The sequence below is a fragment of the Lytechinus pictus genome, chromosome 16 (genome assembly GCF_037042905.1).
Source record: "Lytechinus pictus isolate F3 Inbred chromosome 16, Lp3.0, whole genome shotgun sequence".
Lineage (NCBI taxonomy): Eukaryota > Metazoa > Echinodermata > Echinoidea > Temnopleuroida > Toxopneustidae > Lytechinus > Lytechinus pictus.
This window is the reverse complement of record NC_087260.1, coordinates 1,433,696-1,539,619: the sequence shown is the minus strand read 5'-3', so window position 1 is coordinate 1,539,619 and position 105,924 is coordinate 1,433,696. Positions and strand designations below refer to the sequence as shown.

At 37.3% G+C, this 105,924-nt stretch overlaps 4 protein-coding genes across 5 annotated transcripts; 2 read left to right on the top strand and 2 right to left on the bottom strand.

Annotated features, from left to right (window-relative positions):
* Positions 1 to 7,945: 7,945 nt before the first annotated feature.
* On the bottom strand, positions 7,946 to 12,103 carry LOC129279207 (uncharacterized). Its single transcript, XM_054915309.2, has 2 exons — positions 11,407 to 12,103; positions 7,946 to 10,995 (listed from the first exon to the last, which is right to left on the bottom strand). The coding sequence occupies exons 1-2, from the start codon at positions 11,676 to 11,678 to the stop codon at positions 10,350 to 10,352; spliced, it is 918 nt and encodes a 305-aa protein (XP_054771284.2). The 5' UTR covers positions 11,679 to 12,103; the 3' UTR covers positions 7,946 to 10,349.
* A 9,400-nt stretch (positions 12,104 to 21,503) lies between these two features.
* Positions 21,504 to 26,880, top strand: LOC129279274 (uncharacterized). The gene is made up of 2 exons (XM_054915366.2): positions 21,504 to 21,864; positions 24,296 to 26,880. Exons 1-2 carry the CDS (start codon positions 21,590 to 21,592, stop codon positions 24,861 to 24,863), a joined length of 843 nt encoding a protein of 280 aa, XP_054771341.2. The 5' UTR covers positions 21,504 to 21,589; the 3' UTR covers positions 24,864 to 26,880.
* A 7,730-nt stretch (positions 26,881 to 34,610) lies between these two features.
* On the bottom strand, positions 34,611 to 54,511 carry LOC129279026 (noelin-like). The gene is made up of 10 exons (XM_064111638.1): positions 54,428 to 54,511; positions 51,995 to 52,168; positions 50,557 to 50,756; positions 41,684 to 41,735; positions 40,672 to 40,849; positions 40,054 to 40,186; positions 39,520 to 39,687; positions 38,631 to 38,788; positions 37,749 to 37,897; positions 34,611 to 35,079 (listed from the first exon to the last, which is right to left on the bottom strand). The coding sequence occupies exons 1-10, from the start codon at positions 54,509 to 54,511 to the stop codon at positions 34,852 to 34,854; spliced, it is 1,524 nt and encodes a 507-aa protein (XP_063967708.1). The 3' UTR covers positions 34,611 to 34,851.
* A 9,932-nt stretch (positions 54,512 to 64,443) lies between these two features.
* LOC129279645 (cohesin subunit SA-1-like) lies at positions 64,444 to 105,535 on the top strand. Of its 2 annotated transcripts, none has more exons than XM_064111640.1 (21): positions 64,444 to 64,453; positions 72,191 to 72,281; positions 73,657 to 73,675; positions 74,651 to 74,764; positions 76,447 to 76,620; positions 76,948 to 77,152; positions 78,084 to 78,309; positions 81,557 to 81,680; positions 82,341 to 82,519; positions 83,691 to 83,907; positions 85,954 to 86,068; positions 88,768 to 88,871; positions 91,657 to 91,752; positions 92,109 to 92,258; positions 92,912 to 93,052; positions 94,002 to 94,072; positions 95,170 to 95,338; positions 96,154 to 96,403; positions 97,549 to 97,691; positions 103,523 to 103,624; positions 105,086 to 105,535. In XM_064111640.1, the coding sequence occupies exons 2-21, from the start codon at positions 72,208 to 72,210 to the stop codon at positions 105,470 to 105,472; spliced, it is 3,060 nt and encodes a 1,019-aa protein (XP_063967710.1). In that variant the 5' UTR covers positions 64,444 to 64,453; positions 72,191 to 72,207; the 3' UTR covers positions 105,473 to 105,535. The 2 variants fall into 2 exon arrangements, with proteins under 2 accessions (XP_063967710.1, XP_063967709.1); XM_064111639.1 differs by lacking the exon at positions 64,444 to 64,453 and adding an exon at positions 71,572 to 71,619.
* The last annotated feature ends 389 nt before the right edge of the window (positions 105,536 to 105,924 follow it).

The window sequence follows — 105,924 nt, the reverse complement described above, 5'->3', positions numbered from 1 at the left end:
GGGGAATACCCCGTGCCAAGCTGAAACCATAAAACCCGTTATTACCGCAAACCAGTTGCGTTAAGGTAAATAATACATCAGACATTCAAAGGCTCTTCCTTTCTTGCATCTTTTTCTAACCCATGTAAAATAAGAAACTTTCTACTAAGAAAAAAAAAGTAAATTATTACAAAGACAAAAAACACACAGGATTACGATATTTTGACAGTTCAAAGAAAACAAAAAACAATTCACCACTCTCCATATATCGTGATTATCATTGGCGGCGATCTAACATTTGATGGCGGGAATGCACCCCCCCCCCCTCCCCTCAACTTCCAAATTATTGTACAGCATCCTATGGAAGAGTGTCGTCTAGCCCCCCCCCCCTCAAACAATCTCAAGAAATCGTCATCTTATGGTGACCAGGATCCTGTTTCACAAAGACTTGTAATTATTACAAATGCACAATTTCTATAACAAATTTACTATCAGCCAATCAGACTGAAGGATTTCAGTAGCTTTTAATTGTTATTGCAAATTTGTTTTTATAACAAGATTACTGGGCCCTAGGATAGGCTCACGCAGGCTGAGGACAAACCAGGATGTAATGAACGACATTATTGTTATTTTTGACGCAATGGTCATTGTTCGATGTATATACTATTCAACAAAATTCCTCAGGAAATGTTAAACCCACCTAAGGAACTACTGCCCGTTTTAATATCCCTCTATTCTTTTGAGAGGTCAACATGTTACGGATACGGAACCACTGCCCTTTTTAATATCCTTTTATTTTAGCGTAATTAACGTATTTTACGATAAACATTATATGATTTGAATAATATCCGATAAACAAAGCATTGAAATTTTCATCAATGTTGAATGAGGAATAACATACTTCTGACAAATAGATTCCACACTAGGGCTCTAGGGCCCGTTGCAGAAAGAGTTGCAATCAAACGCAACTCTTAAAATCATGCGCAACTTCATTTTCAAGCAATCAACAGCGCGCATTTGGGACTTGCGATGGATTTCTCTTTCTGCAACGGCCCCTAAACTTTAAAAATATCATAAATTTCAACATGCTTTCAATAAGTCATAAGTAGTGTAATATTTTACTATGATACTTAAATTTTATGAAAATTATGAGTTTTAACCAAAAGTGAAGTCAGACATAGTTTTTCGGGGGGGGGGGGACAATGCAATTTTCAATTTTCAATAAATTTGCTGATTAAATAGTCAAGTACAAACCCTGCCTGAAACCATTATTGGCAAAGCTTGAGAAAAATGAAAATATTGCAGGTCAATGGAATAATAATAATAATAATAATAATAATAATAATAATAATAATAATCCGTTTTTTATATAGCGCTTAATACATCGGAACGACGTGTCTGAGCGCTTTACCGATATATTATTACCCCGGTCATCGGATTCAATCAGTCATTCCCGCACACAATGTGTGCACATCCTCCACTCCCTGGGGAGTATTCCAGTCAGTCGCCGGTGAGGCGCACACAGTACTGGACAAGCTACAATGACTTTCACATCCTACCGGGTACCCATTTAGCACCTGGGTCGAGAGTGGCGAAGTGTGGATTAACGCCTTGCCAAAGGACGCCAGACCTGTTTACAAGGCGAGAGTCAGAACCACTACACCACGGCTCCTCCACTAATGTATCATTGATGGTTCCAAATAATATCTACAACATTTTCATGATCCAATAATAGGTACAGCTCTGAATTTTCAGAACCTATACTTAGCAATGTCCCGTACGACACATGAAAATGCAAGTTTTTCTTACACTTTTATTTTTGATGATGTAATCTTACAAAATCAGTTTCTCTATCTTTGACCCATGGGTGATCGATTTAATCTATAGGGATCTAATTACTGCCCTTCATTTTTCAATATTTGTCTAATTAAAAGTTGTCCCGTACGACACACAATATATACTGCATTTCATTGCGGGATTTGGATTCAGAAACTATAAACAGTAGGCCTATTTTAATTGATTTGACATTAAGTGAACTAAATAGGTATTTTGTTTATCTGCATAGAACATGAAATATGTGATTCTAACCATTTTAATTGACTTCTTGTAGGCCTATTCTTTTGTGAATCCTTTCAGCTAAACTGGTGATTTTCACTGGTCAGAGCTGGTTAATTTCTTTGTCATTGAGCATGAAAAGAAAACCTTTATAATTAATTCACCCTAGCAAGGAAGATGATTTCCTCTTGCATGTTATTGTGAAATTATTAATAACATTTATATATATATATATATATATATATATATATATATATAAGATTTACATATCAGTCATCTATTTGGACCTCCCTTGATGATCACTAATTTTTTTTATATACAGTATTGAATCTCCTTACTTTTCTCAAGTTGTTAAAAAAATCTGGGAAAAAAAATTAGACAAACCATATGGTTTCATGAAATGCAGAAAAGTTATAAAAAAAAGTAAAATCGCATTTCTTTAGAAAAAAAGTATAACATATGTCATATATATACCAGTATATTTTATATGAAAAATCATAACATTTTAGCCCCAAAATTTACACAAACACAATTTCATTCATTCATTGTTTAAATAGTGTATTGGAAATCATCACTTAATTCACTAAAATTTAACTTCACACAAAACCTCAAGTTTTTTAGCTCTTAAAAATGCTGGGAACCATTGTACATTTCCCATTATAAAAAAAATGATAATATATATATGCTCCCAATTGTAAATATAACGGATAGAATGAGGTTTTCTTAATTATATTGTCCTGAATGACTACTTAAGTTTTTTATTAAAACGGAAGAATTTAGGGGCAATGCTCCCTTGCTGATTGATAAAAAGTTCATTATTTTATACAGGCTTTCCAGTACAACACGCAAGTGTTCCGTACGATACACAAGTGTCCCGGACGACACAGTACTTTATTTATGATATATTGCCAGAAATATTCAGCCAATAGCGGTTTTTAACATAATAAATGTCTTTAGTTTGAAAATATTATCATTATTATCAGCCAAATAAAGTGATTGAAGAAGTCAAAGAGACATAAAGTAAGGGCTTGTTACGATCGTCTGCGTTCGCGGAGCGGGGATGGAGCGGGGGTGGCAGCACCCTTTCGAGAAAACCGGGGGAGCTTTTCTCGAAAGGGTGGGTTGAGGGAGGGGAGTCAAAATAACGCACCTTTTCGAGACAACCGGGGGAGCTTTTCACGAAAGGCAGTGCTGAGTAGTATCTTGTACCAGTTGTTTATTTGTGTGTCTGTGTAAATTTGTGTGAGGGTATGGAGGCCGCATATGAGGTGAGGTTGTGTGGGGGTGTGTGTGGGTGCATGTGCGTCATCTTTTGAACACTTCGACGGACATTTGCATTAAGACTTATTTATTTTCAATAGTCTCGGCGGCGTCGACCGGGTTCTGCCGTACTAGCTAGCAGCTTGAGAAGGAAAGCCAGTTTCAAAGGGATTGCTTCAGTGGTGTACAGATGATGGGGGGGGGGGGGGCTTCGGGAGCTTGCCCCCCCCCTCCCCAACAAAAAAAATCACGACCAAGAAAAAAAAGAAAGGGAAAGAGAGAATGGTGAAATTTATTTTTTTCTGAATATTATCCCATAATTGGATTTTGTAAAAGATAAAAATGTCTAGATTTTTGCTCGCTCATAACTTTTTTTTTGCCCGATACGGCATATCTAGCCTCTAAAGAATCTTTGGCTCATTCCGCCACTGATTTGTTCCATCATACTTCTATGCATATGCTAATTTATTCAGAATTCTCATAATAATTCAATTTTTGATATGGCTTTGTGGAATTGTTGGGGCATAGGCGGATCCAGGCCCCCCCCCCCCCCCCCCATTGGCGGAGCAAAAAAAGGGGAAAAAGGGGGGGGGAATGTAAAAGGAGGGAAAAGAGAGGAGAAAAAAGAAGGGAGGAAGACGAGTGACTAAAATAAGATGAGGGGAAGACTTGTAAAATAAAAAGGATCTTTCATGTCACTATATAAAATTTGTGCTCGCGCTTCGCACTCGCATTGCCTATTAGGTGGTCTTCATCTCTTGCTCAAAATGGAGCTTAAATATCAAGTTTAGAAGTCAATATACAAAACATATTTCACCTCAGAAATCGAACTTTCATTATTTTGTGTGATTTACAAATTGATTTTTAAAAGGTTCTGTAAAAATGTCAGTTTTAAGGTCTGAATATTCACATTTTCTGCTCGTGCTGCACGCTCGCATTTTGGTGGCTTTTAGGTCTAAATCTCGAAATTTTCCGCTCGCGCTTCGCGCTCGCATCAATTGTTTAGTTAATTCTGTTTAAGTTACAAAAGTGCTTAGAATTTCTATTCTTTAGGTAAAAATTTCAGCTCGCGCTTCGCGCTCGCATTATTTAATTTTTGAAATATGTAATGTCTTTGTGGCTTACTGCAAGCAGTCTTTAACAGGTACATTTTCCATCAGTTCATTTCTGCTCGCGCTTCGCGTTTGTAGTAACTATTTAGTTGCATACACATCTTTTTCAGGATAACAAACATTGCCCAAAATGTTCAAATTTTAGGAAAAATACATAAAATTTCCAAAACAATTTAGCTCACACTTCGCGCTCGCATTATAATAATGATTATGATGTATATTTATTTTGATTCATAAGAATAAAGCTAAGAAGTAACTAATAGGACCACCCCTTCATAGAAACCAAAAATCATCTCCGAGCGGCCGATTGGGGAAAATATGGCCGCAAAAAAAATTCCACCACCCCCCCTATTGGCGAGGCTGGATCCGCCCATGTTGGGGGTCTAGAATTACTTCATTAATATGCAATTTTATTTGAAATCACAAAAAACTGCAATTAAGCTCTCTAATTTTTCCCCATAATTATCAGTGGCGTAATGAGCCCAAAATTTTGAGGGGCCAGATATGTCGTATTTGGCAAAATGTACTAAAAGTTGTGAGCGAGCATGAAAAAATTTCGACATTTTCGTTGAAAAAAATATCAAATTTTGTACCAGGCTTTGACATATAAAATATTCAGAAAATGATACAATATTTCACCTTTCTCTCTTCTGTTTTCTTTTCTTTCCTTTTTTTCATAGTATTCTCTTTTTTGGGGGAAGCGCCCCAAGCCCCCCCCCCCCCCCCATCTGTGCACTTTAATCTATTAATATCATATTTTTGTTATATATATTTCATGAATAATTTCATAGAAACGACTGGTTCAGAAAACTATCAAACACAGCCTTTCGTGAAAAGCTCCCCCGGTTGTCCCGAAAAGGTGCGTTTATTTGACTCCCCTCCCTCAACCCACCCTTTCGAGAAAAGCTCCCCCGGTTTTTTCGAAAGGGTGCGGCCATCCCCGCTCCGCGAACGCAGACGATCGTAACAAGCCTAAAGTAAGAGAGTTTGGCTTCAATTTAGAAATGTCCTTACGACACATTTTGAGGGTCCCGTACGCCACAATGTTCTCGAAAATTTTGCTTTATTTACATGAATGTTTATTTTGCTCTCTTTCATGTATGTGTTTGTTCTTGGGTAATTGGATATCAATTTGAGTTTAGTTTTTATGGAAATTATTTGTCCAACTCATAGACTTTAAAGTACAAACTTGAGGTTTCCAAAAAGGCCACCTTTTCTGCGCCCGTACGACACATTACTATTTTAAATCTGTATTATACAGGATGTGAATTCAAGTCATGTTAAGTCTTGGTTTTCCTAACACTCTGATAGTACTTGATGATCACCTTTAGTTACTGGAATATTTTTTGTTTTTCTTGTAAAAAAAAACTGTCAAATGTTCTCTAAATGTCCCGTAGAACACGTATGGAATTCTATTTCTCCAAATTTTGCATTATTTCGATGAAACAGTGCTATTATGTCTTTATAAATATGCAATGAGGGAGATGATGATGTCATATCTCCACGTGTTTTTTTTTAATGTAATTTTATGAAATTATGTTTATTCATATTTGGTATAGTTAGAGAATACGAAATATGGTTGACCTATTGATTTAACATGTTAGAAAATCATTGCTGATTTTTTTTTTTTTTTTTTTTTTTTTTTTGGGGGGGGGTTCCAGGGGAAACATTTTTACACTCATGTATGCAAATATGAAATGATTTTCGATTTAATGTTACAAAAAAAAAATGGAAAATGGGGACATCACATAGTCAACCCACCTTTTGCGTATTTAATGACGACATACAACAAAAATCTACTTCAAAATTCAATTACTGCATTATTTTTTGTAAAATTTTGAATGATTTGGGGGAAATTTATTCTATTTATTTCGATGATATTATTCCTAATCTAGAAGAATCATTAAAGGTGTTTATACAACACATATCAATCCAATAGCGACTAGGTCAAGGTCCCTGGACAAGTAGGCTAATGCTTATGCATTATGATGACATAATTTCGTTTCGTCAATAAACCCACAATTTCACCCCAACATCCGTTGATTTGGAACAACACACACAAAAAAATCAAACGAGCATAATGATACCGTTACGCTATTTGCTATTGCTTAAAGTTATTTCAACTTTTTTTACGTCATGCAAAGTTGATAAATTTACCATACTTACATTTTTACCAACTTTTGTGTTTTGGGCACGTTTCCGAAATACACTGCATTATAATAAATTCTGATGAAATTAGCTGTGGGTCGAACCCTTATTGACTGGATAATATATACCATTGCTATCCTGTCTATAAGGAAATTTAATTGAATAATTAAAATAAAGATACAAAATTTGATCCTAACCGATTATGAAATTGGCAGTATGCCACCAACGGTGACAGCGTGTATTTTCATCTTTTTTTTTTTGGGTGCCTTGGCTGAACTATTTTAGGTGCTGATTAGACATGTAGGAAAATGGACTATTTTGTAGCTCTTTGAATTTGTTCGTGCATGTTTTTGCTCAGTGCGCATGTTTTTGACTAAACGAGCGTGCTAATTATCGCCTTTGACATTTTGGGTTACCGCGCATGCAAATTAGTTAGTCTGAAAGAGATTTTGGTTTGTACGCATGCAAATTAAGTTGTGTATGTAAATTAAGATACTGCCCTAGCTCGTGGAATGCGTGTGATGTGCTGTGGCATTGGGCGTAGACACACGAGTTCGAGCCAAGGTCGTTAACAGACGTAGCACGGTGCAATGTCCAAGGTTGCGACTCGCTTGCGAAGTTTGAGTGTCTTAATTCAAAGCAGTATTAAGTGAGACAGTGACTCTGCAGTGAGATTGGTACCTTTTAGACGGTTGCTCAGTGGGTGTGTTGTCTTCGAGCCATTGGGTTTTTTTTATTTGTTCCTCTTGTCGCTTTGTATATACTGCGAGCTACGTACAACTACAGCCGAGACTATACGGCAATGAAATAAATAACAGAACTGCACTCATCACGTATTTCTGGTCCCCATTGTTGTACTCTGGTCCTGAACTGCGACAGACACAATGGTCCGTATTCGGAAGTCAGGTTTAACTTAGACCACGGTCTAAATCTGTGCTAAAATTATGGGGAGACAAAAATTCAAAAGTTCTGCTTCACAGCAAAAACCGTAGTGTTAATCGGTGTACATATAGAGGACCACACCAGTTATTTTACACCGGTGTTAAATTGGCGGTGTTAGTTTAACACCTATAGGTGTTATACAACACCTTTGGTTGTTACATTTACACTCTTTGGTGCTATGTTCAATCTCTAGGGTGTGGTCCACTATTAACACCAACTGGTGTCAGTTTTGACACCACAGTTTTTACAGTGTTATATTGTATATTTTTTATGTTTACTCTCTAGTTCATGAGTCCTTTTGCTTTTATTATGAAGAAAAATACTTCAAAATATTTCAGTTATCATTCCAGACAATTTGGCGTCATAAGAATAAATAAATTGGATGTGTACTGTTAGAGATTTGTACCCCGACTGGCTCTCCATAGTTAAACCACAACTTTAAACCAGGGTTTATTTTATTTATTTATTTATTCAGTTTTATTTAAAAACAGGGTAGTCCTTTCATAGCCCAAAGGCCTGCTTTACAAAAGAGCACTGTAGATATAGAAAGATTTACAAAATAAATGAAATGCAATTAATATAAAGTAAAATACAGTACTCAATCAAAATTAAATGACATACCAATGCTATCACATTAAATGAATTGAAACAAAATGAAAAACCTAGACTAAATCAAACTAAGTAAATTAATGAATAAGTTATAAAATTGACAATTTAAAAGACAGTGAAAATTATTAATATAAAATGGCATAAAGCAGATAGCATACAAGGAGAAATTTAAAAAAAAAGTTCAGAATACGGGCCAATGGCTCATGATGACCTGGTTTAACTTTGTCCGTGGTGTAACTGTGCCTTATGTGATGCTGAAAAAGATCATTTTTTTTTTCTTTTACATATAGAACTTCTAAAATGTCAATTGAAAACATATAAAATATTTTATATTCCTTAAATGATAAATAAAACAAAGAGATCGTGACACCAAAACAATAATCACATATTCAACAACGGCATTCATAATTAAATTTACTTATTTGAAAGTAAAGGAATACAATGAATAGTGACAAAATAACAAACTACATGTATCATACAAATACATCGTATCATTATCTAGTTAATAATATGCATTCATGTTTTAGAATACATATAAAGTACTGTTACAATCCATGAAAAAAAATTATTAATCGAAAGTTACCTTGCTAAGGGATTCCTTTTATAATACAAACTCTATTTCTTTATTCCTTCGTCCTTTTTCACAATACCAGTTTATGCCTCTCTTAGTTTGGTATGTCCAACACTATTTCATTACTACATGACTATATTATATAACTGGATATATTCTATAACAGGAATGGCGAATGTGATGTGAAATGAAAGCATGTTTTGACTATCGCTCCTTTAGTGATTTTACTTGAAAAATCTACGTTCTTGGCTGGGATACCATCCGAAATAAAGTAAATTGCATTAACTGGCTATGTTTTGTTATATGAAACTACTTCTAACAAGTCTAAAGCATAAAATGGATGATATAATCTTATTTTGTATCTCTCTGACTCTCTGATACAAATAAATAATGTTGATAGACAAGTTTTCAAAGGGCAAAATAATTAAATATTATCGAGAGAGGGCGCTAGATATCGGGGGACAAATTTCAATTAATTGTTTACCGAGACAGCCCCACAGCTCATATCGTTTAGCGTCGATTGTCTCTTTCGGTTTTTGTCTCGCCTGCATAGCAGAGCGAGATTATAGGCGCCATTTTTCCGACGGCGACGGCGGCGGCGGTGTCAACACCAAACCTTAACCAAAGGTTACGTTTTTGAAATGACAGCATAACATAGAAATTATATGGACCTAGTTCATGAAACTTAAACATAAAATTAAATAACTATTACTAAACATCCTGCCTTAGTTTCAAGTCACATGACTAAGGTCAAAGGTTATTTAGGGTCAATGAACCTAGACCAAGTTGGGGGAATCAATATCAAAATCTCAACCTAAGGTTCATAATACTTAGAAAGTATATAAACATATTTCATGAAACTTGGCCATAAGGATAATGGAGTATTACTTAGTATCCTGTCCAAGTTTCAGGTCACATGACCAAGGTCAAAGGTAATTTAGGGTCAATGAACTTTGGCCAAGTTGGGGGTATTTGCGGAATTACCATTATAGATTTGAAAGTTTATGGATCTGGTTCATATAACTTGGACATAAGAGTAATCAGGTATCACTGAACATCCTGTGCGAATTTCAGGTCATATGAACAAAGTCAGGTTATTTAAGGCCAATGAACTTTGGCTATGTTGGAGGTAATTGTTAAATTGCCGCCATAACCTTGAAAGCTTATGGGTATAGTTTATGAAATGTGGACATGGGGGTAATCAAGCATCACTGACAAGTCTTAGGTCACATGGTCAATGTCATTTAGGGTCAATGAACATAGTATTATATCATTATATGAAACGTGTTTTTGTTGTGAATAATTACTTTATAGTAGTTTTCAAAGTCAGCACTGCTGCTAAATCACATCATGCAGGCGAGACTACCAGAGGCGCTCCATTTGTATCATATATTGTTTTGCTCTAGCGTTCTAGTCATTCATGCAATTTTATTCCGATGAGTGCATGTCGAAAAGCTTTAAGATGTCAGTTTTTAAGGAGTTTTTTTTCTTACAATTTTCAATGAATTAACAAGGTTCTACATCACTAGGTATATATGTAATAAAACATACAAAACGCACCAATTTGCTTGAATAATACATACACTTGCTACATTTGAAAAACTCACAAGAATGTTAGAACTGTTCTAAAGGTATACCTCGTGTTTAACCCCCCAATGGATATTATTTGTATTTTAAATCTTATACTTATTTAATTCCTGATAGTATGGCATGGAAGCATTGGCTAATTTTATTACATCTGGTGTAATGTTCTCAATTGGAGCAGCGGGTTTTGGTGGGTGAAACCCTCCAGAAAACACCGCAGTTTCATAGAAGGCTATTGACAAGTTAATGATATCCTCGCTCGCTGTCTTCCAGGTCTTGGTGATGTCCGAAGATTCATCCCATTTAAGAAGGGAATCACTGTGCGGAAGACCTGTCAAGTGACAGAACTTCTTCAGCATCTCAGCAGGGTTGGCCAATAGATCATCAGTGTTGATGATGATCGGGTTGGGATCTAGGTTGTCACGGATGTACTTGAAGAATTCTAAGTTCTTTCTGTAAAACTCGCTCGTATTTGTAATCGGGTCGTCGTGTTCCATGTCAAAGGCCTCTTTGTCGACCGAGTCACCTGACCGCATGCCGACGTTTGTCATATGCCGGTAGAGGGCGTCCCTGTAGGATGCCAACAGTCTGTAAGGCTCTCTGATAAGGAAAACATGCCTGAATCCTGTTGGTAAGTATTGACGGGATTTCTCATCTGGAAAGGCCATGTAGGCCTCCTTCACGAAGATGTACTTCTTGTCCGATGATTGGATTGCCTTGTTCACGTCGCTATACCTGTAACATGATTATTGAAAAAGTTACACCTACATTTACATCCAGGTTACTATTTTGATCAAATGATCTCCTAAACACTTTATTTTTGTTAAATGTCAAAGCTTTCAATTCTGATAGATTAGATGTAGGCTCTTCAACTAATCGCAGTTGATTTTTAATTTTTAAAATGAGTAATAAAACCAATCTGCAAACTTTCTATTTAAATAAGCTGCGAGCGAGGAAATCGAAGGAAAAATAAACTGTTTTTGATAAATAAATCTAACTTTGTGATAAGATTTTATTTATGATTCAGAAAATAATATCATACTTCCCCCTATTTTTTCCTTTTCTTTCTATTACCCCTTCGGTTTTTTTTTCTTTTTGGGGGGTGGGGTTCCATCACCCCCAATATGTAACACTGTTCATACTTACACCACTCTTTCGGGAACCAGATCGGTGTTTATTAGACTTCCATAACGCTTTATTGCTTCTAGTACCTTTTCCTCATTCCCCTCGTAGTTCATAGGCATGTCGTCACCAGTCTGCGCCTCGTACACCTTCCTCACAAAACTCGAGTATAAGAATAATTCGAAATAAATCTCCATGTCTTCCAAGCTACTTAAACACTTGGTTAACGCTGTTGATATTGTTCTTGGTAAAACCCAGGCCAAAATCTTGACTGGTGAATTTTGGTGATCTGCCATATTCCATTCAGTGTGTCCTTGAACATGGGCCCAAACATGGGTAGATGTGCCACTACACGTCTAGCTAGGAAATCCTATTACCAATGAGGTCAGTACACATCAGTATTCATAGAAGTGACCACGTAGGCGACAGACAATAAGCGTGCATGGTTGGTGCATTCACCCGGAGTAATAGTGATGGCGTCAAGGCTTGTCGCGGAATGAGCTGTCTTTAGTGATATTTCTCTCTCTCTTTATCATGGACTCTTTTGAGTGAAATCAGTTATTGTATACTAGTGTAGATATCATAATTTATAACTGAGCTAAAAATTTTGAATAAATCTGGTTTGAATTGGATTTTCGGTCATGGGTGTTCTCTAGCTAGGGTGCACGTAGGGTAATCTGACATTAAGACTTCTGTCAGAAATTAATTGCATGTGGAATGGATCAGGTCGATTTGGGTCTTTTGTTCCATTTAAAGCGAAGCTGTATTGTTAGAGTATTTATAAAGCGCAAAAATCCACATTTATTATGTGCTCAAAAGCGTTGAGGCAAGGAAAAAATAGGCCTATATGAAGAGTGAATTGACAAAGGATTTAGAGAACAACAATCATAACAATGATCCAGGGGCGTCGATCCATTTTTCAGAGGGGGGGGGGGGGGCAAAATCATGAATCAACGTTCCAAAGGCGCTCGATCACACAAAACGAACAAACTCACCCACACACACCCCTACACCCCCAAACATTGGCCTATATGTATATGTATACATATATATATATATATATATATATATATATATATATATATATATATATATATATATATATATATATATATGAGAAAGAGACACATATCTCACCCTCACCAATAATGCGAGCGCGAAACGCGAGCTGATATTTTTAGTATAGTGACATGAAAACAGGAAAAATATACCTGTTTAGGTTTGTTTGCAGTAACTCATGAGGAGGATAGATACAAGTATCTCACTAGAGAGCGAGCTAAAATTTCTTTATATTCTGACGTGAAAGCTTGATATTCTAAGCATTTTGGTACCAATGATTGAGATGGGTATCTAGAAGAACAATAGATGCGAGCGCGAAGCGCGAGCTGAAAATTTTGATATTTCGATCTGGATAAAAAAGATAGTTCAATGGACGCTTTTGATAAAGAACAAGATATTTATATATCCAACAAAAGATTATTGCAAATCGAAGCGGGAGTTCTATTTAGGTTTAGAACTGAAAACGGGACATTCTATTTACCTATTTAATCATGAAAAGTATGGGTTTTCTGCTACAGAAATGATGCGAGCGCGAAGCGCGAGCTGAAAATTTATTCAATCTGAAAAGCAGACATTTTGAGCACGATTTTAAATCAAAATCGAGTTGGTATCTCAATCTTGCTTGCTGATTTCAGTGTAGCATTACAATCTTATTCTATTTTTAGTTGCACATGCGGAATTATTGGGGGGAGGGCAAAAATATATGTTTGCCCCCCCCCAATATTTTCATTGGTGGGGCGATCGCCCCTCCCCCCCTGCCCCCCAGGATCGACGCCTCTGCAATGATCAGATGAAGGGAAACTATATACTGACAGGCAAATTTAAGCAAATGGGTTTTAGAGCGATTTCGAAACAATCGGCATTTGAAGCATTACGAATGCGATGTGGCAATTGCTTCCACGAGCCATGTCATTTTGGAAGAGCAAACTAACAATTGTAATCACTAGATCTTAGGGATTGTATGACATCTCCAAATTAATATCATGCTCTGTGTAGATCTATGGATACAATTAAAAAAACAATGATTTGACTACAATAAGAAACCACGGTATGTGTAGTGATCCCGGTGAGGACACTTCCATTGACGAGTGGATACCATGCGCGACCATGGGGTCTCAGTCGAAAAGCACCCTAAACAAGTATTGTCCATATTCTGAAATTACACCCCTTAACAAGTATTGGCGTGTGAAACCTTGTCCTACTTTTAACAAGTGTTGAAAACAAAACGATACTCATGGCAAGTATTTCCTGAATTGAACCCCTAAACAATTACAGCGATATTTTAATTGTTATGTCACGGACGTCGGTTTTACCTTTACCGACATCATTGGGTTCAGTATGGCCCCACCTTCCACACCTCGCGCAAATCGTACTCTAAACACGTAGTGTTGCCTTTATAAAACATTTTTTTAGTCGTACTTTAGTTATTCTTGAACAATTCTACAAGTCCATCGATTGCAATAGAGGCAAGGATGTGTACTCCGGTTTACGAAAGTGCTTTGCCACATAAAAAATACCCCCTTTTCACGGGTGTAGTATTTCATCGGGCTTTTCAGGAGATGATGGAGAAGTTCAGCTGGCTGCATGGCCAGGTCTAGGAAAAAAACAGCTGGTCGAGGCAGTAACTTGCTGTTTTGCCCGTCTTAGCCAGCCGTCTTATTTCAAGCATGCTAGCCAGCCCCCCCCCCCCCCCGGGGGGGGGGGGGGGCACTTCCATTGACGAGTGGATACCATGCGCGACCATGGGGTCTCGAAAAGCACCCTAAACATGTATATTCCATATTCTGAAATGCACCCCTTAACAAGTATTGGCGTGTGAAACCCTACCCTTAACAAGTTTAGGAAACGAAACGATACTCTAGCTTGGCAAGTATTCCCTGAATTGAACCCCTAAACAAGTACAAGTATTTTAATAGTTATGTCACGGACGTCGGTCGTCGGTTTTACTTTTACCTATATCATTGGTTTTAGTACGGCCCCACCTCTCACACCCTCGCGCAAATCGGACTATACACCTCTAAACACTAGTGTTGACTGTTGGGGTAAAACGTACATCCTTTATAAAACATTTTTTGTACCCTCGCAAATTTTTTACCCTAAACACGTAGCATTCCTAGCGAAATAGATACCCTTTTTCATTATTTTAGTGTTTTTGACACCCTCATTACGTTACGTACGTAACTTGCCCTATCTTGAAAAAGACATCCTTTTTACGTTTTTTTTTTGGTCGCGCATGGTCTCCACTCGTCAATGTAAGTGCCCCCCCCCCAGCATAACCTATGCACACGATCAAGGATATTCCTTTTCCTAATGAGCGTGTTTTTTTTTTTTTCGATTTAATGAAATGAGAAAAAAGAAAAAAGAAATATAAAAACGTGAAAATATGGAGCAGATTTAATTGCGCTATATTATTTTTACTTTTTATTTGTACTGCGCTTTTCCCATTAGGCCCAAAGCGCTTACAATGAATTAATTAAATGTAGTATTAAAAACAACAAAGTACGAAAGAGATGAGTTTTTAAGGACTTTTTGAAAATTGCTAATGTTGGAGACTGTCTAATTATTAGTGGCAGGTCGTTCCAGGATTTGAAGCCGACACCGTAATAGTTCTGTCACCAGCTAATGTACAAGTTAATGAATATGTGAGGCGAAGGTGATCACTGGCCGACCTAAATGCTCTAGTTGGTGTATACAGATTCAAGCAGTTGCTTAAATACTGTTGAGCCTGTTTATTCAGTGTTTTGTAGACAATCAAGATTAATTTGAACGTAATTCTCTGTTTAAAAGGAAGCCAGTGAAGAGAATTAAAGAGTGGTTGGGAAGGGTGATCTCGGAAAACCTGTAAAATTAATCGTGCTGCCCAATTTTGTAGTCGTTGAACACGGATTAATTGATTCGAGAGAATTGTAAAAAGGAGCTCATCGCAATAATCGATACGAGACAGAACCAATTAACGAACAACATTGTGTTCAATTCAGTTCAATATTATAGTATTGTTGTTATTCAAGGGTCCAGCTGAATATACTGTATAAAAGTATTTATGAAGTGTTCTAAATTAGCGTACCCTCAAAGCTGTATCGTCTGTATTTCCTTAAGAAGAAGCGACCGGAAGACTTACAGGACTACCTTCTCTTCCGTATATTTTTTATGCTGATGCTGATGCTGATGCTGAGATGGGGTTCAACAGCTAGCTTTTCATTAAACTCCTCAAAAAATTTAAAAATAATACCTCTCCCGGTTTTATTGAATATCAATGTGTGATTGATATCAATGAATATATCATTTAATTTTTTTTTAATGATACCCTACATGATATGATTATAGTCCGGCAGCCCAGAAGGTTTATTCAACCGAAATCCGGACAAGCAAGTGACCCCGTAGCTGGATGGCAGGGATCCTGAAGTTTACAAAAATGCATTGCTGCCGGGTTTTATTCGTGGTCTTCCCGCCGAAATGACGTAATATATGACGTCACTACAAAATGGCCCTAATTCACAATTTTTTAGACATTCTACACATCGCATGAAATCAAGGGAAAATATCTCAGCCAAACCATGCTTGTTTTGTATGAAACTTTTAAAATATATTATTCAAGTAGTGCAAAAGAGATATGCAAAATTTCACGAACAGAAATTATTGTTTACATATGCAAATTACGTCATGAAATTTGCATATCATTAGTTTGGGAGATTTCTTGTTCCAAAAATTGTAGAAAATCAATTTAGAAATTTATTTTCTTTTTTAGGGTCCTTTTTTTTAAATATATATTTCCTGTTAAGCATAACATCGTTCTTTTTATCTATATCTCTACTTTTAGAAAAATATATGTCAGTAAATGAAAATGAAATTATAGACTGCGATTTCAGACCCCTTTTCAATATGGTGCGTACATAGAAATTGTGCGTTTTTGCCCCATTTCACCATATTGCTGAGGTATGCGAACGATACGCCTACTTTATTGATGTTTCCTGATGATATTAAATCTTCCAAACAGCATATTTTCATCTTCATTATGTCTCTGCTAATAAATAAATGATTTCAGCAAAGATTTATTGCCGACTGGGCAGTCTATAGGCTACGTTTTCAGCCAAGTTTTCAACAACTAAATACCATGCATGATTGCATTATTGTAGTCGAGTCGGAAATGGGGGTTCCTGTGCACCATCAACATTTATTTTTTATCAACGTTTTTGTATTGCCTGAAGTGTTTAGTTAATGGATTTTGATGTTTCCTATGCAAAATCGTGTCCCAGGGGGTTCAAAATTGATATCTTTGGCGGCCCTCTTGGATTTTTTGTTTTTATAAAAATCAATTATTTTCATATTTTTGCACAGAGTGTGACAATGGTTCAATCTTAAATTGATACGCATTTCACTATAATTTGGATATTAGAAATCAGTTGAAATTGTTTTCTGGATAGTCCGGTTAATATATTTTGAAAAAATAAGAATTCATCCAAAAATGTTGGTCCAAACGACATCTATCTGTTTTATCTTGCATCGCCTTTGTTGATGTGCCTAACACGCAGAAATGCATGTAACGTGCGTAGCGATTGAAAGGCATATTTTCTACACAAAGCAACATTTATGATAATGAAAGCTCTTGAAAAGATTAGAGGATCGAGGCATTGCTCTGAATTTTTATTTTGCATGCAATTATGTTCGGGCACCTTAAAACATAGTCCCACAAGAGCCTGTAGAAGGCATCCCTCCCTTATCTGTAGCTTGACTATTAAGATATCGTGCTTTTCGGTGCCCAAAATGTGGCAAAATGTTGTTTTGGGTATGTATTTTCCCCTTTAAATCACTTAGAGACAAAAGAGTAGGCTTTTCTCTATCAGCTACATACAAATAAGTTAGGGTATATCAACGCCTACACCCCCAGGGGGCTGCCAAATTCATCCAATCCCTTTTTCGTATTTTGCCCATTTCTCGGAAAATTCGCCATTTTGGAAAACCATTGAGGCATAAGGTGTTTGTTTTGGCTTTGCAGTAAACCACCTAACCACCTAACTTCGGCAGTCCCCAGAGGCTTTGCTGTATCAGCAACTTCTTTATATGTAGCAGGTAGAGGAAACTACTCTTTTGTCTCGATCCATGTAGTTTCAAAACAATAAAAGTGGCCTTATTACATAGCAGAAACACTTTTTGCCTCAATGGGGGTTCAAAAATTGCATATTTTCCCATAAATGGGTAAAATACATAAAAGGGATAGGTAACTTCGGCAGTCGCCAGAGGGGATAGGCTTCGCTGTGCAAGCACTTCCCTATATATAGCAGATAGAAAAAAAACTCTACTCTTTCGTCTCCATATAGTTTAAAAACAATTGAGTTGCCTTACTACAAAGCAGAAACGTTTTTTGTCTCAATTGGGGCTCCAAAATGGCATATTTTCCCATAAATAAGTAAAATACGTAAAAGGGGTGGGAAGCTTCGGCAGTCCTTAGCGGGGATAGGCTTTGCTGTACAAGCACTACTTTATATGTAGCAGATAGAGGAATCTCTACCCTTTCGTCTCCATATAGTTTCAAAACAAAGTGACTTTTTTACATAGCAGAAACTTTTTTTGACGGGGGCTCCAAAATGGCATATTTTTCCATAAAAAGGTAAAATATGAAAGGGGGGTGATTTCGGCGACCCCCTAAGGCGAACATGGTTTAATATGCCAGCACTCCTTTATATGTAGCAGATAGAGGAAACTCTACTCTTTCGCCTCCATTATAGTTTCAAAACAATAAAAAGTGGCCTTACTACATCTCATCAACACTTGCTTCATACACTTAACCTGTCAAGGTTAAGTGTATGAATTTTACTAATTTAGAGCTTTTCTTAAAGACTGGACATTACGTCTAGGCGAAGCGCATACGTATATGCAAATTACTTGTAAAGCTTTTGTTAGGCAAATGAACTACGCCCTAAAACCCGATCCGAAGGCGTCGTGTACTGTAGGCCTATTAATTTTGGTCATTACGTTTAATTGGTTTGGATGGAGCTGACATGATTTATCTCGATTTGTTTTTGCCTTAGGGGGCAATATCAACTACGTCGTTTTATTCAATTTGCTATAATTTTAGCAGACACATAATATGGATTTGTTTTATCGACGAGCTAATCATATTTTATGCTGCTATGTCAGGAAGGAGTTTTAGATGATTTCTATGATGTATTTCTTAACCCACAAACGTGGTAAGTCAAAATTACTTCCTACTTGGATATTTCAATAATCTTTAAAACTAAGACGGAAATTTGCACGAAATAAGGTTTTAAGGTAATTGCAGATTATATGAAAGTAATTTGACGTTGGATCTTGCAAATTAAAGCAATTTAAAAGATTTTTGACATTACGTCCATTCAATGGGTTTGTTTACATACTATACCTGAACATGGTTGCATGTTTTACAATTATGAAGTTTATTCTATAAGGGATTGGCATAATTAATTTGTAATGTATTTGTAAGATTGAATGTATTTTGAAAGATTACTTTATGGATAATTTTGAAATGAATTTCCATCAATCAAACATGGACACTTAGTGACAACTAATATGCAAAACTAATGAATCAACTGCTTGATTAGATCAATGTATTAGAAGTGTGGTTCCATGTTTATTATTTATTGTAGGTTTTTTTTTAGTACCGAGATTCTAAAGGCAGAGCCGTATCAACAGTGAGTACTGAGAGTGCTTACGGGAACTCCGGACGGGACAGAAGTCTCGGGAATCGCCCTCCAGTGTGACGTCATAGTGATGAGTCATCGATGTTCCAATTCGCCATTGATCGCGATAAACTCGTCAGCTTTCTTCAATGGGCCCCAACGAAATGATAACAGCTAAGGACTTTATGTTATTGGAATTGAAATTTCATTATGAATTTATTCTTTGATGCTATGCCATATTATTCACAGAAATGAACGTATTGAATTTAATTATAATTAAAGATATTTCATTTGATTTGTAATTCCAATCCATTTTCTTTTTCGTGATTTGTTGTGTAAACAGTACATAGGCAATTATCTTTTCTCTAGAGTATTTTTGTCCTTTGCTTTTGCACTGGGCCTGTGACAGGGGGGGGGGTGATTTCGGCGACCCCCTGAGGCGAACATGCTTTAATATGCCAGCACTCCTTTACATGTAGCAGATAGAGGAAACTCTACTCTTTCGTCTCCATTATAGTTTCAAAACAATAAAAAGTGGCCTTACTACATAGCAGAAACATTTTTTGCCTCAATGGGGGCTCCAAAATGAGATATTTTCCCATAAATGGGTAAAATACGTAAAATGGGTGGGTAACTTCGGCAGTCCCCAGAGGGGATAGGCTTTGTTGTATCAGTGTTTCTTTATATGTAGCAGATAGAAGAAACTCTACTCTTTTGTCTGCATATAGTTTCAAAACAATAAAAGTGGCTTTTCTACATAGCAGAAACGTTTTTTACTCAATGGGGGCTCCAAAATGGCATACTTTCCCATAAATAGGTAAAATACAGAAAAAGGTTGAGTGACTTCGGCAGTACCCTGAGGGTTTAGGCTTCGCTGTGCCAGCACTTCCCTATATGTAGCAGATAGAGGAAAGGCTACTGTCTTATCTCCAAGTGGTTAAAAACAATAAAATTGACTTTACTGCCAGGCAGAAACACCTTTTTCCCTTCAACGGGGCTCCAAAAATGGCGAATTTTCCAAGAAATGGGCAAAATACGAAAAAGGGATTGGGGACTACGGTGGTCCCATAGGGGTGGGGGTAGGCTTTGCTGTGTCCTCACTTTTTTATAATGTAGCTGATAGAGAAAAGCCTACTCTTTTGTTTCCAAGTGATTTCAATAAAATAAGAGTTGTTTTTCTACATAGAGGAAACACCATCTTGCCACATTGGGGGCTCCAAAAAAGCACGATATTTTATGGTCAAGCTACTGATAAGGAAATGGCACCTTCCTCAGGCTAATGCGGGTGTGACTAAAACATAGAGGTTGCTTTTTGGTATCATTTTATGGCAATATCGAGTAATAAAGCACTAAATTCTTCAAATTTGAACTTAGTTTTTTTTCAGGCTTTATATATTTTACGCTGACTGTTAACTGCTACTTTATATAGGCCTAAATAGCATAATAAGATAATCGATGTTAGAATTAATGGGCATTTAAAAAAAAATATATTGCCTTAGATGTATTTTTTAAAACAAAACAGCAAAAAGAAAAGTAAAATTTTTATCCATCGTTATGGCCATTTCATAATTTATGTGAACTTACTATCATATCAAGTTTAATAAGAATCATGTTTTAAAACTTTGTACAAATGTCACAGTGATTTTTTTAATAGACAGATATACCCATTACTGCCAAATTATGAAAAATGTATAGGTCTGTTTTAAACATAGCATTAATACACAAGCAGATGAATTATCAGGCAGTGCACAAAGTAGCACTGAAATCAAACTACAGGGCCTAGCCAGTGCTTTCACTGCGTTGATGGGTGAAAAAGCTTCTTCTACCTCCGGAAAACTTGTTGAAGATAAGTATTAGAGCCTACTCTTTTACGCCCTGCAATTTATCTGAGTTCATTCATTTGTTCTCATAAAACATGTGTGTTATAACTTTATCTTTTTTCTTGTTGGCTGCTATTAAATAAATGTTTGTTACCTTTGAAAACATCGTTTTAATCGTTTTATATATCACTATTTTGTTATGGGCGAACTCGCCCCGCCCATCTGGCCAACTTGCCCCAAGGTGGGGCAGGTTCGCCCTGTAGCGAAGATTTTTTTTTACGGCCCCTTTTTTTTAAAAACCGTGTGTATGTCCTCGATGAAAATAGGATATTAGGTAGATATTACCTAGGCCTTTTATAATTGATAAGACACGACCTTCCTGCTAAAGTAAGCACGGCTCTAGAAGAGCGCGGGGAAAAATGGGGCTGACTCGCCCCGCTCTCCCTATTTCTCGATTTTTAATTTGTCAAACTACTAAATGATTTGTCAATTGACATAAAGTAATAAGTCACAATGTCATAATAAAGTCATAATGGCGTGACGAATTTTTACAGCCAGTTTGACAAATCTTTGTCCCCGCTTGACTAATAAAAACTAAGAGTGTAGACCTCATTTCCGCACTGTTATTTCCATGATGCATAAAATAACTCTCAGTGCAGCAGTTTATAAATCAAAATGGAAGGTGCAGATTGGAAACTTGTTCGCTTGTTCTTGTGGGTTGTTCCAAGAACCGTCTCTACGGCTTTGACTAAATGTCTGAGTGCCATCGATGGTATGAAAGTCTGGTTTGAATGCTTCACAACCTGCAGCACAGCCAGGAAGCAATATCAGCTAGTTACTGGTGAAAATTTGCCAATGGAGTATAAAGGAAATGAAGAGAAGGCTCGGCATGCAGCGGATATCCTTCAGCCGTTGCTCGGAGGCGGCACAGTTCAACCAGACCAATTGATGTAAGTATTCCACAGGGCTTGGAATTAGTTCGCCACTAGTTCTGGGGTGTTAAAACGACACCAGAGGTCCAGAGCCTGTGGTGTGAAAAATACATCGTAACACCAAATATTGTTGCAATAGCAATCTTGGTTCTTGTTGAATTAACACTATAAATTAAACACCGAAGTATACAAATGTTTATGGTGTTGGAACAGTCCCCCTAAGTCCTAAGCCGGTTTACGACACATTTTTTGCTGTGACAACGTTCGCTTTTGCCCCCGATTAGTTGAAAGAATTCTGAACATATTCGATTTATTAAAGACTGTTTGCCCCCGAGACGTCTCCATCAGATGCGGACATGTTCTGTTTCTGACATGTAGCTGCATCTACCGGAGACGTCTTAGAGACGTCAACGCGACTGTGGACATGTTTCAGACTATTACGAGTGCGTCAAGACGTATCAGTTCCGACCTTTCGTTAGAGAACGCAAACGCTTATTTACGACGGTAGTTGATTTTGGAAGAGACTTTTGGGCCCGTCGTAAAAGGCTTTCCTGCAACTTAAATTATGTGACATGAGGATTTTGTTTAGCTTTCGCATCTGCAACGGAAACATCAATCTGCGGTTCGTGTTCAAAATACTATGGTAACAGCGATATATCCGATTTAGGACGACTTTCCAGAGCCACATTTGGTTCATCCCAGAGCTCGAGAAGCCGCCCGGGGGGCCCACTTCCATTGAAGAGTGGATACCACGACCACGCGTAAAAAGGGAAAGAGTGCATGGGCAAGTACGTTACGTGTAGGCCTTTGTAATGTTATAAGGGTGTCAAAAACGATGTTTGAAATACTGAAAAGGGGGATATATTTCCAATACCTGTAGGGTTTCACAAGCCAAATTTTTGTTAAGGGATGCGTTCTCATAATCTGGAAAAGACTTGCTTCCCTTGTTTAGGGTGCTTTTTGAAACCCCATGGTCGCGCCTGGTATCCACTCGTCAAAGGAAGTGGTTCCCCCGAAAATTTGAATCTAATCACACATTTCGGGGGAAAGTAATACATAATGCCGTGTACATATCAACGCATGCGAAATGGTTTCGGCTGGAGAGGTGATCTGACACATGGAATCATTGCCAGTGATCCACCAATAATCCACATTAGATGCAACATCGATTCGATGGACTATAATGATTTATATCTAAGTCTGAATTCAGTAAGTTTTTCCTCAATATGCACACGATTTATTTGAAAAACCACTTTCTTATCCATGTCATAATATACATTTCGCATGTCTCCAGCCAGCTGGAGTCATGATAGTCATGATAGTATAGTCCCGCCGCGAGCTCAGGCAGGCAAATGGAATCGAATGGCATGCTGGTATCTAATGAAAGAATTTTGCACGCGAAAAGCAAGATCTATAGGGCCTGTAACACAAAGCTTAGCAATGATTGTAGAACAGTTTTCTACGTTCGATTGTATTGACTATAATGTACAATCAATCTAGAAAATCGAGTCTATGATTAATCGTTAACCTTTGTGTTACCGGACTCTAATGACGCGTTGTAGAGATTTGCGAGTGACGTCAAAGCGACGGTTTAGAAGTTGCGGAGATATTTCGGGATTTAGAGTAAATTTATCGATACCTGGCTCTGAGAAATCTCCGATTAGTCTCATGGGGAGCGTTTCACAAAAATACTCGTCGAAAGTTTTTTTTTTTTGTACGACAAAGTCTATCTTATCCGGCAATTGCCTCAGTGGCAGTTAGACATCTTCTCTGACTATCAAAACCAACGAGCTTGTAAGTTCTGACAAACTGTCACCTCAACTTTTGATAAAATCTGAAATCCTGAAAGTTACCAGCTGGTTAGAACGTAAACATTTTTTCATTCGCAAAGTCAAACTATGCATGTTAAAAAATAGTTGATTATTTTGTGACTTGCTCCATTCGACTTCTTGAAACTCTCCTTTCCAAAAATACTGCACCACGTTGAAACTCAACCCCTTAAAATGTTTGCCCCGCTACGCCTCCAAACAGAAATGGTACAGTGTAAGGTCAAGCGAGAATCAATTCGGGAAGGAAGATGGTGAAAACGGCACGGGAGGTGACAAAAAGTAGAAGGGTATCACTGCGTTTATATTTCAATGGTATACACAAAAAACAGGGTGTCGATTAGCATATGACATACGTAGAAGGTAACACCAGTCATTTGACTACGGTGTTATGAATCTTGGTGTTTGTTAAACACCAATTGATATTATTACAACATGCTCGGTTGCATATTTATACACTCTACGGTGGTATGATCAGTCACTAGGGGGTAATTTTATCACCGCTGACCGCAGGGTACGGTCCTCTAGGGACACCACTGGTGTCAACTTTAACACCTCCCCCTTTTTACAGAGTAGTTTTAATTTACAAGATCTTTATGTCGCCACTCTTCTTTCTCTTATAGGTATGGCAATGTGAAACGGAAAATTGAATCGTCCGCAAGTAAATGCGTATTGGTTAAGGAGGGCTACTTCGCTTTTCCTGATGAGAAATCAAGAGATTACTTGCCAGCAGGTTTTAAACATGTCTTCCTAATTCGAGATCCGTACAAAGTTTTGACCTCCTACAAGAAAGCGATGACCATCCATCTGCTGAAAACCGGTTTGTTGACTAGTGAATCTGCGAAGACATTTAATCTGGAAAAGGATGATCCTGTCTTAAATGCCGGTGAGTTCTTTAGAGGCATTCATGATATCTGGAAGTATATTCGTGGCAACGTGGATCCCAACGCGGTCGTCATCAACACTGATGATCTGTTGGCCGAACCTGCTGAGGTGCTGAAGAAGTTCTGTAACCTAACCGGTCTTCCGTACAGTGATTCCCTTCTTCAATGGGAATCCTCTCTAGATTTTAAGGCATCGAAAGATGGCTTTGACACCTTCTATGAAACGGCAAATAGCTCAAGTGGTTTTCTACCACCTAAGCCAACTCCGTGTAGGGACAGTGGCGCCAGATGTCATCAAGCTTGCTGATGCATCCATGCCATACTTCGAGGAAATTAACAAACACAAGATATGAACATCATATTAAGCAAAATGCCTTTTGTAACCGTTTTCCATGGCCCTGGTATGCGGGGTTTCAGGGGGTACTGAAGCAGCCACCCTGATTTCTTTTGTGGGGGGGGGGGCAGGTGCAGGGTATGTTCTATTGTTACGTAGTATGTAGTTTAACTGCCTGTTATACAACTATACTTGTTTACAAACTCCCCCTTTGTCATCTGAGAATCCCAAAACCCCCAAGACCATTCAACTCCTAAACCCTGACCATAAAAGACCAACCCTCAATAACGCCGGCTAACTTCAAGGAACAAAAGTTCTATAAGAAGTATGAATCGTACTTCCAGCCCAGTCTTGCACAGAGTACCACCACACCCATTATACCAGAGAAAGTTTGATAGACAGCTACCTGTAGACCAATCAGAGAAAGTTCAGATCACTTAAACCTAAAATTGTTACACCCCAAAGCTAATGATATAAATTAAGACTTCCTGATTATTAGAGAGACACAAATATTAGACATAGAGACAATAGACAAAGAGACGGACATCTACAGGTTTAAAGTTTTAACCTCAACTTCTATAGTTCTGAATATTTCTTTCAATCGCCTGCTGTATTTTAATACCTTATTCATATCTGTTATTGGAACTTTGAATAGATATATCATGGTCGAGCTGAACTCTATTGCTACCTCCAGAGTTACATCATTTTATGCTTCCCTGCTGAAATATAACCGATCCAGAACAAGACATTGTCCATAGGCAACATGGAAATGGTTTTGGTATCTAATAAAAAACTTAAGCAAATCACCTTCATTTTGAAATAAAAACTATTTTGGAAGATTTTTTTTCAAAATCAGTACTCCCTCTACAAAAAGAAAGTTTCCAGGCCCCTGCCGCTTTCTTTCCGTTTTATAACCCAGCCTATTGCCAGATTGCAGCCCATTTAAAAAAACGGCAAGTTTTGTCCATGGAGCTTTCTCCGAAGGGTTCATCAAGCAAATACAAAGTTTAAAAGTACCACCCAGATGTTCAGATAACCATCTTTTCATGTCTACATCCTGTGGGAGAGATGATCAGGTGACAAGATCGCGGATCTAGTCATATCAACATTCTGATCAGACGGCAAGATCTCGGATCTCGTCATGTCTACATCCTATGGGAGAGATGATCAGGTGACAAGATCGCGGATCTAGTCATGTCAACATTCTGATCAGATGACAAGATCTCGGATCTCGTCATGTCTACATCCTATGGGAGAGATGACCAAGATCTTATCATCTGAACATCTCTCCCATAGGACGCAGACATGACGAGATCTTTGATCTTATCATTTAATCATCTCTTCCACAGGATGTAGACATGAAAAGATGGTTATCTGAACATCTGGGTGGCACTGTTAAGCTTCCATACTATACAGCGATGTTGCACAGTGCATTTACTTCACCTTAAGATGTAATTTGCATAATTTTCTGTAGCAGGTTTAGGCCTATGTTGATATCGAATGACTCAATAAAATATAATTCTCAATTCCCAAGATCCATGAAAAATTATCGATATTTGGCTGGAGAGATGACAATTATTAGAGAAAGCAAACATTGCTTCAATACCATGATTGTTTCAGTCGATGCAATTTTTGATTTTGCTGTTATATGTTAAGCTAGTCATGAGTCAATCGTTGTACACCCACCTTTATCCGTTACATCTTCTTCCGTGTTGAATTCCTCCGTTTGCCGAAGAACTGCCAGTCCTGAGTTGCAGTGAAAGCAGAGTAAAAAATGAACTGACTATTGGTCACTGTTTGCAGCAGCTTGATCAACAAGGTGCTGTCTTGACAGATGTATATCGGTAACAAGATGAAAGTCAGGAAACTGATACGAGACATTGCCAATGGCACCAAGGAGGATAAATCTGGTTCAGGGGCGGATCCAGGATTTTTCGAAAGGGTTTAACCAAAAATTAAGGGTATTTCGTCCACGAAAAAATTGGACAAGTAAAAAAAAAAAAAAAAAAGGCTTCACTTTCAAAAGGGGGCACACTTCTTTTTAACGGCACTTTTTCATTACAAATTGGGGGGGGGCATAGGCCGGATGACCGATCCGCCAGTGGTCTGGTTTGTGTGACGATAGGAGTCTGTATTTTGTCTGTACATCGCTTTTTGTTTATTTAAAAGAACCGGAAAATATGGCTGTTCCCAGAAATATCAGATATAATTGTAAACAATGTCATCATTACATGCTTCTTATTTATTGTGAATAACAATCGACTTTAATCAGACCCGCCTATTAAGGATGGCCTTAGATAAATCAGATTTCATTATTGCGTTGCAAGTCCAAAATTGAATTTGGGAAGTGACTGAAAGTCCTCCGAGCTACTGTTTAAGTAGGTTAAAAAATAAGATTCACATTTACTTTTGCTAGTCTCTGCAGACACGACCCTCATTTGATTTGATTTGATTTGATTTGATTTGATTTGATTTATTTTCTACATTCATATCATTCGTATAACAAGCATAATATATCGATTCCTGTTTTTATCATGAATCATAGCGAAAAAATGGCTAAAAATTGTAATTCTAAACATATATGATCTAACACCAAACTATTTATTAGAACATTCACAATTTACAAGAGGATTGTACGTCGTCATAACTGACAGTGACTTTCGTCTGACATGTCCGTACATCTGTATTTATTGCGCTTTACCAGACAAAAGGCTAATTCAAAACAATCGATTATTTAAACTCACAAAAATTGTATAATTCCAACCTTTGCCCGTTAAAGCCCCCCCCCCCCACAAACACACACACGCAAACTCTCTCTCCCTCGCTATCCCCTCCGTTTATTCTTTCTTTTTTAACCAAGAAGCAGTGGAACAAATGGAACTTGTGTTGAATCAAATTACTACAAAAATCGCCAACGAGACCAGAAGAAACAGGAATAGAATATATAGTAGTAAATAATTTAATCATTCACGCAAAAATCTCCAACTGCAATCTAGAGTACGAAAAATTGGAGAAAGAGAAGAAAGGTAAATAGCGGCTGTGCCAGGAAATTTGTAATAGTTTGCTAAGACGACCGAAATGCAATGTTACCTCTTTTTTCGCTTGAATTATATTTGTATTATAAAGTTGCAAGAACCTGAATGCTCTTCTTCTGTCTATCTCCCCCCCCCCTTAATTTTCCTCCTCCTTTACATAGCCCGTTTGTTTTCACTTCTTGAAAAATAAAAAAGGATAGTCGTCTCTGGAAACAAACGAGTAATAACCACGTCAAAATTATAAAGATCCCATATTTTTTTTTTTTGGTGATAGTCAGGAATTATCACATGCCACATTTTGTTCAAATGGTGCACGCCCACAAGTTCGAAGTTCGAGTTCCTTTCGCGTTCCCCTTCTGGAAAGAACACACTGTCCCCCGGTGTGTGTCATAGTGTGTTCACAGCACTAGCGTACCTATGGGGGGGGGGGGGCAGGGGGGGCACTCTGCCCCCCCATGACGAGTCACAACCCATGCAAAAACGTATCTTTGCCCCCCCTGACGGGCTTGGAAAACTTTTTTTTGCCCCCCAGACGAGCTTGAAGACCTTTTTTTTTTTTTTTTTTATTTTTTTTTTTTATTTTTATTTTTTGCTTGTCAATTTTTTTCTGGTACGAAATCCTTTCTTTGTGATCGAAGACCTTTTTTTTTTTTTTTTTTTTTTTTTTTTTTTTTTTTTTTTTTTTTTGATTGTCAATTTTTTTGGCGGACGATTTTGCCCCCCCTCTGGAAAATCCTAGGTACGCCACTGGTTCACAGTATGGAACACAATGTGAAATCACCTTCACTAGGGCCGTCGCTAAGGTAAATTGCCAATTCGTCCACTCACCACATGGTCTACCTTCATTTAGTCTAATGCCATTCCGTCCATCAACATTTCGTCTAATAACCAGTTGGTCTAATACCCATTTTCTTTTCATTCATTTTGCACACTTAACACCAAATGGTATATGGACGAAATGGCTATTGGACCAAATGGTTATTAGACGAAATGGCACTAGACTAAATGAAAGTAGAACATGTGGTGAGTGGACAAACTGATGGTTGACCAACTGGTAGTAGACGAGTTGGCAATTGGACGAATAGGAATAAACCGTCGATAAAGGGGTTGTGGGGGTTCGCCCCCCCCCCCCCCACACACACACGCACACTAATTTGGATATCGTCAGTAAATCAGCGCTGCCGTCGGGGGAAAAAGGAGCGAAAAGGAAAAAAAAGAAGGGAGAAAGAGGAAAGAAAAAGGGAAAGACGGGGGGAAAGAAGAGGGAGAGAAAAAAAGACAGGAAAATAAGAAAGGAAGGAAGGAAGGAAGGAAGGAAGGAAGAAAGAAAAAAGAAAGAAAGAAAGAAATAAATAAAAAAGAAAGAAAGAAAGAAAGGAAGAAAGAAAAATGTAAGAAAGAAAGAAAGAAAGAAAGAAAGAAAAAAGAAAGAAAGAAAGAAAGGAAAACAAAAGGAGAAAAATCAAAGAGAGAAGGAGTGGGGTAGACAAGGTTTTGATTAGGTAAACCTAATTAAAGATGCGGAGTCTGAGATGTTGGAAAAATAATGAATTGTGTGTTACGCAAGCGCAGGTTGTGTAACTGCAGCTTGTCGGGAAAAAACTGTTGGGTCACGCATGGCTGTTCCGACTGCTCCATGTACCTTGTTCTTACTTGGTATTATTGAGTTCTATTATCTTTGTCGGTAAAATAGTGTCAACTTGCATTAAATTATCATTGAATTTGTTTTTTTGCAATGCGATCGCGGGAAGCTCTGTGTAGGCTACCGACAATGAATGGAAAGTCCCGGTTTAAGGTCTAAATCTATTTTTTTTAAATCAGCTCGCACTTCGCGCTCGCAACATAATTCATTTAAAAGAAAATTGCTGAAAATGATGCTTAAATTTCCTTCAGAATATCAACAATTTTCGCACGCGCTTCGCGCTCGCATTAAAATACACATATCGTTTAATTGAATATGCATATCTGAGTTTGTTCTTTATAATATAACAAAACTGTGAAAATATTAAAGTCAAAACATCAAAAGTTCTCAGCTCACGTTTCTGTACCGACAGTGATAACAATATCCCGGTTTAAAGTCTTAATCTTAAAAAAAAAGAATCTCGCACTTCGCGTTCGCATCATATATCTAGTGAAAATGTTGCCTAAATTTCCCTCAGAATATAAAAAAAAATTGCTCGGGCTTCGCGCTCGCATTGAAATACGCAGATTGTTAGATTGCATATACGCATATCTGAGTTTGTTCTTTATATTAATTTTAAGTTTTTCAAGTTAAAACATCAAAAGTTCTCAGCTCGTGCTTCTGTACCGACAGTGATAAGAATGTCCCGGTTTAAAGTCTAACTCTAAGAAAAAAAACTTTTTAAATGAATAAAAAATCACATATTTCGTGAATGTTGCCTAATCAGAATCTCAAAAATTTCCGCTCGCATTGACATACACAGATTGTAAAATCAAAGTATCAAGAGTTGTCAGCTCGTACTTCTGTACCGACAGTGAACCATTTTCCTTCATGTTGGACAGTGCTTAAAATGTTCCCTTTCGGGTCAGTAAATCAAAATTTTATCTCGCGCTTCGCATTCGCATTGTGTTTATTGCGATGCACAGCTTGTTCGATTACAGATGCACCAACTGAGGTTGTTTTAGTGTTTAAAAAAACATGTTTAAAATTTTTTTCAGGTCAATCTAAAGTTCTCAGCTCGCGGTTCGCGCTAGCCTCTTGTCGAGGCTCTGGCGGCTGCTTCCCGAGCGAAGCGAGGGATGTCCTAATTCGCGAAGCGAATTAGGCCTGGCGCTAGCCAGGGCCTCTTGACATATCTGAGCTGAATTATATATTCATGAGGAACGTCTTCCTAATAAATATACATGAGTTGTAATATCACCGGTCACCTCGTAAACCAATGAAATGTCAAAGCTGTTTCGATCGTCCGGGGTTCGGAATACTTTAGTAGTCCACTATTCTGCAGGGGATTCAATTAATTGCGGGACACTAAAGGGGATATAACCAGCAAAATGCTACAAGCAGTGGTACTTTTACTACTACTAGTATACTGGCCGTAAAAGACCCATCACCGCCCCGAAACTTCCCGGGAGATAATGGTCAGCCGCTGGTCAGACTCGAGTCAAGGGGAAACAACTCTACTCCAGCATTCCCTCACTGCACCGCGGAGAACGATAATCGACAAATAGTGGAATCCCCGGGGGGGCCACTTCCATTCACGAGTGGATACCATGCGCGACCATGGGGTCTCGAAAAGCACCCTAAACACGTAATATCCATATTCTGAAAATGCGCCCCTTAACAAGTATTGGCGTGTGAAACCCTACCCTTAACAAGTATTGGTAACAAAACGATACTCTCGGCAAATGTTCCCTGAAATGAACCCCTAAACAAGTACAGGAATGTTTTATTGTTACGGGTCCTTCGGTCGTCGGCTTTACCTTATTTGGTTTAGTACGACCCCACCTTCTACACCTCGCGCAAATCGGACTCTAAACACGAAGTGTTGGGGCAAAAAGGACATCCTTTATAAAACATTTTAATTTTGTTTTATCATCCCCGCGAATTCGACCCTAAACACGTAATTTTCCTAGCGAAATAGATACCCTTTTTTTATTATTTTTGTGTTTTTGACACCCTTATCACGTTACGTACGTAACGTGCCCTATCGTGAAAAAGACATCCTTTTTACGTGTTTTTTTGGTCGCGCATGGTATCCACTCGTCAATGTAAGTGGCCCCCCCGGGGTGGAATCGCATGAAAGATAACATTTTTTCCATATCCTGTGGGTAGATTTACAAAAACATCTCGTCCTTTCAGTGCAGATTTAATTTTATCGACTTGCAAATCCTTAAATCGGTCAATATTCAGCATTTTAGAGGCATATTCAATGCTCTTTGATATTTCGTCGTCACTCTTCGCCTCTTCGCCTCTTCGCCTCTTCGCCAAGGTCGCCATTCAAGATGAGCTCATGAATATACAATATGACGTCATAGCAGCCCGCGCTCTCATTGGATGATTTTCACCGACCAGTTTTTGGTCGGTATATTGGTAAAAACAATAAAATAACAAAAGAAAGTCGGTGAAATTCGGGTCAGATGTCAAGAGGCCCTGTCTCGCGGCGCTCTGCTTCGCTCTCTCCGTTGCTTCGCAATGTTCGCTCGGAAAGCAGCCGACAGAGCCTCGACAAGAGGCTAGGTTCGCGCTGGCATTATGTTTATTGAGATACACAGCTTCACAGATACAGAAACTGTAGAAACATGTAAAAACGTTTAGTTCTCAATATCCAAAATATTTCAGCTCGCGCAAATACCGTTCTTTTTATCATTATGAAAACTGCATGGAATGTCCGATTCCAAATCTAAGTGTGATTAGATAACCATCATGTTCATGATTGCAAAAAGTGTTGAAAATCAGTTCACGCTCGCAACCGTTTCTTACTTTTAGGCCGACATTCTTCATGGTTACATTGCTCCGAATGTTCTGTTTTCAGTTCTAAATCTGAATAAAACTTCAGCTTGCGCTTCGCGCTTGTTTACTGTGTACTTTATTAAAATATGTTTAACCATTCCAGTTTTCAGGTCCAATATCTCAAAAAAAGATCCAGCTCGCGCTTTGCGCTCGGTCTGTTTGATTAGTGAGAAATGTATCATATTCATAAGTCCTTCTTTTAGAAAGGTTAGTTAAAAGTATCAGCTCGCGTTTACATGAATTACTATATAATTATGCATATTATTCATGCAAAAAGTTCTAACAATGTCCAGATTTCTGGTTGGAAATCAAAATTTCCGCGCTCGCATCAAATGTTTGGTTGATATATTTACCCTCTTCATGGTTACAATCGAGTTTTCATGTCAATATATGAAATTATTTAGCTAGCGCTCGCATTTTGGGAATGGAGAGAAATATATTCTTTCATGGATCACTGCGAACAGTCTTTAACAGGTCTTTTTGCTGACCAGTATATGAAAATATCAGCTCGCGCTTTTCGCTCGCATGGATTGTTTAGTTAAATACCCCCATGATGCTGCTCACAATGTTCAATTTTCAGGGCAAAATATGTAAAATTTCCTTAAAATTTGAACTCGCGCTTTGCGCTCGCGTGGTAATTTATATTTAGGCCACATGAAATACCTTATGTTGTTTCTAAAAAATGAAAATTTAGTTAGGACTTTCCCTATAAAACATAAAAAAAAGAAACCGGTAAAATGATGATGAAAATATCCCCCCCCCCCCTCCATTGATAAAAGCTGTAACTGATCCTGGGTATGTGACGGAGGAGAACGTAGAACACTTTCAAGATCATGGTGTCCACAGTGGGATGATCTTCACACTGTTGAATCGTAAACATTGGACACACAATAACTTTACATGCATCAGGAGACGAATGTATCAAGCACCCTTTCTTTCCGACAGTCAAGTCAGCGTGCATATCCGGGGGGGGGGCACTTTCATTGACGAGTGGATACCATGCTCGACTATGGGGTCTCGAAAAGCACCCTAAACAAATGAATATTTTTCAATATTCTGAAAATGCATCCCTTACATGCCTGGCGTGTGAAACCATACCCTTAACAAGTATTGGAACATACCCTTGGCAAGTATTCCCTGAATTGAACCCCTAAACAAGTACAGCGATATTTTAATTGTTATATGTCAAGGACGTCGGTTTTACCTTTACCTACATCATTGGGTTTAGTACGGCCCTACCTCCCACACATCGCGCAAATCGGACTCTGAACACGTAGTGTTGACTGTTGGGGCAAAACGTACATCCTTTATAAAACATTTTAGTCTCTTTATACCCTCGCAAATTTAATCCTAAACACGTAACTTTCCTAGCAAAATAGATATCCTTTTTTTTTCATTATTTTAGTGTTTTTACACCCTTATTACTTTACATACGTAACGTGCCCTGTGTTTTTATGGCGCATGGTAATTCTCGTGGATGTATGGACTGTGAAATATTGAGCATAGTTCGCTTTTTAATATATCAAGCATCAAAATATGGTATGCATAATTGTACTTTAAAACCTTGTTACAGACAATGTTATTATCATGGTCCATGGTTATTACATACGCGTTCATTCGATAATTATGGGGATAGTGCATTTGCCATGTAAGAAATATATACTAGTACAAAAATATCATGATGACGATAATGATAATGATAATACTAGATATTATTCAAATATCCCCGAGTCTCAAGAGTGCTGGAAGCGCAATGAAGAAGAATAGAGAAGGTGAGAGAGAGGGAGAGAGAAGAGAGGGGGGGGTAAATAAAGATATACATATGAAATTTATAATCAAAGAAGGGGTTAATGGCCCCTATTCCGAAGTAGCTCGGTGCGAAAATGATGGGAGTTGGAAACAATCAATATGTCATTTAATTAGTATGCTTGTTATGTTTACTGTAGGCCTGTTCTTTCCCTGTACTTAAATGGTGAATAAAATTATTTCATTTATTGTCTCTAGACAGTTATCACTTATTTGAGCAGGAAATGTGTTGACGAATTGGCAAATAGAGATTAGTCATTATTCAAATTCATTCATTTCCATATCTCCAAAATATACACAAACAAGATACAGTATACATGGAGATCAAATTATTTAAACAATTCCATAATCATCAAACTAAAAAAATGAAAATCATAAAAAATATATATATATATAAAACAAACGACTTAAGATAATAAATGGGACGTGAGTAGGAGTAGCCAAAAGCCAACTAGCCTATTTTGGTTTCTGCCTGATCAACATTCAATTAGTGTTGCAATCAGCTATCAATAGTTCAACTCAAGAATAAAATTTACAATGAAATTTAGTTTGAATTAAACCAGTGTTCAGAAAACGGGCCAATGACAATTATGATAACAGGAAGACTGGGATTTTTTTTCCAGCCAGCCATCGCCATTTTATATTTTGATTACTGGAGATCAAAAGGAAGTCTGGAATTGGCAGGGAGCAACTGTGAACCGGTTTGTTCCGGTATGTCAAAGGTGAGATCGTAAACCACCTGATGGCCATTGTCCCATCCGTAGAGCTTCTGGTCACGTGGGTTGTAATCCAATGACGTCATATCCTGGAAACGGACGTCGAGGGGGACGCTGATGATGCGATAGTCGTCCAACGAGGTGTCATACACCGACTCCACCTATTAGGAATATAAGATGGAGATCAGAGATCATGTCATCAGCGTTTCAGACACCAACAATCTTAACAAAAACAAGTGGAACGGTTCTGACACTCTCACCTGCATTAAGCAATTCGATATAGCAGCAGTGCTGCCTTTGAAAACAGATAATGAATCAATATTCACAGAAGAAAACACTAATGTGATGATAAAATACTGTGTCCATCGGCCCAAAATGACCTTTGACCATAATCATGTGACCTCAGACATGTGCAAAACAATCATTCAAACTTGATTTCCTTGTTTCATGAGCTAGATCCATAAACTTTTTTAAGTTATGATGCCAATTTAACACATACTCCCAACACGTCCAGCGTTCATTGACCTTAAATGACTTTTGACCTTGGGCATGTTCCTGAAACTCGCACAGGGTATTTAGGGATACATTACTGTTCTTATGTCCAAGTTTCATGAACTAGATCCATACACTTTTAAAGTTATGACAATTCCTCAAATAACCCCTACATGGCGAAAGTTCGTCAACCCTAAGTGACCTTTGACCTTAATCATGTGACCTCAAACTCAGGCAGGATCTTTAGTGATACACTATCTCATTAAATTTATAAGTTTTACGAACTAGGTCCATATACTTTTGAAGTTATGACAACATTACAAAAACTTAACCTTTTTTAAGTTAATGTTTATTTCTCTCCAAAATAAAAATAAAACATGTATTATAGTACAATCAACAAAACATTTTCATTTTTCATAATTATAAAAAGAAGTAATTGATAATGTTTCAACATAATGAACATGCAACATAATTTAACTGAAGGTCTGAGAGAAGTTTAATCCGTCTTCAAAACACCCCCCCCCCCCGTCATCTAAAGCACCAGCACAAACAAAGCACAATCGGACACACGTACACACACCCTCACACACAGCGCACACCACCCCCAACGCCGCACAGCCCCCCCCCACACACCCACACACACCGCACACCACCTCAACACCCGCACAGCCCCCCACACACACAAACACACCCACATACACCGCACACCACCTCAACACCTGCACAGCCCCCCCACACACTCAGAAGTACACAGTCCCCTGTACTATCATCGATCCATGATATCCGTGCCTGCCTCGTTACCTCTACTGGTGAAAATTCCCCATTTTCTGAGATGGTGCACTAAAGTGCCCCTCTCTTCTGCTAGTTTTTTTCCGCTTGTTCATTTTCTATTTCTTTTTTATTTCTTGAGGTGAGGGGTTTATTTTCATTCCTACTTTAAACAAAGATCATGTATATTATATGATTAACCAACAGACTGTTCCTTCCCTACATTAGATATCTTTATACCAGTGTGAATCCCCTCCCAATTTATTAAGTTTAAAAGAACACCACAGTTTTTCCATAGATCTCTTAATTTTTTCGCACTTGTACAATGATTGTTCATATGTTTCTTCATTTTTATCACAGAAGGCACAAGCATTGCTCGTATTAAATATAAATGCATACAAATAATTTGTAGTGTATATAAGCTCATACAACATTTTAAATTGAAATTCCCTCAACCTACTGTTTAACGTGGACTTCCTATGTCGTAGGAATATTGTACGAATCAGAGAAATCATAAATTCTCTGTAGGTTCCTAAAAGCAGATGATTCTTGTACTAACAGACTAACTCGTTCATTAAATATAGATTCAAGTATCAAATCATTGTCTTCACACGAATTAGTTTTCTTCAAAAGACCTTTCCATGTTAATATTTATAACTGGTGAAGTTTATTTATTTCGACTTCATTTAAATTTCCTTTGAGAGTCTCTGTTTGATCTAAATTCACCTTGGTTAAGATTTCGATATTGATTCCCCAAACATGGTCTAAGTTCTTTGACCCAAAATGAAATTTGACCTTGGTCGTGTGATCTGAAACTCAGGTAGGGTGTTTAGTAATACTTGAATACTCATATGTCCAAGTTTCATGAACTAGGTCCATATCATTTTAAGGTATGATGGCATTTCAAAAATTAAAACTCGGTTAAGATTTCAATGTTGACGACACGGTGCCGCCGCCATCGGAAAAGAGGCGCCTATAGTCTCGCTCTGGTATGCAGGCGAGACAAAAACTAACAAGCGAAAAAATAGTAATCCACATCAACAATCTGTCGGGGAAGAGGCACTCTTCACCTGCCCCCCCCCCCCCTCCAGTACGCTATGAGGGATGCTAGAACTAATGACAAAATCACACCATCAAAAATAATTCCATTCAAAGTGGCGCATATGCACGACGGGAGCAGAAATTGATGTAACGTCTTTAAATCTTACCTACATGGGGTTTTGGGGAGGTGGTAGTAGTAAACATAAAAGCAATTTGAATTTGAATTAATTCGTTCCCCTTTTACATCTTTATTTTACATCGAACTATATTCTGTACACACTTCAAATCATATAATAAAACGTTTCTAAATTGATTATGTGACACAAGATTCAGATGGTAAAAAGTGAGGATGATCACAATTATTTGCTACACGATGCACAACAAAAGCTACGCCTTTCTATATAATATGATATACAATTCTTTCGAATTTCATCACAGCAAGGTTGTTAACAAACCCCTTGCGAAACTGAATATAACTTGAAAACGTAAATCATTCGATCATTTATTTGACCAAATTGGTCCAACTTACTGTGGTATCCGTGCTGAAGAAGCTGCTGAGGCAGTAGAGCTTCCTGCACACCATGAAGCAATTTCCCATACGGCTCTTACGGAAGGGCGCCATGTACGTCTCTACAAGGTTTAGTGTTTCTGGATCCAGACGACTAATCGCTGTCTTTGCTATTAAAAATTTACAAAAATGTTAATCAAAATTTGAAGCTATATGATATGTGTATATGTGTGTATCTCACACAGCCACACACAGATACTATATGTTCAGATTATCCTTCGCTTAATACCAGGGGAGTGTTTCCTCAACATTTTGTCCGACAAGTTGTCAGATCTTTCCTAGATTTTTATAGGCTGAGAGGCACTGTTACTATGGTAACTGGCGGATAAAGTGAGACTTGTCGATAAAACTTCTGACAAGTAGTTTCACGAAAAACTTCCCATGACATCCTCCTGGGATCTCATTGTGACTGTGTGATGCTTGCTGTTATTTAAAGTTTTGATGTTAACTTCCTGTACCTCCTTTGAAATTGGGTCAATCATGTAAACATACCTGTGAAGGACATGTGTAATAAACTGGAAAGTTTGTTTTCATCTCATTTTCATTGGTCTTTATTTTGCCATTTTGTGACTTTTTGATTCAGAAACCAATTGAGATGATGGGCTAGAGTCTCTATGTGATTAAACCAGTTTTATTGACATGTGCTTAATACAGACTATTGAAGCAGGCCTGTGAAAAAAAATTCAATGAGCGGATTTTTTTTTGCAGTGCCCTTGTAAAAGATTGATCTGTTTCATTTGGAATCCAGTTTATTTTTTAAAAAAGTATAGAATGTTTTCACGGCCTTCTCATGATATGTGTTACTTGTTAGTTAAAATTTAATGACTGACAGGGGTTACTTACTTTTATCCGACTCGGAAACGTAGATTGCCCACAACCCGCTCTCGTCGACGGCGAAATCGATGTCGCTATAACTCTGGACCATGTATGAACCACGGTTATTGATGACCGCGTCGGATATTACGTTGGTGTTGACAACCGTGTCATTTTCGAAATCATATCTGGTTTTCAATTAAACAGTTATATGACATAGGTTACGTGGATTCGAATCAGTGATATGCCCAAATGCCATGGCATGATTATAACTGCAATGATCACATTTGTTATTTTCTAGGTTTTGGTGTCACCGTAGTGAATTTAATTTAATTTTAATTTGCATTGTGAACGGTGGCGAATATATTGACAGAGGTTATTACAATCCCTGGTACATTTGCATCGAAAGCGGTCTGAGGCCGACCGCTTATGCGGCTCAAGGTATGTGTAACAACGGACTGACGAAGGCTCGAACTGAGTCCAGCTCAGTCCAGTAATTGGTATGTGTAACACCAAAGTGGACTCGGTCTTGCATGCTTAAAGGCGGAAGTGGTGTGATAATGGTTTGGCCTATTACTACGAACCGTGCAAAAAAAATGTACGCATGTTGCCCCCCCCCCCCCGGATCTCGCCATACAAAACATAATATTAAGTCGACATAACAATATGGCGTATCTCGCCATATGTCTACAGGTAGCATTAGGTCGACTTGGAAGAATAACGTTTTCCGTCATGTCGACATGTTACTGTTTATAAGCAGACTTGGCAAAATGACTCGCATGTCGATACAATAAGGCTATTAATTAAGCCAACATACGGCGAAATATAGCTTGTTTCAAGCAATGAAGTATCTCACCATGTCGACATAATAAGGATATTAAGTCGACATGGCACTTCCAAGCTGCCGTATTAGTCATACCTCACGATTTGCCTGGTCTCGAGTGCATGGTAGTAGAGGGATCCATTGAAAGCAACCATCCCTGGTCCTTGGGCTGGAAGGTTGCTCGGGAGCATGTACCGGCTCTCATATTCCGTACCGTCACGGAAATCGGTTATGTGAGCAAAGCGGTCAACCTGGAAAGTCGATCTGGTCGAGATGGAAGAGGAATTAAGGAAAAGTTTATAGTGTAGAAAGTAATTTGATTTCATATTTGTTTACCTCATGTCTTGACTACTGACCTTGCTGCTGACCGATGGACAACACTCCTACCCATTTTCTCTCTCTCTCCTCGCTCTCTCTCATTCGCTCGATCACCCCCCCCCCCCTCTCTGTCTCTCGCCCCTACCCCAATCTTCTTTTTCTTTTCTTTTTCTTTTTTTCAACTCTCCACGTAGGGGTAAATTTGATAGGGATCATGTACTAGTACTGCCATTCAGATTACTAGGAGTGTAAAATAAACATGATATATCTGTTTCCATGCCTTATAGTGGAATATCATAGCCATATACCCACCTTGGATTGTGGAATGGTACGTAATATACCTTCATATAGTCCCGGATTGGGTCTCGAAACCACGCCCCTACTCTGTTACCTAAGCCTCTGACAGTGAATGGTTCGGATATGTGAATGATGTCACCGCAACTATCTATATAAAAACAAGTCGGGTTGATAGAAAAATTATAAGGAATTTATGCGGCTTCTGCCCGGCTCAAGTAGCATATTACTGGAAATCGTACAGAGGTCGTACCATACACGTACTTCGTACGATGATCATATGCTGATCGCACTATGTGGTTTAGGGTTATACGATTTAGAAAATTTGTAACACCTCACGCTTAACAACATCGTAGATGCTTCGGGGATCAAGAATCCGTACGATAATCATACGATCATTGTTCGTGATCCAAGGGTGATTACGTGAATATAATGGTATGATCAGTTTACGGTTACCATACGATGGCCCCAGACCAAATGCAAACGGCGCACTGCCCTTCTTCTACATAGTTGTATATCTTCACCTTCGACAATTATTATGGTAGATATAGTAGTTTTACAAACTTTGCCAAAAAGGTGATCTGGGATGGCGTCGATTTAGACTTTACCCTATACTACATTTCCCTAAACCCCTACCTTGAGATGGAAAATCACTCCATGGTTGGAAGAGGCTGTCATCTTCGCTCTTTGTCGAATAAGACCGTTCACATTCGGCTAACTTCGCCTTCAGATCGTCAATCTTCGATTGCAGATGGTGGACCTCAGTGGGGCCTGTTACCTCCAGGTCTCTAATGAGTAGTGTAAAGTTAATCAGCTGAAATGGAAATAAAGATCAATAAAATTGTCCGCAAAAGCTATTCAAATTTGTAAATATTATGAAGACCGATAACCAAAATAAGACCTCCGTAGATTTACATTCAACTATGAACATGATGATCAATTTGAAACAGGAACAGTTTGTCGCGCTTCCCCCTCCCCCTTTATTATCTCCAGGATCCTTTTCATAAATTTGCAACTGCTAAATGTATAAGAGAGGGGCGGGACGGCGTTCAGATGCTTCCCTTTTTTTCGTTATTCACAATCCATCCGAAGTAACAAGTTTAGATTCATAGTTTGATTTGCTATGGAATTTTATTATGAAACATACATTGTAATCAGGAATGGAATGTTAGTGACTCCTGCTCCAGCCTTTTGCGTATGTGGGGGGCTTGGGGCACCTCACCCTCAACAGTTCCATGACCCAGAAAACAATAAAGAAATAGAAAATGATAATGCAGGTCCATGAAGTCTTTGTCGAGGGTCGGTGCCCGACGTTTCAGAGCCTGACGTCACGGACGAAACTGTTGTGTCGATTCACCGTCCTTCGACACATACTTCATTGTGGAATTTGACAATATATTCTCTAATTTCCCAAAAAAAAAATGTTGCGTCGCTGTTGCGAAAACTCCCAACTATGAAGGTTTGCCCAACGTTAATAAAAAATATTCCATCTTGATATACCAAACTTTAACATGATGATGTAACAATTTGCATCATGTTTTCAGAGTGTATCATGAAATATCAATATACTAGGCAAATGACTACCTACATGTACATTTTAAGAATGACAGGCCTCTGTCTTTTAAGGAATATCGATTATTTTACGAACCTCTACTCGAAGAAGCTGGACCTCAGGAACCTCGGATGCTACAAGCTCGATTCTTCAAAATACAAACACAAATTTGAAAGTTTTACTCGGTCATGTTTCAGAAAAAATAAATTGTCATTCATTACACATTAATAAGAAATAACCAAGTTATTTTTCAGAGGTTAGAGTAAATAATTATGGAACAATTATAAAGTTAACGCCAACAAATCCCACTCAAGACATTTTACCAATAAAGAAATGTCTTATCCCGGTTCTGAAAATTCATCTATAAAATTACAAAATAATGACCCATCTGAATTGGGATTAATGTCCCCTTTTCTCCGATTTAACAATGCAATTCAACTTTTTAAATCCCCCATTCAAATTGATGTAAAAAGGAAAGAATGGATAAGAACCAATACCCCCACTTAAGCAGGTTTCTCATACAAAATTTTTAGGTGTTTTGGTTGATAGCAAGCTCTCCTGGAAATTACCTATCAAAAATATTTGCAAAACAATCTCTTGAAATATTGGTATCATTAACAGACTAAAATTCCATCTTCCACAACCATCTTTGTTTATTCTTTATTATTCGCTTGTTTTACCCTACCTAAACTGGACTTTTGCTTTGGGGAAACACTCATCAAACTCTGTTAGAAAAAAATATATTGTTACAAAAAAGTAATTCGTATAATCTGAAATGCTCCGCTTCGTGCCCACTCGGATCCACTTTTCCATGAACATAATATGCTCAAAGTAAACGATCTCTACTTGTTTCATCTTGGAGAATTTATGTATAAATGCAATTCTGGTGCCCTTCCCTTAGTTTTTCGTGACATGTTTATAAAGAATCATACGATTCATAAATATCCCACTTGACAGTTTGAAGAATTTCATTTACCTTTTAACACTTTCAGCACAAAATACATTCATTTTGAAGGTCCTAAATTTTGAAATACTTTGCAATGCGCATAGATTTGAAAAACTCCCCTTCACTCGCAGTCTTCAAAAGAAAATTTAAAGACATTTTATTGGCTACGTAGAAAACCTAGCTCTCCTTGTTGTACTTTCTTTTATTGTCAACATTATCACTATTATCATTATTATTTTTGTTATAAGTATCATGATTATTATTCTTATTGTGATGATCATATCATCAACATTATTATTATGGCTATTATTACTGTCATCGTGGTCATTGTTATTATTGTTGGTATAACTCGTCACCAATTCTCAACCATGCAAGCATAAACTTTATACTCGTTATACATGTTATACACACCTGTGAAACATTTTCTTATTTTAGTCCACATGCAGATATGTTCTCCTCATCGTCTCTCCTCGTTATTCTTCGTACATTACTCATTTCATGCATTTTGTTGTTTATTTTACTTTTCTTCCCCTCTTTTGGCCACTATCATTATTCCAATTATGTAATTGAATATTAATGAATAATTTGTTTTGAGGGGTCCACGATTTACAAGCACAGCTTCACAGCGGACCTTTCCATTTCCAGCATGTTATTTTCAGCCACAAATATCTAATGATGATCCATATTAAGTTTCAAATGTATAATTTAGAGGAATATATATATATATATATATATATATATATATATATATATATATATATATATATATAAATAATAACAATAATAATAACTAGATTTTAATTCGTCATGCGGACGAATTAGGTGGTCTGTCGTATAGATAGATAAACAGGAAAAAAATATTTAAACAGATGTTAGATTGAAAAATAGATAGACAAACAGATTTACATAATCAAACAGATACATATAAGAAAGATAATTATATATATAGATGGATGGAGTGATGGATGGAGAGATAAATTATAGGTGGTTATATTAATAAAACATAGACATATAGATAGATAGAGAGACAGACATATAGATAGAGAGACAGACATATAGATAGATAGAGAGACAGACTTATAGATAGATTGATAGATATATAGATAGATAGATAGATAGATAGATAGAGAGATGATAGGTGGTTATATTAATAAAACATATATAAACATATAGATAGAAAGAGAGACAGACAGATAGATAGACAGACATATATATAGATAGAGAGACAGACAGACATATAGATAGATAGATAGATAGATAGATAGATAGATAGATAGATAGATAGATAGATAGATAGATAGATAGATAGATAGATAGATAGATAGATAGAAAGATAGATAGATAGACATATAGATAGATACAGAGACAGACATATAGATTGATAGAGAGACAGAGATAGATAGAGAGACAGACATATAGATAAATAGAGAGACAGACATATAGAGAGACATACATATAGATAAATAGAGAGACAGACATATAGATAGATAGATAGATAGATAGATAGAGAGACAGACAGAAAGATAGACAGATAGATAGATAGATAGATAGATAGATAGATAGATAGATAGAGACAGGCAGATAGATGGATAGATAGATAGACATATCTAAACAGATAGATACATATATATTAGACAGAGAGAGAGAGAGAGAGAGAAAGATAGATAGACAGACAGATAGATATACAATGTAGGTAGATAGACAGACAGACATATGGATAGATAGAGAGAGAGGGAAATATTCAAACAGATAGATATATATTAGACAGAGAGATAGATATGTCATGTAGGTAGATAGACAGACAGATAAATAGATATAATATTTAAAAAAAAGTAATTATAATCTGTTTTATTTTGCAATATTTTAGCTATTATTTGTTAGAATTCTTATAATTGATCGTGGGCAAGATAGCTAAAAAAAAAAATAATAAAAAAAAAAAAAAAAAAATCATGTTCACCCGCGGACTCGAACCCCTGCCCGCATGATGGAATGAGAAACAGTCTGACGCCTAACCGATTGAGCTAGAATATTTCCCATAGACCACTTTACACGTAAGCAAAACACGAGAATCTCAAATCCAATCTTGCATGTGAAATACGGGCATGATCCCGGCATCTGATCGGAACATGAAGGAAATACAACCGAAAGCTTAGAATCTCAGCTACAACATACTAAAAGCTCAGGGATAACTGGCAACAAAAATTGGAGATATGGCTTACGAAATATAAGAATGTAGAATCTAGTTTTGAGAAAAAGTCATGTCCCATAGAGATTACACGCAAAATGAGTAAAAATGACATGCCTTTATTATTTGCAATTTTTGAGGATGATCTGTTTATCAAAATGAAAAATAAAGGCAATAATTCAGAAAGAGTAAGACCTAAGCTACAACATATCAAAAATTGGGTGAAAATTGACCAATATTCACGGAGTTAGAGCCAGATTTGCATAATTATAATGACGTCATAATACGCAAAATGGATATTTTGACTTATAATTAAGGATCAAATGAGACATGAAATTCTCTAATTCATACTCTATCAAAATATGAAAAAAAAATTGGGGGTCCCCATGCGTTCTGAAGAGCTACAGCGGATTTTCTATAGGCATGTTTTTGCCCATATAATTATGGCCTATAGTGAGAGCTCGCGCGCACACGTGCTGCAAACTTTAACGGGTGTTAATTTCCTTATTAATGGTCGTAGAAGATTGATCAAGGTATCAAATTGCTCAAAATTATATTATCAATGCAATGGTATTTATTTTTGTGTTTCTGAGTTGCGTTAAGGCGTTACGCGCGGAAACGCGCGCGCATACGTTTGCGCACGCAATTTTTTGAAATGCTTAAAATGACCTAAAACGTACTCTGTTTTGGTCAAAAAGTGATTTTGAGCATTTTGAAATTTTGACGCGCGCGTCGTGACCTCCAGGTGACCTTTGATGACATGACCTGATGACCCTTATTCTGAAGTTAATGTCATGTAAATTTGATAATGGAGATATGATTGATAATGTGATTTTACAAAATGGCGTCTAGATGACGTCATCATGACTTGATGACCTTGAAAAGCTTATTTTGGCGTTTCCATGACAGACCCTATAGATGCCTTGAAATTCAATTAAATCGACACAGTCAAATTCGAGATATCTTGGCGACAAATAATAGCCATTAAAAATAAAGAATAAAAATAAAGAAAATTCTGACGAAATTAAGAGGTGTTCTGTCATAGACAGACCACCTAATAATGAAACGTTTTTGTATAGCGCAAAATACATAAGCAAAGTTGCATGTCTCTAAGCGCTTTTTACAAAAGGAGTGGAGATGGAGGGGAGAGCACTGGGTTCTATTGTGCAGATCATTTATAATTCAAACTTCCATTTCTTAAAATGAGCCGCGAGTTTGTGTCTTTTTTGGCCACACAATATTCAACTTCGTTTTGCTTCTGAAGAAAAGATCTAAATGCTTCAAAGTTTGGATCAACTTTCCTTAATTTACAAATGTAAATGAAGTACTTCAATAATAAAAATCACAAAATATATGAAGCGATGTTTCAGGGAATTTGTTGCAAAATTCACACAAAGGGAAATCTTTTCTTTTAATCTTAAAAAGAAAATCATTAAAAGCAATGCATTTGTGAAAAACTTTGAAATAAAAAGAACGAATTTTAGTGTCTATCGAACATTTGAAGTAATTGCAATGTATTTTCTCCCATGAAATATTGTCAGGAATGGGTAAGATTTCTACTCCAATATTCCTAATGTGCGTCAGGGCTAAATTTGCCACTCAAGATATTATAAGCGTAGCTGGGTATCAATTTGAGAATGAACATATGATGAACATCATCACTATTATAGACACCAGCATTTTGAAGAGTGGGAATAAGCCAGTCTTTAGGGATATTCTGGATTAGAAAATTAAATTTTCTTCTGTCAGAACGGGGTATACTAAAATCCAAGATTGATTCTTCAAACAATTTATGGCCAGGGAGGGGTTGATTAAGCAAATCTGATATCGTGTGAACATTTTAATCATACCATGCACCATAATAAAAATATTGTTTGGATTTGGAACAAATCAATATGTTAAACCATAATGACTGACATGCACCTAAGTCAGAAAAACTACAATCAAATATATTAAAAGTGGCTTGTTCTCGATATATATACACTGTTGGTCATAAAGGTGGAATAAAATATTTTTGAATAAAAATCGACAGTTTTTGTTGGTATTTGAAAGGCTACGCGTAGACAAAATGGTAATTGAGTGATTACATAATGTTTCCCCATTACACAGGTGACATTATAACATGAGAAATTTGGATTACGTAATAAATTATTTTGTTGTAGACTAAAAAAGCCTATGCATATGATATTCTGTCCCTTTCCCTGATTTAGCACTGTGTATAAGAAGGTTGCATTTTTTCGAGTTCCTTGTACGGTTTGAAATAAAAATCGGTCGAGACGTTCCCTGGACTATGCCTGGTCCAACGGCAACAGCAACACGCGAGAGAGTGGTAGCACTGCGACAGGAGGGCTACAAGCAGACTGATATCGCAGAAGTCCTAGGGATATCACAGAGTGCAGTCTCTCAGATCCTGAAACGTCAACGTGAGGCGGGGAATGTGCGGCCACGGAAATCTCCAGGACGTCCCAGATTGACCACAAGAAGAGATGATCGCCAACTGTTGAATTTCAGCCGCAGAAACCGGATATTGCCCACGAGCCGTCTTCGTCGCTTGTGGAGGAGATATCATGGGATCAACGTTTCCCGATCATCCGTTAATCGCAGATTGCTCCAACATGGTTACCGAGCACGACGGTTGACCAAATGTCCACGCCTGTCTGTTCGCCACAGAGTAGCTCGTCTTCTTTGGGCTAGGGAGCACAGAAGGCTTCATCCAGGACATTGGCATCATGTGGTCTTCACGGACGAGAGCCGGTTCATCCTTGACCGAAAGGATGGGAGACAACGAGTTCGTCGATTAGCCGGGGAAAACCTTCGCGATGAATGTATCCACGAGACGACTCAAGGCGGAGGCGGCTCAGTGATGATATGGGCCGGCATCCATTATGGAGGGAAAACGCCACTGGTGGTTCCGGACGGAAACGTCAACGCCGCCGCCTACAGGGATATCTTGGAGTTCCACTGTCTTCCATATGCAAGACGAGTGTATGGGCACAATTTCCGACTGCAGGATGACAACGCTAGACCGCACAGGGCCGCTGCAGTAAGGGAATTCCTGGAGGCAGAGGGCGTCGTACAATTGCCATGGCCAGCTTGTTCGCCGGATATGAACCCCATAGAGCATGCATGGGATGCCCTAGGCCGAGCAATCAACGACAGAGAGGTCATTCCTCAAAATCTGCAGGAGTTGGCAGATGCTCTGAGGGATGAATGGGACGCTGTGCCTGTTGACGTCATCAGCAAGCTAGTGGACAGCATGCCACGACGTCTGCATGCGCTGGTTCGTACCAGGGGTGGACATACCCGATACTAGTGACTGAGTAAGAACAATGACTCAGGTTTAATGCTAATTTGTCCATGAAATCACAAAAAAGAAGTCATCTGGAAAACTGAGAGAGATTGAAAATAAATATCTCATGATCCTTTAATTTACTGTATATTGTCGCCATTGTTGTTCTAAGCTCACGACATCCATCGCTTAGGACATAAACTTGTAAAATATCACTGTCAAATGTGTGTAAAAGGCAGAATAATAAAGTAAAGTGGTTATCATGCACCATAAATGCCATATTCAGATCATGTTGTAATAATTACGCAGTGAAAATTTGGTGAAAAAAAATATTCCACCTTTATGACCAACAGTGTATATACCAGGTGCGTAAAGAATCAGCGAGTTGTGTACATCTCAGAGATCTTAAAACACATTCAGGGGCATAATGCTTTCCAAAGAATATTTGAATCTTGATGAAAAGATTCCAAAAAGGACAATTCAATATATTTCCATGTCGAAGTATATCTGTAATCAAGAAGATATTGCACCCAATACATCTTTTGAGCAAATACATCTTTTTAGGACAAATGCATAGGGGTCTACCATTCGAAGGCCAACATTGGCTATAATCATTGCACATCAGTTTTCTTTTAACCCTGTTCTTGCCTCCTTTCCAAATTAATCTAAAAACATTTTATTCAAGTCCTTGTAAAATTTAGAAGGAACTTGGGTACCAAGAACAGAAAAGAGGTATAAAAGTTGAGGCAAAATAAGAGACTTGATATCACAAATTATAGGCTAATCAAAGAAAGATTCCTCATTTGCCAGCAGTTAAAGGGGAAGTTCACCCTGACAAAAAGTTTATTGTAAAAATAGCAGAAAAAATAATAAAAAATATTGCCGAAGGTTTGAGAAAAATTCATCAAATAATTAAAAAGTTATTAGAATTTCAATTATTTGATTTGTGACGTCATATGCGAGCAGCATACCTACATAGCGAATGGTAAAAAGTCAATGAAATGTCATTTTCTCAGAAAATTGAAAATGGTTTTCTCTGTACCTTATGTATATCAATAGACAAATCATTTCACACCCAATCATGAATAGAAAACAAAATTAAGTCATCAGGAACCATACAAGACTAATAACACTATTTCTTTTGGACATGGACATCACTCCATTGTGCAAAGAAAAACTAAAAAAATATAAAAGCATATCACAGATATCAGGCCAAAACGTCACATAAAATTCAGCATATCACAGATATCAGGCCAAAACGTCACATAAAATTCAGCAGGGAGACCGTCAATTCGAAAGAACTATATAAACAGGCAATGCAAGCAATGTTTCGTCCCCGGTCAAACATAAATTTGGATGGCGCCCCCCCCCCTTAGTTTAAGGTCAATTTGGCGCCCCCATGTGAAATATGACTATGCCTTCCCCCTTAAAAACATGAATCAAATTGATGCTCCCCTCGTTCAAACATCAATTCGGTGTCCCCTAGTTCGAATATCAATTTGGCGCCCCCAATAGTTCAAACATCAATTTTGAGCCCCCTAGATCGAACATCAATTCGGCGCCCCCTAGTTTAAACATAAATTTGGCGCCCCTATTTACAACATCAATTTTGCGCCCCCTAGTTTGAACATCAATTTGGCGCCCCTCTATTTCGAACATCGATTCGGCGCCCCCCCCCCTAGTTTGAACATCAATTCGCCCCCCCCCCCTCCCCTAGTTCAAACATCAATTTGGCCCCCTAGTTTGAACATCAATTGGGTGCCCCCTGGTCCGGACATCGATTCGCCCCCCCCCCCCCCTAGTTTGAACATCAATTTGGCGCTCCAGAGTTCGAACAAACATCACAAATGGGCGCTTCCGCCCTCTTTCTCTTTTCCTCTCTCATTTTCCTTTTTTTTCTCTCTCTCTCCTCTTTCCCCTTCTTTTTCTCCTTCCTTTTTCTCCTTCCCCCTTTTTCCTTCTCTCCATTTTCCCACTTCTCTCTCTTTTATTTCTTTTCTTACTTTCCCCTCTTCTTTCTCTTTTCTTCTCTTCTTTCCCCCTTCTCCTCTTTCTTTTTTTCATCTCTTCCTTTTCCCCTTTTCCTCACTCTTTTTCTTCTTTTCTTTCCCCTTCTTTCTTTTTTTATTCTTCTCTTTCTCCCCTCTTCCTCTCTCTCTTTTCCCCCTCTTTTTCACCCTCCCCCCTTTCCTCTTTGTTTTTCGGTCTCGTCTTTTCACCTCTTTCCCCCTCTCTTTTTTCTCTTCCTCCCCCCCCCCTTCCTGTCTTTTTTTTTTTCTTTTCTCTCCTTCCTCTCTCTTTTTTTTCTCTTTTCCCCCTCTTCCTCTCTCTCTCTTTTCTTCTCTTTCTTTCCCCTCTTCCTCTCTCTTTGTTCTCTTCCTTTCCCCTCTTCTTCTTTTTCCTCCTCTTCCTCCCTCTGATTTTGAGCGGGGCGGGGGGAGGGAGGGAGGTTGCTAGGCCCGTATGGCTTTGCCCCCCCCCCCCCCCGTTACTAAAATTACTCTATAATTATAAATTCCATCGCTGTTTGAAAGGAAAAGCATACTCACTTGTCAAGCAGGATGGACATCTCATCAAGTTCTTTCTTGACGAGCTCGAGTTCGGCCACGGTGACGATCACCGTACCAGCAAGAACACCCTGCAATGTCGTCAATGTCACATTGAGCTGAGATCCTGTGATCTCGAGGTCGATATGGAGATTGATGACCGTCTGGTTGAAATCTTCAAGAAGACGACCTAGTCGGGCGATCTGAAGAAAGGTAATGAATAAAGTTGGAAAAGATTGGTGGTACTTCGCTATCAACCAGTTTGATCCTTATAGCACAATTATTAGGTCATTTACCGAATTAAATCTAATATATAATTATATATTCCGACCTGAAAACGCGATATTTTAAGCAATTTCTGTTACTTTCCTGAATCACACTAATGTGTGGGTTTTTTTTTTTTCTTACTTTCCAGTTAATCACTGTTAATGCAAGTTTCTTTAACATCTTATAACTAAGACACGAGAAGACAAGGTATGTCTCTTTAACATGGTGATCTCGTTTAAAAGACCAGCATGACCCTGGGAAGCGGGTGCTGAGGTGCTGCGTGTGTTTTTTCCCTAGGCAGCACCCCCTGGAAATCGAATGACAGAAATGTAATGAAAATGAACGATGTTTTGTTGGAGCCCCCCCCCCCCCAACTTCAGATTTTTCCTACACAGTGCTTGAAATAGTGCTTAAATAGTGCTTACAAAACATGAATAGCGTCCCGTTTTTAGGTCTGAAATCTCAATTTTGTTTCCACTCGCGCTTCTCGCTCGCATCAATCGTATAGTTATATACCTATTCTGTTCATGATTAAAAAAAAAGCGCTTAGAATGCCATGTTTTTAGTTCTGAAATATCAATTTTGTTTCCGCTTGCGCTTCGCGCTTGCATCAATTGAATATATATATATAACGAACTGTGTGCCCACCCCTCAACTTTGAGGAGAGATTTCAGCCCAGGTCGGCACCCCCACTAACAAATTGTTCACAGGGCCTTGTGAACCAGTTTTCGTCACATCTTACCGCAGGCGTTGGGGGAGCAAGATGACGTCAATTAATCTCCTTTTAATGCTCTCTGAACTTCCTTATTTCTTAGTTCCCTTTTCGCCATCATGTTTTCTCTCCTCACTGCAAAAATACCGGTGTTAATTTAACACCAGCTCGGTAACTTTATAGGAAAACATTGGAGAGATGTTGAAACTACACCACTTCGGCTTCAGGCTTACACCAGATAAGCATTTAGACAACATTTATCAGTGTTGAACCAATATCGGTTTGATTCTTAACTGGTGTTTTCAACACTTCCATGGTGTTTTCTGATATAGATACTTGGATGATGTTAAATCATTACCCGTGTTTTTTTTTTTTTTTTGCAGTGCTCTCTTTCCCTTTTTTCACTATATAAATTCATTGGGGATGGCACCCCCAGCTCTCCTAGCCCCCCCCCCCCCTTACCTCCCGCTCCGCCGCATCAAGTCTCTCAGGGTATCCCGTTTCTACGTAGCTCTGGCAAGTGACAAATGGCGGGAAAGTGATCTCGCACTGGCATGTATGAGATGAGTTATAGACGTCACCAAACATCGTCTCGTTGTAGGACACAAGATCTTCTGGTGTTGTTTGGTTGCAGTTCTGAAAGGAGTAAACAAGAAATGATCAATGTATACACGACTGTTGATGTTGTAAACACTGGGGTGTTAAAACTGACACCAGTTAGTGTCCCTGAACGCAACACCGAAGAGTGTAAAATCTACATTTTTTTTAAACAAGTGCACACCTAGTTTTCAAGAATAAGTATAGATAGCATTTTAATTTATTTAAATGCAGGTTAAAAAGAAAATTGCCGATTAAATGCATTGCTCACAGGCTTATAGGTGCCGCCGGGATATATCAAGTTTTACCTTGTATTCAAATAAATGGAAAATGCTATATGCATTCTTGAAACTAGGTGTAGACTTGTTTTAAAAAAAAAGTTTTGGGATGATAGCTATTGGTGTTGAAATAACACCACAGATTTAACACCCGAGTGAAATGACTGGTGTGGTCCTTTATGTATCAATACCACAGTTTTGTTACAATCTAAACTACATTGATTTGAAATAAATCTAGGTGGACTGTAGTGTTAGGGACCCATCGAATTCTGGATTTAGCTTTAGTCTTTAATCCTAAATATTCTTTTATAAATCTCAAATAATTCAAATTCAAACCATCGAGATTTAAAAACAAACTGAATCTTTAGGATCGAAAAGCCATTAAAAGATTCATTTTCAAATCTAAAAAAAATAAGTTCAAATCCATTGAGATTTAAATTTAAATATTTAGGATTAAAACTAAAAGCAGACTTCCATTGTTCCTCATTACAGTATACATGAATTTATTTAAATCTCTGCAATTTAGATTATATTTTAGATGACAATGGTCTGGATTAGAGCACACACACCATCAAAATTTGGCGCAAATATTCACTACTGAATGACACGCGCCGTATAAGCTAAAACAACAACAACATTGTGCTAAGAAAAAAAACTGCTAACCCATTAACGGTTTTCTGATTGTATATATAAAAACATACAAAATAATCTGAATTACACCATATAAGAATTACAAATATATGTAATATATCATCAAACATTCAGCTCTCGCTTCTTATTTTGTAAACCAGCCGATTATTCCTTATGTTGCAGAAATGTTGCAGCAAACTAATATTAATTAAATGAAATCTGGTTTACTGACTGTGAATAGTGTCAAATTTACATCTGAAGTCTTTCTACAAATCTAATCAATTAGATGAGTTATGGACATTATGTCGTTTCATGTTCGGTGTTGGTGTTGTTGTTTGGAAACACAATTTGGATTGCGTTTCCTAGCTCCATTTTACACAAAATCGATCCAGATAACAATATTGCAGCTCAGCACCTAGTGAGTGACATTTTAGGACCAAGTTCGTTTTATGTGTGGTGCAATGCTCATTTAAAAATTGACCTAACACCAACCCCAACTTGTCAACTGTTACCATCCATTATCTTGTCTAAATATGATTAAGCACAATCTCTCGCCCCCCCCCCCCCTTACTCTATCTCTCTTTAAAAAAACACCCACAAGAAACACGCATTTGCCAAAGTAATGATAGTAGTTATGATATGTTACAAAATATGACAAATCACCCTATGGATTTCCTCAACCGTCAACTGTGCAAATTGTGTAACTACAAATCAAGATTTTAATTTTCACAATCACTATGCAGATGCTTTCTGGAACGTAGAGAATCTATTGTCAATAGCCCTTCATGACAAAAAAGTCTTTGTCGAAAATCGGTGAATGAAATAGCAGTGTCGTCCTGGGGAGTGTTTCATCAACATTTTCATCCGACAAATTGTCGGATCTGACATCTTTCTCTGATGTTGATTGGCTGAGAGGTACTGTTACTATGGTAACTGCCGGATAAAATGGGACTTGTCGGATAAAACGTCCGACAAGTCCTTTCATGAAACGCCCCCTGGACTCTGGACAAACGACATACATGTATATGCAATTTTTCGTTCGGTCCGAACTTTCCTTAATTCGGGTGATCTGCTGTCCCGGTCCAGGCCACCAACTTTCTACAATAACCTCTCAGCTGTCCATTATGATTTGATTTGCAATTTCAAAGGAATTGATGCGATTCAAAAAGTGCCTGCGTAGTGATTGCAAAAATACTCTAATTGCATAATATAAAACTTGATCACTTTATTGTCTGCTTATGCCAGCTAGGCCGATGGTTATCTGATGTAGATCACTTCCCTCATATACTTTTTATTTGAAATTTACAGTGTAGCCCCATAAAAAGAACAAACTTTAGAAATCGATTAAACATGTTAAAATATTATGAAAAACGTAGGCCTATCTGCTTACCGATATTTCAACAAAGATACATATCATAATTGCCCTCACAAGGCCTCCTCCTCGAAAGGGATCGAAAAAGACTGGATATTTCATCGTGTCTTCTCTGATATAAGCTGCATCCACTTCAGATAGATCGGTGACAAAATGGATCGACAGCTAGCTTCAGGTCATATTTATACTTTTTGTCAACAGGCATAACCGCCTCTGAATTTTATTAACATGGGGAATATCAGGGGCAGTGGCGGGGTATTTTATTGTGGGGGTGGTGTACGACTACCAAATTGTGTTTCTCAATTGAATTACAGCGGTAATGTTTATTTCCACTACCTATGATGTCCCAAGACTCTTTTCTTCCTCTGTTTGCTCATTTTTTCTCTCTCGTTTTCACTTCTTAAACAAAAAAATATATATACGAGTGGTCAAACCCCGTGCCCCTATAATGATTATGTAGCCCAGTACCGGGGCCAGGACTATTATGTGCGGACCGATTCACCCCCCCCCCCCCCCTCCCCTCCCTGTCATCGCATTATTATTTACGGTGAAATAACGAAGAGTTTTCATGAGTGATAAATAAGCAAACATTCTTCCAACGCAAAGGTCTTATGACGAGGGTTAATATTGTAGATCGTATTTCTTATTATTTTGAAACTAAAACCAGATTTTTCGATTAGTTCGTAATTCGGTTCCTTAAATCATGGAAAGAGATGTAGGGAAGTCAGAAAAACAACGACGTTATTAAGAATAAAAGTGAAACAAACGCAAACGATTTAAGCTCCCTTCAATAACTCATATTTTAATCTACCAAAAATGTGATACCATGTTGTAGATTTGGTCATAATATTAATAAGAATGAAATAAAGGTCATTTCACCCTATTAGAATGATGTACTCGTACCTATTATGAAGGCTTTGTTTCATAGTTCCTAAGTTCTAGGGCATTAACATGGGCATGAAATTGTTCAATAATTCTAATTGAGAATAACGCAAAATGACAAGCCCGGTCGTTTTGCTCTCATGCTTTTGAGTTTCTTTAAGAATTTTACCCGTCCTTTCTCCTGGGGAAAATCTACAACCACATTGTCCACTTATTTTTTTTTTTCAAGAAACGATGTTTTAATCTGTATAATTATTTGGAATAAACAACAATTATATATATTCCTTCTTAAAGCACTCGTAAAGAAAAATTACATAAATGACGGAAAGGCCAGCCAGCGTACTTGAAAATATTGAAAATATTGCTAAATTTTAAGAGATTATTAATTGTTTAGTAAGCTTCTGTTTCTTTTCCCAAATCTTTCTCATTTGTTTGCTACATTATGCTTTGTATTCTATTTATAATCTAATTTTTGGATATACCTGTACTGCAAGATAATTATTACCGTTCTGTACGATTTCTGTGTGAGCCTTTTCGTTGATGTTAGTGGATTGATATTTGTGTTAATATTTTGTCATATTGAACTTTTTCCAGTAGCGTATAAAATAATGGGCCAACACATGAGAGGGCCAGCCGAGGCTATGTAACAAGATTTCTGGGGAAAAAATTCTTGTCGTGAAAATTTTGGGTTCCCTCCCATCCTCATCATATGTACGCCAGTGACTTTGTCTACTGCCCGCTTCTTTTGTTTTTAGTCTACAACCAATTCGTCTAATAAGCTTTTGGTTATAGGCGATTGCCCCATCCCCATCAAAATATTTAGGGGCAAATATATAGATTTGAACCCCCCCCCCCCCCCCATAGTGTTGAAAACTTGAAAAAAATATGATATCCAAATAATGCAAATTAAGGATTTAAAAAGCAGTGAACAGCAGTATGAAACTGCAGAGCCAAGATGAAACAAAGAGCATGGAAATATTATTGTGGTTCGACTTTCAAAAGTAAAACTTTGATTTCAAACACCATTCATACATCTTTGACAGGAAACAGACTTTATAGAAAATACAGAATCAACCCACATGTTCAAGATTATTATCATCGCTGCGTTACGATTTCTCTGCACGACTATTCCGTTCATTTGTTATTTTCTATTGTTTCTTTATAATTATGCTATTTGACAGAAAATGTTCTTTTCTTTTCAAAAAATGAATAAAAAGTAATCTTTTCCCCCTCCTTCTTCTGCTTCTTCTGCTTCTCCTCGGGCCTACCTCCTCCTCCTCCTCCTCCTCCTTCTTCTTCTTCTTTCTTTTTCTTCTTTCTTCTTCTTCGCATTGACGCCTAAAAGCGACAATGCCTTGCCCTGGCCACGTCCCTCATCAAAATTCATCCAAATTTGGCAGACATGATCTTTAGCACCCCTAGTTTTCATATCAATGCTTTGATGATATTATTCTGAGCAATTTGATACATTGATCAACCTTCAATGACAAGGAATAATGGAATTAGCCTCCCTTAAAGTTTACAGCACTCGCGAACGCGCGTGCTCACAATAGGCCAAATAATTTAGTGGAAAAACCTGCCTATACAAAATTCATTATTGCTCGTCAGAAAGTAATTTGACCCCAATTTTGTTTCGTGTTCGGATAGAAGATGAATTGTAGATATGATTTCATGTCTTATTTGTCCCTCAAAAAAGTCATGACGTCACCCAAATGGCGTCGGAACTTGAAAATTTCATTTTGCTTCTCATGACGCCATCACAATTATGCAAATTTGACTCTAACTCTGTAAATATTGGTCGATTTTTGCATAATTTTCGGTATGTTGTATTTTCATTTTGAGAAACGGGTCATTTTTAAAAATGGCAACTTATTACAAGAATGTCATTTTTTTCTCATTTTGCGTGGAATCTCTATGGGAGGTGACTTTTTTTCTCAAAAATGGATTATAATGTACATTCCTCAATTTCGTGAGCCGTATGTGCACTATTTCTTGTCGTTTTTCGCTGAGCTTTCAGTATGTTGCAGCTGAGATTATAAGCTATCGCTAATTGATGTTGCCTCCATTTTTGATCAGACGTCGGGATCATGCACACTTGCAATATTGAGTTTGAGATTGTCGTATTTTGCCTACGTGTAAAGTCTATGGCAAACATTGTAACTCAATCGGTAAGGCGTCAGAATTGCATTTCATTCAGTCACGCGGGCACGGGTTCGAGTCCGAGGGTGAACATGATTTTTCTTTCTTTTTAATAATTCGCAAATTATTCTTTATAACAATTCCAATGAAAATTTGCAAAATAAAACGCGTCATGATCAGTGACCATAAACCTTTAGAAATATATTTAGCGCCCTCTATTGCAAAGTCAGAAAAAAGAAAAATGGCCATAATTATCTTCATTGTTTTCATTCATTTTAGTCTCGTATTTACAGTGTTTGCTTATGGTAATATCCCTCCTAATCCAGCTGTTTTTACGCATCAGTGACCATTATCTTTAGAAATAGCGCCCTCTATTGCAAAGTTTGAAAAATAGTAAAATGGCCATAACTTCTTGTTTGCGTTCAATTTGGTCTTATATTTTCAGAGTTTGCTAATGGAATCATCCCTCACGATTTACTTGTTTTTTACCATAGAGATATATATTAGTATACATCTCTATGTTTTTTACGCATCAGTGACCATTATCTTTAGAAATAGCACCCTCTATTGACAAGTCGAAAAATAGTATAATGGCCATAACTTCCTTGTATTCATTCATTTTGGTCTCATATTTTCAAGGTTTGCCAAGGGTATCATCTTACATAATTCAACAGCGTTGTACACATCAGTGACCTTACTCTATTCAATTCAATTCAAATTCAATTCTAATTCAATTCAATTCAATTCTAACAAATGGCACCCTTTGATATTTTGAAAATGTATATCATCTAGAGCTTTCTCTCTCTATCTCTCCTCGTGTTTCTTGCCCTCTAAGATAATCACAGGGGTCACAATGCATGCACATCGTGCTGTTACGATTGCAATTCTAGTCTACTTCTTAATCTTCTTCTTCTTCTTCATCTTCTTCATCTTGCCACCTTTTTCTGACCTGCACCCCAGGGGCCGCGAAACGGTTTTTTACTTTTTTGTACACGGTTTTGGAAAAAAAAGGGGGGGGCCTGAATCCCCCCTCCTTGCTTCCGCGACCCCTGCACTCTTTCTACTGATCTTTATTTTCCATTTTTTATTTCTAGTTTCAGCATGATTCTGCTTTATCCATCATGAAAGGAATATAACGAGATAGGAAAAAATATGTTTTCCCGTTCTCACTGAGTGACTTACTTCTTAGTATCGTACGTAGAAGTTGAAATATGAAACATAAAAAGAGGTTGTGTTAGTCTCCAATATGTTCTAAATACATTTTTTTTTCCTGGAACCTTAGCCAACATACTTGACAAAATTAATATGTAAACAAAAATCATTAAAATAAGGGATTGGAACCATATGGCGCATTGGTACATGATATATATTTTTTATATTATATACAGTATCACATTTCACCTTTTAAACCCCCCCCCCTTTTCCCTGGTCGTGAAATTTCTCATGATGCTTATATGCCTTTGACTAGAAAGTTATGTCCATCGTGGCTTTTAGAAAAAAAAAAGGTTCTTACAGTGTAGGCTTATAGTGTGCTTGCCCCGTGTCTGGAACCTTTGAATGTTTCTTAAAGGTTCTAAATTACCTTAAATTGCCACTTTAGAATTAAAAGGTTCTTTATAAAACCATTCACTGGTCCTGCATGAGCACGTGCAGTTTCTTTTTGCAACCGTTTTTCTCGCTACTGGCTCTCGCGCTATTTCAATGCTCAATGAGATACTCAATAAACATCTCAAATATAAACCTCCGTTTTTTATGAACCCCCCGAGATCGAGAGACAGGGGTTCGGGGGCATTCACATAATTGGTGGTAAAGGGACGTGCCAGGGCCATGGGAACGATTTTTGGCTGGGCCTGGGGGTGATGAAAAAGGCCTAAATCCAGCTTTCACCAGTCGGGTGGGCGAGAAAAAAAAAATCACCCTTATTTTCCCCAATCGGGGGTTCAAAGTTGACTTTTGTTGGTTTATAATGAATGTATATTGATAAGGCGTAACAGTCACTTCTTAGCTATCTTCTTATAAAACAACATAATTATATATATATATATATATATATATATATATATATATATATATATATATATATATATATATATATATATATTCAAAACCCCTCAAAACAAGTTTGGAAATCTGAGTTTGGCCATTCATTTCTCCCAACTCCCAACATTACACAATGCATATTTTGATGTCAATCAAAAGATCATTTAATTCTCTTTAAAAGGATACAAGGCTTGCTATGATCATGCCATCACGAAAAGAGCAGGATTCAAAAGTGTTGGATGAATTGAAAAGCTGCAAAACGAGCAGAAATTGTCATCATGGTCATGAAGGGCCAATAAAGTACATGATTCTTTTTTTCTTTTTTTTTATTGATTTATTTCATTTCTTTTCTTTCCATTTTTCACATACAAGTCAAAAATACATAAATACAAATACATTAATACAATTACAAAAATGAACAAAAGTAACGACCTTACATTTGCAAAAATTGGGTAATGTAAATTATATGAATAAAATACGATACTATCATCATTTTATAATACTTAACATTCTTAAAATCATGTGTATTCTTGTGTATGTTAAAAAAAAAAAAAGGGGTGAAATGAAAAGAGAGACCAGCTGAGAAGCTTGGCTTGTTGGACGCTGATCTCTCGAATACGTAAATAATGTAAATAACGTAATATAATGTGAACTTGGTAAATGATCTGTCGAATCAAAGGAACGTAAATAGTAGGAAAATCGCTGAAAGTGTGGACAAAATTCTTTTGTCTGTGTCAATAGAGATGGAAGTCCGGCCATTCAAATCAAGCCCCTGCTTCTTCATTTTTTATCTTTTGTTGTGGTTTATGTAGTGATGGTTCTGTGAGAAAACATGGTTTGAGTCGTGGTTTGAAATAGGCCTACCCATGCACATTTCTTTGGTTTTTTTTATGTGTTTGCTTGTGCAGACGTGTGTTTGATTCCATTTTAATATTGATGAAAACAAAAGAAACCGCTGAGAAACTCACTCATCACTGCACTATTATAGGGGAAAAAGAACAGTGACTTTCAATATTGTCATTTTGCAACTTTTGAATAGTTTGACCTTGCCCCTTATTTTAAACCACTGCACTTTTGTGTGAACCATAATCATACTCATGTAGGGTATCATTAAAAAAAAATCAAATGATCTATCTATTTGTATCAATCGCACAGTAACTGAAACCGAGGAGGGATAGTCAATCATAGTTAGTTTTTCAAACCTTTTCGAGGAGTTTATGTGTATACATATATGTATATATATATATATATATATATACATATATATAAACTCCTCAAAAAAGTAATTAATATAAATGAATATATCATTTAATTTTCTTTAAAATGATACCCTACATGATATGATCACATGGAGGTGCAAGGCCTTGAAATTTGGGGCAAGGTCAAAATTGAAAAGTTGCAAAATGACACAATATTGAAAGTCAAACATACCTCTGCACAAGCAAACACATAACAAACAAACAAACCTGCATGGGTATTTCAAACCATGACTCAAACCACGCTATCTCACAGAACCATCACTACAGAAGCAGGGGCTTGATTTGAAAAGGATCATGTTCTGCATTGACCCGTCATGACTATTTCTGCTCGTTTTGCAGCTTTTCAATTCAGACATCATCCAACACTTTTGATAACTCTGACTGCCATGTGTTGCTGACCTCTACGTTCGTTGCTTTGTAGTTTTGGTACGAGTCGAACAAATCTCGCGCGAAACAAAAAGGACTGTCTTGAGCAAATTTCTGTAAATTTTTAGCTAAAACAGTGGCTAGGTAAGTGAATTGTAGCTTTCCATATCTGCATATAACTGTGCATCATACTCTTAATTTAATTTCCTTCGAAGTTGGCGATTAGAACATTTAGAAAACAATGTCCGATCGAATAAACATGAAAATGGGTACCCTTCATGATCCAGCCAGGCACGGCACAAGCCAAGGCACAACACGTCCATCCAGACGTTCGTCGCAGCGCGCAGTCTGAAAAGCGATCTTAGTTAGTTAGCTGCTTCAGTCTCTGTATTTTGGTTGTTTCGCTGAACTGCTTTGGGTCACTCACCAATAGTGCTGAAGAGCTTGGAGGCCCGTACGTACAGACAACGTTAGACCAAAAGCTTCAGTCTCTGTATTTTGGTTGTTCCGCTGAACTGCGTTGGCTCACTCACCATACATAGACTGAAGCGGAGGGGGCCCCTACCTACAGCCAACGTATAGTGAACTAGCGTTTTATAGATCGCGATTTAAAACTTTTTTTAGGCAAAATTGACATTTTCATGGTTTCCATTATCAGTGTAATATAGATAACTTAAGCTAATTGCATACCTTGGGCCGGAGTTATTGAAAAAAATCCTCTGGATGATTGAGAAATCTGTCATCTAAGACATTTTCACCTGACCTGACGGTTTTTTCTTGCAAGTTGCCATCTTGAATGACGTCATTATCGTTATTAACTTTTTCATGTCTCGATTTATCGCGATTATAACTAGTATCGTTTATCTTCGTGTAGTGTATCGTATCGTATTATTTTATTCGTATATTGCCATGTATAACGTTAGGTGTGCTTGTGTCCCTTTTTAGGTCTGAATATCAAAGATTTTCAGCTCGCGCTTGGCGCTCGCATTATTTTTTATCAGTAATATACATATCCGTTTAATGGCACTGCCCTTAAAATGCCTCTATTAGTATACTCATTTTTTTTTGCTGGTCCCCCCATGCCGTGACCGTGACACACGGTACGCCACTGTATGGCCAATGCACTAATGTCAACGTAAGCACGGACTGGAAATGTTTTATATTTAGACCTTAAATGCGGCAAATGTAGTAGTCATTAAAAAAAATCAATGTCACTACATACAATAATTTTGAAAAATCCGAATACAAGGAAATATATTTGGTGTATATTTATGGACTTGGAAACGGGATGATTTAGAACCATTTAATCTCCTTAAACAGGATTATTTATCTCATCAAACAGACAACGCAAGCACCAGTAGGGACTAACATTTAAGCAAATTATGTTTCATAAATAGTTCTGAAATAAAAATACACGTAATATAATTTCATATATTATAACATACTTTGTATTTTTCTCTCTGTGTTTTTCTTTCTTTCACTGCGCCTCGGGCACCCTGCCGAGTGGATTTGGCGCATTACACATCCATTATTATTATCATTATAACATAGGTCGACAATAATTCTTCTTTAACCCCACTTTCTTTCTTCCTTTCTCTTTCTCTCCTTTTTTTTCTTGCCAGCCGATTGGGTGGATCTGAATTGGCGTTCACTCTGTGTAGCATTAATTGGTCTGATTGTCTTTAAAGTTTTGCGTTTTTAGAATAGTTAGACCTAAAGGTCCTACATGAGAGTATAAAGGTCAATATGGATCTAATATTACGAGTCGTCTTAAACAAGCAGTATAGCCTCTATTGTGGTGATAATAGCGACGCAAAGGAGACACTCCCCTTTCCTTCAAATTTGAATGGTTCGATGATAAAGCCTATAATTGGAGCCCTCAAATAACACTTTGAATAGATAGCTATTGCAGAATTTTAACATCATTTCTTAGAGTTTGTTCCCCCTTTTTTTTTTTGGGGGGGGGGGGTGTTTGAAGGTTTCTTAATCAGACATTTAAATATGATAGGTATAAAGATGTTGGAAATGTCTTTTCAAAATTGACTCATATCCCCCTGAGACGACAATCATAGCAACTCTGTACAGCGATTTGAACGTATAGGCCTATACGAGAAGATCCAGGACTTGACTGTGTGGATTGCAATAATCGACGTTATACTTAATTTCAGTCAGTGTTCACATAGAAAAGATTTAAAAACATTGAAATAAACAAATGCATTCAATGTGGCCAGTCATCAGAATAGCCCAACACAAAATAAATAGTGTAAAATGAAAGAAGAATAGAAAGAATAAGGTGTAAATAAACGTAATAAATTGTGTATTTGATTTAACTGGGACTGTATGTCTGGTCAGTTGGAGTAGTGGTCTATGGGAACTTCTAACCTATAAAAATATTTTCTGTTAAAATCATTTTTTCACTCATTTTATGTTCAGTGTTAGACTAGTATGCAGATATAGCATCATATAAGTGTTTTAGTGCCATTTGATATTCAATTGAAACGATTATGTAGTATAAATAGGCCATATGTTTATACTGCTTGAATTTAAGTGATCCACAAACCTAGATCTGGGTCTAAACGATGAAAGCTGCATTTTGAATGTCAAAGTTAATACTACGGTAGTTATCATTTTCCCAATATTTTATAATAAAGTAGGCCTATTAAAAAATTAATAACCTTTGATTTCCATATCGGAAAGACGGTGAAAATCGCCGACTTTCCATGTCCAGTGGGGAGCTGGACCCACAGGTCTCTCCCGTCCTCCAAACACTGTAGCGCTTCCCGCTGGTCAGGCTTGAGAGTGAAGTGTTCCCCGAATATCCCCTTGGCTACAGCATCCATCATGCAGGCCTTTCGTTTATGCTGCTTGAACTAAAGTGATCGTTTGATTGTCGTCTGCTACTTGTGATCGTAGCGGTTTCGCTCGCATAAGGAGCAGATCGTATAATATCGAAAGCAATATCGATATCACATTCGTGATTGTTGACGCCCTCTCCGTTCGTTTGTAAATATTTCACAGTTTGGCTGCCATATTGACTATTTTGATCGTGTTCAACCCAATTAAACATCGGTAAAGTATAATTTTTCATGCCTTTTAATCTATATCGTTTAAAATATTGTCTTCACTAAATATCATGGTTTAAAAGTTTGATGGCTATACATCCTTAGATTGTAAATTCGATGTGTAAAATTACATCAAACTTTGGACTGTGAATTGACAAAAGGGTGGGAATGAGAAAACATGTGAGCCCACACGTACACCCTACCGTCGGTTAATGGGGATTACAGTAAAATGTCAGAAATTGTTGAATAAATCCCCAGAAACGACGGTTATTCCTGTCTAAGACAACGTATACCGGGTATACCCAGTGGTTGTGTGTCCGGACGGGTTGGGTGTCCGGACACATGACTTTTACTCTCAATTTTGAAAAGTTTACAACTACAAGCAATGTCTTTTTTAATTCTTTTTAGCACAGAATATAAAAAAATATTATAAAGAACAAATATTGATGGTGAAAAAAAACTATTCAACCTATTTTTTTGGTTTATTCCTGAGATAAAAACAAGGCTTCATTTCTGTTACGTGTCCGGACACCCAACCCCCCATCCTACTATTGATTTTATTACTTGAATATTAGCAGTAACGACAACGTTCATGAACGTACGGTTACGGGCACTCACACTAGTACGACTACGAGGTTCGTATATATATACGAACCTCGTACACCGGACCATGTTTGACCGTAGATTTCGAAGTAGTCGGCAAACATCGCTTCATTGCTGAAGTAATATTTGCCGAAGCTCCTTCTCGCTACGCACCGGGGCTCTTTCCGGTAATTAGCAATACATTAAAAAATTAGGGCCTAAAATTAGTAAAAAAGTAAAAAGGTCTAATAATCGGTCAAAAAGAGCAAATTTCGCTTACCTCGGCCTGGAAAGTGTCTTCGCTTGTCTCTTCTACGGAAATACAAGGAAGCCCGTTGGTGGCGCTAATAAATTTCACAACCTTGATTCAGCTCCTCGGTAATTTCATAACCGTGTCCAAATTCTTTGAATGCGCTATTCTTAATTTTTACTTGACTAATTATGGGCACAAATAAATGGAATACCTTCATAAACATAATTCAAGATTATTATTGGCGATGATAACACTTTATTGCAAATAATTTAAAACGATGACTAATAAACAAAAATAGAAAAAAAAATCTACGTACCTGGAACGAAACCAGCGGTACAAAGCTATAACAAACGATACGGTCTGCCGAAGTCTATACGACGAAAAGATTGGTCACTTTACGGACTTCGCGTAGTGCTTTGCGTCGATTTGTGTGTAAAATAAGTTAGGTGCCTAGTCTTGGCCCTTGTCATGTCTTTGATATGAATATAAATCGCGCGCCCTCTTTAGGCCAAAAATTGATGTTGTCGTTCATCCACAATCGTACTGCCGCGCGATCGTCAAGAGCAAGAAAAGACGAGGAACAGAGGGGAATAGAATACTCAAATAAGTCTCCAAATTGACTTCATACGGATTGGTAAGTGAAATGAAATAATTTTATGGAATATCGATATATTTAGCAATATCGATTCGGCTATATGCATACAATTAGTTAATCTGGTCTCCAGGAATCTCCAAATTCTGTGGAAGGATCAGCTCATAGAGTGAGTTGCATGCGACATGCCTTGATTTTACCTTCTTCTTCTTCTGTTGATTTCCTCCAGTCCTGGAGAACTGCGAGATCCAGTGGATACGCAGAAAAAGTGGTTTGATAAATACATATAGAAACAAAAGAGCAAGGCTCAGGAGGAGATTGGAATAAAGTGTATCACCAGACTGTCTAGTTGTTGTTCACCAACAGAGAACGTTTAACATGAAGCTCATGCAAGAAATGAAGAGAGTAGTAATGAAGTTGGGGAGCTGAGGCAACAGATATACTAGTTCCATTAGTGTCCAATCCAAGAAGTACAACATTCGTAACAGCTGCTGCGACTTGTGACACAGGAGTTATGGCAAGATCATGTTGGAGGTAGGGAGGAAGGTTGGTGAGGAACCTTTTCCTTTCATCCGTATAGAGGGTGCATTCTCCTATAAGGTGGGTTACAGTCTCATCCTTGATATTGCAATAGCATGTGCTATCATGACGCCTTCCAATCTTGGTGAGACGTGTGTTGGTAGCATAGACACCACAAAGTTGTTGACTCTTCAGGGATAAGGCTTGGCGATGACTATGAGAGTTTAGCCTTGACGGGAGCAGAGTTGTCCTCTGGGCGCAGTCTAGGTGACTAAGCAGCTGAAGTGAGGATTTGGCTGCTAGAGCCGCTTGGGTTTCTTCCTCCCTGTAGTCAAGAACGGCTGTAGAGTCTAGAGATGAGTCTCTTCCATTGTTTGTACTGTATAGGGGAGTTGAGAAGATCATTGAAGGAGGGTAGGTCGTACTTGTTGATGAGGGATTGGAACATTTGGACAGTCTTGGAGCTGGGGTGCTGGCACATAACATGAAGAAGAAGACGATACTCTAGCCTGCAGGGGTCGAGGTTCACCAGCTTCCCCATGTGCCGGCGGCAGCATTGCAACCATGGGTGGGTTACGGGTACATTACCGCCGCCGTGCACAGGATAACCACTGGCACGGCACTTGCAATACGTTTATTCGTCTATTTCAAAAATTAGAAATAGATACCTATTTAATGTGAGATAAGCTTTGGATATGAAACTTACCAAACGATATGAAGCCAATTTCAATTCCTCTCTGTCTTTCTGGTAGGACTAGGAATATCGATGATTTTTCTTGATGTCGAAGCAGGCATGGGGCCGATTTGCTGGTTCTCTCTATACGCACAGAGAGGGCGCGCGATATTAATTAATAAACTTGCTTGTTTGCGTCGTTGACGTCAGATCAGCTGTACTGCTGGTTGCGTTCTAGGCGCTCCGCATTTTTTTCGCTGTTCACCGTTATTTTATGATATAGCGCCATCAGCGATTATACGTGACATGCAACCTGTTGATTTTTTTGGTACGATTTCCTATTATGCGCCGGCGACTTGAATCTAGACTGTTCGATAGGAAAAATTCGCATTTCGATTGTTGTTTGCGTAATTTCCACCGCAGTATTAAGGATCGGATGGAGTAACTGGCTGAGATTTGGCGGTAAGAGTTTAAAATCCATTTTTAATTTTATAGATACGTTCGTACTGATTTTTAAATTAGATTACATTAGAAGATTAAGATAACTAAATTTAGTATATTGTGAAGATTTAGGCGTATTTCATATTCTCACATTCGTGTGATGAATGAAAACGTCAAAATTCATTATGAAATGACATGCGTTGTGCGAGGTTAGTATACTAACCTCGCATGTTGTGTGAGTGGGTTAGATCTAGACTAACTGTGTTACATTTGGCCACCCATGGCTACATCTCTGCCGCCGACTAACAAAAAGTTAGGCCTAAGTTACAGAATAATTGAAGGCACGGCGCATTCATCAAATAACGTTACTTTATGAAAAATGAATACGAGGACTTACAGAATGAAGTCCTCCTACGAGAAACTTACCAAACGATGTGAAGTCAATTCCTATATTATAATTTGATGAATATCCCTCAAAATGCGTCATTTAAGCATTGATTTTTCTTCTCGTTGACAAAATATGAAAGCCACCTTTCTAGCTCTCAAATTTTTCGTCTAATGAGCGAAAGAGAGCACGCGATTAATCTTCATATACAATTGAAAGACTAACTTGGACACAAAAATTATCTTACACGTAAATCGATGCAAAGCGTCACGCGAAGTCGGCAAAGTGTCCAATTTTTTTACTGTAAAGACTTTGGTGGAACGTTAATTGAAAAACAAACTGTAGCACTTGCGGGGCTTCGTTCAAGGTACATAGAATTTTCTATATTTTTTGTTTAATTTGTCATCGTTTTGAATATTTTCCAAAAAGTATTATCGTCAGCAAAAATAATAAAAAAGTATGTTTTTTAAGTTATTGCATTTATTGGGGTCTCTATTTTATCAAACAATTATTGGAATTGCTCATAAAATGAATCATGAATCTAGTTTTTAAAATACCACCAAGCTGAATTAAGGTTGTGAACTGTATTAGTGCCACCAATGACCTTCCTTTTATTTCCGTGGAAGAGACGTGCGAAGCCACTTTTCAGGCGGAGGTAAGCGATTTTGCTCTTTTTTAATTCCTTTTTAAATTAAAAAAATATGTTAAAATTTGAAAATGGAACGTTTTCTACCAGAAAAGGCCCTGGTGAGTAGCGGAATGGGTTTCAGCTAACATCATTCACGTTATGAAGCGATGTTAACGACAACTCTAAAATCCACTATAAAAACATGTTGTTTGTGCGAGGTTTGTATAGCACATACTAACCTCGCAATAGTGTGAGTGACATTTGGCGGAAACCATATTTTTGGATCGTTTTTGTGTACATAAAATGTCACATTACCAAAAAGAAATTAGGCCTACATCCAAATTTACTAGAAAATGTATAAAATTCAGAAATATCGTACCTTCACTGACCTTTAGATAGCAGTTACCACAGATTCCTTTCAAATGATGATCAAAACATACATGTAGTCTAATAGTCATCTTCGATCTTTTCGTTGGTCAACGTAAGTTGCCATCTTGGATGACGTCATCATTCTAACAGACGTATTTACCAGTCGCTATATATCACGATTTATGCCGCTGCTTTGCAGTTGTAGATGTGCGTGCGTTCGGAACTCGTCGCCCGCATTGATTCGCCAGGATATCGAAAATTAAATCGGAAAGCCTTGATAAAAGCACAACTTGTTGAACGTAGAGGGCAGCAACACACGGGTGCCATTTTTTTTCTCTTCGACGAAAAATTAAAAATAAAAGGAATCAATCATCGGTAACCTATATTTTTGATATTTTCTTGCATTATTATATATAATAACAAAAGAGAGTCTAACGAAAATGGTGGGCGTTCGTTCAAGATAATATAATGTCATTTAGAATTTAAAAAAAAAAAAATCTAGTCAAAACCTGGTCGCCCGAATTGGATGATTACACTGCATGTGTAAATGATTACACATGCAGGCTGAGCCAGGCTCGCACTAACACACTACCGTCGGTGAATGGGGATGATAGTAAAATGTCAGAAATTGTTAAATAAATCCCCAGAAACGACAGTTATTCCTGTCTAGTCCAGATCCAGCTAGCTAATCGGACAGTATCTTGCCTGGCCGCTGGCTGGCCTGGGCTGACAACTCACCTTGACAAGGCAAGCTGCTCTGCTCTGGGCTGGGCTGGGCTGGGTGAGTCCAGCCTACATGTAGCCACTTGTTCAATGCTGTGCATAGTACACACTTTAAGAAATCATTAAAATATCACTTTTGTGACCAAAATTACTAATTTCCATACAGTTGCAATTTATTTTTCATTAGTAACTTGGGAATGATTTTTGTATTCACCAGAGCGCTCAAAAACTTTAATTTTATACACCCTCTATTGGTGGAAAGTAATATGGCAAGAAAATTTTCATTTTTCAATCTTTATTTTCAATTAAGAAAAAATAATTTAAAGAATTAAATTTACATAAGAGCCAAGTTATATGATGAATTGCTGTAATGAAAATAGACAGTGTAAGAAATTTAAGCATTTGTCCCATAGAAAAAGAGAAAATTAGCCAAACATTGCCACCCTTATTTTGCCACACATGAAGATGTAACTGAGAACAGGGTTATATCATAACCTTGTTCATTGAATGAGTGAGCCTAGCCTTGAGGACGCCATGTCTGATATTTTTGGCATTATCGTGATCCAAGTCCCCGGTGACTCGGATCCACGGACAATTTTTCACAATGTGAAACATGTCCTACCTGTCTCACCCAACCTCACAGTCGCATGTCACGTGTCTCTTTTCACTTTATTGGTGTCGATCGGGTCTACCATCTAAATCAGAATTGCATCGATCTACTTTCTCTATTAGTATTGATTTATTTTGTTAACTAGTACTTTTCATATAAATAAATCAGGATTATATTAATCTTTTCATATTTCTTACAATAAAAAATTTGCTTTATTTCGTCTATATTACAGTTTTACTAAATAAATCAAAAGGCCCTATCCCTCTTCAGTCTCCATTGCTTTATTTTGTAAACTAGCTAGGCATTATTGTAAATAATTGAGGATTGTCTCTTTCATGTTTATCTGACAATCAAAATTTTGCTTTATTTCGTCTATCATGACGTTTTTACTAAATAAAATTCAAAATTGCATCTAGCCCTAGGGTCCTCTTCAGTCTCTATTTTCATTGATTCCTAATTTACTAAATAAATCAGAATTGCATCTACATGTACTTCTTTTCAGTCCTTATTGCTTTATTTCATCATCTACTGTACTGTACATGTATATGATTATGCTACATTTTGTAAATGAATCTCTTCATTATTGTTTCTCACAATTATGCTTTATTTCGTCTATCACGTTTAAATCAAATTGCAGTCCTCTTAACAGTCTCCATTGCTTATATCAGACATAATCAGTAATTCATATGGGCAATACTAGATTCCTTAGATCACATGCTGACCAATACCTCCTTAAACACAGAACAAGTTGTAGTTCATATGGTGATAAAGCATTTGCTAATTTTGTGCCCAAATTATGGAATAAACTGCCTGTAACATTAAGATCTGCTGACAAGTTGAAAACTTTTAAATCTCTGCTTAAAACACATTTATTTGCTCATTGAATTTTTTTATTCTCCTTATATGATTTTTTGTGTAACTATTGGTTTAAATATTCATGTTTAGTTCTCTTTCGTAAGTTGTTTTTTTGTTAGGGTTTAGCTGAGGCCTGGTGTTTTTAGAGCCCTTGTGAGTAATGTACCTGCCGGATTGCCTTCTGGGCAAGTTCCTTAAACTGCGAGTGAACAGGGCATTAAGATCAGGCACCAGTCCCGGTAGATATATTTTTAAGTGCTGTTTAATGTAATTTCATTATTATTATTAGTTATTTATGGTAAAGTGCTTTGATCATATTTTTGGTAAAGCACTATATAAGTACCTGTTATGTATGTATGTATGTATTTCATCAGGTAAAGTCCGCAAGTCTGCAATTCGACCGGGTCGAGTTGTCCAGGTCACTTGTTCAGGCTGTCCGGCCCCCACATTATAATCTACAAAGGTCAAAGCAAAATATTTGGTTACAATTACACTTTTTAAACTTGCATGCAGTAAAGCGATGTGGTGTAAGGTTTAATAATCTAGACAAATCAAGCACTATTGGCTCGCTGTCCATTGGCCGGTCCTGCATACGCTCATTTAGGCTGCTTGCTGCTGTTTGTTGTTGCTTGTCCTTTAGCTTGCATCCTTGCTCGTATTTGCTTGTTACTGCTACTCATCTTTGCTTGTATGACATTTTGTTTAATAGACAGGAATAACCTTTGCTGGTGATTTATTTTTATAATAATTTCTGACATTTTACAACCATCCCAAACACAGACGGTACTGTACGACGCTACCGCAAGATTGGACTGTAAGCTGATATTTGAATGTAAATACACAGTATTCACCCTTTACCAAAGTGTTAAACAGTCTTTGAGTAGAATTAAATCAGTGCAAATAGAGTCTAGAGGTCTTATGACAAGATTCCCTTGTTTTATCATTTTTATGAGAGAAATAATGATGGTCATCTCACCTGTGGTTTATTACTGAAGAGTAACGAGGTGGTTTTTCAGGCACTCACACCAAAATCACTTTGCTTGCTTTTAATTGTACTTGCTTACTTGACTTTCATCTAGATACCCCTCCTTTCCTATTCCTGGATCAGCCCTCTTTACAGTAACACAGTACAGTTCTTGCTTTCACAATCAGAGATTTTTGTGCTCTTTATTGTTATTTGTGCTCGATTGCCAATATCCCTCTGCAATGACTAGCAAAAAGGTTCACTAAGTGTTTGTGCACATCTATAAATTTTGTGGAAGCAACACCGTTGGATACAAAATTCTAACTTCTACACTGCGTAGTAGGCCTACAAAAGTACAATGAAATTTGGTCGAAGAAAATTTAATTTGGATGAGTCTTATGTCTTACATGTACATTTCATTTTTGTCTTGACATTGCAGTCCATTTTCTGATCACCATGCCTGCCACAAGAGGCATTGGAGATAGGTCTCCAGCTCAAGAATCTGACTTCACAAATGCAGAAAGTATACAGTAAGTTTGACTAGATACCAGTTTCTACTTGCCCAGCGGCCATATGTATTCAAAGTCAACCATAAGTTTACCAAGTTAAATTTTGTGCATATAAAGTAGCTTCTGAAGGTCTCCATTACAAAGAAATAAGACAAAAAGAACACACATGTCAAAATGTTTAGTTTGGGTGGTCTCACAATGTACTGTGAAACAAAGTAGTTTGAAGCAGTTGTTTCTATGAGCTAAAATTATATACTAAAACCCACCCAATGACTTGATTTGGGATTTTTCTCATGCTTGAGTGAACACCGAGCTTTATTACGTTGTTTTCTCCTTATTCTTTGAACATCTCACTGAATTTCTTGTACTTTCAATCAAGTATTTTTGTGGGTTATTATTGATCAATTTTGACAAGCTATAGAGCTCAGGATGTACTTTCAAGCTCAATAAAAGTCTCAAAATTCATTTTGGGTGACTTACGGTACATGTATTGTTGGTTTGGGGCTCCATATCACATATGTACTCAGTAGTCATTGCCTACTCAGAAATGAAGATCAGTGAAATGATCATACGAGAAATGATGAAACTGAATGAACTGTTTCAGCCATTTCCCTTTTTTCTGATCACAAATTAAGAAATCTGTGTGTTTTTAACTAAATTACAATGTCAATGAATAAGACATATCTTTACGAAGTGTAAATGGTAACTTATTTACAACACATAATATTGCTATTAGTGAGCAGATGTCATGATGATGATAAACATACAAGATAAAGACATTGATCTTGGATTGTTCCCATGTGTATTAGTGTTGTGCAAGTACAAGTTTATTCTCTCTCTCCCCTTTAATAGTGACACTGACAATTGTATAATATGTTGATGTTTGGTATAAAGATAGCGATGCTAAGGTGGACTGAAAGTGAAATTAGCCAAAGCTTGCAGCCAGGGGATTGTTTCACAAAGAAGTGAGTGTGACATAGAGTCATTGTGAATTGCACATGATATGTAACACACTCTTATAAATATGCATGTCCTCTTAGTGTGATTTTGCCAATAAAGTGACGCCTTTCATACCGTGCATAACTAGGAATTTAAGTGTGATTCTAAGTCATGCTTAAATCATTGTGAAACACCCCCCCCCCCCCCAGAAATCACAATTTCTGTTTGACAAAGCAAAAAATGTGAATGCACGATATTGTCTGTCACTGTTGGGATTGCGATACTGTATATTCCATCTATTTTACATACAAGTAGGTCAAAGCTACTTGTAATGTTACAAAACTTCTCAAATTACAAGGTCAATTCCCAAACAAGGTAATTATTTTTGTCATGTTATTAATTTCATTATTTTAGTTTGGTTACATTCTCTCTTCTTTTTCTCCCTATTTTAAAACAGCTCAGATGAAGGCGCGCTGGTGAGTGTGTAATTAACTCTTTGAGTTATTTAATTGACGATTGTTTGGTACAGATACTCAAAATAGTGGTGATATCAATAATTCAGTCGGTTCTTAAGAGACGCCTATGAAAGAGGCTATATGCATGTGGAAGATTTGTTTCTTTATTTTATGTAGGGCTAATATACATGTAAGCGTATTTTCAAGAGAAAGTTTATTGAATTTCACCTTACAATTATTTTTTTATCATGTTAGAACAAAATTTGTAGTATTGTTTATATTGTCAATGTAGTTACAGTATAAGTTATTTTTTATTTTTCATTACTTTGAATAAATTTTGATTCTTTTGCTGATTCTTATATACTCTTATTTTGAAAATTAAGATTATAAATTGATAGTTGTTAAAAATATGGATTTTAATGAAGAGAATATTTTTCTCTCAAAACAGGTTTCTGGATCTGTCTAATTATGCCTTGAATTGCAGAGCTTATTATGCACAGTTTAATGGCCAACTTGGAAGCACACTTTTCTAGTTTATCCTATCTGTACCATTATTATGAACTGAGCATTTATAAGACTTCAAAAACCTTTTCAAGAAATAAAAGATATGATTACGAATGACACCTATTAAGTGTTATATATTATTATATTATTATATTTAGTGTTTAAAACACCAAATATTACAAAATCATAGTTTTCTTAATAAATACTAGTTTGAGAAAGTTAAATTCTATAGTATAAGCACACAATGGAATGGCTAGTGTAAATTAGTCTGCTGTGCAAACCCTTTCCTCAAGTAAAGGATCTGAATTGCAGCCTACTCATGCCTTGTGTTCTGAAGGCCCTCGAATTGAAACAGCAAGTTTTATATGTGGTAGTCTTTGCTTGGAGACACACTTGTTGATCAAAGTTTCAATCATTGTATGTGCCTGCAGACTAAGTGTAAATGCCCCCTCAGATTGCTTTGAAATTGATGATTTTGACTTATATTTGCAGCATGGACGACGAGGAAAGAAAGGGAAAGCTAGAGCAAGAGATGATGAATCAGAGGCTAGTGCAGAACCTGTTACAATGTTTGAGATCGTTAGACATGGAAAGAGCGCCCTTCAGGTAAGTGGTTTATTGACGCACTAAGGTGAGAGAGGGGATCCTTGTGGTACTCCAGGCCGCATCAGAGGCCAGTGCAGAATATGTCACAATGTTTGAAATCGTTAGACAGGCAAAGAGTGCTCCTCAGGGTAGTGAATTATTGAAATAATGAGGTGAGAGATTGTTCAAAAGTCATTGGAGTTCAACAGTCAGACCGCAGGTCCCTATGCTAATGAGCAAAAAGGCCAGATTCATCCAAATCATCTCGTGGCTGAATCCTCCTTGCAAAATCTCGTGATTCGTGAGATTTTTTTTCTCTAAGAATTTACCTGTTTTAACCTCAAGTTAAATGAAATATTATTGCACCATCAGGTAGAGTAAAAGTTACTCTTTCATATTGGTCATTTATTTTGTATACAATGTTTTGTTAAATAAGTAAATTTCTGGCCTGAAAATGTGCCTCAAAACGGAATTTTCTTCCTCTGTTTTCTTTTGTAAATTGTGCAAAACTTTTTATTTTGAGCCTCAATGATATCTATATCACCATAAAGCTGAACTTCTGTACTTTCTCACAATGCCACTCTTGATATGCGGCACCTTTTAATTGGGTCAAGATCACACTTTTCCCACCAAGGTACAAGACGAGATTTCTGAAATTTTGTACTTGCAAGAAATCCAGAGTTCTGATTGGCTGGATAAGGTTCACAGAACAACAGGCGCGGGGTATTTGAGGAGATTACCACATGGGAAATGTGACCTTCCCACGAACCCAGGCACTGGGACCGTTGGAATTTGCCATTGTGTGGTCTCTTTGACCAATCAGAGTGCAGTATTCTTGTTTTCAAACTGTTTTATGTACTTGGCAAATGAAAAGTGTGATCTTGACCCGATTAAACCAATTCTTATTTTGAAACCTATATCATTTCAAAGCATACATATTCAGCTTTATCATGATATAAAAATCATTTGGGCTCAAACAAAAATAAAGTGTGAAAATAGCAGCTTTTGTCAGGTGAAAATATTTATTTTGTAGCATATTTTAGATCAAAATTTTAACCTATATTACAAAATCTTTGAATAAATTCAAACGCATGACCTGAAAGAAAGATTCTTCTTCTTTACAATGGTACCAAATTCATGAAATGATGCACAATTAGAGCAGCAATGACCGAATGAAAAGAGGTGTTTTGGTCCGCATCAAGCTCATTAAATATGCAAAACATCTCAAGTCATGAATATCACTTGGATGAAAGAAGCCACTTTCTTGGGACCTGCAGTCTGACTGTCAAGTTACCTGCAAGACTTTCTTTGAACCTATAATTTTGCGTATAACTGATTGCAACCAAACTTGAGATATTGATGTGCTAGGGCCATATTATCATGCTGTAGGGAGGTCTCATACTAAGGTCAAGGATTGTTTGGGTCCCACTTGTTATCATAACAAAATTAAAACTAAGGGAATGGTGCCATTTGATTTGTTGAATGCAAACTTGTCTTCGAAATTTGGTATTCATTACTTTGAAAGTCTATATCATTCAAGGACCTTGATGCCATACATGTACATCATATTATATCTACAATATTTCATTACTATCCTGCTAAGATGTACATGTATAATGAGATGACTATGAAAAGGTCACTGAACTTCCGCAAGTAAGTGAAGCATGGTATCGCTACTGTCTTGTTTTTTTTTTTTATTACAGACTGTTGTTGATGACTGGATCGAGTCTTATAAAATCAACAGGGAGGAGGCTCTCTTGGATCTCATTAATTTCTTCATCCATAGCTCAGGATGTAAGGGAACTGTTACTGCGGAGATGATGACAACCATGGAACACAGTGACATCATTAGAAGGATGACCGAAGAGTTTGATGAGGTCAGTGAACTTTAGGCTTTCCATGTGGTGCCCTTATTTTTAGTGGTTATTTATTTCTTCACTTTGTTTCTGTTTGTTTTATTTCAAGGATATACATGTATTTGTAATTAACCTGTTGGAGACTGAGTCTGCATATATTCTGGAGTATATGGAAAACATGTGTTATGGCAAAATCATTCAATCTCCAATGTGTTAAATGAATAATAATAAGGTAAAAATCATCGGGGAGGGGGTTAAAAAAATGGTCGATTCAAAGCATTTTATTTTGAGAATTGTAGGGGTGACTTTTGCTCATGCATTTACCTTTGCTGTATTTTCATATCTCAGGAAACCGGCGACTACCCGCTCATCATATCTGGCCAGTTCTACAAGAAGTTCCGGAGCAGTTTCTGCGACTTTGTGAGCGTCCTAGTGAGACAGTGTCAGTACAGTATCCTATACGATCAGTACATGGCTGATAATATCATCTCCCTTTTGACAGGGCTTAGTGACTCCCAGGTCAGGGCCTTCAGACATACTAGTACCCTCGCCGGTAAGTAAACAGTATTGAGCCTTGTCAGTTGTGAAAACCTTCCTCTGTTTGTTTTCTTGTCGTTTTTTCTTTTTCTTGGGGGGAAGGGGCAAAATAAGGGTAGTGAATAGAATCTTAAAGAACAACTTTTTGTTCTTTAAGATTCTATTCATTATCCTTATTTTGCCCCTTTCCCTCAAGAAAAAAAAAAGATGCTGTCCTCTACGATCAGTACAATGTTGATGATATCATCTCCATTCTTACTGGGCAGAGTGATTCCCAGGTCAGGGCCTTCGGGCACACTAGTAATAATTATACTTGCTTATATAGCGCTTAACACTTACTTTGTCAGAAGTCTCTAAGCGCTCTACAGTATATGCAGCATAATTACCATGGCTTTAGCAGCGCAGCTGTTACGCGCGCTGCGTTTCAAGGAATAAATTCCTGCCAGGTACCCATTTACCTCACCTGGGTTGAGTGCAGCACATTGTGGATCAATTTCTTGCTAAAGGAAATTACGCCATGGTTGGGATTCGAACCCACGACCCTCTGTTTCAAAGTCACTAGTACACTCAGTGGTGAGAGGTACAGGGGCAAGTTCGTAACGATTTACAATAAAGGTAAATTTGCCACTCTTGTAACTACCTTGGAGACGTTAATCGTGATTGGATGTTAACCCTGCCATTTTTGGTCATAGCAAGTGGCAAGTTTCAAGTCTTTATGAAATGTGTCCTAGGGCTGGTGCATGTCAAGGGATGAGGGTGGTGGGAGGGGGGGGGGGAAGTGGGCCTTGGTTCTTGCAAATTTTTGGCATAGGAGTAATTAAATTATTCTACTTTGTACTTTGTGGTAGGCCTTAATAAAATGGGGCCAGTGAGAGGTGAAAATCTTTTATGTAAGATAATATATTGTTTCTACTTTCAGTTTATACTCCCATTTTTCATTTTCACAGCAATGAAACTGATGACAGCCCTTGTGAATGTTGCCCTCAACCTGAGCGTGAGTCTGGATAACACCCAGCGACAACACGACGCAGAACGTGCCAAGCAGTCGTCAAAACGAGCGAGTGAGAAGATCGAGCTACTCATGGCCAAGCGACAGGAGATCATGGAAAATACTGAAGAGATTCAACAGATGATGAATAACATCTTCAAAGGCATCTTTGTACACAGATACAGGTATGATTGTTTCTCCATATTTACTGCCATAGAGTGGTACAATATACATATTGCACAAACACAGGTGAGATAGTTTGTCATATTCACTGCCATTGAGTGGTATGATAATGCAATATGGAGCTTCTCATGGCCAAGCAACCGGAAATAATGGAAAATTCTGATGAGAATAAACAGATGATGAATAACTTCTTCAAAGAAATCTTTGTACATAGATAGGCTACAGGTGAGATAGTTTTACTGTCCTTGCATGGCACAATAGATGTATTGCACAGATACTGGTGAGATAGTTTATCATATTTGCTGCCCTTGCATGGCACAATAGATGTATTGCACAGATACAGGTGAGATAGTTTATCATATTTGCTGCCCTTGCATGGTACAATAGATGTATTGCACAGATACTGGTGAGATAGTTTATCATATTTGCTGCCCTTGCATGGTACAATAGATGTATTGCACAGATACTGGTGAGATAGTTTATCATATTTGCGCCCTTGCATGGAACAATAGATGTATTGCACAGATACTGGTGAGGTAGTTTGTCATATTCACTGCCGTTGAGTGGTATAATACATAAACTGCACAAACGCAGGTGAGGTAGTTAGCCATATTCTACATGTATGCCCTTTAGTGGAATAGCAAATATTTTGTACTGCAATATTGAAACTAATAATGGCAAAGCATTAGTTGATCAAGGAAAATACTAAATAGAATTAATATGATAAATCTTTAACCCTTCCGGTGCGACAGGCTTCCACAGAAGCCCAGCAAGTAGTTCACTTATACCATGGTCACATTTGTTCTACGGCGGCCGTACGGCAAGTTGAAAACAGCTGTTTCAACATTTTCTGTCCAACTGCTAGGGACAGTGATTTTCCGTTTCAAAAAATTGCTTTTTCCGTTTCAGAAAATCTCAAATTCCGTTTCAGCATGTCAGAAAACGGAAATTCCGTTTCCCCATAGACTTTGTACACACGGAAAAGTGACAATTCCGTTTACACATTGAATAGCAAAATCACAACACGCACACTCGCACTGGTCAAAATTTGTATCTGCTACTGTACCAACAACACAATAAAATCCGTTCTTATCGGATCTATGCGGGTGCATAAAATATTTTTACACACCCATTTTGCATGCATACATCCTCACCTTTCATATTATTAGCATTATTTCACGGTGAAATTATATTTCATCGATAATTTTGGGGTTTTTTGGACATCGTTATCATCAGTCAACGGCTATTGCCAATCCGCCATCTTGGATTTTAAGACCACGATATCGTGCTGTTACATCTTCAAATGTAGAGGGCAGCAACACACGACCGTGTAAGGAGTTGAACGATATGTGTGCATGTGAAGCCCAACCCGGCCGGCCGGGTACGGTGCGGGGTACAATCGAGTGTGCTGATGTCGAGTGCAGTCACGATGTGTGAATTGTCATGATAGTAGCGAAGTGAGATCGTGTTTTCTGGTTTTTTTTGGCCATTTAATATTCTCATTTTGTTGTGATTTTGGAGTAATTTCTGTTGCTATTCTGTGTATTTTGAGGGAAAATACGTTTTCTGTGATTTTCCGTTTGAAATGCCACTTTCCGTTTCAAAAGGCCCTTTCCGTGAATTCCGTCCGTTTTCCGCGATCGCGGAAAATCACTGTCCCTAAACTGCATACAGGTGGTTTGAATCAAAATTAATAAAACGGCTGTTTTTGACTCGCCGTATGGCCGCCGTAGAACAAATGTGACCATTGTTTTAGCTATGACAGGCTTCTACAGAAGTAGGCCCGTTTTGAAAGTCCATTTTTGATGCACGTGTACATGGCCTATTTTTCGGTCGTGTACACGTTGTAAACACTGAGAGCCAGTTATGTTACATAATGTGATAACTTGCTCATTAAATATGTGAGTTGGTTTCCACATGATAACTTATGAAATATTCAACAGATTTTTTAAAAATGTGGGTGTGTAGGTAGATGTAACCAAAATACAGTCCAAGTTTGAATTTGGAGTCCGCATGTCAAAGGTCACAGCTAATTATATATGCGAGTTGGTCTCCGCATGATAACTTTGGAAATATTAACCAGATATTAACAATGTTTGGTGTCTGGGTAAATGACACAGAAATACAGTCAGGTCACATCAAATGACCTGACTGTCATATCTTCTGTCAGAGATTATTATGGAAAGAATGAGTCTTAAGGTCAAAGGTCTAAATTTGTTCATTATATGTATGCATATTGGTTTCTGCACGATATTAAGTTCAATCATATTGAATGAATTTCTGATCGCGTTAAGAGGGGGCATCTTTGTCCTTTCGACCCGTCAAATACTCATTTAACTCTTTGAAATAACTTCAGGATATTACAAATCAAATACTGGTGCACAATCTTTAGGAACGAAATGATTTTATCATTATAATAGCTGTGTGGAAAAATCGAATTAAAGGAGACATATAATTTATGAAAGGAAAATACATGTACAAAAGGTGATTTTTAGTGAAAGAGTGAGCTCTCTGTCTTGCCATAACCCAAATCCCAAGCCCCAAGCTCACAAAAAAAAATAGATACCGACTTTGGTCGTGCATTTTTATATGATCACCATTATCAATATTTACTTTCGCGAAGATATCATCTCACGTTATTAATATAGAAAATGGAAGGTGATATAGAATTTAATGGGAAATGACAATTATGATTGCAGTTTTAAATGGTTTTCGGGACATTATATGAGAAACTAGAAAAAATTGCTAAATTTTCTACATGATGGCCAAGATGCAGTAGGATGAAAGGCCCACAAATTCAAGCTAGAAAGAAAAATGTCTGACCTTTCATCTCTACATTTACTAAACATCCTGAAAACATACCAGTTTGGTGCCATTAGCAATTAAATCGTAAACACCGCCACAGATCCAAATGCCAGCTGTGTACCCAAAACGGCTCCGCTGCAGGGAGAACTCTTCGGTTTCGCGGGCCCGCATCCAAGGGTTAAAGGCGTCTTTGCACATAGATACGGATGAGATAATTAATTGAATCCATTGCCCTTTATTTTGTGCACATTGTAAAGATGAAGCCTTTGCCTAATGATTTTGTTTAATTCCCATAGGCTTTGTACAGTGGTCACTCGGTAAAGTACAGTATGCCTCTCACCTGTGCTACTTTTCATATATTCTATGTTACTAATTTAAATAAAACAAAGGAGTTATTCTCTTTATTCATATTTTATCTGATATTTATTTTTTTGTGTGTGATAGGGACACTCAGCCTGAGATCAGAGGAATCTGTATGGGCGAGATTGGTGTTTGGATGAAGAATTACAGTGAGATGTTTCTCAGTGATAGCTATCTCAAGTATGTTGGATGGACACTCCATGACAAGGTAGTAATGAGCCAAACCAACCTTAAGATTAAGAATTTGAGATATTTATTGAGCTTGATAAAAAATACTTCCTAAAGACCAGCGCACACTCATGTAATGTATCTCTTATTTCATTTAAACTTTACAACTTCAAATTTTAACAGTATGAAGAAAAAGAAAAAAAAATTATTCTTTTAGATGAGTTTTCTAATTTTATATTTTGATTACTTTTTTATTGTTGTGAAGCCCACCCAGCAAATGATCCAACAAAAAGTTTGAAGTTAATAAAGAGAGAATCTAACAAGCATGACAAAGAAATTTTCATTAAAATCTGATGTATAATAAGAGTGTAATGGCATTGTTAAATAGTTGTAGTTGTATACACATTATGGGTGGTATGCAAATATGGGGAATATTTCTTTTGAATTTTGTGATGTGAAATATTTTAAATTTCTCATTGTCATTGTTCTAACAATTTTTGGCTCAATTAAGAGGGTCCTTATTGCCATTTCTGTACCGAATGGAAACATTGTATAATTGAAACAATAAAAAAGGAAAGAATGAGTGAGTGATATCATCGACTCTCAGTTTGTGAAAAATGAGCAAAGTTTTTTAAACATCACAACTTTCTTATTTTACTGTAAGCTGTAATTTATCAAACACACTATCTTTTCTACACAGGTTGGCGATGTCCGCAACAAGTGTCTTGTTGCCCTGTATTCTCTGTATGGAAATATTGAGCTTGTCCCCAAGCTGGAGCTGTTCACCAATCGCTTCAAGGATCGGGTGGTTAGTATGACGCTGGACAAAGAGACAGACGTAGCGGTCAACGCTATCAAGGTGGTCACTCTTATCTTGAAGTAAGTGTACCGGTTCATTACAGGTGGACCAATAGTTAGGTCTCTTTGACTGTAGTACACAATGTCAGGGGTTTGAAAATTGAAAATAAAGAACGAAAGAATGCGACTGTGTGTACAATACAATGGAAATATTTGTAGACCCTTGTGCACCTAACCAGGTAGCATGTGTAGGGAATAGGCCAACTTAATGACCCTGACCCGCAGGCCTTACCCCATACCATATTACATACACACAATGGAATCACCTCAGAACCCATGGAAGAGATAGATTTCCTATAGTCACAGCTGAACTTGGTGCCCTTCCGATGTCATTACATTTGTGTCTCTTTGCCATTTCTTTGTATAATTTGTTTTTCCTTGCATAATTGTTTATATTACATAGGTTATGTAGATTTGAATCATTGATAGGTCAGTACGCCATCATGTCACCAAAGCTGGAAGGATCGCATTTGTTGAATTCTAGGATTTGACGTCACCTCAGTGAATATAACTGCATTTTATTATAAACTACAGCATTATATACTTGATGTATGCGCTAGTGTTTACGCGCCGATTGCATGAAAAATGTGCTTGCTGTAATTTTCCAAAATTTTTCTGTAATGACGTAGATGACACAGATGGATCAGAGCTGCAGCAAGCATTTCAAGTTAATCAAAGAACCAGATAATGAATGCAGTATCTGATGGTGAATCTACATAGACTATATAACATAACAGATAATGCCTGGTCTAATCTTTTTGATAGCTATATTTTTCCATCAGGAGAATGAAATGCTATATTCAAACTCTTCGGGTAAAATATAATCCCTTGTTAATAATATAACTCCATCAGGGAAATGAAATGCTATATTCAAACTCTAGGTAGGCAATATCTGTATAATACTAGTATTTTGCTATTATGTGTTCCCATGTACACTTGTTTTTTTTTTTCATTGTGAACTCTGGGAAATGAATTTGATACAAATAAAAGTCCAAATAAACAGATGGGTTACACAAGCATTAGAAGATTAATTGATTAATGTGTAAGATAATCATAGAAAGCTGGGAGAGGAGCAAATATTGAAAGAAAATAATGCAGCAAAAAAACAAATATGGAGCAGTTGATATGACTTTTACTGAGACAGTGGAATACAATGATTAATTGAAATTGATTCAATTATTATCATTGAAAGATACAACGAGGACATCTTGAGCGCCGAGGATTGCGAGAATGTCTATCAGCTGGTCTACTCCTCCAGCAGAGCCGTGGCGCAGGCTGCCGGGGAGTTCCTCAATGAACGTCTTTTCAAACGGGAAGACCAGGAGAGTGGAAAGGTCAAACGAACTAAGAGGAGGAATATAAATGCACCCCTGATCAAAGATCTTGTGCAGTTCTTCATCGAGAGCGAGGTAACATGGTTGAGCTTGTTGTATACTGTATGGTGACATTTGTGAGAAATTGTATGAACTGTGTGTGGCCTCTCATTGACTGTGTGTTATAAATACACAGTCTTGAAATATACATTTTCAGATATCTACTATTACTGCAGAGAATAAATTGACCTATAATTGTATTTGTATAGAGAAACTAAAATGTTTTAGAAAGTAAATTGTTTTGTTAATTGGAAACATAATTGTTGCAGTACTATAAATGTAATGAGTAGTTAATTAGGATGTTATCATTCAAGTGGGTCTATATTACTAGACTACACTAGCATTATGGGTCAGGAAATTGGCCAGGTATGAGTAGTTGAGACTGGAGATGGCGCTATTGGTTCGTATCTGCTTTAGCTGATTTTATGCTCAAGTCGTCATCTTGTTATACTTAGTGTTTTTTTTTTTTTTTTCTATTTTTTTTTTTTTGGGGGGGGTCTATGCTTGTTATAGGCATGTTTTTAATAGGAGACTACATTCTGCAAGCTCCAATTTTTAGCAGCCTCCTACATTTGTTCCCAACTTGGTTATATTGATATCTCGACTACTAGAGTGTACATAAAACTTTGGTATATGTTCATTACTTACATGTATATCATGATTAAAAAACCCAAACATTGAATTGTATTTGTTGAAAATGGAAATTAATAAAGAAAAAAAAGAACTACTTTGATTTGATTTGATTTACCAATATAAAAACAATACATATAAAATTACAACAAAATATAATACATGATAAAAATAACATTGGATGGATCGCCCTACTCAGCTGAGCCATTACAGCACAACTGTTCTGCCGAGGGGTCCAGATATATTAAATAAACATGAAATTCATATTACAAAAATAAATTCATTAACAAATTTGTGTAACATAAAGGCGATATCAGCTAAAGGGAGAAAGAACAGCGACCCCACCCCATCCCACCCTACAGTAAAAACCGAGTACCTAACCCCTTCCACCACCCACCCAAAAGTGCCCCAAGTTATATGTTTGAACTTTGGTTTAAAGGGAAATAGTTTTCAGGATTTGGTCATTAAGTGTCCTAATGAATGTATTATAATTGGGAGATAATTTTATAGAAGGAGGTAAAGAATTAAATTGGGAGGCCCCACGGTATGAAAACATTCGATGACACGATTCAGTACGTGGCTTTGGTAAAGATAAGTTTCCACTTGAGCGTAAGGAATAGTTGTAATAAATAGTATTAAAATAATCTTTTAAGTAAGGGGCACTGAGATCATGAATGATTTTGAAAACCATGGAGTTTATATGTTTTTGTCGACGACATTCCAAAGATTCCCAATTTAATATTTGGTGAATACTACAGTTCGATATATGTTTGAATGGACTTATCCCAAGTATTATTCTTCCAGCTCTGTTTTGCAACTTTTGCAATTGTGTAACACATTTTTTGTTACTAGAATCGTATACTACATCAGCATAGTCAAAAATAGGAAGAATAATCGATTGGTAGATACATTTCAAGCTATCCTCATTAAAACTGTGTCGAAGACGGCCCAAAAAACTTACGAGTTTGCTTACCTTTTCAGTCAAGTATTTAATATGTTTGTCCCATTTTAACTGCTGATCAATAACCACTCCAAGATATTTAGCACTTTCTTTCGGTTGAATTAACTTTCCCTGTATACTTATTTGAAGTGGGGAACACTTATTTAACATAGTGCGGGATCCAATCAACAAACATTCTGTTTTATCAAAGTTTAAACTCAACTTATTAGAACACATCCATTTATAAATATGGTTTAACTGTGTGTGCAGTATATTTTCGATATTTCTTACATTTTTATGGGAAAAATAAAGGACAGTATCATCTGCGTAAAGATGGATAGTACATCGATCGACATTTTCTATGATGTCGTTAATATATATAGTAAAGAGCAGTGGCCCTAAGATTGAGCCCTGAGGCACACCGTATTGTATATCTATTATACTTGAATCAGAATTCCTAATAATAGTTGTACTTGCTTATATCCAAAACACATTTGTGTTTCTTTCATTAGCTTCATGAACATGCAGCATACCTTGTAGACTCTCTATGGGATATCAATGAAATGATTCGAGATTGGGACTGCATGACAGAACTACTACTTGAAGATCCTGGTAGAGGGGAAGAAGGTGAGTCTACCTTAGTCTACAGGCAAAGACATTTTTAAGCACTTTAAAGGGACATAATAGTCTCATATCATGAGGCAATGGAATTTAAAGGACAAGTCCACCCCAACAAAAATTGATTTGATTAAAAAGAGAAAAATCCAACAAGCATAACACTGAAAATTTAATCACATTTGGACGTAAAATAAGAAAGTTATGGCATTTTAAAATTTTGCTTAATTTTACAAAACTGTTATATGCACATCCTGGTTGGTATGCAAATGCGGAGACTGATGACGTCATCCACTCACTATTTCTTTTGAATTTTATTATATGAAATATTCTAATTTTCTCATTGTCAAGTGAAACAGTGATCAATTCCTCCCTGAACATCATGTGATGTTAGCATTGCTTAATACTATATGATTCAGTCAAGTCAGTCCCTATGGTCATATCTGTAAAAAATGAAATATTGTATAATTCAAACAATAAAAAACAATAGAAATAGTGAGTGATGGACATCATCAACTGACTCATTTGCATGTCACTGAGTTGTGCATATCATTGTTTTGTGAAAAACAAGCGAAACTTTAAAATGCCATAACTTTCTTATTGTACATCCGATTTTGATGAAATTTTCAGTGTTATGCTAGTTTGATTTTTCTATATTTATTCAAATAAACATTTTGCTGGGATGGATTTGACCTTTAAGGAATCAGCCAAAAGGCTTATTTACTTGCACATTATGATCTGACCATCATGGAACAGGGACCGCGGGTGGGGGGGGGGGGGGCTTCAGCCCCCCACTTTTTTCCAAACCGTGTACAAAAACATAAAAATTACCATATGATTCTGATTTTTTGCATGGTCAGCCGCCATCACTTTTGGCTCAGCCCCCCCCCCTCCACCCCCACTTTGAAAACCGGTCCATGGCCCGCGAGGAAGAATATGAAACTAATGCGATAAAACTTCAGACAGTATGGATTTGGCCAATCTCAAGATCATCATTTACGTAGGGTTTTGATGTACTCATTAACTCTTTAAACTGCCAGAAATTTACCAAAGTGGGGGGGGGGGGATGTTTTTCAAAAAGTTAAATATGACTTAGAGTCGCACTTAAATATCCAGTTGTATATTTCATAAAAGGCATGACCATATGGTCAGATTATGCCAAGAGGATGCGCACTACTGCATATATAAGGTTGTGCATTCATATCGCTTACACGTCAGCATTTAAGTGTGACTCTATCGGCGTGTTTCTGCAGAGAATTGTTAAACATTATTACCCGCGTAAGTATCTAGAATTCTGTAAAACCTCCCTGTAGGAACAGACGCGATGCATTGTGGCATGTCAGCTGACGAGACCAAAAAGGTCAGAACGTGCAAATATACCATGAAATTGTACTTCCAAATTCACGCACTTCCACCAAACACGATACGCTTTTTCACCGTGTGTTTCTACAGGAAAGTTAAATGGATTAACACGGCAATAACCACCTCCCAGAGGTGGTTATGAGAAACCCTATTTTGCGGAAGTGCAATTTCATGGTATATTTGCACGCTCTGGCCTTTTCGGTCTTGCCAGCTGACATGCCACAATGCATTGCGAGGTCATATTTTGAATTTCCTGATTTCCGATTGACGCAATATTTTTTATGCGGAATGTGAGTTAATCAAGATTTATTCGCTCTGTAGATTCATGTTGATTTAAGGGCGATACATTTTTTTATTTCGGGAAAGATAAACAGTTTTTAACGCTTCTCTGTAGAGACAAGCCAAAAGTCATACTTATGAAACACCCAAACTAATACCCTGTATCATGCTTATGAATGTATGTTTCAAAGTGAAAAATCCAGTTGAATTCTGCTTGGTTTTATAGTCTACATGTATACCTATTGTCCTCACTTATTTCTTCCTGGCATACTGGCACTGATTACATAACACTCTCCAGGCTTGACCTGGTAGCGTTATTAAAATGTAATTTAATTTTTCCATATGACCAGGTGCATGTTTCGTAAAAGTTGTTATAGTAACAAATTTGCAATACCAGTTTTAAAGGGGAAGTTCACCCTGAAGAAACTTTGTTGTAAAAATCGCAGAAAAAATAATAAAAAATATTGGTGAAGGTTTGAGGAAAATCCGTTAAAGAGTAAGAAAGTTATTAGGGTTCAAAGTTTTGGATTTGTGACGTCATAAACGAGCAGCTGCCCCATGTGTTATGTAATATAAAATGCATGAATTTCAAATTTTGTATGGTTCCTGATGACTTAATTTTGTTTTCTATTCATGGGTGTGAAATGATTTGTCTATTGATATACAAAAGGTACAGTGAAAACCATTTTCAATTTTCTGATAAAATGACATTTCATTGACTTTTTACCATTCGCTATGTAGGAATGCTGCTCGCATATGCCGTCACAAATCAAATAATTGAAATTCTAATAACTTTTTAATTATTTGATGAATTTTTCTCAAGCCTGCGGCAATATTTTTTATTATTTTTTCTGCTATTTTTACAATAAACTTTTTGTCAGGGTGAACTTCCCCTTTAAGCTCATTCAGTATGATTGGATGATGGTGATTTTTTAATAGAAATTATGCATTTGTTATTCATATCAATTCTTCATGAAATGAGACTCAGCTGTTTTTTCTCATTGCACAAACTTTGAAAGATTGAGCTATGCGTTTCTAGTTGATAATTTGTACAATTTTGTTTTATGTAGCTCTTGATGAGAGGCAGGAGACTGCTTTGATAGAGATCATGGTATCGGCCGTCAGACAATCAGCTCAAGGTCATCCACCCATCGGGAGAGGATCAGCTAAAAAGGTACAAATAATACATGTAATAATGCTTGCTTATATAATGCTTCACACAGACTTTGATCAGGTGTCTCTATTACTTGACAGTAATACAGCATAGGTAATTATTCTGGCATCAGCAGAGCAGCCGTTACGTGCACTGAATTTCAAGGAATGAATTCCTATCTGGGCCCTGTTGTATAACACTTACTCCATGAAAAATATCATTGGATGGCAAAGTTGCCATAATGGTAGCTTTTATAATAATAATATACATGTAGGGTATTTATTTTGTGCACATATCCACCTTGTTAGTGAGGAACATCATTGACAGTCTCATTTGCATATCACTGAGTTGTGCATATCACTGCTTTCTGAAAATAAGTGAAACTTTAGGAACTGTCATAAGCATTGTGCTTATTTGATATTTCTCTATTGATTCAAATCACCATTTTTATGCACAACCTTATTCAAGACTGATTTTTCTTTCTTGTGCTAAAAAAGTGAGGTAACTCCAATTATCCTTGGAAAAGGGTAGTGTGAAAGTTTGTCACCATGCTCTACATGTACTTATATATGGTTATGAAAATGTGGATATGCACCAAAGGACAACTGATGACATCATACTTTGGTACTTTTCTATCAATATACAGTGCGTCCCACAAAAAACGAAACCGAGATTTATCGATGATTTATCATAACTTAATCACAAATACAATAGACAAATGACCTACCATTTTAAAGCTTATAATCTCCTCTTTCATCTGAAGTTACTTTGATTATTTCTCATTCACGCATGAGTGAGCAAAAACAATTTGAAAAGGGGATACCAAAAAGTCACTTGGCGGGCCGTATCTGGGTTTTAAAGGAAAACCACATTTTTAAAAAGTTCAATATCTGCTCTTTAATTTGATACCTCAATTACAGAAAATGGTCAAGAAATAACAAAGTTCTGGTTATTTGAAATAAGGCTTGAATTTCAATAATTTCATAAAATGAAGAGGTTTTACAGGCTAGCGTTCAAACTCACTCGACACTCCGTTTTGTTGACGATCAGCCATGCATTAAGTCTTTTGTTACCGTGCGATAGCTTCTGTGGGAAACCGGTGAAAACACGTTTATTTAATGAAATTATGGAAATACAAGCATTGTTTCGAGGGATCATAACTTTTTTACTACTTGACCATTTTCTGTGATTTAGGTATCAAAGAAAAGAGAATATATTGAACTTTTTAGTCATGTGATTTTCTTTTTGAAATTCAGATACCCCCCGCCAAATGAGTTTTTGGCATCCTTTCTTCGAATTGTTTTTGCTCAATCATGCGTGAATGAGGAATAATCTAAGTAATACCAGATGAAAGAGGAGATTCTAAGCTTTACATTGGTAGGTCATTTGTCTATTTTATTTATGATAAAGTTATGATAAATCATCGCTAAATCTCGGTTTCGTTTTTTCTGGGACGCACTGTATAACATGGAATAATATCTTCCTTACGGATAAAGTGGCTGTGTGCTGGCTTGTAATAAAGGGGTATGCTTAGCAGTGAAACATGTAGAAAGAAAAGGCATAAGCGTCGCCATTTTAAGTAATGGAAAACTGGGGTCTCCATTCTACAACATATAATATGACCGAGAATAAGTGTTCAATTTTCACATTCATGAGAGGCAAGCCAAAGCACTTTCAAGAGTAAACAGTCAGACGGCAGGTCCCAAAAAAGTGGCTTCTTTCATCCAAGTGATATTCATGACTAGAGATGTTTTGCATATTTAATGAGCTTGATGCCGACCAAAACACCTCTTTTCATTTGGTCATTGCTGCTCTAATTGTGCATCGAATTTCATGAATTTGGTATCATTGTAAAGAAGAAGAATCATTCTTTCAGGTCATGTGTTTGAATTTGTTCAAAGATTTTGTAATATAGGTTAAAATTTTGATCTAAAATATGCTACAAAATAATTATTTTCACCTGACAAAAGCTGCTATTTTCTCATTTTATTTTTGTTTGAGCCCAAATGATTTTTAGATCATGATAAAGCTGAATATGTATGCTTTAAAATGATATAGGTTTCAAAATAAGAATTGGTTTAATCGGGTCAAGATCACACTTTTCATTTGCCAAGTACATAAAGCAGCTTGAAAACAAGAATACTGCACTCTGATTGGTCAAACAGACCACACACTGGCAAATTCCACCGGTTCCAGAGCCTGGGTTCATGGGAAGGTCACACTTCCGATGTGGTAATCTCCTCAAATACCCCGCGCCTGTTCTGTGAACCTTATCCAGCCAATCAGAACTCTAGATTTCATGCAAGTACAAAATTTCAGAAATCTTGTCTTGTACCTTGGTGGGAAAAGTGTGATCTTGACCCGATTAAAAGGTGCCGCATATCAAGAGTGGCATTGTGAGAAAGTACAGAAGTTCAGCTTTATGGTGTTATAGATATCATTGAGGATCATAATAAAAAGTTTTGCACAATTTGCAAAAGAAAACAGAGGAAGAAAATTCAGTTTTGAGGCACATTTTCAGGCCAGAAATTTACTTATTTAACAAAATATTGTATACAAAAGAAATGACCAATATCAAAGAGTAACATTTACTCTATCTGATAGTGCAATCATATTTCATTTAACTTGAGGTTAAAACAGGTAAATTCTGAGAGAAAGAAAATCTCACGAATCACAAGATTTTGCAAGGAGGAGGATTCAGCCACGAGATGATTTGGATGAATCTGGCCTTTTTGCTCATTAGCATAGGGACCTGCGGTCTGACTGTAAAATAACCAAAACACTCCATGACCTCGTTTGTTTTCAGACTCTATTGACGAGCAAAGAGAAGAAAGTTGTTCAGGAGGACAAGATGAAACTGACCGAGCATTTCATCACCAAGCTACCAGAATTACTTGCCAAGGTGAGACACAGTTTGGATCCAGGGGGGGGGGCATTTCATCAACATTTGATGTTCGTTGAGTTGTCAATTCTGACAACTTTCCTAGATGTTCATTGGCTAAGAAGCTCTGTTCCTTTGGTAACTGTTGGGTGAAACATTTGACAAGTTCTTTCATGGAATGCTCAACTGAATTTAACAGAAAGCAGGGGGCAGAGCTTCTAACAAGGGTCATCACCATTGAAAATACTTTCCTGTCAAAGTTCCTGACAAGAAAATAAATCTTTTGGAAAAGGGGCACAAAGTCTATGGGGGCTTTCCCAGCCTCGACCCCATCCCGTATAATCACATCTTTCTCATATTTTTTTTCCTTTCAATAGTTCAACACAGATTGGGACAAGGTTGCCAATTTGCTTGAGATCCCTCAGCATTTTGAAGTAGAGATCTACACGACGAGCCGTCTGGACAAGCATCTTGATTCCCTTCTGCTTCAGATGAGAGACATTGTAGAGAAACACACAGAATCAGAGGTAATAAAATACCTGTGCTGCCAGACGGCCATTAATTCTCATTCTTTCAGTCTCTAAAACTAACTAATGGAGCATTGCAATCAATTGCAAGTCAAATTTAGGTCACAAAATCAGTCACAAGTCTGGCAATTAATTGCAAATCCACTTTTGATTGCTGGTCTGCTACTTGAAACTAGTAGTAAAAATAAATTTGGTATAGTTACAATTTATATTTCAATTGAAGATTAGCAGCATAAATGTGCAATTGAATGCAAATATGTTCTTGCAACACCCCCTGAGACTTCTAAGAATTTGATTTCATTTGATGTTATTTTCAATGATAAGTTATCAAAGTTAGCAAGGTTGAATAGGATGTCTCTATTTCACTGAATACAAAAGAAAAAGCATAAACATTGATTCTGTCTTGAAAAATTTCCTTTTAATTTGTTGCTTTCTAATGCAATCTTGTAATGTGATAAATGTAATATTCAAAATGTTTCATAACAAATGCATATAATGTGAGCAAAATGAATTTCCATGTGGACACTAAAATGAAATTGAATTGAATTGAATTGAATTGAATTGAATTGTACAATGCTTATTTCTTTTATTATTTGTATAATGTTCATCATCATCATCATCATAATCACCATATTATCCGTCATTCTTATCAGGTTCTTGATGCGTGTGCAAAGACCTACGAGACGCTGTTAGGTGAGCAGTACAGCACAACACCAAGGGTCCAGGTTGCCCAGAGTACACTCTTAGATAACCTTGCAGAAAGACTCAAAAGAAGCATCGATGTTTATCTTATGGTAAGTGAGGGACAGTGTTCTAGCTAGAGACTATTTAATATTAGCGGTCAAAATTTCTTTTAGTTGTACTTAAGCTGTGAGTTAATGAAAACCTGCAGGTCCCGTTGCAATAAATTTACTATTATAGTAACTTTGCCATTCACTGATTTCCCTGATATATAAATTTATCATTAATTATGATTGGCTGATTAATATTATTACCATGATAATATTATTACCATTGAAATTACCCTTCATTCTTATCGGGTTCTTAATGCGTGTGCAAAGACCTACGGGACGCTATTAGGTGAGCATTTGTTATTGGATGGCAAAGTTGCTATAATAGTAACTTTCGTGCAACAGTGCCCAGATCTGCGAAAAAGAAAAACCTAGTATTTGTCAAATGTAAGAATATTGATTGTAAAATAAGTAAATGAAACAAGATTAGAAGCAGAAATTAAGCACATACAATTCTTCTTTGAAGTGCTTGAATAACTTTTCTCATTTGAAATTAGTGGTTGTCAGAAAGCAATGTTTATCATTTTCATGAGTGGTTGATAGAAATCCTCTGTTGGGATTTGGTCTGACCGCTATATAATGGTGAGAGACATTTCCAATTCATAAAAAGAGTAAAAGTTAAGTTCTTTATAAACACATTGTACCATAATGTCTCTATGTATTACAAATGGTGGGGGGGGAAGACAACACAGAGTGAAAATGAAACAAATACATTACAAACATTATGAAATATGGAATATAGATTTGACTTGATTAGCCGTTCAGAAATAGGCATTAATTAGGCTTTTAGAAATTCAATATATTTTGAAGAAAAACTATTACATGTAAGGGATGAATTAATGTACATCCACCCTCATAAGTAAAGTGCTATATGTTGTGTTGCAGAATATTATTATTTTTTAAGAATCGTTTTTCATTTATGAAGTACTTTATTTCATACTTTTCATTGCAGACTCAGAATCCAACCGAGGATGACCTCTATAACATTTCATCAAGTATCAGAAGAATTGCTTCCTTCTACAGGTAAATTGAAGTATTTGATATCATTAACACAAATACAACATTTAGATTTTTAAATGAAAGAATAAATGAGAAGATCTATGACTACTAAATGGTCAGAACAATTAGATATTTTGATATACATTCAAAACTTTAACCATTGTAAGAAATAATATTTACACCGTCTTATTTATTGGTATAAGTTTGTAAACAAGAAGTGGTTTATTATTACCCTTATCAGATATCTGAGCTAGTTATTTACAAAATCGTATTGCCCAAGATTTTTTTTATATTGTGAAGGGATTGGTACATGTATATTATTTGTATTTTGCTCAGTCTTTGTGCGCATATGGATTTGCATGCAGAGATGATGCAAAATCTACCTTTTTATTTTCCCTGGTCTCACATCCATGCATCTAAGAACGCGCAGAAAGAGATTTGCATCATATTGATCCTCCCAGCAATATATACGTCATAATGTCAATCATGATGAACCTATGCTGGATACTGTAACATTTCAAATACATCATAATGGTAAGGCTTAGAGGAACAGCCTTCTCAACATGAAAAATAGAATCACATTCTCAAAGGGTAAAATATCTCTAAATTTTCACGATGTTGTTCTAGATGTCTGATTTGGATAATAATGAAAATATTGACTGGCTCTTCTTTCATTTCGGGGAACATCAAATATATTGCCCTTAAAAGATCCTATTGCAGGCAAAATATTTGATGTACCTCTCAAGGCCTTTCAATATACATAATTATTACATAATTTATTTTACAGTAAATACAAGGACATGAGTTACTTACATGTAGTCTGCAGCCTATGACCTATGGTGTTCGCCAAGTGAATGTTGAAGTAGTGAGACTAGATTCACTATGTCCTGAGGCTGTCTCTTGTTGACACAGTTTTAGTCTTCACTCTAGCCATGGTATGAGTGAATGTCTGTGCATGCAGACTAAGATTTATCACATCTTATTGGTGTGTAGAAACTTAGACCTAAAATTTGGCTGATGCAGACTTGAATCAATATTGCATGATTTTTTTTTACCACTCTTTCACCTATTGTTGTTTTGTATATATGTGTTTGATAACCTTTGACCTTTGACCCATGCAGCTGCCATGACCTGAACCGATGGGAGCTCTACGACTCTATATTCAGTCTGGTGAAGCGATGTTCTGAGAGAGGAGCCGCCCCGGATCAGATCTTCACCTTGGCTATATCCTGCTGCCATTACGCTATCATGTGGACCATGACCAAGCTTGATAATCAGAACCCGGAAATGGTGAATACTTGCTCCTTTCTTTGTGATAAAAATAGTAACAATGATATAATAATGGAACTAAGAAGTGCCGAAATCCACTCTGCACAGTGTTCAAGGTACATAGTCAAGAACTAAATAAAATGTTTCAAGCAGATTTTCAACAATAAAAGAATATTCAACAGACACACAAGTTTTGATGTCTCCATGAAGACCATCCCACCGAGTGAGGCGTGTATGAGCGCAACCTTTCAGACCTTGTGACCTCAAATTTACTTGTATCACCCTTCCTTAATGTTAGCCGAGTTTGAAATAGACCCCTCTAACGTTTCTTCATTTCTGATGAGGAAGAGATATTTTCAGGTTTGAACTTTGGCCATTTTAGAGGTAATTATTAAATTGCTCTTATAACTTTCAAAGTTTACAGATATAGTGTATAAAATGTACATATAGGGGTTTTAGGTCACATGATCAAGGTCAAATGTCAATGAACATAGTATTGTATCATTTTATGAATGGTGTTTTTTTTGTGAATAATTATTTTATATTAGTTTTCAAAGTTAGCACTGCTGCCATATTGAATCGCATGATGCAGGTGAGACTGCCAGAGGCGTTCCACCTGTTGGTATGAGAACAAGATAATTCAACATGTGTAAAATGACCTCTGTGACCTTTGACCTAACCCAGATCATTGTCTTTCCTGTATGCGTACATGAACCAAGTTGATATCACACCCTCTGATTGAAAGATGAAATAACCACTAGGCCACAATGCCCCAACAGATAATACAACAATTTGATATTACTATTACAGAAACGTTTTTTTTTTCCATCATGTAGAGCGAGATGAAAAGGATTCGCCGCCATTGCAGTGAGCTGATAAAGACATGCTCCGCCCTCTTGATCGACGGCAGCGAACAGATCCGAGAGGAGGCATTCATCACAATCTGTGACCTCATGGTGGTGTTCAGCAGGCAGTTGGCCGCGCAGCCCGCCCTCGCTCCACTCGTCTACGAAGCAAACCTCACTCTCCAGACACTACTCTCAGACTTTGTGCAGGAGCATGTGTTCGTGGAAGAAGATGACGATGGTAATTATTTAGGATTCATTTTGATCAATTCAGTTACCTTACCATTTGTCATTTTTGTCTCACCTGCAAGGTAACGGTTTTGCATGACATAGCATAGAGCGGGGGATTCGTATTCCGGTGACCCGGGTTCGATTCCCACTTGGTGCCCTTTGGTAAGGCATTAATCCTCAGTACCAGGTCCTTCGGAGAGGACCTTAACCCTATCTTAACTGGGCTATTTCAGACCAGTATATACTGGGGGACCCCCCCCCCCCCTCAGATCTCGGCCGCTGATCGACGCAAAAATTTGCAATCAGGTAAAAAAAAGTCCCCTCCAAGTAAGTAAGCAGCCATTGCCAAATAAGAGGTAAACAAAAACATTACATTTCAGCAAGAATTTAACTCATATTGTGCCGCATTCAGGAAAGGTGAGTGGGTACCTTGTAGGAATTTCTCAAATGCACAGCCCTTGAAATGGAATCTTGAGCTGAAGCTGGTGAATGATAGTGCGCTTGGAATAAATTCTTGATAGATAGTGCGATAGAAATATTATTATTAAAGGAGAATGAAACATTTGGAACAAGAAAGCTTGTGTAAAAACAGAAAAATCAAAGAAACAGATCAATGAAAGTTTGAGAACAATCGGACAAATAATGAGAAAGTTATGAGCATTTGAATATTGCAATCACTAACGCTATGGAGATCTTCAAATTGGCAATGCGACAAAGATGTGTGATGTCACTTGTGAACAACTCTCCCCATTACTTTAGTATATATTTCACTTAAATTGCCTTATTTATCACACCTATCAGTAGATCATGTGTTCTTTCTATAGGAGGGCATGTAATACAGATTTTTAAAGAATACATCATGGATAAAGAGTTTGTATCACCATAAGAAAAAGCAAAAAGAGACATTTTGAGGGTATTTTATAGTCCATCAAAGGGAAAGTTGTTCACATGTGACATCACACATCCTTCTCACATTGCCAATTTGAGGATCTCCATAGCATTACTGATTGCAGTATTCAAATGCTCATAACTTTCTCATTATTTGTCCGATTTTTCTCAAACTTTCTTTGTTCTTATTCTTTGATTTTTCTGTTTCGACACAAGCCTACTTGTTCCAAAGGTTTCATTCTCCATTCATGTCTTTCTTTTACCCAGATGAAGAAGAAGATGGCGATGACTCTCATAAGATAGAGGTTCTACATAAGAGACGTAACCTCCTTGCTTCATTCTGTAAACTCATTGTTTTCAGCATCATTGAGATGAGGAATGCATCAGGAATCTTCAAACATTACATGAAGGTAAGTCCTTTTAAAGATGAATACCAGTTACAATCTCAAAATGAGTCTAAACAGAATCCAATTAAATGTCTACCCAAGTGTTTGTATGTATTAATTTAAAAAATGGCTGTGGAAGAAAATGTGTAATTGTTGAGAAATTAGCAAAATAAGCACGGAATTCCATAATATGTTGGGTATTTTTCCGAACAATATTAATACATTGTCCCATATATGCTTTTTTGTGTCAGTGGTCATCAGAATTACCAGTTTTCAGCTAAGATTTCATGATTTCACAAAGATTATTTAAATGTGCAGAACTAGATAAATGATAATATGATGGCATTTAACCTTGATTTTAAAGACTCTCATGAAATATTAGTTTACTGCAACATCTTTCTATTACTTTTAACCCTATTAGTCCAGGGAGTAATTTTGATTCTCAAATTTTTCATGAAAGGACTTTTCAGACATTTTATCCGACAGTTACCATAGGAACAGTGCCTCTAAGCCAATCAAAATGAAAATTGAAAGATGTCAGATCTGACAAATTGTTGGATGAAAATATTGCTGAAACACTCAGGGCCCTGTTGCATAAAGGTTACCATTATAGTAGCTGGCATGGAATCCTTGATTCTGATTGGCTGTTGATCAGTGTTACAATGGCAGTTACCATTGGATGATAAAATTACTAACATAGTAACTTAATGCAGGAGGACCCAGACTCAAGATTTTGTTAAAATCTATAGCCCGGAAGGCTTGTGCTGCATCATTAAATGACCTTTTCAAGTCTTGTGCATCTATTTAGAACAAATTTGCGACATCCTGGTACACAGTTCTGATATTATGGAACATTATGTAAGTGCATTTTCAACCCCAAATTGTTCCTGGTGGCAGATAAATATACAACCAAATTATAATTTCTCGCATAAATTAGCAAAATTAATAAAAAAGAAATATATATGATTTTTGGAGAATAGTCGAATATACAACTGTATAGATTCTTACTGGCATTTTTTTAGGGACAGTGATTTTCCATGATCATGGATAAGCTTGTAACCGATTTTGCAATCGGCAACCGATTCCATTCGATTTCACCACAATCGGCAATCACTTGCCGATCTTCGATCATGCCCCTTGAAGGAAAAAATCGAAAATAAAAAATCGGCGTAGATCTGGTTACAGTGCGTGATCGCTCAGAACATATTTCAAGATTGTTTTTGAGGTGCTAGCTATTTAGAGGTCGCATTATTCAGGGAGAAAGACGCGGTATTATCTATGGCGATGTTTAAGAGGAAAGATATCTTCTCTTCCAACTCATGGTGATAGCGGATGCCGCCGTGAACTTTGAAAGGTCGTATTACCGACGGAGCTCACTGCGTTACTCTCTTACATCGTTTATGATGATATACATTTTATTTTCAACCTCGTGGTGATAGCGGATGCCGCCGTGAACTTTGAAAGGTCGTACTATTGACGGAGCTCATTGCGTTACTCTCTTACATCGTTTATGATGATTTACATTTTATTTTCAACCTCGTGGTGATAGCGGACCCCGCCGTGAACTTTTAAAGATCGTGCTACTGACGGAGCTTATTGCGTTACTCTCTTACATCGTTTATGATGATATACATTTTATTTTCAACCTCGTGGTGATAGCGGATGCCGCCGTGAACTTTGAAAGGTCGTATTACCGACGGAGCTCACTGCGCTACTCTCTTACATCGTTTATGATGATATACATTTTATTTTCAACCTCGTGGTGATAGCGGATGCCGCCGTGAACTTTGAAAGGTCGTATTACCGACGGAGCTCACTGCGCTACTCTCTTACATCGTTTATGATGATATACATTTTATTTTCAACCTCGTGGTGATAGCGGATGCCGCCGTGAACTTTGAAAGGTCGTACTATTGACGGAGCTCATTGCGTTACTCTCTTACATCGTTTATGATGATTTACATTTTATTTTCAACCTCGTGGTGATAGCGGACCCCGCCATAAACTTTTAAAGACTGTACTATTGACGGAGCTTATTGCGTTACTCTCTTACATCGTTTATGATGATATTCATTTTATTTTCAACCTCGTGGTGATAGCGGAAGCCGCCGTGAACTTTGAAAGGTCGTATTACCGACGGAGCTCACTGCGCTACTCTCTTACCCCCTTTATAATGATATAAATCTTCTTTCAACCTCGTGGTGATAGCGGACACCGCCATAAACTTTTAAAGACTGTACTATTGACGGAGCTTATTGAGTTACTCTCTTACATCGTTTATGATGATATACATTTTATTTTCAACCTAGTGGTGATAGCGGATGCCGCCGTGAACTTTGAAAGGTCGTATTAACGACGGAGCTCACTGCGCTACTCTCTTACATCGTTTATGATGATATACATTTTATTTTCAACCTCGTGGTGATAGCGGATGCCGCCGTGAACTTTGAAAGGTCATACTATTGACGGAGCTCATTGCGTTACTCTCTTACATCGTTTATGATGATTTACATTTTATTTTCAACCTCGTGGTGATAGCGGACCCCGCCATAAACTTTTAAAGACTGTACTATTGACGGAGCTTATTGCGTTACTCTCTTACATCGTTTATGATGATATTCATTTTATTTTCAACCTCGTGGTGATAGCGGAAGCCGCCGTGAACTTTGAAAGATCGTATTACCGACGGAGCTCACTGCGCTACTCTCTTACCCCCTTTATAATGATATAAATCTTCTTTTCAACCTCGTGGTGATAGCGGACACCGCCATAAACTTTTAAAGACTGTACTATTGACGGAGCTTATTGAGTTACTCTCTTACATTGTTTATGATGATATACATTTTATTTTCAACCTCGTGGTGATAGCGGACCCCGCCATAAACTTTTAAAGACTGTACTATTGACGGAGCTTATTGCGTTACTCTCTTACATCGTTTATGATGATATTCATTTTATTTTCAACCTCGTGGTGATAGCGGAAGCCGCCGTGAACTTTGAAAGGTCGTATTACCGACGGAGCTCACTGCGCTACTCTCTTACCCCCTTTATAATGATATACATCTTCTTTTCAACCTCGTGGTGATAGGTGACACCGCCATAAACTTTTAAAGACTGTACTATTGACGGAGCTTATTGAGTTACTCTCTTACATCGTTTATGATGATATACATTTTATTTTCAACCTCGTGGTGATAGCGGATGCCGCCGTGAACTTTGAAAGGTCGTATTACCGACGGAGCTCACTGCGCTACTCTCTTACATCGTTTATGATGATATACATTTTATTTTCAACCTCGTGGTGATAGCGGATGCCGCCGTGAACTTTGAAAGGTCGTATTACCGACGGAGCTCACTGCGCTACTCTCTTACATCGTTTATGATGATATACATTTTATTTTCAACCTCGTGGTGATAGCGGATGCCGCCGTGAACTTTGAAAGGTCGTACTATTGACGGAGCTCATTGCGTTACTCTCTTACATCGTTTATGATGATTTACATTTTATTTTCAACCTCGTGGTGATAGCGGACCCCGCCATAAACTTTTAAAGACTGTACTATTGACGGAGCTTATTGCGTTACTCTCTTACATCGTTTATGATGATATTCATTTTATTTTCAACCTCGTGGTGATAGCGGATGCCGCCGTGAACTTTGAAAGGTCGTATTACCGACGGAGCTCACTGCGTTACTCTCTTACATCGTTTATGATGATATACATTTTATTTTCAACCTCGTGGTGATAGCGGATGCCGCCGTGAACTTTGAAAGGTCGTACTATTGACGGAGCTCATTGCGTTACTCTCTTACATCGTTTATGATGATTTACATTTTATTTTCAACCTCGTGGTGATAGCGGATGCCGCCGTGAACTTTGAAAGGTCGTATTACCGACGGAGCTCACTGCGTTACTCTCTTACATCGTTTATGATGATATACATTTTATTTTCAACCTCGTGGTGATAGCGGATGCCGCCGTGAACTTTGAAAGGTCGTACTATTGACGGAGCTCATTGCGTTACTCTCTTACATCGTTTATAATGATATAAGTCTTCTCTTCAACCTCGTGGTGATAGCGGACCCCGCCATAAACTTTTAAAGACTGTACTATTGACGGAGCTTATTGCGTTACTCTCTTACATCGTTTATGATGATATACATTTTATTTTCAATCTAGTGGTGATAGCGGATGCCGCCGTGAACTTTGAAAGGTCGTATTACCGACGGAGCTCACTGCGCTACTCTCTTATCCCCTTTATGATGATAGACATCTTCTCTTCAACCTCGTGGGGATAGCGGACCCCGCCGTGAACTTCAAATTGATTTGAAAACGCTAGCTACCCAAAACATTTAAATAACATATTTCAAATCATCGTGCGTGCTTGCGTCTTCTACTACATTTTAATTGCACTTGCGACTTTAAGATGATGCGTCGTAAGAGATCATTCCAATAATTCTAAATCGCTAGCACCTAAAAATACTTCTAAAAGATGTCCCGCCGATCGTTCATTAACCTGTGATCTATGAGAAATATTTTAATTTTATTTTCCTTTGCGCCTTTGCTCGGAAGATGCGTCTTTCGTTTATCTTTCTAATAAAAATCACTCGGTTTATTTTAAAGCAATAACACCTCAAAACCCCTGGCTTTAAAACACGTTCCTAACGATCGCGCATGTTGGCGACTTCCATTCCAATAATGCATTCGTCTTTGTGACTTTGTCAGGAAGATGCGCGCGACCGCGAACAACATTTTGATGTATTCCTTTGTTTTTAAACATCGCCGATTCGATTTTCGATTCGATTTCGATTTTAGAAGCTTAACTGCCGATCCGATTTTCGATCTGATTTTTGATCCGATTTACAACATTAATCATGGAAAACAGATGGAATTCATGGAATCAGCTTTTTGAACTGGAAAGTGGCTTTTCAAACGGAAAACATATTTTTTCCTCAAAATGCACAGATTAGCAACAGATTACTCCCATATCCTCAACAAAATACAAATATCAACCTGCCAAAAAATATGATCTCACTTCACTACAACCATGATGGAGTCGAGTGCAGTCACGGTGACTGCACTCGACTCCATCACTCAATCGTATCGAAATTACATTCATGTCCGCATAAAGGCTCAGCAGAAACATGACCATGTGTTGCTGCCCTCTGCATTTGGTCAAAACATCATGATCGCAGTACTCCTCAAATCCAAAATGGTGGATAGGAGAAAGTCGTCAACTGCTCAAAACGATGTCCAAAAAGTCCCCAAGTTATCACTAAAATCTATTCAACCCCCAAATAATGCTAGTAATGTGAAAGGTGAGGATGGATTTATGTTAATTATGTTTCTTTAAATAGTTTTTGTACTTGTATCTCTTTGATTACAAAAGATTTTAGAGCATTGTTAGTACAGTGGCAGATAAAAATTTTGACCGGCGCAAGTATTTTGACATTGCTTCTCGTTGCGTATTGATTTTCTATGTAAACGGAATTGTCACTTTTTCATGTGCACAAAGTCTATGGGGAAAAAGAATTTAAGATTTTCTGAAACGGAAAATCACTGTCCCTACTTTTTATTCATTTCAAACCCTTATTTGAAAACCTTGTTCTTGTTTATGAGTTCCCAATGTAAATCTTTTCTCGATTTCCAAGATTGTCTCCTAGTAATTGACTTTATATGTTGATCTTTTTATGCAGGTGATCTGTATTGACATGTTTAATATATTCTCCGTATTAAAACTGTATGCAATGAATCTGGGGAAAGATGTTCTAATCATAGACTGTGATGTTTTAATCATATTTCAATAAAACGGTTGTTTCAAACTTGAGGGTTTTTTTTTTCTTTCTTTTAAATAGTTTTACAATGACTATGGTGATATCATCAAGATGACTCTAGCCAAGTCAAGGGAAAACAACAAGATCAGCTGTGCCAGAACACTTGGTCTTAGTCTTACACAGGTAGGTTGAAAGATGAAGATAGTATCATGACTGGTCTTACATGGTCTAGAACACTCGGTCTTAGTCTTACACAGGTAGGTTGAAAGATGAAGATAGTATCATGACTGGTCTTACATGGTCTAGAACACTTGGTCTTAGTCTTACACAGGTAGGTTGAAAGATGAAGATAGTATCATGACTGGTCTTACATGGTCTAGAACACTTGGTCTTAGTCTTACACAGGTAGGTTGAAAGATGAAGATAGTATCATGACTGGTCTTACATGGTCTAGAACACTTGGTCTTAGTCTTACACAGGTAGGTTGAAAGATGAAGATAGTATCATGACTGGTCTTACATGGTCTAGATCACTCGGTCTTAGTCTTACACAGGTAGGTTGAAAGATGAAGATAGTATCATGACTGGTCTTACATGGTCTAGATCACTTGGTCTTAGTCTTACACAGGTAGGTTGAAAGATGAAGATAGTATCATGACTGGTCTTACATGGTCTAGAACACTCGGTCTTAGTCTTACACAGGTAGGTTGAAAGATGAAGATAGTATCATGACTGGTCTTACATGGTCTAGATCACTTGGTCTTAGTCTTACACAGGTAGGTTGAAAGATGAAGATAGTATCATGACTGGTCTTACATGGTCTAGATCACTTGGTCTTAGTCTTACACAGGTAGGTTGAAAGATGAAGATAGTATCATGACTGGTCTTATGTGGTCTAGATCACTTGGTCTTGTCTTACACAGGTAGGTTGAAAGATGAAGATAGTATCATGACTGGTCTTATGTGGTCTAGATCACTTGGACTTAGTCTTACACAGGTAGGTTGAAAGATGAAGATAGTATCATGACTGGTCTTATGTGGTCTAGATCACTCGGTCTTAGTCTTACACAGGTAGGTTGAAAGATGAAGATAGTATCATGACTGGTCTTATGTGGTCTAGATCACTTGGACTTAGTCTTACACAGGTAGGTTGAAAGGTGAAGATGGTATCATGACTTGTCTTACGTGGTCTAGAACACTTGGTCTTAGTCTTACACAGGTAGGTTGAAAGATGAAGATGGTTTTAGGACTGGACATCTTGGTCAAAATAGTAGTTATAGTCCTACATAGGGATATTAAAATGATAGTGATGTAGATTAGTGATGTAGATGACATTGTATGTTTGAAGAAGTAGATAGCCTTGGGACTGGAAACTTGGTCAAAATTACTTTTTTTAAATATGTTAAATGGTATTGGCATGGTCTCTTAAATTTGCCCTTGTTCTATGAAAAATATATGATGAATTTGGTAAAGATTATTTGTGAATGCTGATTTGTTGAGTGATTTACCTTTTTTTCCAATCAAGCTGTTGCCAGTGTGCAATTCATCTTTAAAGTTTTGATTTGAGAAAAAGGATATAACAAAATATTTACTAAAACGTATGAATAATTATCATTCCTTTTTACCTTTATTTGTATCTTTGTAGCTATTCAAAGACATGAAAGGTGACATGGGATATGACGAAGCCAAGACACAGAGTCAACTCAATGCTATCAAGGAACTTGCAAGAAGATTTTCTTTGACGTTTGGTCTGGATCAGATCAAGACTAGAGATGCTGTCGCTGCTTTACACAAGTATGTATCCAAGGGAGTTTTTCTTTCCAGAACTAAAAGCTCAAGAAAATTCAGGGCATTGTATAATTTTGTCTATAAAGTCAAAGGAAACAAGTTTATATGTATGTTTTCAATGATTATTATTGTAATTATGTCATTTAACCATCATAAAACCTTTTTACTCCTTCAAGAATGCAACACAGATCATCATGAATCTCAATCCGTGGTGATCTTGGGTGCCAAACTGATATTCTCCTAGCATTGCCAGAGTGAATATGGACAAACTGGATATTTGCACAGGGATAAGTGTGTTGTCTATAAGGATAAACAAGGTAGTAACAAGAGTCTTGCTTGATAAGTGCCAGGGAGCCAACAAATAATAGGAGTATGGATGTTGCTGGGTCCTCACTTGGATCTTCACGGTGGCTGGCGTTTTCTACTCAGATATCTCTAGAGCATTGGCCAAGTATTCTGTCGTGTTGTTGGAAGTAGACTCGTCTTCCTGTCCATATTCCCCCCCCCCCTTTCTTCAACATGGACATCAGATTTGTTATGTTCTTTCTTAGCCCAGGCAAATTTACATCAAAATAATAAACAACAAATAAATTCAAACACAAGTTTATATAAATGAAATAATTGTTTAAATCTTTCTGTGCTGAAATAATTATATAAATTATTGGGGGAAATGGAGGGGTATATTAATTTGGAACC

What these genes read in the sequence shown, in the direction of transcription:
- LOC129279207 (XM_054915309.2), bottom strand. Translation starts at nt 11,678, where the DNA reads ATGGCAGATCACCAAAATTCACCAGTCAAGATTTTGGCCTGGGTTTTA. An exon ending in CTGGTTCCCGAAAGAGTGGT is followed by an intron (nt 10,996 to 11,406) that starts GTAAGTATGAAC and finishes ATCATGTTACAG; the next exon opens with GTATAGCGACGTGAACAAGG.
- LOC129279645 (XM_064111640.1), top strand. Translation starts at nt 72,208, where the DNA reads ATGCCTGCCACAAGAGGCATTGGAGATAGGTCTCCAGCTCAAGAATCT. An exon ending in TCCTGGTAGAGGGGAAGAAG is followed by an intron (nt 86,069 to 88,767) that starts GTGAGTCTACCT and finishes TGTTTTATGTAG; the next exon opens with CTCTTGATGAGAGGCAGGAG. An exon ending in GGAGAGGATCAGCTAAAAAG is followed by an intron (nt 88,872 to 91,656) that starts GTACAAATAATA and finishes GTTTGTTTTCAG; the next exon opens with ACTCTATTGACGAGCAAAGA.
- LOC129279274 (XM_054915366.2), top strand. Translation starts at nt 21,590, where the DNA reads ATGGAAGGTGCAGATTGGAAACTTGTTCGCTTGTTCTTGTGGGTTGTT. An exon ending in GTTCAACCAGACCAATTGAT is followed by an intron (nt 21,865 to 24,295) that starts GTAAGTATTCCA and finishes TTTCTCTTATAG; the next exon opens with GTATGGCAATGTGAAACGGA.
- LOC129279026 (XM_064111638.1), bottom strand. Translation starts at nt 54,511, where the DNA reads ATGAAATATCCAGTCTTTTTCGATCCCTTTCGAGGAGGAGGCCTTGTG. An exon ending in ATGTCCATCCTGCTTGACAA is followed by an intron (nt 41,736 to 50,556) that starts GTGAGTATGCTT and finishes TGTATTTTGAAG; the next exon opens with AATCGAGCTTGTAGCATCCG. An exon ending in TCTTCAGCACGGATACCACA is followed by an intron (nt 35,080 to 37,748) that starts GTAAGTTGGACC and finishes TATTCCTAATAG; the next exon opens with GTGGAGTCGGTGTATGACAC.